At 38.0% G+C, this 144179-nt stretch overlaps 1 protein-coding gene across 5 annotated transcripts; it reads right to left on the bottom strand.

The window, feature by feature from the left end:
- Positions 1–41432: 41432 nt before the first annotated feature.
- On the bottom strand, positions 41433–108844 carry LOC149828671 (uncharacterized). Of its 5 annotated transcripts, none has more exons than XM_090017677.1 (8): positions 108554–108844; positions 108119–108251; positions 86306–86409; positions 57414–57585; positions 46641–46784; positions 46277–46544; positions 41859–45538; positions 41433–41746 (listed from the first exon to the last, which is right to left on the bottom strand). In XM_090017677.1, the coding sequence occupies exons 1-7, from the start codon at positions 108598–108600 to the stop codon at positions 41991–41993; spliced, it is 4416 nt and encodes a 1471-aa protein (XP_089873803.1). In that variant the 5' UTR covers positions 108601–108844; the 3' UTR covers positions 41433–41746; positions 41859–41990. The 5 variants fall into 5 exon arrangements, with proteins under 5 accessions (XP_089873803.1, XP_089873801.1, XP_089873804.1 ...); XM_090017675.1 differs by having other exon boundaries at positions 41433–41858; positions 41936–45538; XM_090017678.1 differs by having other exon boundaries at positions 41433–41749; positions 41936–45538.
- Positions 108845–144179: the final 35335 nt, after the last annotated feature.

Genomic DNA, 144179 nt, shown 5'->3' with positions numbered 1-144179 from the left:
AATAAGTGCAAGAAGTGGTTTTAAAATTATTTTTTGGTGCGTGATTCTTGGTTTTAAAATTATTGTTTTCAAAATCGCATCAAATTTTTGGCGTCGTTGTCGGGGAACGGCGTAAGGCATAAGTTCACTTCTTACTTTATTAATATTTGTGTTAGTTAATGTATATAGCTCTAACATATTATTAAATATAGGATTTGAACATAGTTAGTGAATATAGGTTTATTTTCTTGTGTGTTGTGTAGTTAGGTTCTTTTGTTAGGTTAATAGTTCGTTTGTGCATACCTGGTTAGACACCGGTATATGCAAGGGCGTAGATCTATTGCACCTTTTTGTTGAAGACTCTAAGAGAATAATGTGTTCTTCTCAAAGTCAATGTGAAATGGGTGACATGGAGCCCACTGGACCTACACGCTCTTTGAGGGAGTACTTCCTACCCACATAGGGACACCACAATACGAGATTAAGGTCAGTGTGATTCAAATGCTACCTTTGATTTTATTACCTTAGTCATAAAGATCCCTATCGGCACCTAGATGAGTTTCTCGAGATATGCTCTATAGTGAAGATCTAGAATTTTAGGGACAATGCTTTGAAGTTGACCCTCTTCTTGTTTCTATTGAAAGACAAAGTCAAGTATTGGTTGAACTCCTTAGACACTATAGAGATAGAGTCCGGGTATCATAATGTAGAAGAAGTTCTTGAAGAAATACTTTCTCATTGGTTGCACGAATCAGTTTAGGCGAGCCATTACCAGCTTCAAAGAGCTAGAAGGCAAGCAATTTCATGAAACCTGGAAGAGGATGAAGGATCTTCTTAGAAAGTGTCCCCACCATCAGGTGTCGAAATGGCAGTTGGTCCAGTGCTTCTATGACGGTCTATTTGAGTGGAATCGTCATATGATTGATTCTTCTTATGGGGATACTTTCATGTTGAAGAGCGAGGATGAGGTATGGCGTTTGTTTAATACTTTTGAGTGAGAATTCATTGCATCATACCTCTAGCTCACATGCTGAGAGAGCCACACCAGGGATTATAAAGAAAGGTGGTGCTCTGGAGGATGGAGAAGCAATTGAGTTAAGGAGTGAAGTAGACTTGATCACTCAGAAGCTAGATCAACTTCTTCTTTGCCCATCACCTACTCATATGGTGTGTACTCTGTGTGCCAGTCTGGCACATGTTGTTACTAAGTGTCATTTGGCATCTCAGTACCCTGAATTTGTCCAAGAACAAGTTCTGGTTGTTCAGGGATTTGCCAAACTCGTGAACGATCCATTTTCTTCTACTAATAATCTAGGTTGGTGAAATCATCCTAATTTCTTGTGGAAGAACCCACAAGCTTCAGTTCATGTCCCTCCAACCCAACAGGTTAGGTCCAATGCATTCACTCAGACCTATCAGAGGCCAAGCTATCCTCAATCTTCTCTTATGTTTCCTACAGTCAACCCTCAGGAGACAACCCCATAATTGTCCTTTGAAGAGAAACTTCTCTAGGCATTTCAGGTGGTGAAAACCTCAAATCAAAATGCTTTTGGGAAGTGCAATCAAGTGCTAAACTCTCACATGCAATCTATAACTAAATTAGAAACTCAGATGGGACAGTTAGCAGGGGCATTAACTAGGAGAAATAAGGGTAGTTTGTCAAGTCAACCTGTGATGAACCCCAAGGGCAAGGATCCCATGTCTGGCCTGTGCATGACAGACCTTCATCAACAACAAGCTAAGGTAGTTATGGCCCTAAGGAGTGGACGAGAATATCAGTCAGTCCTGAGAGAGACAACAGATGAGCCAGGCGAGACCATGCCTTCTACTTTGGCTTAGTTGTCTACTCCAGAGAAAGGCAAGGATAGAGGTGAGACTCCTTAGAAGAAAGATGATCCCCCAGCATATGTTCCTAAACCACTCTATCCCAAATCCTTAGAGTCTCCAAGAGGGATTAGCAAGTAAGGGTTCAAGATGCAAGATATGCTTGAAATTTTCAAGCAAGTGCAGATCAACCTGTCCCTACTAGATGCCATCCAGGAAGCACCTGCATACACCAAGTTTTTGAAGAAATTTTACATGCAGAAGCATAAATCTAGAAGGTTCCTACAAAGGTTCTCTTGATGGAGAAGGTGAGTTCGGTGCTTCAACACCAAACCCCACCTAAACTTAAGGACCCTGGTGCCCCTATTATCTCATATGTTATAGGAAACGTCAAGATTGAGAGAGCATTGTTAGATCTTAGGGTCAGTGTAAACATCTTACTAGGATATTTCTATGATTCATTTAGATTGGGAGAGATGAAGCTGACACCTATGATCCTACAGCTGGCAGATCATTCTGTCAAAGTTCCAAGAGAAATCTTGGAGGACGTGTTGGTCAAGGTAGATGAGTTTTATTTTTTAGTTGACTTTATTATCTTGGATATGGAGAGCATGGACAGCCAGCGCCCGACTCTGATCATTTTAGGTTGACCATTTTTTACAACGGCCAATGCATGTATCAATTGCTATATCGGAGTGATGGATATCTCATTTGGCAATAGAAAAGTAAGATTGAACATCTTTAATGTTGTCATGGGACCCGCTGAGGATGAGGCTTGCTTCCATGTGGATATTGTTCAAGATTTGATGGAAGAAGACTCTGACTTGCTATTGAGTAGAGATCCACTCGATGTATATTGTACAGTAGGAGATAGCCTAGAGAGGGAGTTTGTAGATGTGTCTTCAATTGTGTTGAGTACCCTTCCTTAGAGAGGAGGATTTGAATCTCTCCCTGTGTTAGCTGAGACACCAACCAAGTTTTCGATTGATTATCCTCCAAAGCTTGAGTTGAAACCCTTACTAGCTTCACTCAAATATGCATATCTCGAAGACAACCATACGTTGCTAGTTATTATCTCTGTAAACCTCACTGAGGATCAAGAGAATAGATTGATTGAGGTTCTGCAAGAGTACAAGTCAGCGATTGGTTGGGCAGTGACAGATCTCAGAGGGATAGATCCCTCCTTTTGCATGCATAGGATTCATTGTGAAAAAAGATTTAAGCCTCTGCGAGACATACAGAGGAAGCTGGATCTCAATATGAAGGAAGTAGTCAAGTAGCTTGATGCAGGGATAATTTACCTTATCTTAGACAGACAATGGGTGAGTCCAATTCAGATGGTCTCTAAGAAGTCTTGACTCATAGTAGTTGAGAATGAGAAGGGAGAGAGTATTCCTATGAGGACCACGACAGGGTGGCGAGTCTGCATTGATTATAAAAAGCTTAATACAATAACACGGAATGACCACTTTTTGTTGTCATTCATTGATCAGATCTTGGAAAGACTCGTAAAGCAGAGCTACTTTTCTTTTCTGAATGGCTATTTAGGATACAACCAAGTAGCAGTACACCCTGATGACCAAGAGAAGATGGCATTTACATGTCCTTTTGGCACCTTTGCTTTCAACTGTATGTCGTTTGTGCTTTGTAATGCCCCAACTATATTTCAGCGGTGTATGATGGTGATCTTTTCGGACATGGTGGATGATGTTATAGAGATCTTTATGGATGATTTTTCAGTCTATGACTCTTCTTTTGATGATTATCTTTATAAATTCACCAGAGTGCTTAAACAATGTATGGAGACTAATCTTGTTCTGAGCTGGAAAAGAAGCCACTTTATGGTCCAAGAGGGAATAGTGCTCAGGCATATTGTGTCCAAGAGAGAGATAAAAGTAGACTAAGCCAAGGTGGAGTCGATTTCACGACTGACCCCATCTACTACTGTGAAGTAGGTGCATTAGTTTCTAGGGAATGTTGGATTTTATCGATGGCTCATTAAAGACTTTAGCAAAATTTCAAGACCGTTATGTGCTTTATTTGTTAAAGACCAGCCCTTTGATTTTGATGAGAAGTGCAGGAGAGCATTTGAGGCACTCAAGGATGCATTGACTATTGCACTGATTCTGAGGTCTCCAGATTGGACATTACCATTTGAGATCATGTGTGATGCATTTGATTATGCCATAAGAGCCATTCTAGGACAGAGAATTAATAGGAAGCCCTATGTGATTTATTACGTGAGCAGGACTCTGTCGGATGCTCAAATGAATTATGCCACGACTGAGAAAGAGTTGCTCATTGTAGTTTTCGCATTAGACAAGTTCAGGTCCTATTTACTCAGCTCCAAAGTGGTTGTCTATTCAGACCATACGGTACTGAAATACTTGCTCAGTAAGAAAGACATCAAACCTAGGCTCATTTGGTGGGTCTTGCTACTACAGGAGTTTGATCTCGAGATTCGAGACAAGAAAGGTAGCGAGAACGTAGTAGCCAACCATCTTTTTAGGCTGATTGTAGATTCTATAGCAGATCAGAGACCAATCAGTGATTTTTTCTTGGATGAACAGATTATGGTAGTAGGATCTGCATAGATGCCTTGGTTTGTTGATATTATGAACTACATGGTGACCAGACATCTACTTGTGTAATGGGGCAAGAACGAGAGAGATTGATTCTTAGCATCGGTCAAGCATTATTTCTGGGATGAACCAAAGTTGTTCAAATATTGTGCAGATCAAGTAATACGAAGGTGTGTCCTAGAAGAGGAGTATGAGTCCATTCTAAATTTTTGTCATACTTTGGCTTATGGAGGGAATTTTAGTAGTAGGAAGACTGTCGTCAAGGTTCTGCAATCTAGTTTTTATTGGCCCACCCTTCACAAGGATGCACATGAATTCTGTAAGTGTTGTATTTGTTGTCAGCAGTCAGGAAGCATGTTTAAGAGGGACATGATGTCTTTGCTCCCCATACTTGTAGTGGAGATATTTGAAGTGTGGAGCATTGATTTTATAGGCCCATTCCCACCATCATTCGGAAATGTCTATATTCCTATGGCAGTGTATTATGTTTTCAAGTGGGTTGAGGCCATGGCAACCAAGATCAATGATCATAAAGTGGTACTTAAGTTCATTAAGCACAACATCTTTAGTCAATTTGGTGTGCCACGAGCGATGATTAGTGATGGCGGCAAGCACTTCAAGAATGTGCAGGTTGCCTCTCTTTTGAAGAGGTATTTTATGCATCACAAGTTCACCACCCCTTATCATCCTCAGACCAGTGGATAGGTTAAGGTCTTAAATAGGAAAATAAAGTGAATTCTTGAGAAGACAGTTCAGCCAGACCGAAAAGATGGGTCTCTATGCCTTGATGATGTTTTGTGGGCATACTGGACTGCCTTCAAGACCCTTATTGGCATGTCATCTTATCGTTTAGTTTTTGGAAAAACATGTCACCTCCATGTCAAGTTGGAACATAGGGCTTACTGGGCGATTAAAAAGTTTAACTTTGATACGACCCAGGCTGGCAAGGAGCGACGATTATAGCGGAGTGAGCTCGAAGAGCTAAGGAATGATGCATACGAGAGTGCGAAGATTTATAAAGCTCAAACCATGGCATTTCATGATAAACATATTGTTAGAAAAGTGTTCGAGCCTGGTTAAAAAGTGTGGCTCTTCAACTCTTGTCTTCAGCTCTTCTCAGGGAAGCTCAGATCGAGGTGGGATGGACTATATCTAGTGCAGGAAGTTTTTCCACATGGTGCAATGACCCTAGCCAATCCTCGCACCAAAGGTACTTTCAAGGTTAATGGGCAAAGACTCAAGCCCAACATTTCAGATGGATTACAGGCAGGAGAGTATGAGGTCTTGGATCTCGCAGAGTAGGAGCTGAGCAAATTTTGTACTATAACCATAGAATAGGAGTAGCAGTGTTTTATTTTATTTTCTTTCCAATTTTAGTTTTTGAATAAATTGTCATGCATATATGCTTTAATCTTCTATGCTTTAGTGTTATGAGTTATAGGTACAGTACACAGGAAACCTTCATAGGAGCATATTATTTGCCAAGATCAACAGAAAATCATGCATTCGTATATGCATGGTGGTGGTGGGAGGATGAGGCAACAATCAGCTCAAGAGGTTCTGCATAAAAACAGGTTATATCTTTCCTTCTTCCCAAGTTTCTTTTATGTTCTTAGGTGTGCATGAGCATCTGCATGTTTGCATTATGGTGTACCACTGAGGACAGTGTCATTCAAGTATGGGGGAGGGTATGAGATGCACACCCAAAAAAAAAATCTTTCCATGTAGCTGTGGTCGATAAAAACTCATGAAATTAGGCTTTTGAGGAACAAGTTTTAACATTTATGAATGTTTTTACATGATCTGACATTTTAGAGATTTTTAAGGCCCATGTGAATTTTATTTTTTTTGAAACTAATTTAGGAGTGAATATTTATGTGGATTTCAAAGAAAAGATTTTATATGAATGTTAGAGTGTGTTTAATTTGAATCACATGTATGAATATGCACAGACCTTTTTGAAAAACTAAGCAGTGAAAATATAAAAAGTAAGAAAAAGAATAGGATCACATGTGAAGTTCATTTTGAGTTTCTTAATTGTTTCAAAGCAGTTAGGTTAAGGCACAAATTGAAGTGTCTACATACGCTCACGCGAAGAGACAATTAGGAGGGTCAAACTTCTATGTCTAGTCAACACTTGTAGCCTAGTGGGTCCGAGCAAGTAAGCCTGAGGGGCGCTTTACACCTGGTGCCCTAAAGCCGACTGGTTTGGGAGTCATCAGTCCAACACTCGTTACATGGACTCATTAGAAAGCCTAAGAGGTGTAGGCATTACACACGACATGAAGAGAACTACACGTAGCTATGAAAATCTAGGGTCTAGTGACTCGCACAATTAAGTCTGAGAGATACTATGTATCTAGTTCCCTAAGGTCGTCTGGCCTGGGAGTCACTGACCCAAAGCTCGCTACACGAGTCATGAAAGCCTGAAAATTGACATAGTGCTCAAAAAAAAAAGAAAGAGAAAATTGAAATTTGAAAAAAAAATAACAATAAGAGCTTAATGAAAAATCATTGCTTAGAAAGAATTATGAAAAACTGTGCAGAAAACATACAAGTGAGGATAAATGGGTAATAGCATGATTGTATTTGATTTTCTAAGGAAAAAACATGGATAATTATAAATTTTAGAAAGGTGGAAGGAAAAGTTTTTCCACTGTGGAGGCATGTTAGACTCTAAATATGTTGTGAGAATGTACTTACATGAAATATTTGTTTAAACTAGTCTCTTAGTTGCTTAATGTTTTTTAAAAGATTATACATATGCATGACAAAGACGTTTATAGGTAGCATCACTGCAAACCCTCACGAGACCTTACTTGTTCACTGGGGTAACCTAGGAGTTTAAAAAGCTTGCTGCATATGCTAAATATAACTGTGATTCTTACGAAAGTAAGTTAGGCTAATTAGGACTTGTATATTATTTACTTTAAATTAATTCATTATTTATTTCTAGTTTCTTAGCACAGTAGCTTAGATTTAGTTTGCTCGCAGACTAGCAAACAAGCAAGCATGGGGGCATTTAATGATGCATGAAATGCATATCATTCTTATCATAAATTCATGCATTCAGATGTGCTTTTATAAGATAAATATCATGATTGTATTGTTTTAGATACAAAGAAATTATGGTTCGAATTTCACTCAAAACCGGTTTAAAATGAGAAAGATAGAGATATTTCAAGGTAATTGGATTAGTTTTTGAGGTGGTTTGGATCCAGATTCGATCTAAAGCCTCCATCTTGGACCTTGGACCAGACCCAAAGTCAATCGAACCCTAAATCTAAAGATCCAAGGTGAGAAATTTTAGAAAAAAAACCCTCAAAAAGTGGTGCCTAGAGGTAAGTTGCAAATTCTTAGAATTGCGATAATTTTTTGAAATAATTTCTAACCTAGGTGGGTTTTAGAATTTTTACTAAATATGTAATATAAAAACTAATTTTAGGCATTTGAGAAAATCATCGAGGTTTAGAGATTCATGCCCCTTATTCTCCAAAGTCATCTTCTTCCTCTTCTCCAAAGTTGTCTTCTTCCTCTTCATTGATCTCTTCTTTCTCCTCCTTGTTTCTTCTTCTTCTCCTTTCTTTTCGTTCTTCTCGTTTGTTCTTCATGTTTTCTCTCTTTGTTTTATTGTTTTGTGGTGTTTTTCTTGCAGATCGAAGTGGTCGGAGCTTTTTCTTCGGATTTGGCATAAAAACGCCATCTACTTCCATAGCTGGCAGCTGAGAAGCTTCCCTCTATGCAACTGCCAACCCTCTATGCTTCTCCATCAATCTTCCTCCTCGTTGATTTGGGTCTAACATCAGATCTAGCAAAGGGAACACGTGTAGTAGCGGATCTAAGAGACGTATGGCATGATTTTCAAAGCCTTGGACCGCTCTCTTCTTCCCAAACTCGTCGATCAGCCCTTGAGGTGCGCCTTCTCACCCACTACTTGTAGCTAAGATCGAGTCTAATTAGAGTTATGCATCTTGATTTATTTTGCATATTTATTTATTTTGTTGCATTGTAGTTTAGATATTTAGGATTAGATCTCTTTCTTCAAGTTTTTAATTCGGTATAGTTGTTTTTATTGAAGAGAAATTCATTTTTTTCTTTCATAATAGAGTAATTAGATTTCTGCAAAATTAGATTTTTGTTCTGTTTTCAAAAATCGTTTTAGCTTTCTTTCTGTAGTGATTAATTTTTGTTTTATTTTTTTTCTAGTAGTTTCATATATCTAATTTGTACAAAAAATAAATTTTATGTCATTTCTTTGGCCAGAATATTGGTGGTGGATTCAAGAATCGGTTCTGTCCAGAACCTGTCAGGCGACAGGCCTGAAACAGAATAGCAACTTGTTTTTTTTTTCATGTCAATCCTGAAGTCATTTTAGACTGCAATTTTGTGAGTAGTTTAGCGTATGTGTCCAGAGTCTACAGTCCAAATTTAGGATTATTTGGATTAGTCGTTTAAGAGATATCAATGTTTTATCAGGGTTCTGTCTTGATTTTGCAGAACCAGTTTCTACAGAATCAAGATTCGACCCAACTCTAATCTCTAATTATTCTAGGCCAGAATACTTTGAACTTTTTGGTGATTTTGATTCCCATATTTTCTTAGGATTTAAAGAAGTTGTGTCTATATTTTTTTCTGATTTATTAGGTCCATTTTATAGTCTATTTTATCCTTTTGTTTTTCCTACAGAAAATCAAGTTTTACATAGTTAGAATCAAGTGTTTACAAAAATCATTTTTCTAGTTTTTTCAAAATTAGAATTATTTCTTGTCTTAGTTTAATTTCATTAAGATAATTAAGAGTTATTTTTGTAGTAGATTAGATTAGTTGCTAAATTTTTTATAGTTGTGCAATTAGTTTTAAGAAGTTATTAAATTAGAAGTTTTGCATTTTTAATTGGTAAGTAGTGTGTGCTTAGGTAGTTTTCATTTTTTTTTGAATACTTACTTTCCACTTTAGTTGGTTAAGTTTTAGAAAGTTTTGTTCTGCAATTTTAGAATATGATTAGTTTCCAACTTTCTTCAAGATTTGGTTTAGATATTTACTTTCTCGTTTGTTTTTGTTAATTACTTTAATTAAATATTTTGAGCTAGTTAGTTAGTTAATTAGTCTAGTCGTGGGTTTATTAGACATTAATTAGTTTTAGTTAGATAGATTAATTTAGATGGCTTAATTTTATTTTGTTAGTTATTTATTTGCTTTACATTATTATTCTTTCTTTGTTTCAATTGCTGAATTAATTAGTTGTCATTTGCTTTAAGTAGTTTAGTTGGTAACGTTTAATTGTTAGTATTCGGTTATTGCCAATATTGTAGTTAGTATAGATAATTTAGTTTTACTTGTTTTCAGTGGTATAATTGTTTTTCTTTATTTATTTCATATTTTAGAATAGATTAGCAATAGTTAAGATTTTGTTTTAACAATAATTTAGTTTGAATTAGTTGTGTTTAATTAGATTTTTAATTATATTAATTATAGTTAATTATGTTAATTATAGTTAATAGTATTAGTTTCTAAAAATCAGTAGAATTTTGTCAGATTTTGGGTTATCAGTTTATATGGTTTTCTGTAGAGTTTTGACCCAAAGTAAGTTTTGACCCAAAGTAAGTTTTGTTAGTTTCGTCAAGATGACTTAAATTCTGGAAAGTTTCATCTCATTCAGAGTCCATTTGACTGTTTCTCCATCTTGTTTTTGAAAACCAATTTTCTGTCAAACTGCGGTCTTTATTTCATAACGGTAGGGGTATTTTTGTCCTTTCTATTGGGTTTTTTACTTAGTTTGTGATAGAGTTTAGTCCAGGGATAAGTTGGGCCTATAAGTTTAAGGTCTTTGCTAGGTCTCAACCGAATTTGGCATCTTTTCAAATCTGTTTTGACCTTGCCCATAGTCTATCCAACCTGAATTGTCCCTGTCTTAGCTGTTTTTAGCTAGTTTGCATACTTTAGTAATTTTCTTTCATTTTCGTTTATGCTTTGAAGTTGCTGCATATTTTCTTTAGGTTTAATTAAGTGTTTTATCAGAGAGTTTTAGTTGATTAAGTTATTATAGTATAGTTTCTTTAATCGCTTTACTTGTTTATTCATTCTAGTGATAATTTAGATAGTTTATTGCTTTAGTTATTTGTTGTTATTTCTAGTGTAGTTAGAATAATTTAGTTGACTACTTTTTATTGTGTTGATTAGTTATTGTGTTAGTTAGTAGTATAGATATAGTATAGTTTTGCTTTTGCAGGTAGTTCCTTTGCGGCGTTCTACTGAATAAGGAGGAGGGCGGGCTAAGGTGGATATCAATTGGAATTTCTTGATCATGCGCGAAAGTGGTCTCGATCTTAGATTAGAATTAACTTTTGCTTTTGTATCTTTTTATTTGCATTGTAATTCCAAAATAGTGTAATTTTTCTTTTTCTTAAGATATTAATAAAGTGAGTTTACAAGTTAAATTGTGTGCCTTAATCCCATTCTCTACGGAGATGATCCGACTTGCCACTCAACAACGAGTGCAAGAACTGGTTTTAAAATTATTATTTAGTGCACAGTTCTTGGTTTTAAAATTTTGTTTTCAAAATTGCATCAAATGGCATGGCCATGGATTCCGCTAAGGTTGAGGCAGTGTTAGATTGGCAGCAACAACATAACATCAGTGATATTCAAAGTTTTTTCGGTCTGACCGGTTATTATCGATGATTTATTCAGGATTTCTATCATATTGCATTGCCTATGATGAAGCTTCTAAGGAAAGGAGTCAAGTTTGAGTGGTGAGATAAGTGCGAAGAGAGCTTCAGATGCATAAGCAGAAGCTCACATCAACTCTAGTATTGTCTTTGCTATCTGGAGTGGTGGTTTTATGGTCTATTTGGATGCTTCAGACACGACTTTGGGTTGTATTCTCATGCAAAATGGTAAGGTTATAGCTTACGTATCGCATTAGTTGAAGGTTCACGAGCGCAACTACCCGACAAATGATCTTGAGTTAGTCATTGTAGTCTTTGGGTTGAAGATATGGTGACATTATTTCTATGACGAGCAGTTCAAAGTGTTCATGGATCATAAGAGCTTGAAGTATTTGTTTTCCCAGAAAGAACTAAATATGTGACAACGTAGATGGTTGGAATTTATTAAGGATTATGACTTTTCTTTGTCTTACTATTCAGGTAAGGCAAATGTTATAGCTGATGCGCTTAGCAAAAAGACTAGTAGTGTTTTATTCAGTTGCCTTAGTAGAGGATAGAAACTGCTAGAGGATTTTATTGCATGGAAGCCCTTTATTGTGGGCCAAGGCACGATCAAGCTAGCTAGCCTAGTCGTGCAACTTGATATCTTTGACAGGATCATTGCAGTGCAACAAAAGAACCCTCAGTTTTAGAAACTGAAGGCCCTTACCCAGGTGAGCGACACCTCTTTCTACCTTGGAGAGGACAGAGGTATCTGTATGAAGGACCATATTTGGGTGCCTAGCGACATTGAGTTGAGGCATGAGCTCCTTGATGAGGCTCACAAATCCCGATATACCATCCACCCTGGCACTTCCAAGATATTCAAGGACCTTCAAAAGAGGTATTAGTGGAATGGCATGAAGAGAGATGTTGCAGTTTATGTTTTGATGTATCTAAATTGCTAGTAAGTCAAGATCGAGCATTAGAAACCTGGTGGTTTATTGCAGCTTATAGAGATTTCGTAATAGAAATTAAAGGAAATCACTATAGATTTTATTGTGAGACTACCCAAGACTTGTCGTCATCACAATGTCATTTGGATAATCGTGGATAGATTGAACAACACATTTCTTGCCTATTCATGTGACTCAAACTCCTGAGAGTCTTGCAAATCTTTACATCAAGGAAGTAGTTTGTTTGCACGGTGTACCCATATCAATTATATCTAATCATAATGGCCACTTTACTTCACATTTTTTTGGGCCAATTTAAGCAAACCTTAGGTACAAAGTTGAAGTTTAGCACAATGTTTCATCCTCAAATGGATGGTCAGTTTGAGAAGACCATTCATACCCTCCAGGAGATGCTTCTAGCATACGCCTTAGATTAGAGAGGTGACTAGGATAGTCACGTGACTCTCGCGGAGTTCGCATATAACAACAGTTATCGTGCGAGCATTGGTATGGCACCATATGAAGAACTCTATGGGAGGCCATGTAGATCTCCTATTTACTAGGATGATGTTGGCAATTGCAGCATTAAATCAACTATGGCAGTTCAATATTATACAAATCAGGTGAGGATTATTCGTGATCGTTTGCGTACAACACAGACCCATCAAAAGAGCTATGCAAATCATCATAGTAGGGAGCTTACCTTCAAGTTAGATGACTTTTTTTTCATCAAGATCTCCCCAACCAAGAGTGTATTTTGTTTTGGCAAGAAGGGTAAACTCAGTACAAGGAATGTTGGTCATTTCAATGTCTTACAAAGGATTGCCAAGGCAGCCCATTCGCGTGGAGTTACCACTAAAGTACTCACAGATTCATGATGTATTTTATATATCCATGCTCAGGAAGTATGTTCACGACCTCTCTCACGTCATTCAGTATGAGGATATAGACATTCAAGTGGATCTGACAATTATCGAGAGGCTAATTTAGATTATTGACAGGAAGGAACAAGTTTTGCAACCCAGAACCATTGCTTTTGTCAAGGTCCTTTGGCAGTATCACGGTACTGAGGAATTGATCGGGGAAACTGAAGCAGGTATACAAGAAAAGTACCATCAATTGTTTGTATCCGAGTAAAAATTTTGATGACAAAATTTCTTTTTAGTGGGGTAGGATGTAAAACCTGTAAATTTTTTATATTATAAATAAATAAAGAGTTTGGTTTTATTCCCAAGTTAGAAATGTGTTTCTATCTTTTAAATGTCAATTTTGTGTATTTTACATGTTAAATTATCCTTTTCTAACAATAAGGTTAAAATAGTCATTTCAAGAATTATTTTAGATAAAATACTATTAAAATATTTAAATTATTATAAAAATTATTTGTTTTAGTGAGTCATAAACTCATCTAGGTGTTTTCAAGGTATTTGAGAACTTAACTAGACGTATTTTTATGGTTTTTGAAAGAAATTCTAATGAAGGGTATTTTGGTCATAAAATAATTTGTGGTAAATATTTTAATCAAATAAATTATGATTTTTGAAAGTACCAAAACTATAAACCATTTCGTATTAGTATAGCTATTTGGCGTAAAGGGGTACAAATTTATTTTGACAATATATATATATACATATATATATATATATATGTGTGTGTGTGTGTGTGTGTGGATTTTAGAATGGACCCGAAGTCCATATGGTTTAGACCCAAATGGATCAATCCACACCTAGAATTTTATGGATTTTGGTTTATAAAATAAAACTAAATTAAAGCATAAGTTGAACTTTAGAAAGTGATCATAATATAATAACAAATGTTTTAAAATATTTAAAGTAGTTTTTATTTTTTTTGAGGTAATTAATTTTGGATCCAAACCAACTTCAAATTGGACCCAGTTTGCACCTGCACGCACGAGAGGGAAAGAAGAGGTGGGCGGGGCCCACGAGGGCACCCGACCCCTCTCTTTTCTTCTATTCTCTTCTCTTCCTTCCTCACTCCTCAAAGTCAAACCCTAACTCCCCCATCCTCTCGCCTTCTTCTCCCCAAAGTCGAACCCTAACTCCCCCATCCTTCACCTTCTTCTTCTTTCTCACTTCATCTCCCTCTCTTTTTCCACTGGTGATGACCCACAACACCACCATCTCTCTCTTTCTCTTTCTCTTTCTCTTTCTCTTTCTCTTTCTTCTCTCATTTTTCTCTCTCACCTCTGCAACCCCCCCACCATAGTCATCGGACGGCTACCCAACCGACACCCCCACTTGTCGCCAGAGACCTAGTGAGGGCCGTTGCTCTCCTCCTGTTAGACGGAGACCACCCTCAACGCCAGTCGCCCTCCTGCAAGATTTTTGTGAGGACCCCCATTGAGCCTTCTCCCTGCCTGAATCAGTCGTCCTTACCCAAGCTCGACTCGATCTCCTTAACTTGTTGACCACAGACCCGATCTCCTTAACTCGACGGCCACACCACCACTATCAGCCCCTCTCCCTTTTGTTTTTCACTCTTTCTCTCTCACTTGATTTGGCTTTCACAACCAGCACACGACAACCCTACTATGCACACCCCTGCAGTGCACCACTCGTACTCTTTATTCCTTTAGAAAGCCCTATTTCTCATATTTCAATGTCTATCTCGCTCTCACTTTCCAGTGAGGCCAAACGACCCCTGTGGCTCCTCCTCAGCCCCTCCCCATCAACAATCTCTATTGCTCGTGCACTGCCCTCACCATCTTCATCATCGATGACACTGCAAAACTCTGCTACTCCTTTGGAGAATCTTTAGGTAGACATACCACTCAACCCTCTGTTTCCCCTTCTTTCTGGGTTTCATGCTATAGACATAGCTACCATCGATGCCCTATTTTGGTGAGTCTATACCCCATTCCCTTTTTTCTTATAATTTCATCATTTTTTAGGGTCGATTTCTCTAAGCCGCTTTGCCTAATCAAGATTATTTGCTTTTTATGTGTGTTTTCTTGCATTGAGATCCATGCCCAGCAGGTTGGACTCGGTTCCACATTCAGTAGCCTGCAAAGGTATGTCTTGTTCATTGTATCTATTTTATTTAGCGATTTTATGTTATTTTAGCATTTTTCATGTCAATTTTTCATTTATTTTGGTTTCTTCATTTTGCATGTCTGATTCCCAGCTTTGGGAATTGTGTCTAGCTGCTAATGACACCCCTGTCAGCCATAACAGTATGGGTCTCTTTTGTTTAGGCACCATTTCCTTCAAAATTTCAGTTTCGAATCGAAATTTCAAGGAAATTTGATATTTCTCTTGGAATTGTGTGCCTCGATTTTTGTGCAACCACTATGGGTGTGATATGGATAGTGTGCAGACCTGTGGAGACACCCAGCACAGCTATCCAACCTTGTTTTAGACTTTAGTATATTGTTTTGTGGTTTGTTTGACAATCAGGTTACCGATTTGTGTTGTGTTTTTGTCGCTCGTGTGTGAAAGCATATTTTGATGAATTTATCATTATGTGTGCAGCAGTGTAGCACTTTTCCACTGTGAGAGATTCCAAGCTGACCCTATTTTTTGTGGGTTACTTGGTGTTGCGTGTTGCACACCAAGTATTCAGTGTTTTGCCTACGCGGCAAATTTGTTGTAGTTTTGCGGGGCCTTTGTTTTTTGGGTTTCACTACTTATTTTCATCAATTTACAAAGGTTGGATTCCTAAACTAAATTTATAGAATATATATTCTTGTTGTTTGGTATTAATCTAGTATGTTTTAATGATACGTTGATTAAGTATCTTAGCGTAGAGTTAAATCTAGCGAATTAGGTTTAGAAATGCCTAATTCGATGGTTTTGTATGAAATAAATTAGCAAATGTGTTAATTTTGCTATTAACATGATTAGTTTAGTGTATTAACATTGTTACGCATGTTGTATAATTCTAGAATTTTGATTATGTCATGGAATTTTCACTGCAGGCTAAGTCTTTGGTGAAATGCCTATGTGAGACCGAATTTCAATTTTGAATGTGGTTATTTTACAAGGTTTCAAAAGGGTTTTCAAAGGTCAAATATGCATATTTGAAACTTTGTTTCAAAATAGGTTTTATACATGTTGTAGATATGCTTTTGATTTCACAGTTTACGTCATAAACATGCACTTGAGAGTGCGCAAATATGCATAGTTAGCCATATTAATGTGTGCATCACTAATGCAGTCTTTGTGCATGCACGTGCATAGTTTTGTATTCACAAATGAAGCGTGCTTAGATATAATTATCAGTTTTATTTGAAATAGCATAAATGCTTACAGTTAAATATATTGCATTGTGCTAATTATTTTGAAGGTATGAAAATGAAAATAAATGATACTTATTGCTAAGTATCGTTTGCGGATAGAAAAGCCATGTGCATTGAATGCAATGCAAATCGTGTAAATACTAGTGGTAAGTATGTGGTGCAAATGCATCACACAGTAAATTTATTTTAATGTATGCAATACCTTCATGCTCACACACTTCACTTTGTTGTGGATATCTAAGATTGTTGTGATTATAGTTCAGAGATCATGCTAAGCATGATTTAAATGTATGGGGATAGAAGTACTTTTATGCAACACCATTATGTGCACACACGCCACTTAGTTAAGGATGTCTAAGACTATGGTGACTATAGTTCGAAGATCATATTAAGCATAATTTGAATGTATGGGAATAGAAGTGTTTTTCTTGTTATGGTTCAGGAGATCATATTTGTCATAATTTTTTATAGTAAAATATAGAGGTGGCCATTGTCCTTGAGGGAGATTAGATAGCCAATTTGAAAGTCCAAGGCAAGATAGTAGGGTAGCAGTCTCGGGTAGGACACTATCATCAGAAGAAAAAGTTTCATGGCAATCCAAGATTCACACCGCCTGGAAAGAAGCCTTTTGTGAGAGCTGGAGGTAAGCAGCAACAATAGACTCAGAGGCAACCTACTAGTGACGAGAGGTGCAGTACTTGCTCTCATATTCATATGGGCAAGTCGTGCCCCGCAGCTTCAGCAACTTGCCATTACTGCGGCAAGGGTGGGTTTTTTATTCAAAACTGCTTTAAGAAGCATAACGATGAAAGAAAAGCAACTGAGGAGGTAGTGAAAGATAAGAAGCCTCAACATCAAGGAGAGCAAGAAAAGGTAGATGGTCATGTTTACAAAGATTCTGGGAGTGCCTTATAGGAGACTGATATGATCCAAGGTAGTATCCTGGTTGTGGGTCGAGCCACCTTGGTATTGTTTGATAGTGGAGCTACATATTCCTTTATTTTTACTTATTTTGCTAGTTAGTTACAATTGCCTGTAGAATCTTTGAAGATGTGCTCAATGTTAGCAATCTTGTAGGCGATAATTGTATATGTGCTTATTATTTGTCAAATTTGTCTGTTAAGTTGGGTGGAAAAAAATTGTCTACCAATCTTGTTGTGCTTGAGATGACTGTATTTGATGTCATCCTCGGCATGGATTGGCTCTACGAGCACTATGCCATTATTCGTTGTTGTGAGGGCAGTGGTTCTATCATGACCCGATTGTCTCGAGATTGCTTATCATGTGTTTAGACCTTCCCTAGGACATCATATTGTTTCATCTTTGAAGGCTCAGAAGTATGTGACCAGAGGAAATATAGCTTTTCTTGTGAGTTTAACTTCTGTGGAGCCTAAGGTCTTATCTTTGGAGGAGTTGAAGGTAGTGCATAACTACCCAGATATTTTTTTGGATAAATTACCGGGACTCCCTCCACTTCATGCCATTGAGTTTGGCATTGAGCTTTCGCAGAAAACTCCTTTAGTCTCTAAGGATCCTTATTGAATGGCACCAACTGAGTTGGAAGAGCTGAAGAAGTAACTCCTAAAGCTTTTGAAGTGTGAATTTATTTGACTGAGCGTATCACTGTGGAGAGTGTCAGTTCTCTTCGTAAAGAAGAAAGATGGATCTATGATGTTATGCATCGATTATCGAATGCTTAACCAGGTCACCATTGAGAATAAGTATCCATTACCTTCTATCAAAGACTTCTTTGATCAGCTGTAGGGGGCTAAGGTAATGTTTCACTTTAGACCTTCATGTGTATATTTTTGTGAGTGATGCTTGCTTGTGTGACTTTATTGTGATATATGTTTTGTTTATAATGTTTTAAGGTCTTCTCGAAGATTGATTTGAGATCTGGGTATCATCAGTTGTGAATTAAGGTAGATGATATATTTAAGATGACATTTCAAACTCATTATGGGTATTATGAGTTCGTGGTCATTCCATTTGTACTCATGAATGCCCCAGGTATATTTATGCATATGATGATTCACATTTTTCAGCCATTCTTTGACTCTTTTGTTATTGTATTTATCGACGATATCTTGATCTACTTAGAGAATGAGATTCAACATCAAGAGCATCTGTGAGTTGTTTTGGAGATTCTTAGAGAGAACTAGCTCTATGCTAAGTTCTCCAAATGTGAGTTTTGGATCAAGCAAGTTTCTTTTCTTGGCCATGTGATTTTAGCAGATGACATGGCCATGGATCCCACCAAGGTTGAGGCAGTGTTAGATTGGCAGCAACTGCAAAACATCTTTGATATTAAGAGTTTTCTCGGTCTGACTAGTTATTATCGATGATTTATTCAAGACTTCTCTCGTATTGCTTTGCCTATGATAAAGTTTTTAAGGAAAGGATTCAAGTTTAAGTAGTCAGATAAGTGCAAAGAGAGCTTCTACATGCTTAAGCATAAGCTCACATCAGCTCCAGTGGTGGTTTTGTAATCTATTTGGACGCTTCAAGCATGGGTTTGGGTTATGTTCTAATGCAGTATAGTAAGGTTATAGCTTATGCATCGTATCAGTTGAAGGTTCACGAGCTCAACTACCTGACACATGATCTCGAGTTGGTCATTATAGTCTTCGCGTTGAAGATATAATGACATTATTTTTATGTCAAGCAGTTCAAAGTATTCACGAATCATAAGAGCTTTAAGTATTTATTTTTCCAGAAAGAGATGAATATGTGACAACATAGATGGTTAGAATTCATTAAAGATTATGACTTTTCTTTGTCTTACTATCCGGGATAGGCAAATATTATAGCTGATGCGCTTAGCAGAAAGACTAGTGGTGTTCTATCCATTTGCCTTAGTTGATGATGGAAACTGCTAGAGGATTTTATTACATGGAAGCCCTTTATTGTGGGTCAAGGCATAATCAAGCCAGCTAGTCTAGTCGTGCAACTTGGTATCTTTGATAGGATCATCGCAGTGCAACAGAAGGACCCTTAGTTTGAGAAACTGAAGGCCCTTACCAAGGTGAGCGACACCTCTTTTCACCTTGGAGAGGACAGAGGCATCCGTATGAAGGACCGTAGTTGGGTGCCTAGCGACCTCAAGTTGAGGCATGATCTCCTTGATGAGGCTCACAAATTCTGATATACCATCCATCCTGGCACTTTCAAGATGTTCAATGATTTTCAAAAGAGGTATTGGTGGAATGGCATGAAGAGAGATGTTGCAGTTTATGTTTCAATATATCTGAATTGCCAGCAAGTCAAGATTGAGCATCAAAGACCTGGTGGTCTATTGCAGCCTATGGAGATTTCGCAACGGAAATAGAAGGAGAACACTATGGATTTTATTATGAGACTACCTAAGACTCATCATCAACATGATGTCATTTGGGTAATCATGTATAGATTAACCAAGTCAACACATTTCTTGCCTATTGTTGTGACTTAGACTCCTGAGTCTTATCAATCTTTACATCAAGAAAGTAGTTCATTTACATGACATACTATATCGATTATATTTGATCATGACACCCACTTTACTTTATATTTTTAGGGGTCAATTTCAGCAAACCTTGGGTCCAAAGTTAAAGTTTAGCACAGTGTTTCATCCTCAAGTGGATGGTTAGTTTGAGAGGACCATTTAGACCCTCAAGGATATGCTTCGAGCATGCACCTTAGATTAGAGAGGCGATTGGGATAGTCACATGATTCTCGCGGAGTTCGCATATAACAATAGTTATCATGCGAGCATTGGCATGGCACCATATGAAGCACTCTATGAGAGGCCATGTAGATCGCCTATTTACTGGGATGATGTTGGCAATCACAACATTGAGTCACCTATGACAGTTCAACATTATACAGCATAGACCTATCAAAAGCGCTACACTGATCGTCATTGTAGGGAGCTTAACTTTGAGGTAGATGACTTTGTGTTCATCAAGATTTCCCCTAGTAAGAGTGTATTTCGTTTTGACAAGAAGGGTAAACTCAGTCCAAGGTATGTTGGTCCTTTCAAAGTCTTAAAAAGGATTGGCATGGTAGACTATTGCATGGAGTTACCACTGCAGTACTTGCAGATTCAGGATATATTTCAAATATCCATACTAAGGAAGTATGTTTACGACCCTTCTTACATCATTCAGTACGAGGATGTAGACATTCAGGAGGATTTTTCCATTATCGAGAGGCCGATTTGAATTATTGATAGGAAGGAACAGATTTTGCAAACCAGAACCATTCCTCTCTTCAAGGTCCTTTGATAGCATTACGGTACCGAGGAGTGCACATGGGAACCCGAAGCGGGTATGTGAGAAAAGTACCCTCAGTTGTTTGTATCCGAGTAAAAATTTTGATGACAAAACTTCTTTTTACTGGAATAGGATGTAAAACTTGTAAATTTTTTATATTATAAATAAATAAAGAGATTGGTTTTATTCCCAAGTTAGAAATGTGTTTCTATTTTTTAAATGTCAATTTGTGTATTTTATATGCTAAAATATCATTTTTTGTTAATAAGGGTAAAATAGTCATTTTAAAAATTATTTCAGACAAAATATTGTTAAAATATTTAAATTATCATGAAAACTATTTGTTTTAGTGAATCACAAACTCATCCAGGTGTTTTCAAGGTGTTTTAAAACTTAACTAGATGCAATTTTTTGGTTTTCAAAAGAAATTCTAATAAAGGGCATTTTGGTTATAAAATAATTTATGAAAAATATTTTAAAAGTACTAAAACTATAAACCATTTGGTATTAGTATAGCTATTTGGTGTAAAGGGGTAAGAATTTATTTTTGAAAAAATATATATATGGATTTTAGAATGGACCCGAAGTCCATATGGTTTAAACCCAAATGGATCAATCCACACCTAGAATTTTATGGATTTTGGATTATAAAATAAAACTAAATTTAAGCGTAAGTTGAAATTTAGAAAGTGATCCTAATGCAATAGAAAAAGTTTTAAAATATTTAAAGTAGTTTTGATTTTTATTAGGTAATTAATTTTGGTTCCAAACTGCATCCAAATATTACCTGATTTGGACCTACGCGCATGAGAGGGAAAGAAGAGGTGGGCAGAGTCCACTAGGGCACTCGACCCCCTCTCTTTTCTTTCTTCCTCACTCCCCAAAGTTGAACCCTAACTCCCCCATCTTCACCCCTTCTTCTCCTTCACCTTCTTCTTCTTTCTCACTTCATCTCCCTCCTTTTTTCCATTGGTGATGACCCACAACACCAATATCTCTCCTTTATTTCTCCCTCTTCTCTCATTTTTCTCGCACCTCTGTAATCCCACCACCATAGTTGTCACCTAGACAATGATCTGATGACCACTCAGTCAACACCCCCACTTGCCATCGGAAACCCAGCGAGGGTCGTCGCTCTCCTCCTGTTTGCCAGATACCACCCTCACCGTCAGTCGCCCTTTTGTGAATTTATGTGAGGACCCACATCGAGCCTTCTCTCTGCCTAGATCAATCAACCTCACCCGAGCCTGACCCAGTCTCCTTCACTCGTCGTCCACACCGCCACTATCACCCCCTCTCCCACCTATTTTCTCCTCTTTCTCTCTCGGCTGATTTGGCTTGCACAACCACCGCATGACAACCCTATCGTGCTCATCCCCGCAGTGCACCACTCATACCCTTCATCCCTCTAAAAGGCCCTATTTCTCATATTTCAGTGTCTATCTCACTCTCACTCTCCAGCGAGGCCAAATGACCACTGCGGCTCCTCCTCAGACCCTCCTCATCGACAACCTCCACCACTCGTGCACCGCCCCAACTATCTCTATCATTGACGCCACTGACAACACTATGCTACTCCTTTTACGGATCTTCAGGCAGACAGACCACTCAACCCTCTGCTTTCCCTTCTTTTTGAGTTTCACACTACATACATAGCCACCATTGATGCCCTATTTTGGTGAGTCTCTACCGTATTCCCTTTTTCCTTATAATTTCATTGATTTTTAGGGTCGATTTCTCTAAGATGCTTTGCCTAATCAAGCTTATGTGCTTTTTATGCATGTTTCCCTGCATTAGGATATGTGCCCAGTAGGCACATTCAGTACTGTGCAAAGGTATGTCATGTACATTGTATCTATTTTTATTTAGTGATTTTATGTTGTTTTAGTATTTTTCTTGTCCATTTTTCATTTATTTTGGTTTCCTCATTTTGTGTTCCTAGCATTGGGAATCATGCTTGGCTGTTGATGACAGCCCTGTCAGCCATGACAATGTGGGTCACTTTTGTTTAGCCACCATTTCCTTTAAAATTTCTGTTCTCGATTAGATATTTTCCTTGGAATTGTGTGCTTCGTTCTTCTTGCAGCCACTGTGTGTGTGCTTTGGACAGCATGCAGACCTGTGGAGATGCTTAGCACAATTGTCCAACCTTGTTTTTTATATTAGTATAATTTTTTGTGGTTTGTTCTATAATCGGGTTACCGATTTATGTTGTGTTTTTGCCGCTCGTGTGTCGAAGCACATTTCAATGAATTTATCGTTATGTGTGCAGCATTGTAGCACTTTCCCACTATGAGAGGATACTCAGCTAACCCTATTTACCATGGGTTTCTTAGTGTTGAGTATCGCATACCAAGTATTTGGTTTTTTGCCTACACAACAAGTTCTTTGCAGTTTTGTGGGGCCTTTGATCTCCAGGTTTCACTACTTATTTTTGTCAATTTACAAAGGTAGAATTCCTAAACTAAATTTGTAGAATATGTATTTTTGTTATTTGGTATTAATCTAGTGTGTTTTAATGATATGTTGCTTAAGTATTTTAGAGTAGTGTTATATATAGCGAATTAGGTTTAGAAATGCCTAATTCGATTGTTTTGCATGAAATAAATTAGCAAATGCATTGATTTTGCTATTAGCATGATTAGTTTAGCGTATTAACATTGTTAAGCATATTGTATAATTCTAGAATTTTGATTATGTCTTGAGAATTTTGTCACATGCTAAGTGTTCGGTAAAATACCTATGTAAGACCGAATTTCAGTTTTGAATGTAGTTTTTTTAACATGGTTTTAAAAGTGTTTTCAAAGGTCAGAAATTCATGTTTGAAACTTCATTTTGAAATAAGTTTTATACACGTTATTAGATATGATTTTGATTTCGTAGTTTGCTTCATAAACATGCACTTGAGAGTGTGTGAATGTGCATAGTTAACTATGTTAACACGTACATCGCTAGTGTGGTCTTTGCATGTGCACGTGCATAGTTTGTGTTTGCGAATGAAATGTGCTTAGATGAAATTATCAGTTTTAGTTGAAATAGCATAAATGCTTGGTGTTATATATATTGCACTCTGCTAATTGATTTGCAGGTACAAAAAAGAAAATAAGTAATACTTAGCTAAGTATCGCTTGCAGCTGGAAAAGCCATGCGCATTGAATGCAATGCTAAAAAAAATGCAAATTGAGTAAATACCTGAGGTAAGTATGTGGTGCAAATGCATCACACATTGAATTTGTTTTATTGCATGCAATACCTTCATGTTCACACACTTCACTTAATTGTGGGTATATAAGACTGTTGTAACTGTAGTTCAAAGATCATGCTGAGCATAATTTGAATGTATGAGATTAGAAATACCTTTATGCAACACCGTTATATGCACACACGCCACTTAGTTGTGGATATCTAGGACTATTGTAACTATAGTTCAAAGATTATGCTGAGCATGATTTGAATGTATGAGAATAAAAGTGTTTTTCATGTTGTAGTTTCAGAGATCATGCTTGTCATGATTTTAAATAGTGAAATATAGAGTGTGTTTGTTGCATGTACATGTTTGAGCATTCACTTGTAATAGTAATTTTGTAAGCATGTAAAGTATGTATTGTGAATGTATACTTTGAAATGAATGAATCATGTGTGTGAACATGAATAAGTTCTAACATGTATCATGTTTGTGTGTTGAATTGTGATGTAACATGTACCATGCATGAGAAATTGAATCATATATGACATGTTTCTTGCATAAAAACATATATGGTTAAATCATGCATAAGGAATGTTGCAACTGAATCATACATGAAAGCATGTTATAAATAAATTATACATGAGAGCACGTGCAGATGAATAGTAACATGATAGGACATGCATGAAAGCAAATATGAATATGTCATGTAGTATACATGAGGGCATAGTTATAAGATGACATATAACATACATTACAACATGTAAGATTAGGTCATGTATATTGCATGGACTATTTAGTCATGCATGAGAGCATGGACTATTGATATCATGCATGAGAGCATGGGAGAGTTATCTTATGATATAATGATATTAGAATGTGACCTGACTTAATAATAAAGATAATCGTGGACCAGGGTCCATTTGAGATGCCGGTGAAGTCAGGCTCTCAAAGATGATTGAGTTTTATCCTGATCTCATGAGATGGTTGAGTCCATCTTGATCTCTTTGTCCTTCTAGGAGAAGAAAGGGTGATACAAGCCTTGTGGAACATATTAAGTTCTTTAGGGTTGAAAGCTCATCTTGTCCCCGTTCCACGGAGGTTAGGAAATAGGTCTACCAATGAGTCCTAGGTGGTAGTATCACAGCTCCGCAGAGTTAAGGATGCATGTCCAATTTTAATCGACGATTTTGGTTTGATGTATGTCAAGACCTAGGACCATGGGTTTGTTCTTTCAACCGTTGCATTGCAGTATTGAATCGCTCAAGAAAAAATTAGTTAAGCCATTGGTGAAAAAATAAAATACATAGAATAATAAATATTCCTATGATTGTTTCTTGATGTTTATACCCTCTTTTATTTTAAATGGATCTGAATAAACAAGAGAAACAATGAATTAGTTTTGTTAGAATCATTACTATTATATGTATAAACATATAGATGTGAACATGTAGAGACTACTAAGGTTTGCATGTCATTGCATATGAATTTTACAGATGAATGAAAAAGACATGTTTATGGTCATGTGAATTACCTATTGATGCAAGTCACGGACTTGTCTAATGCACGTGAGGTGCTTGTGTGTATGAGACACACATAAAAGGTTGAGTTATGACTTGATTATTATATATATTAATACAAGAGTGCATTAGTATTCTGATAATGGACGTGAACATTTGATAATTGAAAGAATGCATATCATAGTCATGAGTTGAACATGGTTATGCTCTGTTGAGGAAAAAGAATGTGAAAGTTTACATTTTCATAGAGTGTTATATCTTATTGCACTTGAAAGCATGCATGTATCAAGTACGCTGAGATAGTTGAATGGAAATTTTGACCTATTGGTCATATGCGTTCTTTTAAAAGCATATGTTATGTTTGTAAGGGACTCTAATATCCTGAATTGTCTGAGAAGTATGTGTGTGTGTTTCATGCTAGACATGGTCAAATGGGATTTGGCCTATTTATGTTTGTGCAAATATGTATTAATTGTTTACAGAGCCGGACCTGTAAAGAGGCCGATGAGGCTTGGGCCTCAGGGCCCCTGGGCCCAAAAAATTTTTAGGGGCCCATTTTTAAGGCCTGAGCTCCCCATTTGTTTAGAAAAGGTTCGGGTAAAAGATCAAACCCGAATCTTTTACCCGACCCGGATCCGATTAAACATTGAAAAAACATGCGCCCCCTCGTCTTCTTCAATCTGTGCCCCCTCGTCTTCTTCAATTTGTGCCCAGTGCCCCCTCGTCTTCTTCAATCTATGTGGCTGTGCCCTCTTGTTATTCCATCTGGTGTGGTGCCTAGTGCTGGTGGAGAGTCTCATACAATGGATCTGTGCCCTCTCGTCATTCCTTCGTCTTCTTCAATTTGTGCGGTTGTGCCCTCTCGTCATTGGCCAGACTTCCTCTGGTTAGTCTTATAACTTATAAGGTTAGTTCAATTCATATCACCACGGTATGATCTGTATCTGCTTTTTTCTTTAACATCAACCTGCTATTTTTTTCCCACATAGTGTTTCCCCAACTTCCACACCAACAAACTCAACATCATCCTATTCCTCAAACAGAGACGACACTGGTTTTTGGCTTGAGTTGCTACCAAATTACCAATCAATCTCTCCTCACTTGAAAATGATACATGCTCGGCACTGCTGCTGTTGCACAAGGCTTCCCTTGCTGGATTGGAGTTTGACTCGGGTTGTTCGGCATCTAGTGTATCTAATGGAGGAATAGTATAGTCTGAATTCCTATCAGACATACTGCCCTGAAAATCTGGTGTTTCCCGCCAGCCAACCCAATCCGGCAGGCGGCATTGACTCTTCACCAAATAGATTCTTCTCCACCAATTCATTCTGGAAGAAGCTAACATGATCAGAAATAATCACCTTTTCCATATCTGAGGATAGTGACTTCACACAATTCAAATTATTTTTCATATCTGTTTGTAGTTTCTATGATTTAATTTCTTTTAGTTGTTACTTTATTTCTTATTTCAGTAGCATAGCATCCTTTGCTAATTAGATTTGATCGTAAACATTAGCAAATCTTCTGAATTATTAACTTTTAGATTGTGTTATTTTTTTTTTCTAGAATTACCCGTTGATAATTCATATTTGTTTAATGTTATGTTTGGTGAATTTGATAAGTATTCTCTTGTCAATGAAATTTTGTGTAAAGAAAATCTTTTGCATACTCTAGATTGTCCTTTGCATTCTAGTATTATTGCAGAAGTACACAATGAAGATCATGTCAACAGGTAAAAAATCTACCAATTTATTTTTTAATACTTTTGGTGGTTTTGTTTTCTTGAGCAGATCTGAAATTGATTGCTGTTTGAATGTTTATTTAGATTTTGTTTAGGGCAGGTGAACGTTTTCTTCACAGATTTCGTATTACATTTGAAGTGACGTTAGACCTGTTTTTAAGTCAAATATGATTTTTGTTGAATTCTGTTATTGTATTCAATATGCTACTGCTACCACCACCACTTGCCAAACCCTCACCACCATTAAGATTAATGTCAAGTTGTCAACCATCCTTGATGGTGAAGTGCCAACAGACTCACTTATAAGTCTATCTTCTTGGAAAGCAAACCAATTGGAATTTGTAAAAAGGCAATCACTGCAACAAGACGACCAGATCAATTAGTAACAACTAAAATCAAGCGAGCAGATTAATCTCTCATTTTCAACATAACCTAAGAGATTACCTATCCTGACTCTTCACAAACCTGCCCAAAGATGATATAACTTGAACAAATTTATCATCAAAATACACATCCTGTTGACAACCACTGCATCAAGGAGAATATATTGATATTATCAGTGAAAACCAAGAGAACAAATTCATTTTCATTTGCACTATACCCTAAGAGATTACCTTTCCTGATTGTCCCCGACTCCCCAAGCCTGCTCGAGGATGACATAACAGCTTTAGCAGATTCATCATCAAAATATACATCATGTTGTTTCCAGAACCAGTCTTGGTAAACAGAACAAAAAAAGAAAAGAAAAAAGAAACTACTTTTGCAACACAATTTAGGACAAATATTAATAGTGCAAACCATCACTATATACAAATAGCTCACACAAGATAGCAAAATATCCAGAAGTTTTCAAATCAAAAAGCTCAAAAGTGTGAAGAAATATGTGCAATATATTATATATAGTGTCATAAAATATGTGCAACTCAAGCCAAAAACCTGCTTTTTTTTTCCACATAGTGTTTCCTGCTTGGACGATTTTATGTACATTTTACATACTTTTCTATGTTTTCAGGTCAAATATGTTGTTCTTCTGCACCATTTCATAAGTATTTAAAAGAATCTTTCTTGAAAATGCTTTGAAGAGTCTTTATCAGCAGCTTGTACTTGTATTATTGCTACATATCTGTGAAATGCTTCAGCATCTTAATGGTAATAAAAATTTTCACTTGTTTATGATATGCAGTAAATGCCTCGGTTGTGTATATGTTCAGCGACAGTCAAAATCATCAGATTTTAAGGGTGTCTTAGGTACTTTAGTTAATTATAGGTATTTTGTTAAATTCTGATTTCTAATTTGTGATTTGTTAATTATAGGTATTTGTGATTTGTGATTTGTTAATTATAAGCAACAAATAATGCCTCCTAAGCATAAATCTGGTGCTCAAAAGAGAAAAAAGAGAGAAAGGGAAGCAATATTAATTCAAAGTCAAACCGGAGCTATCAACAAATATTTTAATAGAACTGTGGAACCAAATGAGGAAGCCCATGAAACCGTGGATCTGAATGAAAATGAGGAAGCCCATGAATTCATGGATCTGAATGAAAATAAGAAAGTCTATGAAACTATGAATTTGAATGAAAATGAGGAAGTGAATGAAATTATGGACTTGAATGAAAATGAGGAAGTGAATAACATCTTGTTTCAAGAAACTGAAGATGGAACTCGAACTGAAGAGATTAAAGAAACTGAAGATTCAACTACGAATTTAGAGGATTGTGCAAATTGGAATAACATCGATATGAAACTCCGAGATTTTTTAGTACAAATGGGTCCAAAGAGAGTGGATGACATCTTGTTTCCTAAAGATAGAAACAATAAGCATTTTGATTCATCACATTATACACGTGTACTGACAAATGGGCAGACATCTGATAGAAGATGGCTAATATATTCTATCTCTTTAGATAAAATATTTTGCTTCTGCTGCAAGTTGTTCAAAACACCACAAATGATGAGCAGAATGGGGCAATTGGGCAATCATGGATACAACGATTGGCATAATATGCATAGAAGTCTTAGAAATCATGAAGCTAGTAGAGATCATATGGAATGCATGTTTTCTTGGATTGATTTAGAAAAGAGACTCAAAACAAACCAAACAATTGATCGGAGTGTGCAAGTTCAAATCAACAAAGAGAGGCAGCATTGGAGGCAAGTTTTGACAAGAATAATTTTCATTGTGAAAAGACTTGCCAAAAACACTTTAGCATTTCGAGGAGATAATAAGAAACTCTATGGTGAGAACAATGGCCTATTTTTGCAAATGATAGAAACGGTTGCTGAATTTGATCCAGTAATGGAGGAGCACGTTCGACGTGCTCAAGCACAAGAAATTCAGTATACATACCTTGGACCCAAAATTCAAAATGAGTTAATTTTGACATTAGCCAACGAAGTGAGAAGTGCAATCATTACAAAAGTTAAACATGCAAAATATTTTTCAGTAATTCTTGATTGTACTCCTGACGCGAGTCATGAAGAACAAATGTCTCTAGTACTACGATGTGTTGATGATTCGATAGACACACCGAAAATAGAAGAATATTGGATTGAATTTTTGAAGGTGAATGATACATCAGGACTTGGATTGTCAACTGAATTGAAAAATGTGCTAACTATACTTGGGCTTGATATTGATGATATAAGAGGGAAAGGGTATGACAACGGTGCTAACATGAGTGGAAGACACAAAGGTGTACAAAAAAGAATACTTGAAATGAATCCTAGAGCTTTTTACACTCCATGTGGTTGTCATAGTCTTAATTTGACGATTGTGGATATGGTAGAATGTTGTCCTAAAGCTAAATCATTCTTTGGAGTAGTGCAACGCCTCTACACATTGTTTTCTTCTTCTCCAAAGAGATGGAAATTTTTTAAAGATATGGTACCCGGTCTGACTCTGAAGCCATTATCACAAACACGGTGGGAAAGTCATGTTGAGAGTGTAAAAGCTATAAAAGATCAAACTACACAAATAAGAGATGCTTTGCTTGAATTGGCTGAAAAAAGTGAAGATTCCAAAACAAAGAGTGAGGCTGAGACCTTAGCGATTTTTGATTTGGAGAATTTTGAGTTCTTACTTGGAATGGTTATTTGGTACAAATTGTTATATGCAATTAATAATGTCAGTAAGTTTCTTAATCTGAAAGTATGGATATTGGCATTGCAGTCAACCTCTTACAAGGACTTATTGTATTTCTTGATGAGTATAGAGAATGTGAATTTTCCAGTGCCATGGATGAAGCTAAGAAACTAGAAAATGACATGGGGTTTGAACCTAAATTTCAAAAAAAACGCATAACCCGAAGAAAGAAACAGTTTGATGAAAGTGGCAGTGACGATGTAACACTATCAAGTGAAGAATCTTTTAGAGTAGAATATTTTCTGTTTATAATTGATCAAGCTTGATCTTCCCTTCAACTCCGGTTTGAACAATTTAAACAATATGAAGAGACTTTTGGATTTTTGTTAAACTTAGAGAAGTTGAAGACTGAAGCCGATCCCTTAAATAGCTTAGAGAAGCATTGTGAGAAGCTTGAGAAATTTTTTAGTCATGATGGACGTTCAGATATTGATGGTTATGATTTATCTATAGAATTGATGACCCTAAAGTGTTATTTAACCACTGAAAGAACGACAATTGATGTACTACGTCATTTGGCGAAACTGGATGGTTTATTCCCAAATGCTTATATTGCTTATAAGATTTTGCTAACAATACCAGTTACCGTTGCAGCAGCAGAAAAAAGTTTCTCAAAATTGAAGTTAATCAAGAATTATCTTAGATCAACTATGTCTCAGGACAGATTGAATGGATTGGCTATGTTGTCAATTGAGAAAGAAATAATTGAACAACTTGATTATACTGATTTGATAAATATTTTTGCATCTAAAACTGCTAGACGAGTATTGTTTAGGTAGTTTATATAAATATTTTATATAATTTTATTTAATATAATATAAATATTTGGAATATTATATTTGTTTAATGTGAATGCAAATTTTATTGTTATTTTGATTCTTTACAAAAAATTGGGAGGCGCTGCCCCCGAACTCCTACTATTAATAGGGGGGCCATTTTTCCCCCCCGCCTCAGGCCCCATAAAACACAGGTACGGCTCTGATTGTGTATTGTCATTCATTTATGCAAATACCTATCATGGATATGAATGAATGTAATGTTTATTGTCATGGATGAGAATGAATATAATTTTGAATGCTATGGATGCAACTTACACAATTATGAATGTCATGGAATGAATAGTTATAAATGTGAATGAATGTTATGCTAATGTTTGGATGTGGATTCTATTTACCCTCATTTTTGTAAATGATGAGAATCACACTTTGGTTGTATCATTACAAACTTGATATATATTCTTCAAGTTTAGTTTTGGATTTTTTACGAGCTAGTGGTTGATGCTCTACAATATTACAGATAACCTTCTAGAGGACTGAGGCGAAGTGTGGATTGTTGTTCAACTGAAGGCTTCACTCTTACCTACTACGATCCTTGAGAAATTCAGACAATATTGATGGTTATAAACTTGTAACGATTTAACCTTGTTATTTCTAGAACTTTACATTTGAAGACTTATAATATTTTGGAATGAAAATATTTGTGAATTCTATCTTTTCGTTTATGCAATGGTTGTGTGTATGATTTTAAAATATAAATTTTTACGTAACTCTTCAATTATCATAAACCTTAAATGAATTTTGTCTTTCACATTTTTCTATGTGTGAGGATCCTTAGAGTAATAACCTCAATTGAGTTGTGTTTATGGATGATTCTGTATTGAATCTGATATTGGGAGGCTAATATACGCTCGTGCTTGCAATCAGGTAGGTCATCCAGTATTTGAAACGGTTGGAATGTAGTCATAGATGAACTCGCTAATACATTACTCTCGAAAATTATACGAAACTTTTTAACAAATAAAAAAATTTAAATTTTTCTCAAAAAAATTGGGTTTGAGAAAGTTTTAAAAATGTTATATTTTTTAAGGACGTTACAGCCAGGGTTCGGTACTAGACTGTCCATAGATGCCGCACGAGCATGAAGGCAGCGATGAGCATGGATGTGGCATGATGCGAGGTGCGGACGATGTGATTGTGCTTAAGAGTGTGCCACAAAATATGCCATGTGTCAAGGTTCAGAACTGACATGTGCAAAGGTGTGGCATGTGCATGTGCACAAAGGTAGCTACCGAGCAAGAGCATGTGCATGGTGCAATAGAAATGCCCCTTGGAGTAATAGATAGGCTGGTCATGGCGTGTGTGGGGGTATTGGGCCAGTCTCATAGCTTATCAGGCCTATTTGGGCCTACTCGCATGTGCCTGGGCCTTGCACGGCTTGCTACGTCCAGCAGCATTTCTGCAAGGGCTTGACATGCACAATAGTGGCACCGCGCATAGTGTGCAAGGCGCGCAAAACACTCGTGCATGTAGCATGACATCACAATACACCCCATGGCACGTGAGGCTAAGTCCTCAGTGTGTGGTTTGCTCTTTGGATTGATATAACTAAGGAACAATGGCTTGAAATGAAACTCAGTAGTTTGGCACATGTCGGCATTAATGTCTGATCAGTGTTGGATGTTGGTTAAGTCAGTATTACCGCCAAAGCACGTTTCAACTCCGATGATAATGTGCATTTGCTTGTGAGAGCAGTAATGCACGTTTGGACACTTTGGTAGGAGGTGCTTGCCTGTATACGACGACGATGCATTTAAGTATTTATCGGATATGTCATGACTAAGTTCGGATAGATTCTTTGAATGAAAGCTACGCTAAGTGCAAGTTCCCTTGTATATGGGTTACATGTTAGGAAGTACATGTATTGGGAGGTTGGCTAGGTCGAAAGGCCTAGGGACGCACCTGCGTTCGAAGGGTGCTAAGCACGAAAAACCACTCCTTCGAAATATGCCCATGACACTGGTTGGTATGGCTTTTTTTACATGGGAATTAGCAGAATAGCCAAGGGCATTTTGGTCATTTAAAAATTCAGGTACATACCAGTCCCACCTTCGTTGAATGGTGGGGGAGAGTATAGGGATAAGGGAAGGTTTAGCGGGCAGCACCTACGGCTATAGGGCTGCCCGAACGTAAGATTCGTGAAGGTTTGGTTTGCCTACGCGGACAATGACATTAATGAGCCCTCAAATTTCGGTCACTCTAGTGTTTGTCCTGCCTCCCTGCTCTTTGTTTTTGCACCGGACCCCATCTGGACTTGGGGCAAATTCTGTTCTCACAAAATAACAAAATTGCCCTTTCGTTCTTCACAAAATTTACTAAGCAGTGACCTAGTTCCACATGACCTGGATTTGGATTTAGAACCGAATCCAGATTGAGTCAGCCTGATCGAATGTGACATCTTGGATCTGATATTCTGGATCACAGTTCAGTTCATCATTTGATTCAGGTCATGCATCTCTCTCTCTCTCTCTCTCTCTAGAGACCTAGTTCGATCTGGGGTGTTGGATCTATATTCACAATTATCCGGATTATTTTTCAGACGTCGCAGTTTTTTTGTTTTTGTTTTTGAAAGGGTGGAAAATCAGTTTACTAAAATTTTATCAGATTACAAGGGTTGTTACGCCATGTGTCCCGACGAGTTATCGGCCCTAAGGCGATTAAGAAGATCAGAACAATGAGTGAAAAGCGGGTGAAGCCATCACCACAACAACGGTGGTTACCCATGTGGTCAGCAGGGTATTGTGTCAAGCTGAAGACCCAGGATCAAATCCCACTAGCATGGGGCTGCTGTTGCTTTAACATGGTTGGGCACGTAAGGCTGGGTGGTCATGTCTTCAACTCGTTGTTTTACCTTCCAGCAAATCAGGCCTATTAGGGTTGTCACAATCTTATGGTATCAGCACTCTTTATTTTTATAATTTCTTATAAATTTAATATTTAAATTTTTCATATCTTTATACTTTCATTTATGACAACATTTTCCGGAGAAAAGCAAACTTTTAATTTACCCAAAGACTGCCCTTGCTTTGAAAATCCCAATATTGAGAATTGTGACATTGGCTAGATCTGACCATCTTTTTCAGTTGAATGAGTTGAGGAGCAGGGTTCGATTATATTTTGTGGGTCTGGGTCATTTTCGTGTATCTTATGATAGGGTCCATAATGGATATCCAAACCATTTTCAGGCCTAGTGGTTATTCTTGGATTATTTTTTGTCAAATATCCAAAGACTATGATGTGTTATTCCCATGACAGTAGGGGTGGTTAAAAGAGTTTGGCTGGCGTTGACAGACCGTGCCCACTTTGACTTGGTCTGATCCCATCAAGTCCTCACTGGCTCGTGTCAAACTCTTTTGTGTGGATTGAGTCGTGAACGAGTTCCTGTCAGTCCAATGTGAATCACTTAACTGGACAACCTCCTGCCCTAATTTTGGGTTCGGAATTGTCTTGGTCAATATGATGGGCTGGCGAAGTCTAAATCATACACCAAACCATACCCTTAACAAGACTGAGAGTCAGGTAGAGTGAGCCAAGCCAGAAAGGACCTGACCTCTGCTCGGCTTTTAATCCGATCTATAAAGATCCCATCCTTTATAAGTGGATCTCAGTTTGGGTTCAGACTTGACTTAATTTCAAATCCCCAGATCCAGAAACTTCCATACAATGGTCTAGAGACATTGAGTGACATATTCGGATCTGGATCTGGATCTGCATATTGGCTCATGTTGGATCCAAGTGGATTAGGGTCGGACTGGACAGAGACCTGACCTACATTACTGCTTGTGGTTCCATACGACAAACCTGGTTTGAGGTCTGAATACTTGGACCCAACTGTATCTGTGTCTAGAACCAGTTAACCCTGTACTTAAAGGAGAGGCTTATGTTTCTTATTTGATTGCATTAAGTGGACCACATGATCATTGATGTGCTACAAATGATTCTTTGTGATCTCTCCCCTGTAAGCAAGGGATTAATGCAGCTATCCATTCATTAATTGTTCTGCAGAATTTAAACTCTGTTGGAAGTTAATGACAAAACATGATCATTGATTTGCAACTTACAAGAGGCATTTTCAACTAAACCATTTCAAGTTCTTTGTTGTTAATTAATGAAAGCTTCTGACAGATCTACCATCCATTAATTTCCTTTATGACTGATTTTGAATCTTTTAGGCTTAATTTGAACTCACTTGCTATTTTGCCCAACCTTGCGCAAGGTACCTTTACCCACCAAAATATTAATGGAAAATTTTTATAGATATCCACAATGTTTAAATTAATACATTTTTTTTTACTAAATAAAGAATAGAGTTCACATTTATGAAATTTAAATTAAGCAAAAAATATGCACACACACACACACACACACACACACACATATATATATATATATATATATATATATATATATATATATATATATATATATATATAAGAGGAAGCTCTTAAACCATCCTAAATAGCTTCAAGTGATTGCTTAATCCAAACTCATCAACATATTATCTACAACTTACTTAGTAGAAAACATGTATTAGACTAAGCATTGCTGGTGGGCTTGCCAAAATCACCATCGCTAGTGGGCTTGCTAATCAATTTTCTTAAAAAGACCTTTACTGGTGCACTAAAAGTACCTGACTAGGAGCACAATGCCTGCTAGATGACGCTATAGCGCACATTCGACTTTAATTTCTGCAAAAATACTTTTACTGGCGCACTAAAAGCGCTAGTAAAGGTTCTGAGTGTGCTGCTAAATGCCCCGACTTTTACTGGCACACATTTTAAGTGCGCCAGTAAAAGTGTTTTTGCAGAAATTAACGTCGAATGTGCGCTATAGCGTCATCTAGCAGGCATTGTGCTCCTAGTGATTGCTCCGTCACGCATCACTCTCTCTATATTTCAGTGAATCGTGACTACACTCAAATCTCTCTCATTGGGGTGTGTGAGGAGAAAAACTTTGCATTGCATTGTATTAATCTCGAGTGTGGACCATATGAAAAAAATTCATGCGGCAATTAAATAATTCTATTTCTCATGAGAAGTTGAAATTTTGTTATGCTTCTTATGTTTATGTTGGAATTAATTCAAAATTGTAGAAAATATAAGTGAAAATTAAACAATAAAATATATAAAATCATTTTCTCTGATATTATTATTATGCCAATAAGAACACAAATTTCTCGATAAACATGATATTTTATTTGAAAGAAAATGGCTTCAAATTTTCACAAAGGGGCCTGGTGGTACGTTTTGACAAATTATTTTGATATATAATATATATATAGAGAGAAAAAGGTGTAGCTGCATACAATGGACAACGCTCCAGGACCGCTCATCGCACGGTGATAGAAGGCCCTGGGTTATTGTGACATGCAAAATAACGATTTAGCGGTTTCACTGACCGCCGCTACAAACCAAAAAGTCTTTAGCGGTGGTGCAACTACCGGTAAAGACTCATTATGTGGGCACAATGAATGCGCATAGGAGAGAGAGATGAATAGCTACCAACTAGCCCCATCTCAAAAACAGTCCTATATGGCAAGGCTCAGGAATTTATAGATATATTTTATAGCTTACTTAGCATAAAACATATATTAGAATAGATATTTTTCATGTTTATATTTTTTTTAAAACAATAAGTAAAATCTAAAAGTTGATGAAATAAAATAAAGGTCTATTGTTAAATCGATACGATCCAAAACATGATTTCTAGTTAATTGGTAATGGTAAACACATCTACAGATGAGGATTAGTCCAAAAAAAATATGTAAATGTACCCTTTTAGAAGTATTTTAAACAATATACATATATAGTTTAAAACACTTCTAAAGTGTACATGTATATATATATATATATATATATATATATATATATATATATATATATATAAAGGAGGACAATGCAGTCAAAGGAAGGTGCAACATCTATAACCAATGATGATTGAAGGCTCTCCTTCTATGGTGTTCAAGTGTTTCATCGATTGAATCTTATATATTTATTTTTTATAATGTATTTAATAAGAAATATGCTTTACATAAAGATTTTATAATGTCAAAACCTGTTTTTTGAAACATGAAAAATGGACGTCATAATTTTACAATACAAAGTATTGTTAGCCGTTGATTTTTAGCGCATTAAAAAATGCATCTAAATATTTAAAATGTATAATCTAAAGAATGTTTTACTAAATAAATGATAAAAATGCAATATGTAGATTATTAGAGAAAAAATGTCCCATCATCATTGGCTATAGATTTTGCACCTCCCTTTTGTTGCACAGTTCCTCTTATATATATATATATATATATATATATAGAGAGAGAGAGAGAGAGGTGGTAGCTACGCAACCCTTAGGTGTGCAGCTACCAGCACAAACACCGTGCCATCACAGCCTTGATAAACGGCCAAAAAAATATGAAAAAGATGCTAAAAATGTACTTTTTTGCATTTTAAACCCTTTAGCGATGGTTTTGACCATCACTAAAGGTCCCAGCAGAAAATTTGACCTTCAGCGGTAAAAATGCTGTCACTAAAGGCTCCTGCAGAAAATCGAGCCTTTTGTCACAGTATTTTGACTGTTAAAACCTTTAGCAACGGTCAAAACTTTTTCTAAGGGGTCTGTTAAAAATTCAAAAAGTGAAAAAATGCATGTATTTTTTGCTTTTTTTTGTGGCTATCCGGTCACACGTGTGATGGATGGCCCACAGAGTTGCGTAGGTATCTGCGCACGTGGCATGTTTTTGCACATTTTTCTGTTTTTTTTTATTCCGCAGCTACCACGCACTCATATATATATATATATATATATATATATATATATATATGAGGAGTTCGATTGATGTGATATCAATTGTAAGTGGAGGTCCCTAGGGGGACTGTTCTGTTCTTGGTCAATGCCCGAACGGAGAAAACATGTGCAAAGCTCCATCACTTCGTATCATAGTGCAATTGAAATTCCATCATTATTTGTCGCCATTAATACATTTATCATTTCATAATATTGGATTCTGATATATAGGCATAAGTACTATGAAAAAAGATTAAACCTCTTTGACCTTGTAGGAGGCTTAGTCAAAAGTCAAAGTTATATGAAATCCCTATATTAGCTAATCTTGAACTTTGACTTGGTCAGATTGACTTGAGTTGGTCTCTGTTGAACTCAATCAAGTGGGCTCAAGTTGAAACTTGGTTAGTTGATCGAGTTGATAGCTTGACATAAAGAGTTCAACCTGTCTTGTGCCAATACTTTAGACCTTATGAAGTCCATGGATAAGTCAGAATGGGCCTTGACCAACTTGGTGTCCCATTGATGTCCCTAGCTGGACTTGAACATCCTGAACCCAGTCTTGCAACCAAAGCCAGGATCCAAGCCAATGGTCACAAAGATTGAGTGAGACGGTGGTCAAAACCATTGAAACCATTATATGGATCACATTGACTTGGCTCCCAGGAGTTGCCAAGTCCACTAAAACTTGGTCAAGTGAGAGTCAAGTCAAAATTAGACTGACCCACTCCTTTATCTCAGCAACCAAAGATGCCCCATCCCAAGCTAGAGGTCATAAAATTTTGGTAACAAAAAAATATATATTTGGGAGTGTGATTCATAAGAACCCTTAAATCTACAACAATTCAGCACAGTAGGTTGGCTTAAGGCGTTCAAGTTGAAGGACATGGGGAGTGTGATACTAGAGTCAGGGGCGTAGCTAGGATTCATGTGGGGGGAGGGGGGGCGGCAAACAGGGGTGTAGCAAAAAAAAAAAGGAATGGTGTGATAGTCTGGGGTTCGGGGGCAGTGCCCCCGAAATTTTTTTTTTTAGATAAAATAAAAAATGGCTACAATTATTAATAAAAATCTAATTCATATGGACAAATCAAACTATTTGCTGCAGTCAGGGCTGGGCTAGGATTGGGCTACAAAAATGGATAAAAATCTATTTCATATGGAATCAGGGTTGGGCTTTTAAAAATAAAAAATAAAATTTTTTAACTGGGACAGGAGGCAGGACTGGGCTACAGCCCAGTTCTCCCCCCCCCCCCCCCCCAGCTCCGCCTATGACTTTACATCTCTTGCAACAAGGCTGAAGCCTACCCAGTAGGCAAGGGAAAGTGAGAGCGGATAAAGGTGATCTGGACATCCTCACTGTCCATTACGGTGATCAATAGTCACCATTAGGACTGCTAATGATTCAGACACTTTTTGGTGGGCCCTACACCTTGCAAAGGAGACCATGAGATTGAAACAATAAACGGTGGAGATGTCAGATCATTTTCTCAAAGTGATTTGACAGATCACGCTCTCAGGGAAAGTACTCGGAGTTTTATGCGACAAACACCGAAACAGGACCACAGTCAAGACGTCAGATTAGGTGCAATCACATTGTACACTTTGAGTGTGCCACTGTACCTGTACCTGATCTACCCTCCATCTTGTTTTGGGACCCACAATCGTGCAGTGGCACACTCGAAGTGTGCAATGTTTTTGCACCTGATCCGCCCTCACAGTCAACATGGTAACTGTTGACTCTAATGAAACGTGCCTCTTATCCCAAAGGAGAAGAGGCCCCCTGACAACATGCCTGTTGTCCACCTTGGTTGTGTGATTTCCAAAGGGGTTTTGATTAAGTTGAAGGTGAGCAAGTTGTCCATGCAGAGGTGCCTGTGATTTCCAAAGGGGTTTTTGGTTAAGTTGAAGGTGAGCAAGTTGTCCATGCAGAGGTGCCCTTGTTTATCTTTCTCTCAGCCGAAGTTGGGTGACTCTTTGGGGGGAAGGGGTGTGCCACTAGTTTACACTGTCTAGAAAGTGATCGCAAGTATGGCAGGCTTAACAAGCCCGACTAGGTCTCTGATCTCTTTTTTCATGAAAAAAAAAGTACTTGTGCTTAGTTTTTAACTCACGCATGATGGCAATCAATTGGGCATGGAGTTGTCGTTTTCGTTTGAATAAAAACAGTGTCCAAACATGGAAAACATTAAACATGATATATATATATATAGAGAGAGAGAGATCTGATTTAATGCCAGCAACCAAATCTATATGTAAATTTATGCTCCCTATTCCCTGTTTGTGCCTACATTATATTAATAACACAGATAGAGAGAGAGAGAGCATGGATTTATTTTATTTGTGAGCATGGTGTGCGCATCAAATTTCACCTTTAAAAATAAATTCCTAACATACAGGTGTTCTACACGGTCGAATTAGTGGGGAGCAGCTTTTGGATCATCCAATTCTAAAAAGCAAGCACTTTTCTAAGGGTAGAAAAATTAATGGCCCACAAACTTCTTAATTCAAATGCTATAAAAATCATAACTTTTTGTTGAGAAACCATAAACCAAAGTCCGGTTCTTAAATGGACCATCCCGGTTGGCCTCAGAATGACCTGAAACTGCATCCATATCTAGAACTAAACTTTGAGGCTCAGTAACCTTTACATAGAGGCCTCTTGCTCAAATCTGGAAAGATAAACCAGTTTACAGCATGGGCGTTTGGATGACACTCAAAACCTAGTTACAAACCAGGTTATAAGTGTTAACCAGGTTTGGATAAAAAGAAGTGGGTTTTGCGTGTCTTTTGGGTGGGTGCCACAAAACTAAGTTTTCATGAAATTGAATTTGTGCATAATTTAGTTTTTCATGTTTTCAATTTCAATTTTTTTGAGGTTTTTTGCCATCCAAATATGGAGAAGAAACCAGGTTCTTGGCAATATGGGTTTGCTAAAAACCTAATTTTAGGCAAAACCTGAGTTTTTAAAAGCCCAAATTTTGTCCTTTAAGTCATGCAAACTCCCTCGTAGTATTTTCAGGTTAGATGGTTCACACGAGGCACAAACCTCATTTATTTCAGGGGTTAATTTTGGCTGCAAGGCAAAATCAAATCATTGTCCTCGTAGAGATTCCAGGTTGCAACTTGCAAACACTGCGCCCAAACTTGTTTATGTGACAGATTAAGCAGGTGCTTATAGATACCCAGTTATAAAGAAAAATGTAGGATAATTTGGGATGATCTTAAATCCACCAATTCTCGAAAACACAACAGAAACACATAAAAGAAGAGAAAATTTAGAAAGCTATCTTAAAGGAAACTTCAGCCCAACTCTTAAATTGGTTTGTCTGCAACCAAGGGCACGTTTTTGCAATGACCTGAGAAAGTAGAACTTTCTCAACTTTTAGAGAAAATTCTACTCAGCTCAGCCACTTTCTCAGATTGCTGCAAACATGAGAAAATGTAAATTGAGATTCCTCAGTCCACTTGAGAATGCTGCTCCCTTGAAACTTGAGAAAGTTGGTCAGAAGATTGACCCATCAACTTTCTAAATATTGGACTTTCTCAAGTGTGGTGGTTCATCTCACCTGTGATCAAAGCAAACATGGACAAACTTCAAAAGTTCTCAATCAGCTTTTGACTTAGCAGGACTCGAGCCAGATTATTACAAAGTTTTCCCAGAAACCCAAGGCAATTCAAATCTCAATCCGTAAACTAAACACAACCTGCAAAACCGACCAAGTCACCTGGACAAAGTGTCAGCTGCAGACTGAATTCCCAAAGTTAAATTGTTGAGTTATACAAGAGTTTGAGTCACTGATTTTTCATAAACTCGCCTAGAACAGAAGATTCAGCTCTACATATGAAAACCTCTGATAAACCATGCATTATCACTACATATATTTACACACAATTCTTCGTTTAATAGATCAAATGAAAAAAAATAAAGAAAAAAGATCCAGACAAAAAGAATTTAAGTTTGAGAAAATGAGATGAGATCTTACACATGGGTGAGTACGGTACCGTGGATACTTGATTATTCTCCTATCTAGAGCAGGCAACACCTGCTTGAATCAATGCAGAGTCAGGTTCACTTTTATCAGTGTCCCACAAATTGCGATCTGAACCACCCATTTAAAAAAACATAACCCACAACGTACCAAGTGGTCACTGTACCTGCATGCATAGAAAATGTAGGAAAGCATTTCCCATTTACAATGGAGACAATGAAAGAACCAGCTTAATAGACTCACTTTTCAAATCTAAGCAGTATTCAATTCTTGGTTTAAACACTTCTCATTGCACCATCTACTGCTGGCGTCGCCTTGCAAACATCTCCAATATGTTATCATATTCAGGCAAGTTTGGATGAACATGGGAAGCACGTTCAATTGAGTTCTTTCTAGATGTAGATTTGCCACTTGGATCAGAAATTTTAACATCTGCTCTGTTGGTATCTGAAATTACAGCCTTGGCTTGTTCTTGTGATTTTGGAAGTGTTTCAAGAGGCCGAGTTTGGAAACCAACACCGGAGTCTTTGGAATCTGGCACCTCCACCTTGCTACTAAATCTTAAACCAGCTCGGTTTGTTGGATTAGATGGAGGATCGTCCCGAGGGGCAGTCCTGTATGGAGCACCAATCTTACTGTGTTTATTAACCATATCTTGGTTCACCAGTGTACCAGCATCAGTAGGTTCATCACCGTCTGATTCAGCAGAATTATAAGATGCCCTCGAGGTTTTGATTTCTATCTTTCGTGTCTCAACATGAGTTGCCTTCAGTGAGGATGGGTTCAAGTCTTCTTTCAAAATTTCTGAACCAGTTTGCTTCATAGCCTTCATGCTGTCTGATACTACAGCCTTGGATGTAGGTTTTTCTTGAACATGAGCAACTGGAGCTGATTTTCGAGGCTGGTTTTCCTCACTAACAATTCTTGAACCAGCTCCCTTTGTTGGCTGAGATGGAGGATTGTCCTGAGGGGCAGTCCTGTATGGATTACCAACCTTAATGTGTTTATTAACCATATTATGGTGCACTGATGTACCAGTATCAGTGGGTTCATCAATGCCTAACTCGACATAATCATAAGATGCCCTTGAGGTTTTGATTTCTGCCCTTCGTGTCTCAACACAAGTTTCCTTCAGTGGAGATGGCTTCAAATCTTCTTTCAAAATTTCTGAACCAGATTGCTGGACATCCTTGATGCTGCGCAATACTACAGTCCTGGATGTATGCTTAGGTTGTTCTTCAACATGTGAATCTGGAATTGATTTGTGAGGCCAGCTTCCCTCACCAACAATGGAGTCCATGGAAGATTCTTCATCCAATTGACCACTAAATCTTGGACTACTACTGATTGTAGGCTGTGAAGGAGTAGCCTGACTTGCAGTCCTCACAGAAGCAGCAGTAAGCTTATTCCGCCTAGTGCCCATATCCCTATTTACAGTTGTCCTAGCATCAAGAGTTTCATCATTTTCCAAATCATAGTAGCCGTAAGATATTCCTAAGCTGTCGGTTCTTTTTGGCACCTCAAAAAGAGACTCCCGTTTAGATGACCTCTTGCCTTTAAATGTTTCGGAATCAGATGGCTTCATGCCATCTGACATTACATCCTCGGCCACTGCCCTATGTTCTTCAGCTCGTGAAAGAGAAGGTTGTCCAGGAGGTTTGCTTTTCATGCTAACACTGGAGCCAAAAGAATCTGGCACCTCAGGCTCACTACCACTGATTTTGGACTGCCATTGAAGATTACTTGAAAGAGTAGCCCTGTAGGAAAGCGCATCATTCTTATCTCGTTTAGTTCTGATACTTTGGTGGATGGGGACTCCAGAGTCGACAGATTCATCACTATCTGAACCAGCATAATCATTAGGGTGCCTCGAGCTATTGTTTTCCCTCCTTCGAGTACCAGGAAGAGACTCCTTCCCCTTAGAAGTCTCCTGATCCTCCTCCAAATTGCTTGGGATCTTATCTGGGCCGAAAATTCCAGGTTTGTCATCAGCTTCTTCATTTCTCCGAGTATTAACATCACATGAATAAATGCGTGATGGGTTCTTTACATAAGGAGGACGAGTGTAACCCTTGTTTCTCAGTCCGCCTACTAGCCTATCAAATTTGAGACTGCCGGAGACATCAGAACCTGAATCAACTGAAGGTTCTGGAGCTCCAGCATCAGTGAAAGAGGTTGGAATCGTGACTTGGTCCAAGTAATCACCATGCTCGGAAAATGCCTCTGATGAGTTCAAATGTTTCTGGTCTTTTCTTGGCACAGATGGCTTCACTAAGCTCTTTCGGCCACGAGTATTCCTACTCACGAATGAATCATCTGAATCTGAATCTGAATCTGCATCTGCATCTGCATCTGCATCTGGATGTGGATCATATATTACATGTGGCTGCTTTTTCTTGCTTCTTCCCTCTTCATTTCTTGGACGGTGGGAGGATTCAATAGGCCCACGCTCAATACTACCAGAAGAAGGTGGACTAGCTCTGGTGGAAGAAACATTACGCACAGTTGGTGGACTTCCAGAATACCTCCCTCCCCTCTGTATCAATTTGTCTCTTTCTTCCTCACTGCTGCCAGCAAAGCCATCTGAGTTATCAATAGTTGCATCAGATGGATCATAAGACAGTGTTAGGACTGTTGCATTCTTGTTCCTTTTTAATGATGAAGAGCGACTTGGCACATCCATCATAGAATGAGATGGTACACGGACACCACTGCCTGTTGATAATTCATTTTGAGATTCCTTCCAAGGAGCTAATGTCGGTGAGACTGTACTAGATGATTTTTTTGCATTAGGAGAAAAACTATCAGATTTGGATTCAACAGCCTCATCCTCCAATTCCAAACAACCGTCACTTTCTGGACCATAGTCATCATAAACTGGCGCAGAGTCATGAGCTGATATAGGTTGTACAGTTTCTCCGCCTGAGTTTTCCTGTTCTGCACTAACTGAAGAAACAGAAAAATGCTGATTGTCACTGTAAGTTCTGTCACTGAAATGAGTCAGGCTTGATCTTTTAGTTATACTTCCTTCTCCATGAAGACCATCCCCCTCACTTTTATTACTCGGACTTTTCACGTTCAAAGTCTCTCTCTCAGGAGGCCTGTTTGGAGAATGTGTTTCCTTCCTTTGCATGCTAGCAACCGTTGATACATCATAATTTTTGATACCTGTCTCTGACTTGGAATCATTGGAAATACTGTCATCAAAATGAGATAGGCTTGATCTTTTCTTTATACTTCCTTCTCCATGAAGACCATCCTCCTCACTTCTATCGCTCTGCCATTTCTTTTTTGAAATCTCCCTCTCAGGACGTCTGTTTGGAGAATGTGCTCCCATCATTTTCATGCTAGAAACCGTTGATACATCATCATTAAAAGACACATTCGACCGAGAAGAACCAGATCTGTTAGGTCTTGACTGACTCCCATGGTCATATCCTCTTCTTTCTGTGGGCTGCTGTTCATTGTTAAGGTCATGGCAAACTCCCTCTTGTCTCTGAGAGGCAGCTTGTGTAGCAAGAAATTTTTTAGGTGGATACTCATTCTTCTTAACTGGGGCCTCTTGGAAAGTTTCATTCAACTTCAAGCTAGATAATTCTACAGGTACATTGCCTCTGTTACCACAAGCTGATTCATGTGATTCTATGGAATTCTGCCTTGACATCCTCTCAAGGCTAGAGAGTTCTGCAGCTGCCCTTGCCGCAATACTTGCCCTCTCTGCGGATTCAGCAGCTGCCTGTGCTGCTGCAGTTGCATCCTTGAACTGCATATTCCAGTAACTTTTCTCTACTGAAATACTCTCACACTTATATTGTGAATTCGTTACAGGGCCTGCAGCGATATTTTCTGCACAAAACACAGTATAATTCATACAAGAAGTCAACATGAGAAAAGATGAGCTATTTCCACAAGTTTAGAACAAATGCATTTGTAAACAGCACCAGCTACTAGCCTAGTTGAGTCACAAGTGCTCCTAGAGTTCATAACTGTAGTATCTGCATGCATTTCAAGATTCTTCTTTTGCAGCGACAGGCATGTATGTAATTATACAATCTGATGGGAGACCTCCTAACCATAGTCACCTGTATCGTTAAAAGGTAATTTCTCGGCGAGGGTATTTCTCGGAGAGATTTTCAAAAGTTGATAAATCTCGGGAATATCTCGGGAGTTTAAAAAATTGAAAAAAAATATAAATAACAACAAAAAAACTAAGAAAATAATAATTTTTGCATTATTTTTCTTTCAAAAATATAAATAAACATGTTTTAAAGGTTTTAAAATATAAATGAATCAAAAAAATAGGAAATACAAACTTAAAATAAAATAAAAAAAATCTCAAAAAATATCATGATATTATCGTGCTATTTTGTTTCTGGCGATATTTTGAAAATATCATGATATATTCGCGATATTATCGGCTACCTTGAAATAGCCGATAATATCGCGATATTTTCAAAATATCGGCGATAATCGGTGACAGTGCTCTTAATCCTACCCTGTTGGATCTCTTAGAAACTTCTGTTTTTTATATATTCAAAAGAATAAGAAGCATCACCTAGTAAAATAAGAAAACACATTTCACACCTGGAGTTCTTGTTTCAGTTTCTGGTGAAACCTTAGCTTCTGAAGTGCTGGGATCAGGTGCACTTGTAACACTTGGCTGCCTTGATTCGGTTTGTGAAAAAAAAATAACTTTTGAAGCATCAGTGCTGGGAGCACTCATTGGAATGTTTGAATCCTGTGATCTTCTGCTTGCATCATGATCTGGAACTTTTGGCCCAGAAGCATGCTTGGGAACACTAGGAAATTCAGTGAACATCTTAGCAGCACCCATAAATCCAGTTGGACCAGCCTGCACAATGCACATCAAATATATAAGTTAAACCAACTGACATCAAGCCATCAAACAAAGTTTACTTTAACAAAAGTGAGCTTCATCAGATCTTACAAGCTTTTTCTCCGAAGGTTCTAAAACTTCTTGTTCTTCAGCTGCATTAGGATCCCAATCAACATTATGTTCTTTTGCAATTGCAGCCAATATCTTTAATTTTGTCTGACCATCTGGTGTTTTAGCAGATAACTTCTCAATGACCTGGAGCATGGTAATTGTAATGAAATAGCAGAAAATACAAAAACAATGTCACTAAGGGCTTCACAAGATCGCGATCACAAAAGTGCATAAGCACAAACCAATGCCACTAAGGGCTTACAAGATCACGTTCAAAATGTGCACAAGTCCACTATAGGACAAAACAATACCCAACAAGGAGAAACAACACAAGGACTAAGTGCATATAAAACATTAAAGAACTAGATAGAAAAACACAAAATATAAAAAATATTCATCTTTATTGTGCATACATGCTTAAGAGAAGCATTGGTTACAAGAGAGGGGTTCAACCCCTATTTATACACAAAGGGAGAGCATGGGGCTTTATTGGAGAGCTCCCAACGACTCTATTGACTTTTGACCATAAAGCCCATGCTCTTTACAAATAAAATGACAAAAATACCCTTAGAGGGTATTTAGTATTTACCTAATACAGAATTATATACATATATATATATATATGAATTATCAAAAGTTTGGAAATACAACAAAGATTCAATGGGAAGGATCCAAGTCCTCAATTGTCTTCAATGAAAATCTTCTATCTTTAGGACATATTAGAGAGTTTTGCAACTACAAGCCTTCAAATGTCTTTTATTGGTGATCATTCCCAATCTCCTTCATCGGCTATCTCCATCTTCATGATGCATCAAAGATATTCCTTTCTCAGTCCATCGAATCTTTAAGAACCTGTAGAGAAAACAAAACAAGGTCCCAACTACAAAAAGAATAGTTATGAAGTTTCAAAACAAATATATATATTTTGAACAAGAATAATATTCAAGGAAATTTTTTTAAGCAAAGTAGTGATAATTTTTAGAAATATTAGATAACCATTAAGAAAGATACGAGGAGCAAAACTCAAAAGAAAAATTTTTATGAAATCAAATTTAGAAAATCATAAACTCAAAATCATATTCGGCGAAGGCCTAATGATGCTCCAGTTAGAAGGATGGAGAAATGAGAAAATATATTAGTTAAAAGAGGTTGGGGTAGGCCTAGGAAGACTTTGGATGGAGATGATAGGAAGGGATATGAATGCTTTGAACCTCACCGAGGACATGGCATTGGATAGAAATGATTGGAGGAGAAGGATTCATGTGGAAGACCCAGAATGATTTTTTTTTTGGTTCATATCGCCGACCCCAATTGTTTTGGGATGAAGGCGTAGTTGTTATTGTTGTTGTGCTAAACTCAAAATCATAAGATTCGAAACGAGGAGATACGTAAGAAGGTAGGCATTGCATCCATTGAAAATAAGATGAGAGAGAATCGTTTACGGTGGTTTGGACATATTCGGTGAAGGCCTAATGATGCTCCAGTTAGAAGGATGGAGAAATGGGAAAATATATTAGTTAAAAGAGGTCGAGGTAGGCCTAAGAAGACTTTGATGGAGATGATAGGAAAGGATATGAATGCTTTGAACCTCACCGAAGACATGGCATTGGATAAAAATGATTGGAGGAGAAGGATTCATGTGGAAGACCCAGAATGATTTTCTTTTTTGGTTCATATCGCCGACCCCAATTGTTTTGGGATGAAGGCGTAGTTGTTGTTGTTGTTGTATAAACTCAAAATCATAACAAACCAGTAAGTGCACGAATAGATAAGTAGAATGAAAATAAAGCAGGACATTCATGAGATAAGCAATTATTATATTAAAACAATCAATACAATTATAATCTATTCTAACAAGTGTAACATGTGCAAAGAGCTATTGTTTGAATCATTTCAAGCAGTGTAAGTCTCAATCATCTACAACTATTCAAGAAGATATTCTTAAGTTCTGATATTAACTGGCCTGTGGGTACGCACAGACGCGAAACGTAGAAATAGCCGAGACCGATCCGGGGATTTATTATGTTAGGTGTTTTCATTAACCCGGATGGCTGACTGAGTCCGCTCCTAAGGGGACGGTCAGTGACCAAGAGAGTAAATCCCCAAAGGCATTCATGGCCCATGGATGCATCCAACTTCTGCAGAAATACCTGAGAGTTACCACCTAGGATAATTTATGGTAATCCCATTTCCCCTAACTCCGATGACTGAGGAAGCCGAGTCTTTTGCCCGTGGGGTGGTTGTTAACAATCTGTCCATCATGGGTTTTTTTTGTCATCCATCCTCTCCCTTGATGAACCGTGAAGGTCGAATGGGTACGACGGGGGTTTCTTAACTGCCGCCCCATCCTACATGCTCTGGTCTATTAGACCCACTCGAGCATCTTGCCTGTGAAGGCGAGTTGTCACCATTTATGTTATCTCAGCATTGTGCTAAATGCACGCATTGAGGTTGTTACAACCTCATCATCCAACCATCGTAACCCACATGGGACGTACTTGTCCAAAAAGTACGATTGTATCTTCCTAGAGGTACGACTACGATGAGAGGGCAACATATAATGTTTTATGATTCTTTTGGTTCATACATAACATGTATTGCTTTTTTAACAATTGGCCTATGGAGGCCGGTATTATCTCATTGATATCAATAAAGTGTTGATGGTGCACTTCGAGGTACTCAATAACCTCCCGTGCTATTTGTATCATACCTGCCTTAAGGTCTGATTACGATAGTAAGTTTGTGGGTTTCTCGATAGATAACCCATCAGAGTGTTTCATAAAATCAGTATTTTACTTGGCATGCTCGAATACTAAGAAGCAAGAAGTCTCATACAAGATTCACCAGGCAATAACCAGTAAGGCATCTACAGTAACTTACAACAGTGAGCAAGGCAGAAATACAGTAATAAGATCTTACGAGTCTACTCGTAGAGCTCACAATAAGCATGTAATTTCAAAGAATACGGATGCGGAAACACAACACAGTTAAGTAATCCTATAGGTAAGCATGTATACCAAATAAACAATTCGATTATGAAATCCTTATATCTTATTTCATTCATACAAACTCTTCGTGCGACTTTCCCCTACCTCGGGATGTCGTGCAGCTGTGTGCGTCTACGGGTGTAGATGATACGAGGCTCAAGCCGCGGAGCCAGAGCGGGGTTCGATGCGAATTCTGCAAAAGTGTGAGTACTCAGCGCTACAATATTTATCATGCGAAGAAAAGAAAGTCAGGTCTGTCGATCGAAAAAGAGAGGCAGCAGGGGTGTGCCCCTGTTGGCCGAAAACAGAACAGCGACAGGGGGGGCGAGCCCCTGCCTGCCGACAACAGCGGGGAGACAGGGAAAGAGCCCCTGCCAAAAACAGTGAGGCGGCAAGGGTCCCGCCCCTGCCAACAACAATGAGGCAGCAGGGGCTGAGCCCCTGCCGACAGCCACGAGGCGGCAGGGGGCCTGCCCCTGCCGACAGCAACGAAGCGCCATGGGTTGAGCCCCTACCGACAACAACAAGGAGGCAGGGGCCAACCCCTGCCGACAGCAAGGAAGTAGCAGGGGCCAGCCCCTGCCGACAGCCATGAGACGGCAGGGGGTCAGCCCGTGCCGACAGCAACGAATCAGCAGGGGGGGCAGCCCCTGCCGACAACAACGAAGCGGCAAGGGGGGCCAGCCCCTGCCGACAGCATGAGACGGCAGGGGGCCAGCCCCTGCCGACACCATCGAAGCGGCAGGGGGGGCAGCCCCTGCCGATAGCACGAGACGGCAGGGGTCCAGCCCCTGCCATCAGCATCGAAGCGGCAGGGGGGCCAGCCCCTGCCGAAAGCACAAAACGGCAAGGGAGCCAGCCCCTGCCGACAGCCACGAGACGGCAGGGGCTGAGCCCCTGCCGACAGCAACGAAGCGGTAGGGGGGGCCAGCCCCTGCCGACAGCACGAGACGGCAGGGGGCCAGCCCCTGCCGACAGCACGAGACGGCAGGGGGCCAGCCCCTGCCGACAGCATCGAAGCGACAGGGGAGCCAGCCCCTACCGAAAGCACAAGACGGCAGGGGGGCCAGCCCCTGCCGACAGCCGAGAGGCGGCAGGGGGCCAACCCCTGCCGACAGAGATTAAGAGATCTGGACAGGGGGTGACAGGGGGGGCAACCGACCTCCCGTCGGTCTCCCTATCATCCACAGGGGAGAGGGGGTGTCGCAGGGGCCATTGGTCCCCTGTCGGCACTCCGGCGCACCCCCAGAGGGAAAAGGGGACGACAGGGGCCTCGTAGGCCACCTGTCGGGCCTCCGATGGGCACAGGAGAGGCGGGAGGGCGCAGCAGGGGTCGTGCGCCGCCTGTCGGCCTCCCGATGAGGTGACAGAGAGGGGGAGTGAGGAGGAGAAGAGGGAGGAGAACGACGTACCTGGGAAAAGAATGACGTCGGTGGCCGGCGTCGGCGTGGGGCGCAGCGACGGCGGCGCTGGTGGCGTGCGCAGGGAAGGGGGAGGTCGGCGCGATGGGGGCGAAGGGCTGTGTGCCTCCCCTTGCCCTCCTGCAGTGATCTTAAAGGCCTTAGGGGGGGCGATGAAAGGGGAAACCCCGATGGGTTTCCCTTATCCTCCCGAAATCGCAGGCGGGGAGCGGCGCTTAAGAAGGGGGTTTTCTCAAAAATCCCCTTCTCGAGTCGGTTATTAAAACCCTATCAATGACGGGCCCGGGTCGGGTCCGGACCCAACCCGACCTGGGTCCGATACATTTTTTTTTGAAACATGGGTTTTATACCAAGCCTTGGAGGCTTGTTTTAGACCATAAAGTGTTTTTTGAAGACGAAGCATTTTTCCCTTTGAAAACTTCATTTCAGGTAGAGCATCCACATAAACTTCTTCATTTAAATCGCCATTTAAAAAATTATTTTTAACATCAATTTGATAGATGTTCCACTTGTTGATAGAGGCAATAATTATAAGACATCGGACAGTGACTATACGAGCTACAGGAGCAAAAGTTTCCTCATAATCAATACCATACTTTTGACTATATCCTTTTGCAACCAACCGAGCTTTATATTTCTCAAGAGATCCATCACTTTTAGTCTTTACTTTGAAAACCCATCTACACCCTATTGTTTTCTTACCTTTAGGAAGATTTTGAAACTCCCAAGTTTTGGCTTTTCTCAAAGCTCCAAGTTCATTATCCATTATTGTAATCCATTCAGGGCACTTTCGTGCTTCTTCAAAGTTTTTAGGTTCTATATAAGAATGAATGGCACTAAGACAGGCTCTATATTTAAGTGAAAAAAAGTCATAGGAAATGAACCTACAAGGAGCTTTTCTACTTCTTTCGGTTCTACGGGAGATCACTTCATTCTGAGGAGCACTTGGACTAGCATTATCATATCTTTCAAGAGCACTTCTAAAGGTGTTTTGGTCTCTATGAATATAGGTGATATGATCTCTAGGTAATCCTTCATCAATATGTTGATGAGATAAAGAAAGCAACAGAATGTTTTCCTCAGTTTCAATATCACTTGAGTCTTTTTGATCTGACTCATCATCACTAGTATCATCGTTTTTATCTAGTTGATCAAAAAGAAAAGAATAATCTACATTCTCATCATGAGATTCACAATTTTCGAAGCCACTAAGATTTTCCAAAAAACTCACATTTCTGGAAACATACTGTTTATCACTTTTGACATCATAACAACAAAAACCCTTTTGGGTTTCAGAATAGCCAAGAAATGCACAAGGAATGACCTTTGGAGAAAGTTTATCATTTTTATCAGTAAGAACAAAACATTTACACCCAAAGACCCTTAACCTGCTATAATCAGGTTCCTTTTCGTATAATTTTTCAAAGGAAAAAATTTTGCTTAAATTTTTTGATAGAAGTTTGTTTATAAGATAGACAGAGGTAAGGGTTGCCTCAGCTCAGAGATTCTTTGGAATGCTTTGTGAAATGAGTAAAGTCCTTGTTGTTTCAATGATATGCCTATGCTTTCGTTTGGCTAACCCATTTTGTTGAGGGGTTTTCGGACAAGATTTTTTGTGAAAATACTAAAACTTTCAAGATAACTCTTGAATTCATTTGAGAGGTATTCTCCTCCAGAGTCGAACCTAAGGATTTTTAGGCTTCCATTGAATTGATTTAAAATCATCAATATGAAAATTTTTAAAAGTTGAAAAAACTTCATGTGTATATTTAAGAAAATAAATCCAACAAAACCTAGTGTAGTCATCCACGAAAATCACATAGTATGAAAATTCTCCCTTAGATATCACAGGAGCCGGACCCCATACATCGGAATGGACAATTTCAAAAGGTTTAGTCGTAAACATGGATCTTTGAGGAAAAGGTAAACACTTCATCTTCCCAAGAATACATTCATTACATAAAAAATCACTTTTACAAAGATGTTTAATAAAAGGCAAATAAGAGATTTTAACAATATTGGGATGAGCCAATCTCTTAGTCATACATGAATATTTTTTGTTTGAACAACATTACAAAATTGACTCTTGGGAACTTGAAAAAAATCAACGTAGTAGATGTCTCCTCTCCTAGAGCCTTCTCCAATCAATCTCCTGGAGTGGCGATCCTGTATCCAACATTTATTAGAAAAGAATTTTATATCGCAACCATGATCCGAGAGTTGGGAGATGAAAAGAAGATTTAAATTTAGTTTTGGGATAAGACGAATTTTTGGAACAAAGAAATCTTGTTTTTCAAAATTGCCTATTCATTTAATTTCAAGTGGTGTTTCATCCGCGGTTGAGACAAAGGATGGAAGAGAATTTTTAGAAAAAATTGAAAGAGAGCAAGTACTTGGGGTCATGTGAAAAGATGCCTCGGAATCTAAAAGCCAAGATGTCTTACGGGGGAGGGGGGGGGGGGGGGGGAGGAAGATGACATAGCGGCTCCGGAAATGCCTCCCTTGAGAAGAGGTTGCAATGCTTCTGCGATTTGTTGAAGGGAAAGAGACCCACTTGATGATGAAGGTCGTTCCTCCGATTGAGATGCCATAGTCGTTGCAATTAATTTCTTCCATTTAGGGCACATCGGTTTGATATGCCCTGGTTCTTTACAAAAATGGCAATTCAATTTTCTATAGTCTCTTTTGCCATACCGATCATTTTCTCCTTAACCTTGGTGTTTGAAATGAGGAGGTCTATAGGTCTTCACATTATTCCCCGGTCTTGACACGGCATTAACCACTTCACAATCTTCTTGAGTAGAAGAGGTAACAAGAATGCCAGGATTACTCTTGCTAATCCCCATACGGGTTTCTTCACCACTTAGCTTAGTGATTACATCTTCAAGTGAAAGAGATGTGAAGGCGGAGAGAAGAGAGGACCGAACTTGTTCAAATTCGGGTCTAAGACCATTTAGAAAGTTGAAGAATCGGTCTTCCTCAAGTTGTTTGTGCCTTAATTTGATTGCTTCTCCACTCCATTTTGGTTCAAGGATGGCAAGCTCGTCCCAAATAGAAGATAATTCGACAAAGTACTCCCGAATGGACATCTCATTTTGTTGGAAGGTCAAAGCTCTCTTTTGGAGATAGTACTTGTGAGATAAGTCTCTTGAAGTGTACATTTTCTCAAGATACAACCAAGCTTCGGAAGCTTTTTTAAACTTGATGATATTGGCTTTTATCTTGGTCTCAACGGATGAAAAAATCCAAGATAAGATCTTGAAGTTCTTCATCTCCCATTCATCATGCTTTTTAGAATATTCTTCAAGAGCCCTTTGTCTTTCTTCTACTTCAAGGATCTTAATATCCCCTTTTTCAATGATGGTGATTTTGGGTTCCGGTTCTGGTATTGAACCATGAATGTAACCCTAAAGCCCCTTTCCTTTAATATGGGCTTCCATATTACCGGCCTAAACATGATAGTTTGAGCCATTAAGTTTAAACCCAAGAGAGAAATGGGAGTCTTTTTCGCCCATTTGAGAGGAAAAAATACAAGAAATAATATGTACCACAAATATTTTTCGAGTCTTTCTTGATAAAAGAGACTTCTAAAATATTGCCCGAAGAAGCTGATCCACTTCAAACTTCAAAAGCTTGAAGGCATGTTTTTCGAGGCACTCAAACGGAGGAGACTCGCAATTCTTCTTCTTTAGCGAGGCCCTGATACTATGTGAAAGTATCTTCAACAAAATACTACAATCAATAGAACAATATTTTTGAAAATAAATACGTGCACATATGCACAACAAAAACACTTGAAACACTTGTGCACAAAAGCACAAAACACGAACTCACAAATGTGCAAATGCACTCATAAGATTCATAAACAACAAAAGGTTGGGCAATAGTCCCAAAACCCTTAAGAGAATACAAGAAATAGTGCCCATATATATAGGGCATTGAGAGGCCTTGGAAGGGGCTCTACATAGTCGTTGGAGCCCCTCCAACGGTCACAAATGTGACCGTTGGAGGGGTCCAACGACTAGTAGGTGGGGCCCCTCCCAATGCAAGTACAAGATCATTTATGAAAAGAAAAAGAAAAATACAAAAGAAATACAAGCATATTCACGAAAAAGAATATATGTAAAATGCCTAAACTACCCCTGAGACTAAAAATAGAAATATATATATTTTATACATATAATAGGTAGATACATATACATATATATAATATATGTATATGTATTACCTTATATACATATAAAATATATATACTAAATTACAAGTTGGATTTACATAATTTAACATGCCTTTACAGGTAAGATGCTCATTTGGTCAAAAAATATCAGAGTATATAGAATGAGTCGTCAGTTAACTTACCTCTGACGCACTCATTTGCTTCTTGTAGTTTGTCAAGGGAAAGGACAGAGCGGTACACACTCCAATGGACAGGTTGTTAATAACCACCCCACGGGCAAAGATCTGGCATCCCCAGTCATTGGAGTTAGGGGAAGGGATTACCAGACATTATCCTAGGTGGTAGATCACATGGACTTCTGCAGAAGTTGGATGCATCTGTTGCCAAGTACCTGCCTTTGAGGAATCCTCTCTCGGCTAAAGTCGTCCCCTTAGGAGCGGACTCAACTAGCTATTCGGGTTATTGAAAATACATAGAATAACAGACGCCCGAACTAGTCTCGGTGGTTTCTACGATTTGTCTGCACGTACCCGCAGGCCAGTAATATCGAAACATAAAGTTTGTTCACACTGGTTGATGGGTCATGAGACTTGCTTGTTGCATGATAGTTTACAGCTTACGATCAAATGAATCGTCACGCTGCGTTTTGACAGTTGCACTACTTACCTACTTTGAATTGCTTACTTGTTTTGAACTACTTACCTGTTTAACTGTTGATCTGCTTTAAACTGCTTAGGATGCTGAATTAAATATTCTTAATTCAGTTTCCTATAGTCTCTCTTGTGCACCTACTAGTTTTTCGCAAAACTAACTCATTCTATGGGCACAAGTGATGATTAGATACACCACGGGCGATGTCGTGATTGTAAGATGGCTTCAAGACTTTCTTTTCTTGCTCTTAGCTCGCGTCTTGGATGTTTTTCGGTTTTGTAATGGATTTTCCTTGGGATATCTGAATTTTGTACTATTTGAGAACTTCTTTTAATGAAAGTGGTTTTTCCAAGTGTTTTGCAAGTAACATGAATTGTGAGTTTTTGTTCTTTTAGCTAATGGGCCCAAAGTTGTCAGCTTGCCTTTCTGAATTTGACAAAAAATAGTCTTCCGCTGATTTTATAAACAAATTCTGAAAGGAAAGAGATTTTTTCTACTCTCTTGCCTATTTTCTGAAAGGTTCGCAAGTTTTAATCAGTTGTTTCAAGTTTGTTATTAACTAGTTAGAATAATAGTTTGTTAAATAGTTTGTTACAAGTTTTTAGTTAGTTATAAGTTTGCTAGAGTTAATTTTAATTCTTGCTTCTTGTTTTTAATATAACTAACATTAGTTTTAGGAATAGTGTCCTTGTTTGTTTTGTGTTTTTCTTTTCTTTTTTTTGTGTTTTGGGGGAAGCCGTGGTGTGCGAAGAACCCTCAAAAGAACCCTCAGAAGAGCCCTCAAGAGAGCCCCTCGGTAGCTTTTAATAAGCCTATTGGTTTAACTAGAGCATTGCATTTACAAGGGGCTAGACCACAAGCAAAGAAAACCCTTCGTTTTTCTTTTCTTTGATTTTTATTTTTTTAGGGTCAAAGGACCATTTATTTTAAGTTAAAATTGTAATAAAGCTTATTTATTCTTTGAGCCCTCCGTAGAGGGTAGCACATTTAATTTATTTATTTGTTTATTTATTCAAGACAATAAAGTTCGTCTTTGTGTGGGGGTGGGGTACAAAAGAATTTTCCGTTTCCTGAGTTCAACCCAGACTTCACCACTTGTGTGAGCCGGTTTTTATAATTTGATGCACGGTTTGTACAGACGATTTTATTAAAAAATATCTTTTAAAAATACTTTTATCAAAAAGTTGCATCAAAGCCCATGCACTTTACAAAAAGGACATTAAATAAAAAACTAGAAAAGATAAAAAATAAATAAGAGAAAATTGTTCCTAATAACAGGAGTGTTAGACAAGTAAAATGACAAAAATACCCCTAAAGGGTATATATATATATATATATATATATATATATATATATATATACAACTTCACAGTAATATGATCATGATGCTGAACCAAAACTAACAAGATCATCAACTTACACTTCTTTTAGCATGCTGTCAAGGTTATGGTCTTTTTCTTTTTTCCCCTTGACTACTACAAAGACTTGCTTTAGCATAGTGTAAAATGTCAAATATGTAGCTTCTGGGAGTACTTACTGTGCGATTCACACGGCATCCTGCCCGAAGTTCCACAGCAGCAGAAATGAAGTCTTTCCCATATTTTGCTGTAAAATGGCTATTGACATCCATCAGTTCTTGTATTTCAGCACATCTTGTGGATGCAAACACTATGCTGGAGATTGCTTCTTCCAGGTCCATGGGGCATTTTCTGGAGAAAGAAAAAGTCAACAGGAGAAACTGCAGTCAACTAAACTGACAAGACAATCATATTCATCTCATCAAAATTACTTTATCTATGAATTTGATGTTTCTAAGAACAGGACCAGATGGAACACTAGAAAGACTGACCCGCACAATAAGAACACATGACCAGGTGGACTGCCAGTCAGACGGACTCACAAGATAAGAAGACAAATACAACAACAAAACAAAAGACCAGGTGGACCACTAGACAGACAAGCAAATGACAAGAAAACAAACACATCAATTTCTCACTGATACTTTTCAACTTTAGTGTAAAGATGCTGATTAGATTCCCAACCAAAAAGGATAAAAACATTGACACAGATACTATAAAAAAACTATTTTTTCAACTTTTTCTTGAAGCATGCTCTGTAATTAATACTTCAGGGAATTAGCTTTACATAATATGCCAATTGTCAATTTGAACCATACTTGTCTTATTTGATCTTAGTTGGATCAATGTCTTGGTCTTAAGCTTTTTTCTTACTGGAGTCCTATAAATGTTGTTCTCATAGCTTGAGAGGTGGAGAGAGACTTTAAACTCTTTGTGATCAGTACAACCCTAAACTCCTTTCCGTGTAGACCCCTCACCACTTACGGTGTGATGACCGCAAGTTTGCCAAGAAGGAAGTGAAATCGGGGCGAACAAAGAGCCTTAGTGAAGAAGACCGTCAATTGATATTCAGACGTCACGTATGGGAGATCAATGACCTTCTTCAAATATTCTTCTCTAACATAATGGCAGTCCATTTCTATATGCTTTGTTCGCTCATGGAAAGTATGATTCTTGGCAATATAAATTGCACTTTTATTGTCGCAGCATAACTTTGTTGGTTCTTCAATATAAACTCTCATATCTTCCAGAAGATGCCGAATCCATACAATTTCCATGGTTGTAGACGCCATAACTCTATATTCTGCTTCGGCAAAGGACAAAGAGACTTTCGGTTGCTTTTTGCATTTTCAGGAAACCAAAGACTCACCTAAGAAAACACAGAAACTAGTGGTGGAGTATTAGGGTCACCTCCCCAATCTGAGTCAGTATAAGCAATTAACTTTAATTTAGAAGAGGAAGACAAAAATACTCCCTTATTTGTCGTTCCCTTTAGATATCTGATGATATGAAGAACAACACTCATATGAACCGTTGTGGGTGTTATAATTCATATATATGTATATATTTATATACATATATATTTGTATAATCTAAAATACCCGATAGTGGTATTTTAGTCATTTCACAAGTACCCGATAGGGGTACTTGTTTCTTTTCTTTTTTTTTGTATTTTTTCTTTTTTTATTTTTTATCTTTTATTTTTTTGGTTTTTTGTCCACCTAATAGGGGCCCCACCATGGAGTCGATGGGGCCCCCAACGGTCACATTTGTGACCGTTGGGGGCTCCCAACGACTCCATGGGAGCCCCTAGGTGGCTCTTCTTTTAAGGCCATATGGCCACTCCTCCCCTCCTTCTTTTGTGTATAAATAGGGGTGAACCCCTCTTGTATTTTTCACTCTTGAGAGTTCTCTCTCTTTCAATAAGAGGCATTTATATTTTTATGTTGTGTTGTCTCCTTTGGGTTTGGGTATTAGCCCTTGTTGTTTGTTCATTAGTGGATGTTGTAAGTGCTTAGAGCACTCTTTATTTTTCCGCATATTTCATTACATGGTATCAGAGCCTTGTGTATGCTCTTCTTCTTAATATAGCTAGTTGTGTAGCTATATTTGTTTTTTGTTGGTTCTCTCTTCTTTTAGCCTTTTAAGTGTGATTATTATGGAAGGAGAACAAAAGATTGATCTCTCCTTCAAGCTCAATGGATCCAACTACATGATGTGGGCCGCCGCCATGGAAAACAACCTCAAAGGGAAAAAGCTTTAGGGATACGTTATGGGCACCATTCCGGAACCACAACTCCAACTAACTAAGATGGAAGGCGATCAAGAAAAAGCTCTTGAAGGAGATGCCCGCATGAAGGCCATTGAAGATCACCAATCTAAAATAGAAGATTGGGAAAGTAAGCATGCCAAGATTCTTGCTTGGTTCATGAACAATGTGGAGCTTAAGATTTGCGCCAACATTGCCAAATTTCGGATGGCAAATGAAGCATGGTTCTTCATGAAAGGTATGTTTACCCAAAAAGACCTTGCTCGTCAATTCTTTCTTCAAGAAAAAATCCGGACTATCAAACAAGGAGAAATGAGTGTTAGGGACTACTTTAGCACTCTTGGCCCTCTATGGGATGAGTTATCCTTGCTAGAACCAAAATGGGTTTCTAGTATAGATATGAAATTAAGGAGAGAACAAATGGAAAAAGAACACTTTTCCCAATTTTTACATGGGCTTAGGCCCGAGTATGAACAAGTTAGATCCTCCCTCCTACATAGATCAAAGCCTCTTCCTTTGGAAGATGCCATTGCCGAAATATGCCAAGAAGAAACTCGTCTTGGCATGATTAAAGGAGGAAATGATGTCTTGGCCGTATCTAAACCCGGCAACCATATGAAAACCTACAAACCTCCTCATTTTGGAAGGCAAAATAACTATAATGGCAACTATAGAAAAGCCATTTGCCATCATTGTCAAGAACCGGGTCATATAAGACCTAATTGCCCTAAGTTGAATGAAGCACCAAAAAATAAAGTTGCTTCCGTTGAAGAAGCCACTCAAAAGAAAGAGGAAGCAATCAAAGGAACGGACTCTTTTTCTCTTGCTCAACTATCGGAGGCACTACAAACTCTACTCAAGATTCCATCAACTTCGGGTGCCGCCGTAGCTTCTTCCTCTCCTCCAGGTATGTCGTCTTGGATCCTTGACTCTGGAGCTTCATTTCATATGACCCCCCTTGAAAATGAGCTTTCCGATTTATGTAATAATTATAAAAACTCCTATGTTTCAACTGCCGATGGTACATCTTTACAAGTAAAAAGTTTTGGATCTTTAAACTTTTCAAAAGACTTCTTTGTGCCAAACGTGAGAGTTGTACCTCAACTTAATTTAAATCTCCTCTCTGTTGCTCAAATATGCGATCATGGATGTAAAATCTCCTTCTCAACTAAGGATTGCTCTATACAGGATCTCCGGTCCGGGAAGCTGATTGGGCAAGGCCATAGAAGGGGAGATCTCTATTACATGAGCAACTTGAAACTCCCCATTAACTCTTTTTGTAACCATGTCCAAGATAAAAATATTGATATTTGGCATCAAAGACTTGGACATCCAAGTTTCTCAAAAATGTACTCCTTTCCATTTGGAAAGAAATTTTGTAATGAGAAACATTTTGTTTGCAAGAATTGTATTTTTGGCAAAATGAAATCTACTCCTTTTCCAAACCGAACTTTTGTGTCCAAAAGACCTTTTGAGTTAGTCCATTCGGATGTTTGGGGTCCTTCCCCCGTCATGTCTAAAGGAGGGTACTCCTATTATGTCACTTTCATCGATGACTACACTAGGTATGTATGGATTTACTTTCTCAATTTAAAATCTGAAGTCCTTGAGTTCTTCAAAAAATTTCATATGATAGTTAAAAATCAATTTTCAAGTAATATCTCTACTCTTAGATCCAATTCGGGTGGAGAATATTTATCAAATGAATTTCAAAACTATTTAGAAGTAAATGGAATTTGTCATCAAAGATCGTGTCCTAGGACTCCCCAATAAAACGGCTTGGCCGAAAGAAAACATAGACATATCATGGAAACCACTAGGACACTCCTTATTTCCAAAGAAATTTCAAAGAATTTTTTGGGCCGAAGCGGCCTTAACCTCAACTTACTTAATAAATAGAATGATATCTTCATCCTTACAGAATACATCTCCATACGAAAAACTATTTGAAAGAACACCAAACTTCAATAGATTAAGAGTCTTTGGATGCAAATGTTTTGTCCTTACTCATAAACGGGACAAATTATCTCCTAAAGCTATTGAATGCGTTTTCTTGGGTTATGGAGAAAATCAAAAGGGTTTTAGATGTTTTGACTTGAAAAATAACAAACTCTATGTATCCAAAGATGTAACATTTTTGGAAAATGAGAATGGTTTTGTGAAAACTAAAGATATTGACGAAAGTGAATATACTTTTTTATTTGATCTTCTATCTCAAGAAGATGAGACTCCTCAAGAAGAGGAAATCTCTAATGAGTCTTTGAATGACCTAGAGGAAATTCCTCTTGATAATGCTATAGATGAGAATAATAGACCAATCCAAACATATGTTAGGCGTGGTCAACAAACTCAAATAAGTGCCTTAGAAAAATACTCTCAAGGATCCAACATTGAAGAAACATCTTTAAGGAGATCCAGTCGGATCTCCAATCCTCCTAATAGGTTTGTTTCCTATGAGTCCTTAACTCCTAGATATAGAGCATGTCTAATTGCGTTGCATTCATTTCATGAACCTTCACACTATAATGAGGCCAAAAATATTCCCCAATGGGTTGAAGCCATGAACTTAGAGCTTAGTGCACTTGGGAAATAACTTCGTTACCCACTGGAAAGAAATCAATAGGATGTAGATGGGTCTTCAAAATTAAAACCAAGAGTGATGGTTCATTAGAACGTCATAAAGCACGGTTAGTAGCTAAAGGATATGCTCAGGAATATGGTATAGATTATGAAGAAACCTTCGCACCTGTTGCTAGAATGACTAGTGTTAGGACTCTTATTGCTATTGCGTCAGTGAAAAAATGGCCTATCTATCAACTCGATGTTAAGAATGCTTTTCTAAATGGCGAATTAAATGAAGAAGTTTACATGGATCCCCCACCAGGAGTATGTATTGGTAAAAATAAAATTCTTAAACTTAAAAAGGCATTATATGGTTTAAAACAAACCCCAAAGGCTTGGCATGATAGATTTAGTAATGTAATGACAAGTTTGAATTTTCGTTCATGTTATACTGACACTGCTTTGTTTGTGAAAAGTGCAGGGTCTTCAGTAGTTATTTTACTACTTTATGTTGATGATATGATCATCACAAGAAGTGATGAGAAAGGCATTAATGATATTAAAAAGGTTTTGAAAGAAAATTTTGATATGTCTGACCTTGGATTCTTAAGATATTTTTTAGGAATTGAAGTGGCGTACTCTCCTCGAGGGTACATTCTCTCTCAGATGAAACTTGCTGCTGACATCTGTTCCAAATCTGGTATTTTCGACGATAAGAAGACAGAAACCCTAGAAGTCATCAATACAAAATTAAGGTTGGAAGATGGAACACCTCTCGAGGATCCTACTTCCTACCGGCAACTTGTTGGGTCTCTAACCTACTTATCCATCACACGGCCAGACATTGCTCATGCCGTTCACTCTGTCAGTCAATTTCAACATGCACCTACAACTGTGCACATGAGTGCAGTCTTAAGGATCGTCAGATATATCAAAAATACCATAACTAAGGGAGTTTTTCTTTCCTCTGCCTCATCCCTTGATTTAATTGCTTATACTGATGCAGATTGGGGAGGAAATCCCAATGACCGAGTCTCAACTACCGGATTTTGTGTTTTCTTAGGTGACTCTATGATTTCTTGGAGATGCAAAAAGCAACACAAAGTATCATTGTCCTCAACGGAAGCCGAATATCGTGCTATGGCCACTACAACCATGGAACTTGTGTGGTTAAGAAGCCTCCTCAGTGATATGGGCATTGTCATCTCTACTCCTTCGAAGTTGTGTTGCGACAACAAAAGCGCAATCTATATTGCAAGCAATCACACCTTCCATGAGCGTACTAAGCATATTGAGATGGACTGTCATTACGTTCGTGATGAATACCTAAGAGGAACCATAGCACTACCTTACGTCACATCAGAGTACCAGTTGGCGGACTTCTTCACTAAGGCTCTTGCAGCTCCTCGGTTTTTGTTTCTTCTTAACAAGCTTTCGGTCATATCCCCGTAAAGCTTGAGGGAGGGTGTTAAAATATATGTAATTCATATATATGTATATATTTATATACATATATATTTGTATAATCTAAAATACCCGATAGGGGTATTTTAGTCATTTCACAAGTACCCGATAGGGGTACTTGTTTCTTTTCTTTCTTTTTGTATTTTTTCTTTTTTTATTTTTTATCGTTTATTTTTTTGGTTTTTTGTCCACCTAATAGGGGCCCCACCATGGAGTCGATGGGGCCCCCAACGGTCACATTTGTGACCGTTGGGGGCTCCCAACGACTCCATGGGAGCCCCTAGGTGGCTCTTCTTTTAAGGCCATATGGCCACTCCTCCCCTCCTTCTTTTGTGTATAAATAGGGGTGAACCCCTCTTGTATTTTTCACTCTTGAGAGTTCTCTCTCTTTCAATAAGAGGCATTTATATTTTTATGTTGTGTTGTCTCCTTTGGGTTTGGGTATTAGCCCTTGTTGTTTGTTCATTAGTGGATGTTGTAAGTGCTTAGAGCACTCTTTACTTTTCCGCATATTTCATTACAGTGGGAGCATGCTAGAACTGACTGGCAATGTGGATTGCATGTGACAAGTCAGGCTGAGTGATGCTAAGATACATCAATGAGCCTACCAGTTACCTGTAAGGAGTGGGATCGATTAAAGGAATCCCATCATCAATCTTCATTTTTTATCCCACTGTTTCAGGAGTTTCGCAAATTTTGCCATCGGAGATTCCTGATCTGTCAATAATCTCACACGCAAGTTTAGACTGAGATAGGAAATAACCACGTTGAGAATAAGCAACCTCAATTCCAAGGAAATATGTCAGAAAACCTAAGTCTGACATTTCAAATTTCGAAGTCAAGACGGATTTAATACCCTTGACTCCTTTGATATCATCACCTGTGATTAGCATATCATCAATATAAAGTAATAATATCACAATCCCTGTATCAGATTTCCTAATGAATAATGCAGTATCAGTATAACAGGAAGAAAAACCATTATCTAACATTACATTGTTAAATCTGTCATATCAGGCTTTGAGAGCGTGTTTCAAACCATAGAGAGTTTTTTGAAGGCGAAGAACTTTATCTTTAGGAATTTTCATGCCCGGTGGGGCATCCATATACACTTTTTCATTAAGATCACCATTTAAAAAAGCATTTTTTACATCCATTTGAAAAATGTTTCATTTTTTAATAGAAGCAATAGTGATAAGACATCTGACTGTAACCATTCGGGCTACGGGAGCAAATGTCTCTTCATAGTCAATGTCGTATTCTTGGTCATACCCTTTCGCGACTAAGCGAGCTTTATACCTCTCCAGAGATCCATCGCTCTTAGTCTTGACTTTAGAAACACAACGACAACCTATAGTTTTCTTTCCAACAGGTAGAGTTTGAAATTCCCATGTCTCAACTTTTCTAAGAGCTTTGAGTTCATTTTCCATAGCTTCTTGCCATTCTACACATTTTTTGGCTTCCTCGAAATTTCTTGGTTCAAAATAAGAATGAATGGTACTAAGACAAGCCCTATATTTCGGTGAAAAAGAGACAAATCACGATGGAGGTCTCCTATTTCTTTTAGATTGTTTGTGATCGTAAGTGGGAACAGACTCACCATATTGCTCAATAGCACTTCTGAAAGTATCTCAATTTTTACGTGAATAGGTTATTGGGTCATTTGAGGTTCTATCTCCTTGAATATTGGGTGAGTTAAATTCATCAATATTTACTTCATTATCATGATTTGATGATATTTCATCATCACTAAACATATCATCACTAGATAGTAGGTCAAATAAGAAAGAATAATGAACATTTTCGTGGTGAGAATCATTTCTTTCAAAGCCACTCTCATTTTCCAAAAATGTTACATTTCTTGAGACATATAACTTATCATTTCTAGGATCGTAACATCGAAACCCTTTTTGAGTTTCGGAATATCTAAGAAAGGCGCAGGGAATAGTCTTGGGAGAAAGTTTATCATTCTAATTTGTAAGAATAAAACATTTGCAACCAAAGACTTATAATCAGGTTTCATTTTATATAATACTTCAAAAGGAGAGATTTTACCCAAATTCCTATATGGCAAACGATTTATAAGGTACACAGAAGCAAGAGTCGCTTCAGCACAAAAGTTTAGAAATATTTTGGGATATAAGAAGAGTTCGAGTGGTTTCAATGGTATGTCTATGTTTTCTTTGGCCAACCCATTTTGTTGAGGGATTTTAGGACAACACCTTTGGTGAACAATTTCACTATCTTACTTCTTGAATTCATTAGAGAAGTATTCTCCTCCAGAAGCACTTCTAAATATCTTTAAGTTGTTGTTAAATTGATTCTTAACCATCACATGAAATGATTTAAAACATGAAAAAACTTCATGCTTATGTCTAAGGAAATAAATCCAAGAGTACCTAGAAAAATCATCCACAAAAATCACATAATAAGAAAACCCTCCTTTTGAAACAACCAGTGTCGGTCCCCAAACATCCGAATGAACGATTTCAAAAGATTCAGAAGAAAAGATGGATCTTTTTTCAAAAGGCATACTTCTCATTTTTTCAAGAATACAGTCATTACAAGGGAAAGTATTTTTACAAAGATTTTTAGTAAAATGTAAATAAGATAACTTGGTGATATTGGGATGACCAAGTCTTTTGTGCCAAACATTTATATCCTTATGTCGGGCAACATTACAAAAGGAATTTTTTGAAACTTGAAGAGAATCCATATGTTAAAATACATGTAATCAATATATATATGTATATCCAATCATACTCGATAAGGGTATTCCTGTAATTCTGCCCAATAGGAGCATTGTAATCATTTTTATATTTCTTCTTCTTTTCTTATTTTTTCTGTTTTCTTTCTTTTATTTTTTGTTTTTCTTTTTTTTGAAATGCATTTAATGCATTCACATTGGGGGTCCCAACTAAGAGTCGTTGGGCCCCAAACAGTCACAATTGTGATCGTTGGGAGCCCAACAACACCTTGTTGGGCCTCCCAATGTGGTCTCTCTCTCTTTCTTTCCTCCCTCTCTCTCATTACTCCTTGCCTATAAATAAGTGGGGTCTCCCCCTTTGTAAAGTATGGCTTCTTGAAGCCCTTTCTTGCATTTATAAGATTTTATCTTTGCAAGTCATTGTTGGCTTTTGTGTATGTCCATGTTGGACTTGTTCTTTGCTTTCTATGTGTGAATGTCCATTGTAGGACATTGTATTTATTTTCGCATATTTCATTACATGGTATCAGAGCAAGGTGTATGCTCTTGATTCTTGATATAACTACTTGACTAGTTATATTTTTTATATTGTATTTCTCTCTTGGTTTGTCTTCTTGAGATTAAAATGGATGGAAGGAGAACAAAAGATTGATCTTTCTTTCAAACTTAATGGTACCAACTACATGATGTGGGCTGCCGCCATGGAGAACAACCTCAAGGGTAAAAAGCTTTGGGGATATGTCACGGGCACTATTCTGGAACCGCAACTCCAACTCACCAAGATGGATGGTGATCAAGAAAAAGCACTTGAAGGAAATGCCCGCATAAAGGCTATTGAAGATCACCAATCTAAAGTGGAAGATTGGGAAAGCAAGCATGCAAAAATTCTTGCTTGGTTCATGAACAATGTGGAGCTCAAAATTTGTGTCAGCATTGCTAAATTTCGAATGGCAAATGAAGCATGGTTCTTTATGAAATGTATGTATACTCAAAAGGACCTTGCTCGTCAATTCTTTCTCCAAGAAAAAAATTGTACTATTAAGCAAGGGAAAATGGGTGTAAGAGATTACTTTAGCACCCTTGGACCCTTATGGGATGAGCTATCCCTACTAGAACCAAAGTAGGTCTCTAGTGAAGATGTGGAACTAAGGAGAGAACAAATAGAAAAAGAACACTTTTTCAATTTTTACATGGGCTTAGGCCCGAATATGAACAAATTAGATCCTCCATACTTCATAGATCTAAACCTCTTTGGAAGATGTCATAGCCGAAATATGCCAAGAAGAAACTCGTCATGGCATGATTAAGGGAGGAGATAAAGTTTTGGCTGTGTCTAAACCCGGCAATCATGTGAAAGCTTATAAGCCTCGACACTTTGGGAGGCAAAATAACTATAATGGCAACTATAGAAAAGTTATTTGCCATCATAGCCAAGAACCGGGTCATATAAGACCTAATTGCCCTAAGTTAAATGAAGCCCCAAAAGGTAAGGTTGCCTCCGTTGAAGAAATTACACAAAAGGAGGAGGAGCCCATCAAAGGAAAGGAGTCCTTCTCTCTTGCTCAACTATCGGAGGCACTTCAAATTCTACTCAAATTGTCATCAACTTCGGGTGCCGCTATAGCTTCTTCTTCTCCTCCAAGTATGTCCTCTTGGATTCTTGATTCTGGAGCTTCTTTTCATATGACCCCACTAGAAAATGAGTTATCCAATTTGTGTAATAACTCTAAAAACTCCTATGTTTCAACCGCTGATGGTACATCTTTACAAGTAAAAAGTTTTGGAACTTTAAATTTTTTCAAAGATTTTTTTGTGCCAAACGTAAGAGTGGTACCTCAACTTAATTTAAATCTCTTTTATGTTTCTCAAATATGTGATCATAGATGTGAAATCTTCTTCTCAACTAAGGATTGCTCTATACAGGATCTTCGATCCGGAAAGCAGATTGGACAAGGCCATAGGAGGAGAGATCTCTATTACATGAGCAACTTAAAACTTCCCACTAACTCTTTTTGTAATCATGTTCAAGATAAAAATATTGAAACTTGGCACCAAAGACTTGGACATCCAAGTTTCTCAAAAATATACTCATTTCCTTTTGAAAAGAAATTTTGTAATGAGAAACATTTTGTTTGCAAGAATTGTATTTTTGGAAAAATGAAATCTACTCCCTTTCCAAATAGAAATTTTGTGTCCAAAAGACCTTTTGAGTTAGTTCATTCGGACGTATGGGGCCCTTCTCCGGTCATATCGAAAGGAGGATACTCCTATTATGTTACTTTCATTGATGACTACATTAAATATGTGTGGATCTATTTTCTCAATTTAAAATCCGAAGTCTTTGCCTTCTTCAAGAAATTTCATATGATAGTCAAAAATCAATTTTTAAGTAATATCTCTACTCTTAGATCCGATTTTAGTGGAGAGTATCTATCAAATGAATTTCAAAATTATTTGAAAACAATGGAATTTGTCATCAAAGATCATGTCTTAGGACTCCTCAACAAAATGGTCTAGCCGAAAGAACGCATAGACACATTTTGGAAACCACTAGGACACTTCTTATTTCCAAAGAAATTCCAAAAAGTTATTGGGCCGAAGCCGCTTTAACATCAACTTACTTGATAAATAGAATGATATTTTCATCCTTACAAAATACATCTCCATATGAAAAATTATTTGAAAGAACACCCGATTTCAATAGATTAAGAATGTTTGGGTGTAAATGTTTTGTCCTTACACATAAAAAAGATAAATTATCTCTTAAAGCTATTGAATGTATTTTCTTAGGATATGGAAAAAATCAAAAGGGTTTTAGATGCTTCGACTTTAAAACTAACAAACTATATGTCTCTAAAGATGTAACCTTTTTTATAAAATGAAAATGGTTTTGAGAAAACTAAAGATATTGACGAAAGCGAATATGATTTCTTATTTGATCTTCTCTCTCAAGAAGATGTGACTCCTCAAGAAGAGGAAATTTCTAATGATTTGTTGAATAACCTAGAGGATATTTCTCTTAATAATGTTGAAAATGAAAATGATAAACCAATTCAAACCTATGTTAGGAGTGGTCAACAAGTTCACATGAGTGCCTTAGAAAAATACTCTCAAGGTTCCAATATAGAAGAAACCTCTTTAAGGAGATCTGGCCGAATCTCCAATCCTCCTAATAGGTTTGTTTCCTATGAGTCTCTAACACCAAAGTATAGAGCGTGTCTAATTGTGTTACACTCTTTTCATGAACCGTCACATTATAATAAAGCCAAAAACATTCCCCGGTGGATTGAAGCCATGAACTTAGAACTTAGTGCCCTTGAGAAGGCAAAAACCTGGGAAATAACCTCATTACCCATTGGAAAGAAAGTTGTTGGATGTAGATGGGTCTTCAAAATTAAAACTAGAAGTAATGGGTCATTAGAACGCTATAAAGCCCGGTTGGTAGCCAAGGGATACGCTCAAGAATACGGTATAGACTATGAAGAAACCTTCGCTCTCGTAGCTAGGATGACTAGTATTAGGACTCTTATTGCGGCTGCGTCAGTTAAAAAATGGTCTATTTATCAATTAGATGTTAAGAATGCATTCCTAAACGGTAAATTAAATAAAGAGGTCTACATGTATCCTCCACCAAGAGTATGTATTGGTGAAAATAAAATTCTCAAATTTAAAAATGCATTATATGGTTTAAAGCAAGCTCCAAAAGCTTGGCATGATAGATTTAGCAATGTAATGACAAGTTTAAATTTGCGTTCATGTTATACTGATACTGCTTTATTTGTGAAAAGTTTAGGGTCTTAGTTATTCTACTACTTTATGTTGATGACATGATCATCACTGGAAGTAATGAGCAAGGAATTAATGATATTAAGAAAGTTTTAAAAGAAAATTTTGACATGTCTGACCTTGGTTTCTTAAGATATTTTTTAGGTATTGAAGTAGCATACTCTCCCCGAGGGTACATTCTCTCTCACATGAAACTTGTTGATGATATTTGTTCCAAGTCTGGCATCTCATATGATAAGAAGACAGAAACCCCTGAGGTTATCAATGCAAAGTTGAGGTTGGAAGACGAAACACTTCTCGAAGATCCTACTCCCTACCGCCAACTTGTTGGGTCTCTAACATACTTATCCATCACTCGGCCAGACATAGCTCATGTTCACACAGTCAGTCAGTTTCAACATGCACCTATAATTGTGCACGAGTACAGTCTTAAGAATAGTTAGATACATTAAAAACACCATAACTAAGGGAGTTTTTCTTTCCTCTTCGTCATCACTTAATTTAATTGCTTATACTGATGCTGATTTGGGAAGAAATTTCAATTATAGAGTCTCAACTACTGGTTTTTGTGTTTTCTTAGGTGACTATGATTTCTTGGAGATACAAGAAGCAATATAAAGTATCATTGTCCTCAACAGAAGCGGAGTATCATGCAATGGCCACTACAACCATGGAGCTTGTGTGGCTAAGAAGTCTCCTCAATGATATGGGCATAGTCATCTCTACTCCTTCGAAGATGTGTTGTGACAACAAAAGTGTAATTTATATCGCAAGAATCACACATTCCATGAGCGTACTAAACACATTGAGATGGACTGTCAGTATGTTCGTGATGAATACCTAAGTGGAACCATAGCACTGCCTTACATTACATCCGAGTACCAGTTGGCGGACTTCTTCACTAAAGCTCTTGCTGCTCCTCGTTTTATGTTCCTTCTCAACAAGCTTTCGGTTATATCCCCGTAAAGCTTGAGGGAGGGTGTTAAAATACATGTAATCAATATATATATATATCCAATCATACCCGATAAGGGTATTCCTGTAATTCTACCCAATAGGGGCATTGTAGTCATTTTTATATTTCTTCTTCTTTTCTTATTTTTCCTTTTTCTTTCTTGTATTTTTTGTTTTTTTTAAATGCATTTAATGCATTCACATTGGGGGTCCCAACTAAGAGTCGTTGGGAGCCCAACGACACCTTGTTGGGCCTCCTAATGTGGTCTCTCTTTCTTTCCTCCCTCTCTCTCACTGCTCCTTGCCTATAAATAAGTGGGGTCTCCCCTTTGTAAAGTATGGCTTCTTGAAGCCCTTTCTTGCATTTATAAGATTTTATGTTTGTAAGTCATTGTTGGCTTTTGTGTATGTCTATTTTGGACTTGTTCTTTGCTTTTTATGTGTGAATGTTCATTATAGGACATTGTATTTATTTTCGCATATTTCATTACACCATATAGTATAAATCCTCTTTCCTAGAGCCTTCCTCGATCAATTTTCCGAATCAGTGATCCTGTATTAAACATTTATCAGAAGAAAAATTAATATCGCACCCATGGTCTGAGAGTTGAGAAACAGAGAGAAGGTTCAAATTTAGTTTAGATATAAATCTAATTTTGGGAATAAAAAAATCTTGAGTTTCAAAGTTACCTATGCCTTTAATTTCAAGAGAAGTCTCATCTGCAGTAGAAACAAAAGATGGGAAAATATTTTTTGAATATTCGGAAAGGAAATACATGTTTGGGACATATAAAAAGACGCACCCGAATCCAAAAGCCAAAAGGTTTTACCTGGAGGAGAGAAGGTGGACACAGCGGCTCCTGAAATGACTCCCTTGAGAAAAGGTTGGAGAGCTTCCATAATTTGGTTAAGAGAAAGAGATTCACTCAAAGAAGTCTCTTCTTTTTGCGGTTGAGCAGTGGTAGCTATGGCAAGGAGTTTCTTCTACTTGGGACATATAGGTTTGATACATGGTTGCCAGTTGAGGAAGCGAGAGCGGGAAGAGGGAGCGGGAAGCGAGGTACTTTCAAAATTTTAAGAAGCGGGAAACGTGGGACCACTTAGGAGCGAATCGGGAATCGTCTCGGAAGCGACCTAGGAAGCGAACCGGAAGCGACTTAGGAAGCGAGGGGGAAGCGAAAAAAATTAAAATAAAAAATAAAAAATACAAAAAAATGAAAAAAATGGGGGAAGCGAAGGGAAAGCGTGATGGGAAGTGTGCTTTCTATTAAAGGGAAGTGTGCTTCCCCACGCGTTTCGGAAGCGTGACTTTTCGCGCTTCCGATAACTCTGATTTGATATGCCCCTGTTCTTTACAAAAATGACAAACAAGCTTACTATAATCCTTTTTTCCTCCTTGTCCACTATTTCCTCCTTGATTTTGATTCTTAAAGTAAGACCGATAGGCCCTTAGATTATTTTCGGGCCTAGACACCGCATTGACCCCATCATTGTCTTCGGAGTTAGAAGGGACCGGAAGCACATTTGACCCTTGCTTACTTATATACCCATACGGGTTTCTTCCCCACTTAGTTTGGTAAGAACATCCTCAAGAGAAGGAAGGGGGAGTAAAAGACGATAAAAGAGAAGACCTTATTTGTTCAAATTCGGACCTTAGCCCATTCAAAAAATTGAAGAATCGGTCTTCTTCTAATTGTTTATGGCGAAGTTCAATCGCCTCTCCGCTCCACTTTGATTCGAGTATAGCAAGCTCGTTCCAAATGGAAGAAAGCTCGACAAAATATTCCCTAATGGTCATATCGCCTTGAAGGAGAGTAAGAGCCTTCTTTTGAAGGTAATACTTATGTGACAAGTCCCTTGAAGTATACATTTTTTCAGGATAATGCCAAGCTTCCGAATCTTTCTTGAATTTAACAATGTTGGCATTAATCTTAGTTTCAATCGATGAAAAAATCCAAGAAAGAATCTTGAAATTTTTCATCCCCCATTCATCATGTTTCTTTGAATATTCCTCAAGGGCTTTAGTTCTTTCCTCCCCCTCAAAGATCTAAATTTTACCTTCCTTCATCACAGTGATTTTTTGTTCTGGTTCCGAGATTGTGCCTTGCAAGTAACCCCAAAGACCTTTCCCTTTTACATGAGCCTCCATGTTCCTGGCCCAAACATGATAATTGTAGCCATTTAGTTTGAAACCGAGAGTGAAATGAAACTCTTTTTCACCCATTAGAGAAGAAAGATGGAAGACGAAATACGTACCATAATGAGATTTTGGAGTCTTGTCGTAAAGCACTACTAAAATATTGAATGAAGAATATCCACCACTTCAATCTTCAAAAATCCAAAGGCACACTTTTCGAGGCACACAAAAAACAAAGAATCACACGATCTTCAATCTTCAGCCAAACTCTGATACCATGTAAAAATGTCTATAAATAGACAAAACGCATACAAGCACAAATACTTTACGAAAGATGTGCACAAAGTCTCTCACACAACACTTGAACAAACACGCACAAAGGCGTAAAAATAAGCAAACATGCACAAAGGCGTGTATCTATTGAAAGAGGGCAATGCTTGAGACTCTCAAGCTTAAGATTACAAGGGGGAAACACCCCTATTTATACAAATGATAAAGGGGCCACCTTGGGGCTCCCAAAGGAGTCGTTCGGAGCCCCCAACGACTCTATTGGGAGGCGTCCAATGTGGTAAATAAACAATAAAATAAAAAAAGAAATTAAAAAAAATAAAAAGAAAAAATAAAGAGGAAAAATAACAAAGAAAAAAGTACAAGCATATTCCAAATGGAATATGCATAAAACTGGAAATTACAGAAATACCCTTTTCGGGTATTATGAACAAAATATATATATAGAGAGAGAGAGAGATATGTATACATATAATGTATATATATACACACATATATATACATATGTACAATGGGATTTTTGGGTTTACATTTTAACAATAGGGAATGTTCATTAGGAATAGTTTTTCCCTTTTTATTTATTTTTTCTTTTTAGTATCTTTCTTTTTAGCAGTCGACCCAGGATAGAAGCTTAGCCAGATGGATGTTAAAAATGCATTCTTGCATGGGGTTTTAAAGGAGGAAGTATATATGGAGCAACCTCCGGGGTATGCCGAGAAGGATCCTACTGCCTGGGTGTGCAAGCTAAGGAAATCTCTATATGGGTTGAAACAGGCGTCTCGCTCTTCGTTTGAAAGTTTCTCCATGCAAATTCAAGGTTATGGTTTTAGAAGATGCTCTCTGGACCACTCGCTCTTTATTTACCAAAAGACAGACATCGTTACACTTCTTATATATGTTGATGATATTGTGATCACTGGGAGTTCAGATAATCATGTGCAAGAAGTGAAGCGGTTTTTGATGAAAAGTTTCAAGATGAAAGATTTAGGGGAGTTGAGGTACTTCCTGTTAAATTGTATCTCTATTTTCGTGTGTGTATATATATATATATATATATATATATATATATATATATCCCAACATGTAACCCATAAGGGTATTTCAGTATTTTCCCCTTTTACGCATATTCACATTAGTGAATATGATTGTACTTTATTTTTTATTTTTCCTTTCTTTTTCTTGTTTTCTTTTTCTTTTCTTTTCTTCTTTTTCTTTTTTCTTGTTGACTTAAGTCAACCTTGGAGGGGGTCCAACACTAGACGTTGGACCCCTTCAACGGTTAGATTTAGATTTCTAACTGTTGGAGGGGCTCCAACGTCTAGTGGGAGCCCCTCTAAGGGTCCCTCTTGTGTATAAATGGGGGTGAACCCCCCTCATAAATGTATTCAATGCTTGGAGCATTGTTCTTCAATTGTTCAATAAGATTCTTTATATTTTTGCATTTGTGTTCTTCATTTGTACCTTGAGTATATTTTGTTTTAAGTGTTCATGTGCCTTTGTGCACATATCCCTTTGTGGAGTTGGAGCTTGGTTTGCACACTATCTCCTTTTTGAGACATTTTCACATGGTATCAGAGCAAGGTTGGTGATAGAGGATCGTGGGATTCTTCATTTTTTGAGTGCCTCAAAAAACGTGCTTTCGGTATTTTGAAGATTGAAGTGGTGGATCTTGCTACTCCAATATTTTAGAAGAATCTTACGTCAAGTAAGATTTGAAAATCCTTTTGTAGTATGTATTTGTTCTCCACTCTCCTCTCTCTAATGGGTGAAAAAGAGTCGCATTTTTCACTTGGTTTTAAATTAAATGGCTCTAACTATCATGTTTGGGCCGAGAATATGGAAGCTCACATTAAGGGGAAAGGGCTTTGGGGATACGTCAAAGGAACCATTCTCAAACCCGAACCTAAGATCACCATTATGGAGAGAGGAGAAATCAAGGTTCTTGATGGTGAAGAGAGAGAAAAAGCCTTTGAAGAATACAACAAAAAGCATGAAGAATGGAGATGAAGAACTACAAAATTCTTTTGTGGTTCTTCTCTTCCGTTGAAACAAAAATAAATGCCAATATCTTGAAATTCAAGAAAGTGTTTCAAGTATGGGAGTATCTTGAAAGAATGTATACTTCAAGAGACTTGTCCCATAAATATTATCTCCAAAAGAAGGCTTTAACTCTTCAACAAGGTGAAATGACCGTTAGAGAATACTTTGTCGAGTTATCCACGATTTGGGATGAACTTGCTCTTCAAGAACCTAAATGGAGTGGAGAGGCAATTGAGTTAAGAGCCAAACAATTAGAAGATGATCACTTCTTCAACTTTTTAAATGGGCTTAGACCCGAATTCGAACAAACTAGGTCCTCTCTTTTGTCTTTATTTTCCTCTCCTCCATTAGAAGATGTGCTTACCAAACTAAGTGGAGAAGAAACTAGATTAGGGATGAATAAAACCAATCAAAGTGTGTTAGCCGTTCCTTCGAAGGATGAGGATGAGAGTGCTTATGTCGTCTCAAGACCGAGGAATAATGTCAAAACATATAAACCCCCTCACTTCAACAAAGGTCAAGGAGGAAGAGAAAATGGTGGGCATTATGGAAGAAAAGGCTATAACAAGATCATATGTCACTTTTGCAAGGAACTGGGACACATTAAACCGATATGTCCTAAATGGAAAAAGATGGTGGCTATGTCTACAACTTTCCAACCAATCAAGGAGGAAGGACCTTCAACCTCCAACCATGGCACTTTATCTCTAAATCAAATTATGGAAGCTCTACAACCTCTCCTCAAGGGATCTGTGCCCGAAGCCGCCATGACCACCTTCTCTCCTCCCGGTAAGACTTTTTAGCTCTTAGACTCGGGTGCATCCTTTCATATGACTCCAAATGTTTTTGCTCTTTCTAAATACACAAAGAATTTTTTCCCTTCTTTTGTTTCTACTGTGGATGGGGCTTCTCTTGAAATAAAAGGAATTGGAGATTTTGAAAAACAAAGAATTTTTATTCCTAAAGTTAGATTTATCCCAAAATTGAAGTTAAATTTGCTTTATGTCTCTCAACTATCGGATCATGGGTGTGATATCAAGTTCTCATCAAATAAATGTTGGATACAGGCTCGCCGGTCCGGGAAGTTGATTGGGGAAGGCTTTAGGAAGGGAGATCTATACTTCATGAAATTTCTTCAAATTCCAAAACAATCTTTTTGTAATTGTTGAGACTAAGAGGTTTTTAGTTAAAAGTTTTTTTTTTCGTTGGTGAAGATCGATCACGCTCCCGAGATGGTGAAGATCGATCACGCTCCCGAGATGGTGAAGATCGATCACGCTCCCGAGATCTACCGCTCTGATACCATGTAGAAGATCTGAAAATAAATACAGAAACCGAGGCAGAGAGAGAGACGGTTGTATAGAAAAATAGAACTCGTCACTTTTGGATTAGGGCTAATCTCTATATTAAATAGAGAGAGTCCAAAGAAAGAAATTACACTCAAGTCCCTCATTAAATTCAAATTCAAATAACCTCTAGTTTAGAAAAAACTTTTAACTAAAAACCTCTTAGTCTCAACATGTTATGATCCTCTTTCTCACCGAGAGTATGTCAGTGCGGATGTATCTTTCTTGGAATCCACTCCATATTACTCTAGTATCGGTTCACCGCAGCAGGTTGATCCAGCTGAGTCTTTTTCATTACCTATACCTCATTTTCCTTTGGAATCTGTGCCCTCATTACCAAACCAAACTTCATCCTCTTCAAGATTTAATAATCCTCCATTGGTATATGTGCGTAGAGCTCCACCTCCGCAAGTGCCTTCATCTTCTTCTTCCCCTGAGGTAAGTTCTACTGACAATAGTGATCTCCATGATGATGATAACAGGCCTATTGCTCTACGCAAGGGGACACGACAATGTACCTTATATCCCATATCTCATTTTGTCTCCGATGCCAGAATTGGAAATCAGATGAAAACTTTTATTTCAACCTTATCTGCTGAAACTATTTCTCTGAACTATCAATAGGCAGAGCGTGATAACTGCTAGAAGCTGGCTATGCAAGAAGAAATGGATGCTTTAGTATCTCAGCATACATGGGATCTAGTTGATTCCCCAGCAGATGCTGACATTGTTGGATGTAAATGGGTATATACCATAAAGTACAAATCTGATGGTTCTATTGAAAGGTACAAGGCCAGATTAGTAGCCAAAGGGTATACTTAGACATATGGTATTGATTTCTTTGAAACTTTTTCTCCTGTTGCACGGATGGGTACCATTCGTCTTGTTCTCTCAATAGTTGTTCAGCATGGTTGGAGCTTGTACCAATTAGATATGAAAAATGCATTTCTATATGGGGACTTATCTGAGACCGTTTACATGCAACAACCTCCAGGATTCGAGGTTGAGGGGGAGTGTCAGAAGGTGTGTAGATTGAAAAAAGCGATTTATGGCTTGAAACAAAGTCCTCGTGCATGGTTTCAAAAGTTGTTTGAAGTGATGTCACGCTTTGGCTTTAATAGGTCAGCGGCAGATCATACACTATTTATCAAGAAAACTAACTTTGTCATAGTTGTTATGGTGGTATATGTGGATGACATCATTCTTACAAGAGATGATGTGAAAGCTATTGAAGCCACAAAGGCTTATCTTCAAAAACACTTTGTTATAAAAGACCTTGGTTCACTTAGATATTTTCTGGGTATAGAAGTTGCCAGGAGCCGTGAAGGGATGATTTTGTCTCAACGGAAGTATGTTCTTGACTTATTAAAGGAAACGGGAATGTTGAGAGCTAAACCAGCAAATATTCCCATGGACCATAAAGTCCAGTTGTCTGAAGAAGGGTCAAAACTGGTTGATAGCAAAAGCTATCGCTCCCTAATAGAGAAACTATTGTATGTAACTGTGACCAGGCCGGATATTGCTTTAGCAGTAAGCAAAGTTAGTCAGTTTATGGACAAACCAACTGAGGTACACTGGAATGCAGCTATTATGATTCTCAGATATCTGAAATCTTCTCCTGGAAAGGGGTTATTGTTCAGGAAAGGTGGAACTCTGGAGATAGTGGCCTATTCTGATGCTGACTATGCAGGATCTGTAGTGGATAGAAAATCTACCACAGGATTCTGTGTGTTCCTGGGAGACAACTTGATCTCTTGGAGAAGTAAGAAACAAAATGTGGTTTCTAGGTCGAGTGCACAATCAGAATATCGGGCTATGGCCCAAACAGTTGCTGAATTGATGTGGGTTCGTACTGTTCTTCATGATCTTCAGGTGAAGGTTCCCTCTCCTATGACCATGATGTGTGATAACAAGGCTGCAACATATATAGCGAACAATCCTGTCTTTCATGAGAGAACAAAGCACATTGAGGTTGATTGCCACTATGTAAGAGATATGGTTCAAGTTGGTCATATCACTACCAAATATCTAAAGTCGGAAGACCAAGTTGCAGATATGTTTACAAAGCCTCTTGCTAGACCAAATTTCTCAAAATGTTGTGACAAGCTGAGCATGATTGATATCTATGCTCCAGCTTGAGGGGAGTGTTGAGACTAAGAGGTTTTTAGTTAAAAGTTTTTTCTAAACTAGAGGTTATTTGAATTTGAATGTAATGAGGGACTTGAGTGTAATTTCTTTCTTTGGACTCTCTCTATTTAATATAGAGATTAGCCCTAATCCAAAAGTGACGAGTTCTATTTTTCTATACTCTCTCTCTCTCTCTCTCTCTCTCTCTCTCTCTCTCTCTCTCTCTCTCTCTCTCTCTCTCTCGGTTTCTGTATTTATTTTCAGATCTTCTAGAATAATATTGCCCAACATAAAGATATAAATATTTGGCATAAACGCCTTGGGCATCCAAATATTGCCAAGCTCTCTCATTTACATTTTGCTAAAACTTTATGTAAAGACAATTTCAATTATAATGATTGTATTCTTGGTAAAATGAGAAAATTACCTTTTGGATAAAGAACTATGTTTTCATCTAAGCCTTTTAAAATTGTGCATTCGGATGTATGGGGACCGGCACCCATAGTGTCTAAAGGAGGTTTTTCATATTATGTTATCTATGTTGATGACTTTTCAAGATATAGTTGGATTTACTTCCTCATACATAAACATGAGGTTTTTTCTACCTTTAAGGTTTTTCATATGATGATACAAAATCAATTCAATAGTAAATTACAAATATTTAGAACCGACACCGGAGGAGAATACCTTTCAAATGAGTTCAAAAGTTACATTGAAAATAATGGAATCGTTTATCAAAGGTCTTGCCCCAAAACACCTCAACAAAATGGATTAGTCGAACGAAAACATAGACATATAATAGAAACTACAAGGACTTTACTCATTTCTCAAAAAAATCCAAAAAGATTTTGGGCCAAAGCAGCTCTTGCATCCGCTTATCTCATAAATCGACTTCCTTCGAAAAATTTAAATCAAATATCCCCTTTTGAAACCTTGTACAAAAAGGAACCCGACTACAATAGACTAAGAATTATTTGTTGTAAATGTTTTGTCCTCACCGATAAGAATGATAAACTATCTCCAAAAGTTATCCCTTGTGCATTTTGGAGATATTCCGAAACACAAAAAGGATTTAGGTGTTATGATATTAAAAATGACAAACTATATGTCTCAAGAAATGTAACCTTTTTAGAAAACATGAGTGGTTTTGAAGAACATAAAACTCATGAAGATAATGCCGACTACTCTTCTTTATTTGAGTTATTATCTAGGAATGAAGACTTGTTTAGCGATGATGAATTAAATGAGGATGTGGACTTAAGTGAAAGCATTTCACAACCCATCCAACATGTAGAAGAAATAACAGTTGAACCAATCACCTATACACAGAGAGATAAAAGTACTTTTAGAAGTGCAATAAAGAAGTATAGTGACCTTAGTGAATCTTCCAACCACTCTCGAAGAACAGAAAGATCTAGGAAAAATCCTTCTAGATTTATATCCTATGAATCTTTCTCCCCAAAACATAGGGCATGTCTCAGTGCCATTCACTCATATCAAGAGCCTAGGAACTTTGAAGAAGCTAATAAAATAATGGAATGGAGGGATGCCATGGATAATAAACTGAGAGTCCTCAACAAAGCTAAAACTTGGATCTTTCAATATCTTCCAAAAGGAAAGAAATCAATAGGATGTAGATGGGTTTTAAAGTCAAAACCAAGAGTGATGGCACTCTTGAAAGATATAAAGTCCGCCTTGTCGCAAAAGGATATAGCCAAGAATACAGAATTGATTACGAAGAAACATTTGCTCCCGTTGCTCAGATGGTCACTGTAAAATGTTTGATCACCATTGCATCTATTAAAAAATGGAGCATTTACCAAATGGATGTTAAAAATGCATTTTTAAATGGCGATCTTAATGAAGAAGTTTACATGAATTCTCCTCTTGGCTTGGACGTACCAAAGGGAAAAGTCCTTCGTTTGCAAAAAGCACTCTATGGTTTAAAACAAGCTCCTAAGGCTTGGTATGATCGATTTAATGAAGTTATGATTCAAGAAGGTTTTGCTTCATGCTATACTGACACTGCTATGTTTGTCAAAAGGTCTAATGCAGGAATTGTGATTTTATTATTGTACGTTGATGACATGTTGATAACAGGTACTGACATAAAGGGCATCAAAAGTATTAAAACTACTTTAAAAGAAAGGTTTAAAATGTCAGATTTGGGGTATTTGATATACTTTCTTGGTATAGAGGTAGCCTACTCTCATAGAGGCCATTTCTTGTCTCAAACTAAACTTGTGTGTGAGATTCTTGACAGATCAGGTATTTCTGACGATAAAATTTGTGAGACTCCTGAAATTGTGGGATCAAAGATGAAGATCAATGATGGAATTCCTTTGGAGAATCCTACTTCATACCGGCAACTTATGGGATCTCTGATATATCTTAGCATCACAAGGCCAGACATCTCGCATGTTATGCACACTGCAAGCCAATTCCAGCATGCTCCTATCTCCATCCATATGGGCGCAGTTCTCCGAATTGTTAGATACATAAGGGAAACCTTAAATAAGAGTCTTTCTTTCCTCATCCTATGAGTTAAACTTGATTGCATATACTGACTCTGATTGGGAAGGTGACCCAAATAATCGTCACTCCACTACAGGTTTTGTATTTTTCTAGGTGAATCTCTAATCTCATGGAGATGCAAGAAACAACAAAAGGTGTCTCTATCATCCAAAAAAGCAAAATATCGAGTCATGGCTCCTACAACCATGGAAATTGTGTGGATTCATCAACTGCTGCAAGACATGGGGGTTCAGGTTCAAGGACCTACCAAGTTGTGTTGTGATAATAAAAGTGCAATCTACATTGCTAAAAATCACACGTTCCATAAACGTACAAAGCATATTGAGATGAACTGCCACTACGTTAGAGAAGCATATTTGCAAGGAGTTATAGATCTTCCATACGTGACCTCAGAGTATCAGTTGGCAGATTTCTTCACCAAGGCGCTTTACTCTCCAAGATTCAATTTTCTTCTTGGCAAACTTTCGGTCATTGCACCCTAAGTTTGAAAGAGGGTGTTAAATTGTATTTCTATTTTTGTGTACATATATTTATATATATATATAAATATATTTCCCAACATGTAACCCATAAGGGTATTTCAGTATTTTCCCCTTTTGCGCATATTCACATTTGTGAATATGATTGTACTTTATTTTTTATTTTTTATTTCTTTTTCTTTTTCTTTTTTTCTTTTTCTTTTCTTTTCTTTTTTTTTCTTGTTGACTTAAGTCAACCTTGGAGGGGGTCCAACACTAGACGTTGGACCCCTCCAACGGTTAGATTTCTAACCGTTGGAGGGGCTCCAACGTCTAGTGGGAGCCCCTCCAAGGGTCCCTCTTGTGTATAAATGGGGGTGAACCCCCCTCATAAATGTATTCAATGCTTGGAGCATTGTTCTCCAATTGTTCAATAAGATTCTTTATATTTTTGCATTTGTGTTCTTCATTTGTACCTTGAATACATTTTGTTCTAAGTGTTCTTGTGCCTTTGTGCACATATCCCTTTGTGGTGTGGAGGTTGACTGACAAAAGACACATTGACACTCATGCAACAGAAGTACACTCTTAATCTTCTGGAAAGAGCTGGGATGACGAATTGCAAACCAGTCAACACTCCGAGTGTATTACATCAAAGGTTGAGCTCTAAAGATGGCCACCTTTGTGTCAACCCTACAACGTATAGAAGTCTTGTAGGGATGCTGCAGTATTTGACTTTTATCAAACCTGATATAGTTTATGATGTCAATCAGGTATCCCAGTTTATGCATGCTCCAACGGAAGGTCATATGGAAGCTGTGAAGCATATTCTACGATATTTAAAAGGAACTATAGGAGACGGACTTGTTTATCACAAGAACGATAACCTACATAAAGGACATGAACTCATCACTTATACAGACGCAGATTGGGCAGAGGATCCAGATGAGAGACGATCTGTCTCTGGATATTGTGTATACATTGGACACAATTTAGTATCTTGGAGCAGTAGAAAACAAAAGGCAGTGGCACGATCGAGTACAGAGGCAGAATACAGGTCGATGGTTGCAGGCACGACAGAAGTTACATAGATTAGACACTTATTGAGTGATCTTGGGGAGACAATTATTCGATCATTTCTTCTATACAACAATCAAAGCGCAATAAATATTGCATGTAACCCTATTCAGCATAGCAGAACGAAGCATATCAAGATTGATCAACATTTTATACGACAGAAAGTCGAGATGAAAGAGATAGAACTACGTCATGTTCGAACAGAAGATCAAGTGGCAGACTTGTTTACCAAGGGGTTAACAGGACGTCAATTTTGGCTATTGAAGAGCAAGTTGTACATGCTCCAAAATCATGTACAACTTGAGGAAGGGTGTTAAAATAGAGCATGTGTATGGATCTAGATCCAGATCCATACGCACGTCAATAAAATAGAGACGTCTTTTTTATTAATGGCATTTATGTAATATAATCCCCATTGTAAAAGTGTTTTAATATATAACAATTAGGGTTTGGAGGTAGAGTTAGTTTTTCCGCCCCAACCATGCCGCCCCAGCCATTGTGCATCTCTCTCGCTCTTTATTTTTTGTTTTCTGTGCAGCTTGAACTGTGGTAAAGACCTCTCACGACATCTCATAGGCCTTGCATGAATGTCAAACATTAGAGATAGCGAAAAGACCGCTTGATAAAAATTAGTTGGTTCGAAATGGGTGTATAAAATAAAATATAAACCAGCTGGAACTATCAAGAGATATAAAGTTCGCCTAGTAGCAAAAGGATTCACTCAGAAGTATGGGCATGATTACGATGAGACCTTCAGTCTTGTTGTTAAAATAGGTACTATACGAATTATCCTTTCTCTAGCAGTTGATCATGAGTGGCAACTAAGTCAGTTGGATGTAAAGAATGTGTTCTTATATGGGCATCTTAAGGAGGAAGTTTATATGGAGTAGCCACCAGAGTATAGTAAAAAGGATCCAAAAACTCATGTTTGCAGGTTAAAAAGAGTTATTTATGGACTAAAGCAAGCTTCAAGGTCTTGGTTTGAGAGTTTTTCAGTTGCAATTCAAGGCTATGGTTTTACTCAATCTCCATTAGATCATTCACTTTTCATTTACAAAGGAAACAATTTTTATCACTGTGTTGCTAATTTATGTTCATGATATAATTGTTACTGGCAATTGTAGTAAACATATTGAAGAAATGAAGAGGTTGTTGCACAAAAAATTTAAGATGAAAGATCTTCGCCTGTTACAGTATTTTCTTGGGATAGAGGTAAATCGGCAAGTTGATTCCTTTATTTTAACTCAGCACAAATACAAGATGGATCTCCTAAATAAAATGGGCATGAAAGATTGTAAACCTGCTTGCAACCCAAGTTCCCATTCATCAGAGATTGGGCGCAAATGATGGAGAATTGTTTTATGATCCAACATACTTCTCAAGGATAGTTAGAATGCTGCAATATCTCACTTTCACTCATCCAAATATTTTTTTTGTTATTAATCAGGTGTCACAATTCATGCATCAGCCTAGAACATCACATATGGAGGGTGTGAAAAGAATTTTGAGATATGGAGGGCACTGTTGGAAATCAAGTGCCCTCCATATCAGGTGTCACAATTCATGCATCAATAAACATTCTTTTCACTATGCAAAGAATATCTCCATGAAATTTCTAATTTTTTTTTACTTGCATTTTCTTATATGGAAAAATGTTTATTGATAAAAAAATTTATGCATTTTGCATACTTGTGATATTTAATAAAAATCTTATTATTTATATTGTGAGCCTTCTTGTGTGTGTGTGCCCTTTATGGGTTTTGAGAGTGTGTTCCTTAAGAGAACGCGTGTAAGTTGTCCACTTGATATTGGTGGACACTTTGGTTCGTAATTGAAGGCTACTTGGATCTTTACATTAAATTCATGCATTTTATGTGCATTTTATTATAGTTATTTTTTTATTATTTTTGTTTCATGTGCATTAAATATGCTTTAATTGCATGTTGGATAGATGTGTGTGTTTCATATTGATTGTCTTGTTCACATTATTATATGCATGAATTTAATTAGCTCCTCTTTTCTTGAGGTTTCTTTTAGAATTGTTATATTTTTTATGCATAATTGCTTATCGCTTTTTGATGATTAATATGTCCTTTAGTGATTAAATATTTTTAAGATCAATATTTATGTTTTCTTAAAAATATGTTGATTTTGGGTTTATGATTTTATTTCATAAAAAATTATCCTTGAAGAATATTCCTATTATCTTTCATAATGATTATCTAATGTTTCTAAAAATTATTGTTACTTTGAAAATTCTATGTATATATTATTCTTGTTTTAAAAATATAATGGTTTTAAAACTTTATAATTATTGGGTTAGGATATTTTTCGTGTACTTGGAAACTTGGTTTTGTTCTCTCTACTGGTTCTTAAAGATGTGATGAATTGAGAAAGGAATATCTTTGATGCATCATATCATGAAGATACAGATAACCGATGAAAGTGTTTGGGGATGATCACCAATAAAGACATTTGAAGATTTGTATTTGCAAAATTCTATGTTGTGTCATAAAGACGGAAATTTCCCTTGAAGACTTGGATCCTTCTCATTGAATCTTTGTTGTATTTTCAAACTTTCAGTATATCACACCGTAAGTTTGAGGGGGGGTGTTAAGTTGTAAATATATATATATATATATATATATATATATATATATATATATATATATATATATATATATTGTCTTACATATATATTTGTTTCATATTATACATATATATGTATATATATTATTTGTAATGATGTAATAAGTAAATATCCTTTAAGAGTATTTTCGTTATTTTACTCATGTAATAGAGATTGTTTATTAGGAAGAGTTTTTTCCTTTTTATTTATTTTTTCTTTTTTGTATTTTGCCCTTTTAAGCAAGGGTTCTATGGTCTTTTGACCATAGAGTCATTGGGAGCTCCCAACGGTCATAAATCCCAATAGAGTCGCCTCTCTCTCTCTCTTGTAATGTGTATAAATAGGAGCTTTGTTCCCCCTCATTATGGAATGCTTCTTTTAAGCATTCATGCTCAATAATATCAATATTTTTTATATTTTGTGTTTTCTCTTTACTTCTTTAATGTCTTGGCTCTTGTATTGTCTTTTAGTTGGACTTATGCATGTGCATATGCGCTTTGTGTCTATGATCTTGTAAGCCCTTAGAGGCCCTCATTTTGTATTTCCACATATTTCATTACATAAACTTATAAACTTCAGGATGGTAAGGAACACAATTTATCAAGGGATCTAATGTGCATCAATAAATTACATAATTTTCAATGTATGATATAAACATTAAATTGTATAAGCTAGTGATTTGGTGAACATACTTTTGTGACTCAATAATTGGCAAACGGACCACGATTTGTTCGCAAAATGATTCAATCAAGTCGTATGCTGCCATTGTGTTCTCCTCCCTGAAAATACTGTCAACCTGAAAGACATATAGGAGTTGGCATGAATGAGTGACTATAGAACATGAAAGAAAATAATAAAAAATCAAGTAGAATTTAAGATATAACTACATTCATAGTCACAAATATCACAGAGATATTGAAAATCTCACAATATTATTGTGACTTATTCATAAAACGAAAGAATAGCGATAATATTGCAAGATTTTTAAAATCTTGAATGTTTGGAAAATATCATGAGATTTTTGCGATTTTAAATGTAAAAAACAAAAGAACAGTAACACAAGACAATGGTTGACTCACTTTTTAAAAGGGCATGTGCTCTTCTAAAAAGGTGGTCCCCACGTGGACAATTCCAGCCTGTTACCCATGTGAATGGGCAGGCTTATTAGCAGGTGAACTGCTTTGAAATTTGAAGCATGAAAACCCAAGGGGCACTGCCTTTAAATATAGGTGGAAGGAGGCCATCCTCCTTCCACCTCATCGATATGGGACTATCTTTTTTGGAAGTCCGTTTTAGAGTTCTATGAAAACATGTACTCATACTAAGATAAAACCTGTATCGCCTATATTTATTACCCATATGTAATATATTAAAAGCAAAACCTTATTTTGTTTATATCATCCACCCATATCACTTGTATATTTATCATAATTTTTTTACAAGCAATTATTTGCATATTATTTATAATAAATTACACACTGATATTTTCCAGAGATTTTTTCGAAAAAACAAGCTTTTCAAAATCTCCAGAGAAATTCCCTTGTCCAGAAATCCTGAGAACAATATTTTGACTATGACTACATTAAACTTTCTCTGTGAGAGAGAGAGAGACTAATTTCCATATGCTAACCAAAGAAAGAAGTAAACAATACTTATATACATAAGCAACAACCAGAGAGGGCTTGAAAAACAATTACCAAGAAAATTTAATGGAATAAAAGGAAGGGAAATAAAAAGAATGCCTCATCCACAAGGAATTGACATATATGAAAAACACTTTGAACTACAAAAAAACTCATTCCGAAACTATGGAGGAAAATCTAGGGGTGTCAAGGATCAGGTCTGGTCAGATATCCAACCCAATCTGGAACTTATTAGCTGAATTTGATAAAGCAGGTGCCATCCAATCAATAATCGCATTTGGATTCTGTGTGCAGCTTTGCAACTGAACCTGAATCTTAATTTGATGGATAATATGAACTATTTACATACAATACATATCTGATTAGCTAATCAAATCCGAAATTGGTATTACCTTTTTCCCACCCAACTCCAAATATGATTCCAATTCGATTAGGTCAAATTCAGTAATGTTTAGATCCGAATCAAGTTTGTTCCATTTACATTCTAGGAATTTAAAATGAAGATAAAAAGGTTGAAACTTTGTGAAGAAGTCATCTATCAACAAATTGGTATATCTATGTTACTTGGATACTGCAAGAGATTCAATAAACCCTTGTCTAGCTATGTCCGACTATTGACACTTCTTGACACCATTCATAAATGGCTATTTTTAACTCCAAAGTGTTCGATACTGTAGGACATGACGCTTCAAGTTTTGGACACTTCTTTATTGTATGAATACTTCAAAAATAAGGAGTATCAAATAGTTTATAAATTACCTTTTGTTTTCTCAAAATATCGACTATCAAAGTGATGACCTCCAGCAATAAATAGCCCTGTGTTTTATCTTATAAAAGAGCGTAGAAATTTCCTATCTAAAGTTCAAATTTTTTAAAATTTACTTGTTTTTTCATTTGTTATCATTTAATTTTTTACCCCTCTCTCTCTTCATGTCATGACAATGTTGGCGGCTTTCTCTCCTTTTTTTTCCTTATCTCATGTTTTCTCAATTTTTCTTGTAACACCTTTTCCCTTTTCTCCCTTAGGGGAGAGGATAATACCTCATAAAGATAGATAAAGGCGTAACCCAGTAGTAGTGAATAGTAGACATAGATGTATGCAAAAGGAAGTCGAAGGATAAGAATGGCATCATGGAATATAGGAACACTAACATGAAAAAAACTATTGAATTAGTAGATACTATGAAGTGAAGGAAAATAAATATCATGTATTTACAGAGGACAAAAATTGAAAGGAGAAAAAGCTAGAGATTTAAGAAATGGATTAAAACTAACGTATGTAGGAAAAACAATTCCACAAATGGAGTAAGGAATGTGGTGGATGGTGTTTTACAAGACAGTTGTTGAGGTACAAAGGATAAGAGATTGGATCATTAGGCTGAAGATTGTTTTAGATAGAGAGATTTTTAATGTTATTAGTGCATATGCACTTCAATTAGGATTAAGTAAAAGTGTTAGGATTTTTGTGACTTGATGGAAGAAGCAATTAAACAAATTTCGAAAAATGAAAGCATATTGATAAGTGGAGATTTGAATGAACATGTAGAAAAAACAAAGAATGGATTTGAGAAAATTCATGGAGGATATAGATTTAGGGATAAGAATAAGGTAGGCGAAATGATTCTAAATTGTGCATTTGCTTTTGATCTTGCAATAGCAAACATATTTTTTCAAAAGAAAGATGAGCAATTGATAACTTCTAGGAGTAGAACATGTTGAGAATAGGTGGTTTTAAGTGAAGTCCTTTTATATTAAGATGCTATTTGTATTTTTGCTTTTATAATGGGGCTTGATTGTAATTATGCTTTTAAGCCTCTCTCTATTTAACATAGAGAGAGGCCCTAATAACGAGATCGAGTTCTCTTTTTCTTGTGCAGCCGTCTCTCTCTCTCTCTCTCTCTCTCTCTCTCTCTCTCTCTCTCTCTCTCTCTCTCTCTATATATATATATATATATATATATATATATATATATATATAGGGCTCGGTGCATCGTCTACATGGTATCAGAGCCTAGCCGATCGTGGGAGTGTGATCAAAGCACAGTCGATCGTGGAGGCTTTCTTGATCGTGATCAAACTTCGATCCAATGAATATTTTTTCAATCAGGTCAGCGATTAAAAATTTTTTTAAGATCTGATGACAGATCTGGGCGTGTTGCTGGTCGTGGATGCTTGCTGTGGGTTTCGTAGCTCCTCGGTGTTGTTTTTTTTGTTCTCGTGACTACCTACTGCCGAGTTGGTAGTTCCTGTCGTGATTCTGCAAATGTTTGATTGTTGTTGGTGAGTTCTCGTGACTACCTACGTTGTGAGTTCTCGTGATTCTCGTGACTACCTACGCTGGGAGTTTGATTGCTGTTGGTGATTCTGAAAATGATTGGTTGTAATTTCGCTGTGAGTTCTCGTGACTACCTACGTTGGGAGTTTGATTGTTGTTGGTGATTCTGCAAATGTTTGGGGTCCTGTTTTTTTTTATCGCGTGAGATCTTGATATCGTGGACATGGGTACAGTTTGCACTGAACCACGTTAGCTCCTGTGCGTTACTATCTTTGCTTTCTGATCTGCAGTGAATGTGTGAAAGATATCAGTGCTTTTATTTCAGCCGTGATACCCTGATTTTTTGGCCCTGAGTTTGTTTTTATCGTGATTTCATGTCGTGACTTCCTGTTTTTTTTTAAACAGCAATCCAACTCGTAGTGGTGTTGCTCGTGATTGAAAAATGACTAATTGTCGAGCTGTATATGTCTGGGGAGCTGCCCCTGTTATGAAACAGGTTATGCTTATGCAGAAGTTATGTTGGTCGTGATTCACTGACGTGCTGAAAAAAAAAATTCATGTTTGTGGGTTGTTGTTCACTACTGTCGTGGGGTTTTTGTTCGTGTGTGAATAGCTGCTGATTGTAATATCGGTTGGTGTGTGAGTGTAACACACGTTTTTCCCTGTGTTGATTGGAGTCTGTCCAGTTTTTTTTTTGCTGAACCAGAAGTATGGCTGAAACTTCAAAATGTGATTCAAAATTGGAAAATATTGGAGAATATAAGGCATTTGCCAATCCATTTTCGTACGGCTCGTCTGTAAGGTTGAATGAAACTAACTATGCCAGGTGGTCCAGAACATTTATGATGTCGGTATCTGGACATCGTAGAAAACATATCTTGTTGGAAGACGAACCCACTAAAAAGGTGGGAAAATATGTTACCTGGGATGAAGATAATGACAGTTATGTCATGGATTATGAATAGTGTCGAACCCCATATTACAGATGGTTTAATTTACTATAATACAGTCAAACAGATGTGGGACAATCTTCGAGATACGTACTCACAAGAGACTAATGTGAGTCGTATCCTGCAAGTTGAACAGGAAATATATAATTTACAGCAGGGAGATCAAACCTTGGCCTAGTATTATGCCTCCGTAAAAGCTGCTTTTGAAAGACTTAATGCTCACAGACCCCTCTGTTGTTCGAAACAAAAGGATCATCAAGAACAAACTATGGTTGCTTGGTTTCTTACAAGTTTATCTTCAGAATTCTATGTTGCAAAAGTCCAAATGTTGACTGGTTCGGATGTACCTACTCTTGCTGAGGCATATAATCGTCTGAGTAGACTTGCGATCTCTTTTCCACATTCTCAGCTTGTGACTCAGTCATCTGCCTTAGTTGTCTCATCTGGTTATGGGCGTGGAAATCTTCAGAACATCAGAGGACGAGGTCGCGGACGAGGTGTGAGAGGTAGAGGAAAGCTTCAATGTACATTCTGTGGAAAATCTGGACATTTAGAAGATCGTTGTTGGGATAAGCATGGCCGACCAACCTCCTCTTCATCAAAGTCATATGCTCCTAAAGCAAATGTTACTGCTCTCGAGGCAACAAAGGCACAGGAAAATATCTCTGCAAGTGACAGTAGTATCACCCTCAGTCGTGCTGAATATGATGAGCTGATAGCTCTTCGTCCTTTGAGTTTCACCCCCTCTTGTAGCTAGTGTTGCCTATTCAACCGGAAATCATCTTCATCCGACTGATAGTAAGTGGATTATTGACTCTGGTGCATCCAGACATTTGTGTGGAAATTCACTTGTTTTTTCAGATCTAAAGGATATTAAGGCTCAGCTTGGAGTCTCATTAGCCGATAGGAGCTCCTCCCCGGTTGTTGGTCAGGGAAATATTTCTATATCCTCCTCATTGCAGTTGAAAAATGCTCTTCATGCTCCAAAATTTTCTCAAAGTTTACTCTCTGTTAGTTGCCTTATAAAAGAACAAAACTGTAGAGTAATATTTGATCCAATGGGTTGTCATTTTCAGGATTTGCTGACGGGGAAGAAGATTGGTGGAGGCTATGAAGAAAATGGAATTTACTACCTACATCATCCAATGGGTACTATTCATGCTGCAGTGGAACATTCATTCAGTCATGTTCAGTGGCATCGTCGTCTTGGTCATCCTTCATTGTCAAAGCTCCGTTTGGTCTTTCCTCAGATTCCTTCCACCACATCATTTCAATGTGAGGCATGTCAGCTGGGCAAGCATCATCGAAGTTCGTTCCCTTCGAGTCAGAGTCAGTCTAGTAATAAAGTCTTTGAACTTCTTCATGCAGATGTATGGGGTCCTAGTAAGATTCCTACTAGGACTCAGTGTCGATACTATTTAGTTATTGTTGATGATTTCTCTAAGTTGTCATGGGTGTTTTTAATAAAGGAACGCTCTGACGTTCCAAGTATTATCAAATCTTTAATTCTTGAAATAAAAACTCAGTTTGAATCTAGTGTCAAGATTGTTCGCACTGATCATGCTCTCGAGTTTAAATCAAAAGGTCTGTTACAATTTTACCAAGATAATAGCATCCAACCCCAAACTTCTTGTGCCTATTCATCTCAACAAAATGGGGTGGCTGAGCGAAAACATCGTCACCTACCTGATGTTGCCAGGACCATTATTATTCAATCCAATGTTCCTGCGTTATACTGGGGTGATGCAATTACAACTGCTTGCTATCTGATCAACCGCATGCCTTCCTCTTCTGTAGGTGATCAAATTCCAATTCATATCCTAAAACCCAATACCCCCCTCTTCTCCCTCTCGCCCAAAGTATTTGGATGTGTTTGTTTTGTACACAAACTTGGCCCTGACCGTGATAAATTAGCTGCTCAAGCTACAAAATGCATATTTATAGGTTATCCCAAAAATCAAAAGGGATATCGATGTTATGATCCTACTTCTCGCCGAGAGTATGTCAGTGCGGATGTATCTTTCTTGGAATCCACTCCATATTACTCTAGTACCAGTTCCCCGCTACAGGTTGATCCAGCTGAGTCTTGTCCATTACCTATACCTCCTTTTCCTTTGGAATCCGTGCCCTCATTCCCGAACCAAACTTCACCCTCTTCTAGATTTCAAAATCCTCCATTGGTATATGTGCGTAGAGATCCACCTCCGCAAGTGCCTTCATCTTCTTCCCCTGAGGTAAGTTCTACTGACAATAGTGATCTTCACGATGATGATAACAGGCCTATTGCTCTACGAAAGGGGACACGACAATGTACCTTATATCCCATATCTCATTTTGTCTCCGATGCCAGAATTGGAAATCAGATGAAAACTTTTATTTCAACCTTATCTGCTGAAACTATTTCTCTGAACTATCAATAGGCAGAGCGTGATAACTGCTAGAAGCTGGCTATGCAAGAAGAAATGGATGCTTTAGTATCTCAGCATACATGGGATCTAGTTGATTCCCCAGCAGATGCTGACATTGTTGGATGTAAATGGGTATATACCATAAAGTACAAATCTGATGGTTCTATTGAAAGGTACAAGGCCAGATTAGTAGCCAAAGGGTATACTTAGACATATGGTATTGATTTCTTTGAAACTTTTTCTCCTGTTGCACGGATGGGTACCATTCGTCTTGTTCTCTCAATAGTTGTTCAGCATGGTTGGAGCTTGTACCAATTAGATGTGAAAAATGCATTTCTATATGGGGACTTATCTGAGACCGTTTACATGCAACAACCTCCAGGATTCGAGGTTGAGGGGGAGTGTCAGAAGGTGTGTAGATTGAAAAAAGCGATTTATGGCTTGAAACAAAGTCCTCGTGCATGGTTTCAAAAGTTGTTTGAAGTGATGTCACGCTTTGGCTTTAATAGGTCAGCAGCAGATCATACACTATTTATAAAGAAAACTAGCTCTGGCATAGTTGTTATGGTGGTATATGTGGATGACATCATTCTTACAGGAGATGATGTGAAAGCTATTGAAGCCACAAAGGCTCATCTTCAAAAACACTTTGTTACAAAAGACCTTGGTTCACTCAGGTATTTTCTGGGTATAGAAGTTGCCAGGAGCCGTGAAAAGATGGTTTTGTCTCAACGAAAGTATGTTCTTGACTTATTAAAGGAAACGGGAATGTTGAGAGCTAAACCAGCAAATATTCCCATGGACCATAAAGTCCAGTTGTCTGAAGAAGGGTCAAAACTGGTTGATAGCAAAAGCTATCGCTCCCTAATAGGGAAACTATTGTATGTAACTGTGACCAGGCCGGATATTGCTTTAGCAGTAAGCAAAGTTAGTCAGTTTATGGACAAACCAACTGAGGTACACTGGAATGCAGCTATTATGATTCTCAGATATCTGAAATCTTCTCCTGGAAAGGGGTTATTGTTCAGGAAAGGTGGAACTCTAGAGATAGTGGCCTATTCTGATGCTGACTATGCAGGATCTGTAGTGGATAGAAAATCTACCACAGGATTCTGTGTGTTCCTGGGAGACAACTTGATCTCTTGGAGAAGTAAGAAACAAAATGTGGTTTCTAGGTCGAGTGCACAATCAGAATATCGGGCTATGGCCCAAACAGTTGTTGAATTGATGTGGGTTCGTACTGTTCTTCATGATCTTCAGGTGAAGGTTCCCTCTCCTATGACCATGATGTGTGATAACAAGGCTGCAACATATATAGCGAACAATCCTGTCTTTCATGAGAGAACAAAGCACATTGAGGTTGATTGCCACTATGTAAGAGATATGGTTCAAGTTGGTCATATCACTACCAAATATCTAAAGTCGGAAGACCAAGTTGCAGATATGTTTACAAAGCCTCTTGCTAGACCAAATTTCTCAAAATGTTGTGACAAGCTGAGCATGATTGATATCTATGCTCCAGCTTGAGGGGAGTGTTGAGAATAGGAGGTTTTAAGTGAAGTCCTTTTATATTAAGATGCTATTTGTATTTTTGCTTTTATAATGGTGCTTGATTGTAATTATGCTTTTAAGCCTCTCTATTTAACATAGAGAGAGGCCCTAATAACGAGATCGAGTTCTCTCTCTCTCTCTCTCTCTCTCTCTCTCTCTCTCTCTCTCTCTCTCTCTCTAGGGCTCGGTGCATCGTCTACAGAACACATTCGACACAAATTGACTATTTTCTTTTGAGACGAAGAGAAATAAAAATGTGCAGAAATTGCAAAGTAATTCCAGAAAATATATTACTACATAACATAGACTATTAGATTTTGATTTATACATAAAGAGAAAGATAATTAGAAGAGATATCAAGAGAAATCTAAGAATTAGGTGGTGGAATTTCAAAGGAGATAAATGTAGAAAAAGTGAAAGATTTATTACTAGAACAAGGAGTGGGACTTGATGGTAAATGTTGACCAACTTTGGCAAGAGATGGCATATACAATCAAGTAGGTTGTCAAGCAAGTGCTTGGTGAGACTAAGAGCATATGTCATATGTATAAAGAAACTTGGTAGTGAAATGAAAAAGTTCAAAACTCATTCAAAGATAAGAAGGGCAAAACACAAAAAGAGGCATGATGGGTTGTGAAAGGAAAAGTATATTGCCTATTATAACCTATGTCACATGGGTGCGGGTGCGGGTGCGGGTGCTGGGGTGCGGCACTTTCAAAAACCTTGGGTGCGGGGGTGCGGCAGGGGCAAAATGTAAATATATATATATAGAAGGGGAGTCTGGGGGTTCCCACCGGCACGGGTTTTTTTTAAATTCCGCAGCCCATTTCATAGGGAAATTTTTTTTTTTAAAAAAAAAAACCAAAAAATGGACCGAAATGACCCTGGGTGCGGTCAATGCACCCAGGGTCGGGTTGACCGCACCCGGTGCCGCACCCGCACCCGCGTCGAGTCACGTCGACGCGGGTGCGGCACCCTGCTAGCCGAATCCCTGTGACATAGATTATAACATATATATTATATACTAAGTTGGATACAAAAGAGGGTGCAAAGGATATATATAGGAAAACTAGAATATGTAAACCAGCAAAATATGTAAACAAGTATGAAGCAAGATTTTCATAGGGTTTTTTGCAAATCTAACCCTGCAGATGCATTCGGCGTGGTCCATTTGCTTCGAATCGAGTATTGGATAATCGTAATCGGATCAAGAAATGTGATTTTGTATGCTTGAATATTTATGAAAATTTTGAACCATTGATTTTCAAACCTTAAAGGATCCTTCTTATACATCGTGATCAGATGATCTAAGAGTTTGTTTTTATAAAACCAAGCATCTAGATCGCATCTGTATGGTGAAATTTTAGAAAAAATATATATAAAAACCTATGAAAATCTTGGTGCATACCAGTTTACATAGTTAGCTGGTTTAAATATTCCAGTTATCCTATATATATATATATATATAAGCTAGTTAAAAGTAGAGAGAAAAACTATAGTCTTAAGCCAAGTGTATTAAGGATGAAGATGAAAAAGTTTTGGTTAAGAATCACCAAATTAAACAAAGGTGGGAAAAATAATTTTGTCATCTATTAAATGAATAATGGAATAATGAGGTAAAGAAAGATGGAGATTTTAGTCAAGGAATGGTAGATGGAATTGATGAGAAGTTAAAATGACTATAAAGAAGATGAATAAAAGCAAAGCACGTCAAATGATATACCAATTGAATTTTGGATGTCAATGGGTAATATTGGGATAACATGGTTAACTAAATTGTTTAATAATATTTTGTATATAGAAAGAATGTCAAAGTGGAGATGGAGTATTATGATTCCTATATATAAGAATAAAGGTGATACTCAAAATTGCTCTAACTATAGAGGTATTCAACATATGAGTCACACCATGAAACTATGGGAGAGGATAATAGAGCAACATTTGAGAAGAAAATCAAGTGTATCAAAAAATTAGTTTAGCTTTATGATAGGAAGGTTAACGATAGAAGCTATATTTTTGTTAAGATAGCTTATGGAAAGATTTAGAGAGAATGATAGAAATTTGCATATCGTTTTTATAGATCTAGAGAAAGCTTATGACAGAGTCCCAAAGAACTTGGTTAGTGTTAAGAAACAGATCCCTTATATTAAAATAATTCAAGATATGTATGCAAAGGCAATTACGACCTATGTCACATGGGTGCGGGTGCGGGTGCGGGGATTCGGCACTTCCAAAAAACCCGGGTGCGGGGGTGCGGCAGGGGCAAAAATATAAATATATATCATGTATAGTGTATATGTATGAATGTATGGTGTATATGTATGAATGTATGGTAGTTGTTAAGGTCCATGACATTTATGCATGTTAGCACGTTCACCACAATTTTATGCCCCTAACAAATTTAAAAACTGATATGGTGATTAGGTGTATTAATTGTCACAATTATGGACATTTTAGTAATTTTTATTAGGAAAACATATTAATAATTGTGCATTTTGAATGCACAGCTAATAAGTGTGTAACTTATTTTTACACAAAATTGGCAAAATAGCTACTGGTGTCCATTAATGCATGGAACCGCCAAGTCATTTTTAAACTTCAAGGGTGTATTTTATGGTCATGTGTTAACACCTGCAGATGGCTATGGAAGTCAACACACTTATTAACTCCCTAGATTGATCCCTCTTCATGAGAAGCCTTTTGTTTTATGTTTGCAGAGGCATTGATTTTTTTAGATGTATATCTGAATGTGTGCCCAACTTGCTTTTTACCATTTTTTTATCTTATATGGTTGTCCCCAAAGATGAAAGTGATGAGTTGTGGAGCATGATTCATTGTTTTTGCCCTTGCAGGAAGGGGGGTCCGGGGGCTCCCCCCGACGCGGGTCCCGCTGCGCTGTCAGCAAGCGAGGGTCCAGGGGGGTGCCCTTGGCGCGGGGTTATAGGGGGGCAGCGCCCCCCCCCCCCCCCCCCCGCAAAAAAAAAGAATTTTTTTTTAAATTCCGCAGCCCATTTCATAGGGCAAAAAAAAATTTAAAAAAAAAATCCAAAAAAAAAATGGACAAAAATGACTCTGGGTGCGGTCAACGCACCCAGGGTCGGGTTGACCGCACCCGGTGCCACACACGCACCCGCGTTGAGTCGCGTCGACGCGGGTGCGGCACCCTGCTAGCCGAATCCCTGTGGCATAGATTACGACCATTAGAACTATAGGTGATGAGACAAGGTTGCTCCTTATTAGAGTTGGTTGCATTAAGGGTCCAATTTAAGTCCATACCTTTTTCCTTTGGTTATGGATAAAATAATGTCTTCTATCCAAATAGAAGTCCCTTGGTGTATGCTATTCACAAATAAATAGTATACTGGTTAGTCAAGATAGAAGATGTAGAGAAGCAATTAGAACATTAGAGGAGTCAGTGAGAGCAATATCATAAAAATACAAGATATGCTTGTCCAACAATGTCATAAATTTAAGTATTTAGGGTCTATATTATAATGGAATGAGGGATTTGAAAAAAATATCACTAATAGGATTAGTGATGGTTGGGTTAAGTAGAGACAAACTAGTGATGTGTTATGTGATAAAAGAGTACATCTATGATTGAAAGGATATTTTTACAAGATTGCTATAAGACCAACACTATTATATGGAGTCGATATTGGGCGACTAAGAAGAGATAAGAAGACAAAGTGCATGCTGCAAAGATGCAAATGCTAAGATGGATGTCTAGGGTTACAAGAAAAGATAAAATTAGAATTGAATATAATAGAATGCACCTAAGAGTCAGACCATAAAAGACAAAATAAGTGAATGTTGTTTAAGATGGTTAGGACATGTTGCACGAATACCTCTCACGGCTCTGTAAGAAAGGTTGTCATGGTACAAGTAGAAGGAACTAAAATAAGAGGAAAACCACACTTAAAAGGAGGCAGTTAGAGGCAAGGTTGCCAGACTAGGAAGCGGAAGCGAGAAGCGATACATTTTAAAATGTATAGGAAGTGGGAAGCGAGGAATAAAAAAAAAGCAATATAAAAATTGAATGAAAATCGAAATAGAACTCAAATAAAAGTGACTATTCTTAAATGTGATGATTTTTTAGTGTAAGAATTAAATTTATAACAAAATCTAAAAATGGTGACTGCCAATTAAGATAAAGCACATGGAAGTGAGTGAGAAGCGTGAGAGGAAATACATAAAAAACATGAAAAGTAGAGTGATAGAACATATAAGAAGAATAGATGAAGCATAGGAGAAGCGTGGGAGAATCGAGATTCTCATCAAGTTTCGAAAGCGAGGAGTATCGGGCTTCCGAAGCGAGCTTCCCACCTATCTAAGAAACTTCTGGTAACTCTGGTTAGAGGTGACATGAAGGACTATAAACTGATTGTAGCTCTAGATAGACAAGAATGGAGAAATAGGACTTGCAAAGTTGTGTGTGTATGTGTGAGTTTATCTCCTAGTTACTAAAAGCGCTACTATAAGGTGGGAATTGTGAATCCCAGGAAGTTCCCAACAAGGGAATCCTGATTCCTACCATGGGAATCTCAAATCTCATGGCTGAGTTTTTATTTTCATTAGAATTCTAATTCCCAAGTTGAGGAATTCAATTTCTCATATATATATATATATAGGAATTCTAGTTCCTCACTATTTGTAGTGTGATTTTATATAATGCAGCTAGGGTTGCAAATGGGTCGGATCCAGGAAGAGGAATTTGCAAATTTTGGCTGTCCCAAATCTGAACTGACCCGACTCCCCAATGTATTTTGGGATCCGAAACCATATCTGTTTGGATCCCTAAATGCAACCATAAGCCCCTTTTTTCTCTTGTTCGTCTCAAATAAATCTGTGCACGGATTTATATAGTATATAGAATATAAATGCACCGTGACTTTGGAATTTAGTTTTATTGTTTTCACTACAAAAAACAATTCCTTTTATTTTTTTGAATTACCATATTTAATTTGATATGTTTTTCTATATGCATGTTGGATTGTTGTGCTCCCTCTTAATTGCATATGTTTGTTCTTTGTATCTTAATATAGCAAAATCTGTTCAAAACTTCAAATTGTTGAATTTTTGAACATATGAGAAATAGCTTATCAGCCTAATTTGTATTACTTTTTGCATAGCAACTCAGTAGCTTTTATGTATCTTATATGCAACTTTATTACATTACAATTACTATATTCATACCTATATTAATATGAAAGCATTAGCAATACATAATTAGCTATATGTTGTTAGATGTTGTTTTGTTAACATATATATATAAGGAAGCGACCGTCCAACCAAAGCAAGCTCCAAAATCTACAACCAACATCGATTGGACGGCTCCCCTTCTCCAATGCTTGAGCATCTCATCGATCGGAACTCATATATTTGTTCTTTGTAATTTATTTAGTAAGAAATATGCTTTACACAAAGATTTTACACGACATATAGACATGCTTTTCGAAACGTGAAAAATCGATGTCTCACAATGTATTTAAAACTTTACAATACAAAGTATTATGGGCCGTTGATTTTTTGTGCTTTCAAAAATGCATCTAAACATAAAAAATTCATAATCCAAAACATGTCGCTCACTAAGTGAATGATAAAAATCCAATATGTAAAGTCAGATCAATGAAAAACTCGACTGTTAGAGAATGAACGCCGTCGATTATCATCGATTGTAGATCTTGGACCTTCCTTTGGTTGGACTATCCACATTTCCTATACATATAGGGAGAGAGAGAGAGAGAGCACTGGGCACTCTTGTACATTTTTTATTGTTTAAAGGTATTATATGATAGTTAATTATATTGTTAGGCTTGGTTGAAGTTTCTTAGAATTGTAATATAGGTGATAGCTAATCGTATGAAACTTTTTTGGGTATTATGGAACTTTTGAATTTGGAGGAAAATGAAAAGTCAAACACCTTTTCCAAAAAAGTAACTTTATAAATCTATCGAGGTTTACCTTTTTTACTTCAAAAAGTAATCATGCATTTTAAAAAATGTCATTCGTTTAAGGGTATTTTAGTTATTTTAATAAGGTTGAATTCATCAAATGTTAAACATAACTAGTTTAATGTTACATAAACCCTACATATATACATACATATATATGAGTAGGGTTTAAGTGTTAATGTAGTGAAATACGATTTATGTACAAATGAACCTTTTTTGCTACGCTCGATGAGGCTATGTTCAGAATAACCGATTAGAGTAGAAGATGTGTTTGAGAATGATAATAGAAATACGGTAAAAATGGAGTAAAACTCGTAAATAACATGTGTGCATAAGTAGCAAACTAAACTAAGACTAGGAGCTTAGAGCTCACTCCAGTTGTAACGGTCGTGTCTATTTGTAAATAGAATCTTACTGGGTTGTAGACTCACCCCCTTCTTTTGGTTACAACTGTAGGTTCAAGAACTGTTGTCACTCACAGGACGTAGTATCGAACTGCGACTCTGCCACATCAGAAGTATGGTTCACCTTTACTTTTTATTCTGCTTTTGTCTTTGGATTGTTATGATACTGTAAATGGATGTATAGACCTTCAATTATTAAATGGAAAAAAAAATTTATGGCATGGTTTTGAGTTGTTTTTTAGATTATTGAGTATTTTCTCTCTCAGAACTAACGTCCACGAACCCGGGCTCGAGAGGCCCCGGATCGGGTCGTTACAGGGTGTGCACCAAGTCAGTTTGGTCATTGGGCATGTTGGTGATGTCGTTGGAGTTGAGGGTGGAGAGTGAGGAGAGCAAGAAATCGGTGGTGAGTTGGGATAGGAGGAGGCAGTCATTGAGTGCACTTGTTGCTTGTAGTGTGAGAGTGGCGTTGTCCCTTATGGTTTGGTCTATGAGGGAGGAGAACCTGGTTCACTAATCCAAGGACTTCTTGACGAGGTATCAGTCGTAGCCGGAGAGGGTAGAGAGTGATTTTGGTGTAAGAGGGACTCGCAGAAGGAAGGGTTGGAGGTGAGGTTCCATGCATTGTCTGGAGTGATCGGGGCAGTGACGTCTTGTGAGAAAGAGGAGGGGAAGAAGGTGAAGAAGAGAGGGATGAAGATGAGGGTGGTGGTACGAATCATCTTCGTGTTTGGTTGGTGGTCTATGATCTTGTGTGTGTTTGCTGGTATGTATTAACGTGTGAATTTAGATAGACGAGAAGAGGACAGGCAGAGGTATTTATAGATGGTGATCTGTGACTGTTTCGCTTTATTGATAGTATCTTTATGTCTCTTTTTTATGCATGTTTGTCAACTATTCAAATGTTAAATATTCAATTCAAGGCACCTCTCTCTCTCTCTCTCTCTCTCTCTCTCTCTCTCTCTCTCTCTCTTAAAAAAGTGGGTTCTTTTACTTGATTTTTTTCTTTTTTTCTTCCTTTTCTTGGTTCTGTGATTCATATTTGTAGGTTTTTTGATGTATTTATTTGGCTTTGTGATGATCAGAGGAAGGACTATTTTGATTTTGGGTTGGAAACAACAAACTTCTCTGACCTATATGGATAGATTTCTCTCGAAAAGAATAATAGAAGTGAGTTGCTGTCTAGAGATTTTGATTTTGGGTTGGATTCATGTTTGTAGGTTTGTAGGCAAGAAAATTGCTTCTTTTTTTAGATGAAAAATGTTTCTTTTCTAGAGATTTTAGTTGGTAATGTTCTATCAATTTCGGTTGTTGTTGTTCTCCAATGATGCCATTCAGAGAATGGAACTCTTGGCTGTGAATACATTGGAGTGGAGGCTGTGTTCTGTTACCCCATTTTGTTATGTCAATTAACTTATCACAAAGTTTAATGCTAAAGCAAGGCATGCCTCAGTGTTCAGAGTCATAGATGTAAATCTTCAAAACCCATTTTTTTTGTTTCAATCATAATTACATATTCTTGGCAAGGTTTTATGGTTTTATCTTTGGGGGATTTTCTTTTCTGAACTTGTCTGCTTTCTTTTACTTTTACTTTTTCTTCATAGAGACAGTGAGTCAAAGAATTACATTTTTTTCCTGATTCAAGCTTACAGTTGCATAAGAATAAGAAGAAATTTGATGAGTGTTCTTTTTCCGTCTCTTATCCATCCAGCAGGAGGGTGTGTTTTCCTGCTATAATATCATGCAGGGGCTTGAAATTGGAACATGGAGAACTCACAAGTTTGTATTTCACCAGACCTGTCATGTGTATCCAAGTCCAGGAGCCAAGAGGAGAAAGTTATTTTCAGATGATTACATTCATGGATCCTGCATTTCTGATGAGAAGAGACCTCACTGATCAGTCCCCACAAGGGGAGTGTGGTTTTTTCCTTGCTTATTTGTATGATGTGTGGATGTGTGGCTTTGTACACCTATAATACATGTTTTCATAATAATTTCCCAACCAGATTATTTGTATGATGTGTGGGGTCCTGCTCCAATATTGAATTTTCCAACAAGGTTATTTTATTTGTATGATGTTATAATCACTTTTTAACCATTCATTTTTTATTGGATTTCTTTCTTGTACTTAGAGTTCGATAGGTAAATGAGTGGAGTCTCTACTTGTTGCTAGATCTATTAATCTTATCGTTATTGTCATGCTGCTGGTGTCCCTTTTGATGGGCTTGCATGGGATGCTTCCTGTGACTCTAAAGGCTTAAAGTTGGGGATGGGCCTATGTGATTTTGTGCATCCGTGCTTCATCTTTGCCATAAAAAAGATATAAAGGTGAATTGTGATTGGATTTGTTTGAATGTTGGGGAGTTTATCATCTTCCATGTTTTTGAAGGTTGGGCCTTGGTATCAAAAGAAGCATATGATAGAATCAAGAGCACTATTTCTGATCAAATATGGTAAGATTTATACTCGGTGAATAAAAACTTGAAACTTGATCAAGCACAAGGTCTGGTCTACAAAAAAAATATGAAAAATATGAAAAACAGGTGACTTATACTCAATAGCCTGGCGGTAGGCACGGATTGGATTAGGCACAAGACTTAATTAACACCTGGCGCACCTAATGTAAAAATGGTGCACAGGACTTAATTAACACCTGGCCTGGTTCTGGGCATGCGAGGCCTAGCCATGCAGAAACATCACACACACACACACACACACACACATAGGCGTATCTACTGCAGTGAAAAAATCAGACAGCAAACTTGTATAGATGTTTATTATTTGGTTTTGTAATATGGCAGGCATGAGCTGTCAGAGCAGAACAGGAAGCTGAGGTGGCCTACTTGGAGAAGGATAAGTAGAAGAAAATTCAGGAGAGTGTGATTGAGACTCTGAAGCAGTTTTTTGCAGAGACGTGGTTGCCCAAAGAAGTTGTGAGACCAGTACAACATAAAGATGGTGGTAGTGACAAGTTTGATGGTCATAGCCTTGGGGTTCAAGGCTGGAGGGAGGAATTCAAGCCTTTTTATCATGAAGAAGAGAATTTCTTGAGAAACACTGGGCCTTCTTGGTTTAGTGGATCCTTCTTGGTTTAGTGGATATGATCGGTGTAACATTTAAGAATCAACATGGCTGACAACTGTATAATTAGTGCATATATAAACTGGAAAATGTTGATGTTTGTTGCTCAAGGTCATTGGTTAGTGGCTTCTCACCAATTGTGAGAATCAATGACTGGATTTTGATTGACACAGTAATCACATAATGTTTCTCTCAGAAAAATGTAATAAATGCTTATTTTACTCTATTGTCAAGCAATGCAGTCACTCTTGCAGAAGAGTCCAAATTTTTATCTGTTGTTAAAAGCAAAGAAGAGCAATGCAATGGCCAAATTGTGCGTCTTATGTAAATTTCATCATTCAAAATACTAGTTGTGTGGAGACTGAAACCAGACAGATCTTCAATTGACTTCTATCATGCCTAGTCGGTGTCAGACAAGGGAAAATGCAGTCAACTTATGCATAAAGATATGCGGCGCATCTGAGAAAAATAAGTTGCAATGCTGTTTATCCATCTTCCATGTTCACATTTATTTCCTTTGAACATTTCTCAACTTTGTCATGCTGAGGAACTGGAACCAACCAATTTAAAATAAATCAACAATAATATAATTGTATTTCCTCTTAAAAATGCCCATGCTGATGGTTTTACTATGTTTATAAAGGCTCTACTATAGTAATCAGCCCACGCTGATAGGGATGCACAGTGTGAAATAGTGACCCCAAAGAGAGGTATGCTGTTTGGGGAAAAGAAAAAGTAAAAGTAAAAGAAAGCACACAAGTTCAGAAAGATGGTGATCATGAATTTGTAGAAAAAGGTGCATATACAGTCATCTTTGCTCTTTGGGACTTGACAAACTCTCAGACTCATGCTCAGAGAATGTATGAAGGGGTCTATATGCCTAACTGAGGTCAGCAATCTCAAAAAGAACGTAGTCTTGGAATAGCTAACAGGGTGGTCTCTGCAACTTTGATTTTTAAGCAAGAGAAGAACATTAAAGGTCAGGACCATGCTTTTCTTTATGTTAAGGTATCAGGCAAAGGGACTTAGATGCATCTATTCTTCCACAATATGGAACAAGTTGGGATGCTAAATTATGGTCACCGACGAGCAGGGGACTTCCGACGAGCGTCGCTGGCGAGCAGGAGGGCACAGGCAAGTGTTGCCGACAAGAAAAAAAATCTAAATTTTAGTGATCAGAATAAAACGGAACAAGACGAAGTAGCTGGGTCCGGCGAATTTGGTGAATGGGGTTCCGGCTAGCAGGGGCAGGGACCTCTAGCAAATGGGGTCTTCAGCAGGATTGGTCAGGCGAATTTGGCTTCAGCGAGGAGGGGACTCTGGCGAGCTGAGTCCAATGACTTTGCACAAGACAGGGGCCGATGGTGGTTGTCGGTGCTCAGTACCACAGCAAGAAGGGAGGAAGAGAGGGGAAAGAGAAAGAAAGGGGAGGAGAAACGAGAGAGAGAGAGGTCACCAAATGGAGAGATTAGCGGAAGAAGAAGAGGTGACGGTAGTGGTGGTGATGGTCGAGGCAACACAGATGGTAGGGTCACCAACAGAGAGCTCGCCAGAAGAGAGAGAGGCGGCAAACGAGGCAGAGGTAGAAGAAGAGGTGACGGTGGTGGTGGGGGGGTTACTCTATAATGCAGGAAACGAAAAGAGAGAGAGAAAATGAAGAGAGGGTTCATAGTAGGGGGGCCACAAGGGGGAGGTCCTGCGGGAAAGGGTATTTGTAACATTCAAAAGCTCTTCACGTCTGCTGAACTGTCTGATCTACTTAGAAGGGACTGAACATAGGGGGGGGGGGGGGGGGTTACTCTATAATGCAGGAAACGAAAAGAGAGAGAGAAAATGAAGAGAGGGTTCATAGTAGGGGGGCCACAAGGGGGAGGTCCTGCGGGAAAGGGTATTTGTAACATTCAAAAGCTCTTCACGTCTGCTGAACTGTCTGATCTACTTAGAAGGGACTGAACATATATATATATATATATATATATATATATATATATATATATATATATATATATATATATATATATATATGTTTGTGTTCGGTACTAATGAAGGTATGAGAGTATTGAGCTGGAAATCATAAGTGGAAGTTGTATCAACTCAATCTAACCACATTGATGTGTTCAACATGTTTTATTTGCTAGGGATCGGATCTTTGATCATGTTTTTTGACATAAATATACAATTTTTTGACTCATGAATTTTTTGCACATTGTGGACTGTTGAACTTTGAAGCCCTAGAAAAATCTTCTTACATGTTGCAATCATATGATTCAAACCCCGTTACATACTAAAAAATGCCATGTAGATCATATCTACAGGACCTGGTTAATAGAAAAATAACAAATATAAAAAGGATCTGATTTTTACTCAATAGTTCCATACCTTTAAGTACACACACACTATATCAACCAAAGCAATGGAACCATCCGCATGCTATATTGGCACAGAAGAATCATCAAAGTGATAAAATATACAACTTATTCTTATTAATAGCTTCATAGAAAAGAAGTAGTACCTAGTACGTAGACTAAATTATAAGCAAGGTTAGAAAGATAGAATGTCCATACAAGAAGAAAGTAGAATGAGAATACAAATAGATTAGGACAAAAGGATTACACAAAAAACTTAAGCTAGGAACTCCAATAGGAGGGGCTTTGTTAAGGAATAATTTTGGCCAGGTAGAAGGAATAGAAGAAATGCATTCTCCTCCCCCAATCCATTCAATTGTCAGGTTGGTCATTTGATCAATTGCCGTCCCTCTCCTATATGTGATTTGAAAAACATGTTCTCTAGTAAATGGACCATGTTAACCCCATATGTCCAGTTTGATCTACTGGAAAATGCATGGAGAGGCAAGACTCCACTCTTTGATATGGTGTGTGCGCGTGTACACACACACAGAGATCAAAGCAAGAAGATGAACTCTAGAAGAGAGTGTTGAAAATATGTACCATATTTTATTTTATATTTGTGCTACCCCAATTTTGTATATACTATTGTTTATGGGAGTAATTCTGTACTTTTTCTCCTTGTATTATGTCAAATATAGGATGGCAATTTATTACATGTACTGTTAGGCCGTGGGGGTAGATGCCTTTTATTGTTATATTATTTCCTTTCTCAAGCTAATGAAGTTTCTAGCTTCTCATTCTTTGTTGCTTCTTCTTCTTCATACTTTTCATGGTCGATTGAGATCCAATGTGGTATCAGAGCCATTTATGGAGGAGAGAAGAAGCATCTGATCATCTCAGTCAAGGAGCGACTTGATCCTGGTCTTGGGTTGTGTGCCTCTACAGACAGGTGTTTAGTTCTTCCATCTGTCTTGGAGATTGAATAGGGTTTGATTTTAGGAGTTTATATATATATATATATATATATATATATATATATATATATATATATATATATATATATATATATATATATTGGGGTGCTCTGGGAGCACCTACTCCCACCTAATAGAAGCTTTAATTTTTCAAATTTATTTATTTTTTTGTCGATCAGGCACCATAGATATGATCTCCATGCATTTTTTTTTTGGTAAAAAAACAGGTTTTGGATCATGTAATTGTGACTTATATATAGGTCTTTTCGGATCTACAAAGATTGATGGCCCACAATGTACCAAAATTGATGACCTAAAAAACTTTTTTTTTGTATTCAAAAAACATGATCATGATTCTTATCAAAATGAACTATGCTGAACACATCTATAAACTCAACAATCAGCACATAAGCACAACGCATACAAGAAAAAGGCATATCTCTATCTATGGCGGCATCAACTAATTACACGGCCAGCAGTTTTAATCTGATTGTTTCTAAACTGACAAAAAATACAAATGAACCAAAGTGATGGCTCCCTTCATCTGCTGCTCCTACTTGAGGTTCAGAATTCTAGTTATTGGAACAACTGTGTCCCAGATCCATCAAGAATATGAACACCCTGTGAGTGAAGTTTTCACATCGACTCATGTCAAATTGTCAATCCACAGACATAGCCAGATACAATCATGTCAAGCCACCAAATTAACAGAGTGAAGTTGGAACAAAAAGATCTAATGCTGAATTTCAAGAGGCCTAAAGCCTATCAACAAGAAAAATTAACCCAATATTTCTTTGATTACGTAGCAAATTATGGTGAAGAAGAAAAAGCCCAAAAAAGACAAAATGAGTAAAAATCTAATTTGTAGATTAATTCAAACAAGTACCGATCAGAAAATGGAAATAAAAGAAGAATACCCTAGCCTTAGCAGTCTGTTCCTGGCCTGACTGAAGAAGCTGAGCCAAGTTTCTCCTCATCACCTTCAATTGTTCCTGTCTTTTGTTCCTCAACAACCTCATCCTCGACGAGGCAAGCTTCAGAGACGTCTTGCTACTCAAAACCAACAAGGAAAATAAATTAAAATCACAAATCACAGCACTATTTACCAAAAAACTCACAATTAAGAAGACAAACACAATTAAAAAACGATGCCAACATCATATTCTTAGAAAACAAAGCATACCCACATCATAAACCGACATAGCAACATCATATTTTGTCGAGACTAACAACACCCACAACATAAATCGATTAGAAGTTTTCTGGATTACAAATAAAAAGCCACAACAACCGCACGATGTTCCCATCAGAAAACATAAAAAAAAAATACAGCAAAGAGATCGGAATCTTACCATTTCCCCGCGTTGAAACTCTTCTTGAACAACTTGTGGCTAGACATCTCGGAATTATTCGATCACCAATCGGAGAAAAGGGGAGAAGCTAAGATCAAAACGGGAGAATTGGGTATATCACGTTTTTGCATAGAGAGAAAGAGAGATTCCTTTATGGTTTCTCTCTGGTCAAACCAGAAACTGAGGAAGATACCGTGTGGGGAATCGCTCTAAGGAATGGAGCAGTGATGCTTCATCTATCCATTTTGTCCATACGTACGGACGCGGATTGGGATTTTTAGTCCTACTAAAAAATCTCTCGGAAAGAAGTAACTCCTCCCACCTTTGCAACTTGGAAGAAATCGCAAGAGACGCGTAAAAATCGCAATCCTTACCCCCGTCTCTCTCTCTCTCTCTCTCTCTCTCTCCATTGGACGGGTATGTTGTCAATGATCGGGTTGGACTTGGGTCAACCAAGTGCCGTGTCCGGCTAACTAAAAGGTCCGATCTGCTTTGGGGATTTATGAAGTACAGTACATTTATTAGATATCCAAAACCGAACACATGTCAATTCAGACCTTGAATCTTGAATCACATCCACTATGGGCTCTTCCTATCCATATTTATCTTGAATTTTGATATGGTATATTGGATTTGGTATCCAGATTCAAACTTTTTGTGCGAGTTAGAACATCAACATATTGTCTGCTTTCATAAACTGATTTTTGGGATGTCACTAGGTGAATTTGGGTTGGATACATGCACTTGGACCTGTCCGCAAAGCCCCACCATAGCCAACCGGATAGCTAATCGGATCATGGATGTATTTCTTAATACTTGAGTTTCAGGCTGAGCAGCAAAAGCTTGGCCTGTTTATAAGTTAACACATGGATCATATAGGAGGTGTGATCCGATTAGTTATATACGTTTTGGAGCCTCCCCACAGTATTCGGGTCCAACTTTGATCAGATTGGATCCGGATACGCCTACAACTTTCCATAATGTCACCTGTTCACATCAGTACGATTACTGTATCAATCATGTGGATGGAACAGAGAGAATTTCTATGCAGCTACGAGCACCCAACCTGTAGGCCAGTCTCGTTAAATGATGGCAGCTCTCTCTCCCTCTCTCGTATATTTATATTTATATAAATTTATTAAAAGAATGTTCTATCTTTCTCTTACATATTTATATTTGTATAAATATATTAATACAAATATTTAGATAAATATAAGAGAGAGATCGTGGGAAACAAATGAGATTGGTTTGCAAGCCAGTAAATCTCCCATATTGCTGATCATTGAGTTTTTCATGGAACCCTATATGTATAGGCATGTATATATGATGGATCGAAAATGGATGTGCGTGAGAATGATGTATACAGCCTGCTTCAGGTGGGGTTTTGCTCTCACTAGTATGATCTTTCTCGTGAGTAAGCCCCCTCTCAATTTAAACAAGAGAGATAACCATGATAGGGATTTACCCCTCCTAGGTAGTTGATAACCCAACATAAAGGTAGGCAATCGTTTTACGTTATGAGCTTACTATTATCGGTGGTTTCACCCATTGGAGAGAGAGTGGGCTCACCTCTCTCCCTAACGAGTGAGACTCTCCGTAAAACATGGCCACAGAGGTCATGTATGACCAACATCTCTCACTTGGCCATATGGAACTAATAATGATACAGGATTTTACCTTCTACTATTAGAGTACTTCACTTGCATCAGCATTCCTTGAATGAGTTATATTCTTTAGTTTCTCATTCAGGCATATGTCTTTGTTAGACATATCTTAATCTCATACAGGATACATGTTTCAAGACCATTTTCTCTTATATGCCCTTTATTAAAGGATCAACAATCATATTAGATAGCTGAATTTGATTTTATTCTTTTCAATTATATATTTACTTTTATAATTATCTGCTTCACTCTTCATAAGAGTGATGGCAGCCTGATTATCATAATAAATTTGGACTGGCCCGTTTGTTATATCCTGCTTCAAATCATTAATAAAGTGACTTATCCAAATGACAAATATGGCAGTTGCATTGTATGCAATATATTCAGCTTCTTGAGTATACTGAGCTACGAAGCCTTGTTTCTTACAAGACTCGAAAATTGATCTTCCTTCAAGAAGGAAAACATATGAATAAGTGGATTTACTGTCATATGTGTTGCTTGCAAAGTCAGCATCAGAATAGCCAGTTATTTCTAAAGAATCAGCTTGAAAACATAACTTCAAGTTTATAGTTTTTTTTAATTATCAAAATATTTTTTTATTGCTTGCAAGTGTAGCCAACCAGGATTACTTTGGTAGTGACTAACGAGGTTGTGCATAGCATAGCATACATCAAGCTTTCAACGGCTTGTGCATAAGGGACTATAGCTTTTCTTGTCTATCACAAGGACTATTATTCTTACTCAATATGACACATTTTACCATGTATTCTAATAGGCTTGATGTAAGGTCCATAATATTGTTTGAAATAAAATATGTATTGATGTGCTTTAGTGACGAAAATTTCTTGTGTGATTGCAAGAATTTCTTGTAAGTTATGTGTACTAGACTATACAAGACCTTAAATCACGTAAGTGCAATGTTTGAGATAAAAGAGCATAATTTTGGATGAGTTAAGTCCTAAAAATTTCAAGGTAAGTTTATAATATATATATTTAGTTTATCCCCGAATTTGGGACCCAAACAAAGAAAAAACCTCGTTATTTTATGTGAATTACTGAGGATTGCGTAACGATAGAACGAGAGTCAAACAAGAGCAATTTTTGTAAGAGATGAAAACATTTCTTGAGATAAGCTTTAAAAAGCTAAATTGTAATTGGGAATTTAAAATAAAAATATATGTCATGATATATTTTGATCTTAATTAACGAATTAAATAATTTTTTGTAAAATCATTTTTGAGATGGTTAGGCAAGGGGTCGACCAAGCCCTTGGTCGACCACTTTTGGTCTTTATGGGACGTTGGAGGCCATGAAGACCAGCTGGTCAAGTTGATCAGCTGAAGCTATGGCATTTTCGTGAGAGGATGGAGCGAGTTCCAAAGGGTGGAACACGATTGGCCCTACCCATTTGCATGCCCCCATGATGACGCACACGGCATCATTAAGAGGGTGGGGCGCCCCTCCAAGCATTAGCATGGGCTGCGCCCCATGAGACTTTCAAAATTTCCCTCCTAGCTCTTTTCAAGAGAGAGTAATGATGAGGAGGGATGAGATTGCATGGGGCGGCATCCCCATGGCACTCTTCTAATTTTTTGGGGGTTTTTTTGAATTCTAAGGGGACGAGTGGGGAAATTGGGCAGCTATGGGGGGGGGGGGGGGCGTGTTTGACCCCAGCCATTGGATCTCTCAAGGAGATCATGGCCCTTCATTCCTAATGCAAGGCATATTTAGCCTTTTGAGAAAGAAGAGGGAGCCAAAAGTGGCGACTTTTGGGCTCTCCTTTCTCTTCTCTCTTCCTCATCCTCATCTCTCTCTCTCTCTCTCTCTCTCTCTCTCTCTCTCTCTCTCTCTAATGGTGGGGTGTGGCTTAGCCACCTCTTGCGTGGATCCCTTGCAACTAAGCCTCACCTTCAACCGAAGCAAGGTGAAACTTCAACTCATGTTTCTTTGTTTCTCTTGGGAAAAATGTACGTAGTATGGACAGGAAGTCATGGGGTCGATGCATCTATGAATGTGTGACTCATGGTGGATTAGCTACCATAGTTGGTGTTATGGTGGTCGAGAACCCTCCTTTTTGTTCATGGAACAAGAGGAGCTCAAAACTACCAACTTTAAGGCTTTGTTTCATTTCATTTTCGTTCTAAGAAAAAAAAATCTCTATACAATGTGTAGCTTGCCTTGTGCTTTCTAGTTTGTAGTTATTTTTGGTTGGGAAGCATCTTGGGCTAGTTTTCGGTTGTTTCTATTTCATAAAAAAAAAATGTTGCCATGTTTTCTTTTATTTCATGCATAAAAATGCAGCTTCTTTTGCCACTCTTGTGACTTCAAAAATTTGTTTGAGCCTTTCCCTCATTGTTCTTTTAATCAAACTGGATTTCTCGGTCTTGTTGGGTGTCCCTAGCCTCTCTCGCCGCCATAGGGATGGCTGGGCTCCCTATGAAGGTTAAGGTGCTGGACTGGGCTCGGTTGCAGCCCAGTCCAACCGAGGTAGCCTCATGGTTGTCGGTCTCCCATGCAAGTCGTAGGGCCTCTTGGCTCTTCTTTTTCTTTCTTTTTTTTTTTTTTTGTACAGCTTGGTTCTGTGCAGGGATGGGTGGTTTGGTTCTTGTTGGGACAAACCCAACCAGGTGCACCCTAGACAGAGCCAGGCTTGGTCAGGTGCACCCGATTCTTTGGAGTTCTATGTGACGCACGGCAAGTTGTCGGGTGCTGGCAGCACCCGGGTAGTCTTGCCGGCCCCGGGCTGGGCTGTAGGCCCTCTTCAATCTGACGAAACCTGGTCTGAGTAGGCTTAGACCAGGGGGTCTATCAGACCGCAGGTCTGGTCCAAAGGACCAGACCATCGTCTTAGCTCCTTAGCCGTGGCATTTTGGTGGGCATCGGGCGCCAACCGCACCCGGGTAACCCCATTTTTGGGCCTCTGCCCTATGCCAGCCCACCTGGTTTGGACCAAGGGTTCAGACCGGTGTTCGTCAGGCCTGCATGGTCTGGTCTAGAGGACAAGACCCATGCATTTTTTTCTTTGGTCGTTGGCCCCTGAGCAACAGGGGGCTGCTGGGTGTTAGCCGCACCCAAGCACCCTGTCGTTCGGGTGTCATTTTGTTGGCTGCCACCCATGTCAACCCCCTGGTCTGACCATGAGGCTCGGACCAGGGTCTTGAATCAATTTGGGGGTCTGGTCCAAAGAACCAGACCGCAACCCATTGGGTTGCTTTGGTCGATTTGAGGAACCGGGTGATGGCGCACCCCGGGCGACCTCACTGAGCATTCGAGTGTGCTCCCTGAACCCTGTGGCACACTAGGCTGAACCCAGTGGTCTGGTGCAGCCACCACGACAACACGTTAAGTGTTTTAAGAAAAAAAAAAGAGATCCACATGTATATATATAGTAAAGCGAAAAGAGTTCGCGATTAAGCGTTGCATCGAACCTAGAGCTGGATTTTTTTTTGGTGGTTTCAGGTTCACTGTCCGACAACCCTATTTAGTCACATGGCAGTATAATTGGTGTACATCCAGAGTGGCCCTCGGGACCACATTTGGTGTTTCGAGCATTTTGGCACCCCGTGTCTTGATTTTGGTGCATTTGGGTGAGCGAATGAGGGGCGAACCTATACAGATTTTTTGTGGGCTCTTCGTTGTCCTGTTTTAGATGAACTCGAGGTGTGACTTTAGCAAGCGGTGCAATGTCATCAATCCGTAAGATTTTTCCACCGATTAAGGTTTTTGTCATTTTATCAAAAATCACCATTTGGCGTCGATTGTCTCCCCGTAGTATGGCAACCATACCGGGGTAGTGCTAATGTAATTCCCATGCGTATGCGAATGTTCAAAATTCATCCAACACTGTTAGAGATGTGATAACGTAGATCCCTACTGTGAATCATCATATTTTGTAACTTGTCGATAGGATGCTTGTATCAGCTCGTATATTGGGAAAATTTGATAATTGTTAACTGTCGTTGTGTTCAAAGTCAATAGATGAACTTTGAGTTACACACCTCCTAAAAATATGGAACGACACACATAGGTTACATGTTTTGTTTTTCCTTGATAGGAATGTGATATGAGTGAGTCTGGCACAATTTACGTGGAAATGCTAATTTTATTCACATACGTGCGATAAATCTTGCACTTGCACATCATATCACCTGTGTACGTCAGTATGAGTGTTTTTTTTCGTGATTTAGTATACTTATGCTTTCAGTATATGCTTGCCACTTGTCACTTGTTGAGTTATACTCTCATGGAATTTTTTATGAAATTAGGCCTCTGTTGTGTTATTAGTGCAATAAACTTGAGTTTTGTGACGTTGGCTTCACTCGTGCATGTAGCACAACTTGACACCTGTACCATTAGGTATGTACCTCGAGAGGTACGCCTTGCTCTATACTTGAGGCATAGATGAGTGCACGAAGTGCACATTATACATGAAATGTAAAGAATGACAAAACTTGAACACCTTAGGCTATAATAGTACACTATTGTGACTCAGTTGGAGCCCTTGGGAAGTAGCCCATATTGTGAGTGAGCTCACTATGACTATACCCTAGAATGAAAAGAAAGTAATAATATGGTGTTATATCGTCATCATCGACGATGTACTCTTCTATAGCCGTGTGAGGATGAGCACGTGAATGGGCAGGCTAAGTCCTCGTTTGCGTACCCCGTGGGAACCATGAGGAATAAATACCTCAAAAGGAGGTATGACTTGATAAATGAGCCTAAGAAAGATAAACTTGTCGTGCCCCATTCACAAAATGGTTCACCTTAGGGAGGGTGGATGGTACAATCATGAGTGACAGGTCATTACTACGACACGTGTTTAGGAGTTGAGGCATCCTTTGACCTCCAGTCATTCAGAGTTAGGAAGGTCGAGGTGATCTTTTATGATACCTCACTACTGCAGTATTATGGATTGCAATCCTTAACCTATGCGTGGTTTTCTCTCAGTTGTGGTTGCCCGCATAAGGTTTACTCGGTCTGTCACATCCCTGGTTACCATATTTGAACTTGAATAACAGACGCCGGGTGCATGTCTCACAAAATGTGAGGTTCCTTCGTGTACCCGAAGGAGTAATCAGAAGAACATAAATACTAACCAAACACAACTGACTTACTTACTTAGCTCTTTACTTGTTTGGCTCCTTACTTGCTCAGTTCTTTACTTGTTGTTCTCGTCCCTTTGTTGTTCCTAGTTACTCATATATAATTGCTAGCATAGTTCTTGCTTTACTGTTACAACTTGTTGCACTTATGATTAATGTTGTTATCTAATTTTGTATCACGTGCACTTCCCTGACACATGCACATATTATTATTGTTACATGTTTCCTGTTACGTGCTTTTTCCTTTGAGATAATGAATAAATAATGTTGTTGATCTTTCACTACCTTGCAAGAGTTCTGACCCTATTTTATGGAGGTGCAGGTGATGAGTAGACGCAGTTGCATTACAATGGAGCACGACTCGAAGGCTTGGGGACCCACACTTAGCTGCAGATTCTGGTCCCCTTTTGGGTTTTGGGGGTGTTAAGGGGATTTTTCCTTATTTTGAGAGACATAGAAATTGTTGTTAATTGTCTCATTTTGTAATTGAACACTTTGGGTTGTACATTTTGGACTTAATCATGCATATTTTCACTTACTATGGCCCACTCAGACTTACGACCTTTTTTTTCTGTTACTCCCCCTTCTCTTTGATTTCCGCTGTTGTCATAAAATCCATTTCAAAAAAAAATCCTCAAAAATCAAAGAATTTTTCCAAGATCGGGGTTTGGGGCATCACAAAGATTGGTATCAGAGCAGCTTTAAGTGTGGTCTAAGACTTCAGCATGCATCGTCCACCACACTATAAGTATATTCTATTTAGTAATTTCTATTATTTTTGTTGTTGACTATCATATTTAGTATAAGTATGTATACTTAGAAACATGATTTGATAGATGTCATTGGATCCGAGACATGAAAGGGTTTTTGATGCCCTACATGGGTTGATTCAAGGCGTTGAAGCAATGGATAGAGATGTTCAGCAGATAGTGCGGAATGCACAAGTGCTTGCACATCCAACACCTTCGTGTGAGAGATGTGCAATGTATCACGTGCGACAAATTTGCCCTCGTGAGTTGAGTGATTGTCCCTATTGTGGTCTTAGGGGACATATAGAAGAAGAATGTCAGACAAAGCTCTGAGACGAGCTCTGGAGAAGTAACACTGATGATATGAAAGATGTGACATCAGTCACTGGACCAGAAGTGGTAGAAGTGGATAGCCAGGATGGAGATAGGGATGGTTCGTCGAACTCTCCTTAGTATTCACCGGAATCATATCCATATGCGTTATCCTCAAAATTTGTGCTAGAACCACTTGTGTTGATGGAAGTTCAAGAAATATCAGATTCACCTTTGTCGACTCCTGTACCTCCTTCGCGTGTCAGGCCACGACGGTGTAGAAGTCAGAAGGATTACCGAGACATTTACACTAGTAGGTCATGATGATGATGTTTCCATTACGAACATTTTGTGGAAACACTGGGTCAGTGTTCTGTTTTGTTTGGCCTATGCGAATTGTGGTGTTTTGTAACCCTGTCTTTGATGAAGGGTATTTTTTTCATGTAATATGTGAACTCTTATATTGCTAGAATGAAATCTTGCTTTTGAGTAATCAAATTATTGCTTATATGGTGTTTTCTTGTTTTAAGATGGCATAAAGAACGAGATGCGATGAGCTGATGGCGTCTCTTAACAACCTGGTGGAGGTTGTTGGGCGTCAGGCCGAGACCATGTGCACCCTGGTTGAGCATGTTCAGCAGGCCAATCAAGGGTAGGAGACTGCAGCTCCAGTTCCAGTTCCTGTTACTGTTGTCCCATACAAGCAGTTTATGAGCATGAACCCTCCATCCTTTGATGGAAGATCGAATCCCGAGGCAGCAGAAGACTGAATACGAGAGATTGAACAAATTTTTCGTGTCTTGCAAGTAAGCGAGGACTGAAAGGTCAATTTTGGGACGTACGATCTTCGGAAGGATGAGGAAAGGTGGTGGGCGACCACTTGGGAGATTAAGTTCGAGAATCAGCCCGTTACGTGGGAACAGTTCATGGTGGTCTTCTATGCCACGTATTTCCCAGCCCATGAGAAGAGAAGAAAGATGCAAGAGTTTTTGGATTTACAGCAAGAAAACTCTACCTGGGCAGAGTACGTCACTCATTTTCGCAGCCTTGAGCGTTACTGTCCTAATTTGTATGCTACTGAGAAGGAGAGAGCGATAAAATTCACTCGAGGATTGAAGCCAACACTTCGTACCAAGGTGTATACCCGTGCACCTACAACCGTCGATGAGGCTCTTGAGACAACCTCACTTTTTAAACAAGATTGGTCAGAATCCCAGAGGATCCAACCTTTCAGAAATCAACAGCATCAACAAGGCCAAAAGAGTTAGCCTAAAAAAAGACAGTTTCAGAAGAATCCCAGTGGGAAGAAGTTCCACCCACCGACGAAGAAGAACAGGTTTCACAATGACAACAACAACCAGCAGTGGCAACACCAGTTTCGACAACCTCAGCAGCAGCCTCTAAGGCTGATTACAGCAGCTCCAGGATGTCCAAAGTGTCACATCGACCATCCGGGTCGACCTTACCCTCATAATACGGGCGGATGTTTATATTGTGGCAAGATGGGCCACCATATCAAAGGTTGTCGAAAGAAGTAGTCTGATGCTCAAAAGAGAAGTGCTCCAGGGACATCGCAGCAAGTACTTCAGAGACAGCCTCAGCAGCAGCATCAGACACATCAACCAAGGGAAGAGAACTAGAAGTCGATTGCAGGTCATGCCTACGCATCTATAGTAGAGCAAGTGACCAAAGGAGAGTTGGTCCAAGGTACTATTTCAGTTGCTGGTCAAGCAGCTTTTACGTTATTTGATTACGATACTTCTCATTCTTTCATATTTGCCAAATTTGCTAGAACTTTGCTTTTGATCATTAAACCTTTGAATTACCCGTTGGAGGTTCGTACTCCAACTGGTGATCAGTCGTTGTGTGTCTCTTACATTCCGAGCATCAAGGTGTCAGTGGCAGGGCAGAACTTGCCAGCTGATGTAATCCTGCTAGACATGACTGAGTCCGATGTCATTCCAGGCATGGATTGGTTGTTTGAGTATCATATTCAGGTTTTCTGTAGAGAAGGTAAGGTAGTTTTGTTTCAGCCTGATCATCCTATTTTAGAGATCAAGCTTCCTCGACCGTTGCGAGGTAGCCATTTGATTTCTTCTATTAAAGCTTAGAAGTATTTGCGAAATGAGGAAACTGCGTTCCAGGTTAGTATTACCCCAGTTGAGCCTGAGATAGTTTCGATTGAGGATTTGGATATAGTTCAAAAGTTCTCTGATGTGTTTCCAGAGGAACTACCCGGATTGCCACCGAAGCACGAGATCAAGTTTGTGGCTAGTCTGGTGTGGAGCCAGAAGTTGGTAGAAGATTTTGTGTCTTAGAAGCCTTTTTCGGATGGTAGTGGATCGCTTCGATTGTCTGGTCTGACGATTCGTTCAGAGTTTCTGCCTAGAATTATCAAAGCCCAGAGGCTTGACACCCAGTGTGGTAAGTATTTAGCTTTGGTGGAGCAAGAAGGTTCATCTTTAATCATAGCAGATGATGGTGGAATTCGTATGAATGGTCAACTTTGGGTTCCAGGTAAGCCTGAGTTGAAGAAAGAAATTCTAGACGAAGCTCACATGTCAAGGTATATTGTTCATTCTGGCGGAACAAAGATGTTCAAGGATTTACAGAGAAAGTATTGGTGGAACGGTATGAAGCGTGATATAGCATCGTATGTTTCAAGGTGCTTGACTTGCCAGCAAATCAAGCTTAAACACCAGTGTCCTGTTGGTTATATGCAGAGGATCGAGATTCTCCAGTGGAAGTGGGAGGACATCACGATGGACTTTGTGGTTGGTCTACCACGAACGAGGCGTAAGCATGATGCTATATGGGTTGTTGTGGATAGACTTACCAAGTCTTCTCACTTCTTGCCTATCTGAATCAGCCAGTCTCTTGAGCCTAGCCGATTTGTATATCGGAGAGATCGTGCGATTACATGACATACCTAAGTCAATTATTTTTTATCATGATCCCAGGTTCACTTCGTGACTGTGGGGTCAATTACAGTCAGCTTTGGGAACAAGGTTGAAGTTTAGTACAACTTTTCATCCTCAGACCGATGGACAATCAAAGAGGATGATTGAGACGCTTGAGGACATGTTGCGAGCTTGTGTTCTCGATTGGAAGGGTGAATGTGATTCACACTTGTGCTTAGTTGAGTTTGCATATAATAATAGTTATCACGCTAGTATCGGGATGGCTCCGTACGAAGCACTGTATGGGAGACCTTGTCGATCACCATCGTATTGAAACGATATCAGTGATAGGTCCAGCGAAGCACCGATTGTTCTTCAGCACTACACTCAGCAAGTGCAGAAGATTCGAGAATGTTTAAAGGCAGTGCAAGATAGATAGAAGAGTTATGCTGATAAAAGACAGTGAGAGTTATCTTTCGAAGTTGGTGATATGGACTTTGCCAGAGTCTCACTGACAAAAAGTGTGTTTCGTTTCGGTAAGAAAGGGAAGTTGAGTCCTAGATATGTGGGACCATTCAAGATTTTAAAAAGGATCAGTGAAGTGGCATGTTGTGTTGAGTTACCTCAGAAGTATGCTCATATTAACAATGTTTTTCATGTGTCGATGTTAAGGAAGTACAATCCTGACCCATCACACATTATCCGGTATGAGGACGTGGTAGTTCAAGAAAATCTAACAATGACAGACCAATCTATTGAGATTGTTGATCGATGAGATCAAGTTTTGTGTACTAAGACTGTTCTGTTGGCAACACCATGGCATTAAAGAATGCACTTGGGCGCCAGAAGCAAGTATGAGGGAGAAATACCCTGATTTCTTTGTAACCTAGTGTAAGTGATTTTGCGGACGAAATCCTTTTAAAGAGGGAAGGATGTAAGGTCCATGATATTGTTTGAAATAAAATATGTATTGATGTGCTTTAGTGACGAAAATTTCTTGTGTGATTGCAAGAATTTCTTGTAAGTTATGTGTACTAGACTATACAAGACCTTAAATCACGTAAGTGTAATGTTTGAGATAAAAGAGCATAATTTTGGATGAGTTAAGTCCTAAAAATTTCAAGGTAAGTTTATAATATATATATTTAGTTTATCCCCGAATTTGGGACCCAAACAAGGAAAAAACCTCGTTATTTTATGTGAATTACTGAGGATTGCGTAACGATAGAACGAGAGTCAAACAAGAACAATTTTTGTAAGAGATGAAAACTTTTCTTGAGATAAGCTTTAAAAAGCTAAATTGTAATTGGAAATTTAAAATAAAAATATATGTCATGATATATTTTGATCTTAATTAACGAATTAAATATTTTTTTGTAAAATCATTTTTGAGATGGTTAGGCAAGGGGTCGACCAAGCCCTTGGTTGACCACTTTTGGTCTTTATGGGACGTTGGAGGCCATGAAGACCAGCTGGTCAAGTTGACCAGCTGAAGCTATGGCATTTTCGTGAGAGGATGGAGCGAGTTCCAAAGGGTGGAACACGATTGGCCCTACCCATTTGCATGCCCCCATGATGATGCACAAGGCATCATTAAGAGGGTGGGGCGCCCCTCCAAGCATTAGCAGGGGGGTGCACCCCATAAGACTTTCAAAATTTCCCTCTTGGCTCTTTCCAAGAGCGAGTAATGATGATGAAGGATGAGATTTATTGGGTGCATGGGGCGACAACCCCATGGCACCCTTGTAATTTCTTTTGGAGCTTTTTGAATTCTAAGGGGACGAGTGGGGAAATTGGGCTGCTATGGGGGGGGGGGAGTGTTTGACCCCAGCCATTGGATCTCTCAAGGAGATCATGGCCCTTTATTCCTTATGCAAGGCATATTTAGCCTTTTGAGAAAGAAGAGGGAGCCAAAAGTGGCAACTTTTGGGCTCTCCTCTCTCTCATTATCTCTTCCTCATTCCCATCTCTCTCTCTCCCTCTCTAGCCGTGGAGTGTGGCTTAGCCACCTCTTGCGTGGAGCCCTTGCAACCGAGCCTCACCTTCAACCGAAGCAAGGTGAAACTTCAACTCATGTTTCATTGTTTCTCTTGGAAAAAATGTATGTAGTATGAACAGGAAGCCATGGGGTCGATGTATCTATGGATGTGTGACTCATGGCGGATTAGCTACCATAGTTGGTGTTATGGTGGTCGAGAAACCTCCTTTTCGTTCCTGGAACAAGAGGGGCTCAAAACTACCAACTTCAAGGCTTTGTTTCATTTTATTTTCTGTATACAATGTGTAGCTCGCCTTGTGCTTTCTAGTTTGTAGTTATTTTTTGTTGGGAAGCATCTTGGGCTGGTTTTCGGTTGTTTCTATTTCATAAAAAAAAAAATGGTTGTCATGTTTTCTTTTATTGCAAGCACGAAAATACATATTCTTTTGTCACTCTTGTGACTTCAAAAATTCGTTTGAGCCATCAAGCCTTTCCCTCCTTATTCTTTTAATCAAACCGGATTTCTCGGTCCTATTGGGTGTCCCTAGCCTCTCTTGCCACCATAGGGACGGCTGGGCACCCTATGATGGTTAAGGTGATGGACTGGGCTTGGTTGCAGCCCAGTCCAATCGAGGTAGTCTCATGACCGCCAGTCTTTGATGCAAGTCGTAGGGCCTCTTGGCTCTTCTTTTTCTTTCTTTTCTGTTTTTTTTTTACGGTTTGGTTCTGTGTAGTGATGGGTGGTATGGTTTCCGTTGGGACAGACCCAACCAGGTGCACCCGGTTCTTTAGAGCTCCCTGTGATGCGCGACAAGCTGCCGGGTGCTGGCAGCACCCGGGTAGTCTTGCCAGCCCCGGGTTGGGATGCTGGCCTTCTCCAATCTGATGAAACCTGGTCTAAGTAGGCTCAGATCAGAGGTCTATCAGACTGCAGGTCTGGTCCAAAGGACCAGACCAGCGTCTTAGCTCCTTAGCCGTGGCATTTTGGTGGGCGTCAGACGCCAACCGCACCCAGGTACCCCATTTTTGGGCCTCCGCCCTATGCCAGCCCATCTGGTCGTTGGCCCCTGAGCAACAGAGCGCTACCGGGTGTTAGCCGCACCCAAGCACCCTGTCGTTCGGGAGCCATTTCGTTGGTTGCCACCCATGTCAGTCCTCTGGTCTGACCATGAGGCTCATACCAGGGTCTTGAATCAATTTGGGGGTCTGGTCCAAAGGACCAGACCACAGCTTATTGAGTTGCTTTGGTCGATTTGAGGAATCGGGTGATGGCGCACCCCGTGCGACCTCACTAAGCATTCAAGTGTGATCCCTGAATCGTGTGGCACACTAGGCTGAACCCAATGGTCTGGTGCAGCCACCACGACAACATGTTAAGTGTTTTTTTTAAAAAAAAAAAGAGATCTACACGTATATACATAGTAAAGTGAAAAGAGTCTGCGATTAAGCGTTGCATCGAACCTAGAGCTGGCTATTTTTTTGGTGGTTTCAGGTTTGCTGTCCAACAACCCTATTTAGTCACATAGCAGTATAGTTGGTGTACGTCCAGAGTGGCCCTCGGGACCACATTTGGTGTTTCGATCATTTTGGCACCCCGTGTCTTGATTTTGGCGCATTAGGGTGAGTGAATGAGGGGCAAACCCATACGGATTTTTTGTGGGCTCTTCGTTGTCTTGTTTTAGATGGAATCGAGGTGCAACATTAGCAAGCAGTGCAATGCCACCAATGCGTAATATTTTCCCACCGATTAAAGGTTTGGTCATTTTATCAAAAATCACCATTTGGCGTCGGTTGTCTCTGCGTAGTACGATAACCATATCGGGGTAGTGCTAATGTAATTCCCATACATATGGGAATGTTCAAAATTCATCCAACACTATTGGAGATGTGATAACGTAGATCCCTACTGCGAATCGTCATATTTCGTAACTTGTCAATAGGATGCTTGTATCGGCTCGTACATTGGGAAACTTCGATAATTGTTAATTGTCGTTGCGTTCAAAGTCAATAAACAAACTTTGAGTTACACACCTTCTAAAAATATGAAATGACATACACATGTTACGTGTTTTATTTTTCCTTGATAGGAATGCGATATGAGTGAATCTAGCATAATTTACGTGAAAATGCTAATTTTATTCCCATACGTGCGATAATTCATGCTCTTGCACATCATATCACCTATGTACGTCAGTATGAGAATGGTTTTTTTTTCTGTGATTTAGTATACTTATGCTTTCAATATATGCTTGCCACTTGTCACTCACATATTGTCACTCATTGAGTTGTGCTCTCATGGATTTTTTTATGAAACTAGGCCTCTGATCTGTTACTAGTGCAATAAACTTGAGTTTTGTGACGTTGGCTTCACTCGTGCATGTAGCATGACTTGACACTTGTACCATTAGGTATGTACCTTGAGAGGTAGGCCTTGCTCTATGCTTGAGGTATAGATGAGTGCACGAAGTGCACATTATACATGAAATGTAAAGAATGGCAAAACTTGAACATCGTAGGGTATAGTAGTACACTGTTGTGACTCAGCTGGAGTCCTTGGGAGGTAGCCCATATTGTGAGTGAGCTCACTATGACTATACCCTAGAATGAAAAGAAAGTAATAATATGGTGTTATATCGTCTTCACCGACGATGTCCTCTTCTGTAGCCGTGTGAGGCTAAGCACGTGAATGGGCAGGCTAAGTCCTCGTTTGCGTACCCTACGGGGACCATGAGGCATAAATACCTCAAAAGGATGTATGACTTGATAAATGAGCCTAAGAAAGATAAACCCGTCGTGCCCCATTCACAAAACAGTTCACCTTAGAGAGGGTGGATGGTACAACCATGAGTGATAGGTCGTTACTACGACACGTGTTTTGGAGCTGAGGTGTCCTTTGACCTCCAGTCACTCAGAGTTAGGGAGGTCGAGGTGATCTTTTATGATACCTCACTACTGCAGTAGTATAGATTGCAATCCTTAACCTATGCGTGGTTTTCTCTCAGTTATGGCAGTCTGCATAAGGTTTACTCGGTTTGTAGCATCCCCAGTTACCACATTTGAACTTGAATAACAAACACCGGGTGCATGTCTCACAGAATGGGAGGTTCCTTCGCGTACCTGAAGGAGTAATCAGAAGAACATAAATACTAACCAAACACAACTGACTTACTTACTTAGCTCTTTACTTGTTTGGTTCCTTACTTGCTCAGTTCTTTACTTGTTGTTCTCGTCCCTTTGTTGTTCCTAGATACTCATATACAATTGCTAGCGTAGTTCTTGTTTTACTATTACGACTTGTTGCACTTATGATTAATGTTGTTATCTAGTTTTGTGTCACATGCACTTCCCTGACACATGCACATATTACTGTTGTTACATGTTACGTGCTTTTTCCTTTGAGATAATGAATAAATAATGTTGTTGATCTTTCACCATCTCGCAAGAGTTCTGACCTCATTTTTTGGGGATGCAGGTGATGAGTAAATGCAGTTGCGTTGTGATGGAGCACGACTTGAAGGCTTGGGGACCCACACTTAGCTGCAGATTCTGGTCCCCTTTTGGGTTTTGGGGGTGTTGAGGGGATTTTTCCTTTATTTTGAGAGACAGATAGAAATTGTTGTTAATTGTCTCATTTTGTAATTGAACACTTTGGGTTGTAAATTTTGGACTTAATCATGTATGCTTTCACTTACTGTGGCCCGCTCAGACTTGCGGCCTTTTCCTTCTGTTACCCCCCCTTCTCTTTGATTTCTGATGTTGTCATAAAATCCGTTTAAAAAAAAAAATCTCAAAAATCAAAAGATTTTTCCAAGGTCGGGGTTTGAGGCGTCACACTTGCAATCACTCATTTTAAATTTCTTAAGTATATGATTTAGATATCTTTCTTGAATCAAGCTTAAAAGTTTAAAGTTTCTATCTCGAGTGATTTTAATTCTAAGAACGTAGGATGTTTCTTCCATGTCTTTCATTTCGAACTGAGAATTTAACCATGACTTGGTTTTGACAATCATATCGTTGTCGTTTCTAGTCAAAATAATGCCATCAACATATAGTGAGAGAATAGCAAATTTACTCTCACTTTTTAGATATAAACACAGTGGTCAAATTTATTTGCCATAAACCCTAATGACGTAATTGCCTTATGAAACTTTAAGTGTTACTGATGCATGTAAACACCCCAAATTTTTACCCTCATCTAATGTTTACATTTCATGAGTCACTGCGTATTACTGCATGCATTTGACATGTCATTTCATTGCATACCATAGCATTACATGTCATTACATCACGTTATCGAGATCCAGAACTCCTATTCTCAAAATATTGGATCCAGATTAGGGTTTTAAAACTTTTTTTCGAAATCAATTTCAAAACCTGGGTTTTAAATTGATATTCTTACCATTTGCCAAACCCTAGGATCTTATATTTCAAAATGTTTTTCTCATAAAACAATCTGGATTCATTTTAAACTCAATTTCAATCGATTTCAATCATCAGATGAGACCCAGTTAGATGGTGTCACTTCTGGATTCCTTTATTTATCAAAAATCTCAAAAATTTCAGTCCTAGTTGGATCAAGACTTTGTATTTCCATCTTTTTGAACCTTTTCAAAACGTCATTCTGATTTTAAACCAGATATAGTCATATCTCTTGCCCATTCTCATCATTTTTGGCCAAAATTTTAGAATCCCAGTCCAATCAGAACTCTTTTTAGAATCCAAGTTGGATCAGGACTCTTTTTTTTTAGAGTCCTAGTCGGACCAGAACTCTATTTTTACTACCCTTTTTACCTGTTTTTGAGAAAGCTTATAAAAAATCTTTGTTTTTGTCCAAAATTCTAGAGTCCTAATTGAATCAGAACTCTATCCCGATTTCGTCTGTTACTCCTGTTCTTCACTTGTATTCAAAACCTTCTTATCTGACTTTCAAAATCTTCCATTTTAGCCAAAATTCTAGAGTTCAAATCGGATTAAGACTCTTTTTCGGAGTCCTAATCGAATCAAGACTCTATCTTTCATCGTTATTCTTACCTGTTTTTAATCATTTTTTTTTAAAATCTTTCAAAGAGAAGTAAAAACCTTAGAGTTTTAGTTGAACCAAGACTCTATTCAAAGAGTCCCAGTTAGATCAGGACTCTGACCCCGATTTCAATTTTGAGAGAGTCTGTCAAAAATCCTTCTATTTATCTCTTCAGAAAACAAAATTGTTATACCTTTATCATGGAATTTCAAAATTCTGGGATTTTATCCCAGAGACCTGATCAAATTAGGACTCTATCCAAAGTTTGTTTTCTCACTTCATTTTCACTGATTTTCAAAAGTTTTGTTTAAATCTCACCATTTACCTCTTAGAAACCCAAAAAATTTAAGAGTTCTAATCGAATTAGGACTCCTCTTCAGAGTCCTAATCAGATCAGGACTCTGAACCGAACTTTAATTCTATCTTGTTTTCACTTGTTTTCCAAAGTCCTCTCATTCGTTTTCTTAGAAAATCCAAAATCCAAAATTCTGAGAGTTCTAGTTCAATTAGGACTTTGTCCTAAGAGTCCCAGTTGGATCAGAACTCTGTTTTGATTTCAATACTTGTCATTATTTTCACTATTTTCACAAGTTCTTTCAACTGTTTTTCAGAAAATACTAAAAAAGTCTAGAGTTTCAGTACAATCAGAACTCTGTCCCAGAGTCCTAATCTAGTCAGGAGTCTGTTCAAAAGTCTGTTTTTACTTCTATTTTCAGTTATTTTCATTTGTTTTTCAAAAATTAGATCATTTTGTAGAATCCCAGTTGATTCAGAACTCTATTTCAGAGTTTCGGTTGAGTTAGGACTCTAACCCTGACTGCATTTTTTTTAACTTGTTTTCACCAGTTCTGATAAAATCTTTCAAAAAACTTCATTTGACTTTTAAAATCTAAAATCTCAGAGTCCTAAAGGTTCAGGACTCTGTCCTAGAGTCTAGTTCGCTTAGAACTCTATCTTCAAAACTTTGAATTTCAACTGTTGATTTAACCCCTTTTCAAAGTCATTCTCAGTCTTTGTTTCAAGTTTTTCAAAACTTCGATGTGGGGCCCACTCAGTTGGTGCCATATTTGAAGGAGGTCTGACCGAGTCAGAACTCTATGTCATTTCAAAACTTTTAAAATCTAATTTTACTTTTGAATCTCTTTAAAAAAATCTTTCATTTTTAAGTTTTAAAATCGTTTCTGAAAAATCAAATGGGGCCCACTCGGGGTGGCGCCACATTTGAAGAAGTCAGGGTTAGACTAGGGTTAGTCGGTGTCCTAGTTAGTTTAGGGATTTAGAAGAGTCAAAATCCATTTTAACATTGTTTGTTTTAACTATTGTTTTTCAGCTTTAATTTGGAATTTAAAAAAAACCAATGTGGGCCCACAGAGGGTGGCGCCACATTTGGAGTTATTTTAATAGGATTAGGAGTCTTAGGTTAATTAGGGACTAATTAGGAAAGTTTATAAGTCAAACCAATTAGGAAAAATCGCCAACCCCTAAGAGATCCAATTAAGAAAGTTTATTTTTTTTAGGACTCTTAAATTAAACCTAAAACAATTTCCATATAAAGAGCCCATAGGGGGGTCGACCCCATATGCTTTCCCTTTGATTTTCTTAGAGATTCTCTCTCCTCTCTCCAACACTTCATCTTATCAATTGTAGCTGCAACCTCAAGGTAAGGTTTTCATAAATTTGTTTTTACTTTATTTAATATTTTTCCATGTTTTAACATGGATTTAACCATTGGCACCCTCTCTTTCATGGTCTTAACCATGGATTCTCATCCAAGAACCTCAAGTTTGGTCCAATAAGATGATCTAACCTTGTTTAGTGCTGTATTTTGATATTCTAATCCATTAGAATCGTTTACATTATTGTTTTTCATGTTTTTAACCAATGAACAATGAGATTTATCCATTAAATGGATTAAATCCATGTTTTCAAAGGCAAAAGTAATTTCAGCCATGGATTCCCTGTGTTTTATTTATTTTTTTATCATATTAATGTTCATTGCATATGTTCCAATATTAAAATAAATTTTGTTCTGTTTTTAGGTATTTTTTATTGTTTTCCATTATTAAATCATGTTTCATTAGTGTTTTCTTAGATTTGCATATGTTTTAATTCTAGATCTATAAAAAGCATGTTATTTAGTATATAAATCTTTGTTAGAAATTTCTGATTTTTTTATATGTGATCCATAGATATGTCAGTGAATCCCTGTAAAGAAACTCAGAAGTTTTGGGATTCGGGAACCCTATCAGAAAAATACAAATCATGATTTTTGTTGATTAAATTGTTGTTCAAATTCAAGTATAACTTGTAGATATGATATTTCTTTCATTCGATATTCGATTCGAGATCCGTAAATTGCAGTAGCTTTGTGTTAATGTCAGATATTTACTGTAAAATTTTCATAATTTTTTGTCGCAGTTTAATTATTTTTCTCCGTCAAAGAATCAAATCAACTTTTTAAAACTCATTATGATTTGTTAAAACCCTAATTCAATTTGTGTTGATCATAGATCCTTAACCGTAGATTCGATTCATAATCTGTAAAAAAGAAAGTTCATTATTTATATGTCTATTATTTACTGCTGAAATATTAAATTTTTTTGATCCAATCGGCTATTTTTCCCTGTATTTACAATCGGAAGTACTTGTTTTAATCAATTTTATATTCGCTAAATTCAAGTACAGATTGTCAGAACGATATCTCCCCAACTGGAGATGATTTTTTTGATCTGTAAACGGGAGATTTTTTGTTTTTCTATCTATTATATCTCTGTAAAATGTTATGAATTTTCATGGTGGATTGACTCCTGATTCGGATCTGACACTAAAACTGGTACGTGCCCATGGGTAAAAATAGCATATTTTAAGGTTTTAATGTAATTTTTGAATTGGAATAATGTCAAAAATATCTTTTTCTAATTTCAATATAATTTTAGGGTTATAAGAAGTTCATATGTTGATTTGTATCAATTTTGGATCTCATTTGATGCTTGAATAGATTAAATTGCAAAACAAGGTACCCACACGATCCCAAAACACTGCTAAAATCATGATTTTCATTATATTTTTGAATTTTCATGTATAAGTTCATATGTTTTTAGGGTTTGTTCATGTTTAGAATCATGTTAGGATACTTTATGGTCAATTTGGTTGTTATTTGATTTTATTTAAACCCTAAACCCAAAGTTTTTACCAAAATATTTTATGAAAACCCTAATTTCAAGGCCATAGTCTTGCTATCGGGGACATTTTGGTCATTTGACCTCATTTTTGAAATTTCTAACTTGGGTTTTCTTATTTTCAATCATACCACATCACCTTATGTTTGATTTATTCTCATTTGTATTTCAAAATTTGCATTTTTACAAAATATCTTTCTGAAAAACCCTGGTTTCAAGTCCATAGTCTTGCTATTAGAGGTATTTTGGTTATTTTGACCCCAATTTCGAATTTTCAAATCTTATTTTCATATTTCTTTAATTTTATTTCCTATTTCATTATGTTTATCTCAGAAAATCATGGAAAAAGGCTTATATCTAGCAAAATCCAGTAATTTTCAGACATTACTAGATAAATCTAGAAAAGCTGATATATCTTCACTAACAAGTTTTCTAGTTTATCAAGGATATTGAAGATTTTACTTTCCTTTAATTTTTTTTATTTAAATTCAATTAGTGATGTAAATTAAATGTAAACTTTGGAATAAGAATTTTAATTTCTGCTTAGAATAGGATTGCATTGCATATAGTTTAATTCTGCAAATTTCAATATCTGATATATGATTCATGTGCATATTCTTTACAAATTCACTATGGTCTACACGAATGGCACGTGCACAAACTCTTAGGGAGTTGACAAACTCGGTGAAATTCGTATTTATGGCCATAGTCAGAATATGAATGAGACCTAGATTTGTGATCTTCGTATTAGCCATATTCAGCCTACACTCTTAGGCTAACTTTGAAATGCACTGCATTTCTTAAAACTCAACAGGATTTTCTAAATTCCCCAAAGAAATATCTTTTAAATCCATATCCATTTATTCAATTTGCATCATTTCCTTAATTCAAATTTCAATTTCAATTCAGAGAAATCGATTTTCTAAAAAATTTCTAAGTTTTTCTCAGGAATTGATTTTCTCATAACTTTAAGCTTTCAAGTGGTATTTCAAATATCAACTTCAAATCATGATTTTCCAAGTCATAATATCTTCAATTTCAAAGTTTGAATTCAGAGAAATCAAGTTTTTCCAAAGTTATTTGAAATTCCTTAGAAATCGATTTTCACAAAGCACTTGCACTTCTTCAGAAATATTCTCTCACCATGATTCATGATTTTCAAAGTGTTATATTTTCCAAGAATTTTCCAAGTATTTCAAATATTCAAAGCAAACATCATATTTTCAATCTGCATTTTCTGAAATTCATAGCACATGCCTGATTCTTTGTGCATTTAGGAAATAGAACACAATTTAGACAAGTTAAGCAAAACTAATCATACTTTTGATCCTTGGTTCAATTACCCCTAGTAAAGGCGCCAGGAACGGTTGAACCTCGTACCGACAGGCGAGTCCCATTCTACAGAATTTTCCCATATTTTAAAAATGGAGGCGAGTTATTTTCATTTTTTTTTTCAAAGGTCAGTTTGACTTGGAAAAGTAAAATTTTACGATGATAACAGGTTTGGCGACCAAGATGGGACCTGTTTTCGCCTGATCAATTGTGTGCTTGACTTAGTTCAAATTGTCAAAATCGTGTTCTATGGAATGTCAACTTTTACTTTATGATATCATGTGAACTTAGGAGCCTAGACTTGAACCCAACTGACATGGATTGCATATAGACTAGGCATAGTTTGGTAGGACCATATTGAGGAGAATTATTCATGCTCACATAGACTTAGGTCTGAAATATAACACTCCTCAATCTAGGATTTGTTTGAAAACAATGTTTGCTTCTTCAAATTTTTTAAAATCTCTATCTCTTTAGGTTTTAGATCCCTTTGTTTGCTTGCATGTGCTCATGTTTTAAAAAACCACCCCACCTATCTCTACCCGGTCTTTACATTACTGGCCTTTCTTCCAGAACCATAGTTTGGGACAAAGCCTCACAACTGGGCCACTTATTTGGGCTAACGCCCCCTACCACGTACCAAGGGCCATAGTCCAACGTATATCGGCAAGCGCTCAAGGATGTTGGAAAACATAAGCCTAGAACTAGAGAAATTGATCTTATGCCACACACATCGAGCTTCAGCTCGGGTATATCGGCATAACATGATTGAACACAGATGATCTGAGCCTAGAGTCAGGATTAAGGTCCTACAAGCTATTTCAAAACTATTACATTTAGAGTCAGCTTCTTAGGAAATTCTGTATGTGCATAATTGTTTGTGCAAGATGTGATGTATTTATTTTTCATCTTATTTTGTTATATTTTCTCACTTTTTCTAAAATATTGGACGATTTTCCAAAATATCTCATTTTCCAATTTATGAAACCCTTCTTTGTATCTTCTCAAAAACTCTAGACAATTTTTCCAAACTCTCCTCTATTTCCTTCAAAACTCCAGGTGATTTTCCATCCTTTTGTTCTTCTGGATCTCAAATTTTCAGCTTCATTTTTATCATGCCTGCATATTTTTCAAAAATCCTTCTATTTTTCCAAGTATTATCCTAACTTTCCATGTTTTTTAGTCAGATGGCATCTGGTCAACTTGATTGAGTCTTTCCTGAGGGTCACATCTCCTACGAGGTGCGACAAGGTATTCTCGAACATCGAACTCTTAGCACCGGATCCTTCATTCCCCGGTGGTATTATTCATGGCTCAAGAACTTCTCTCGTATGTTCCTGGACCATCTGAGTGATTGTGGGTTAGAACTGACATCCGTAGTGGGAAAGCAGTCAGTCAACGATAATTTGATCCATACACTAGCAGAGCAGTGGAATCTGCGCACTTATACTTTCTGATTTCCATGGGGAGAAATGACTTTGTTGATAGACAAGTTTTCAGAAATTATGGGATTGCTCGAGCCAACCGGTCATCCAGGAGATCCATTAGAGAAATAATTCTTAATCAATGTCAAGGGTTTAAATCCCCGAGACGCTTTAGCCCGCATGACAGGACAAAAGTCTTGGCCATTGGTCGAAGAGAATGAAAGTGAATATGTGAACCTGCTTGAAATCTACAGGCAGTATAAGGAATTTGTAGAAGTCAGTTTCTTATTTTGAACACCTCGGGAGAGAATCCAACATGCAATGGTCCTATGCACTGTAGGATTAACTCTTTTTTCAGACGGACAAAACTACATGGATGTCAGGATAGTTCAGCTCTTGCGAAGGTGGGGAAGTCGACAGACCAGCCGCCTCTCTATTGCCATGGTTGCACTCACTTTTCTGTATCGAGGGTTGACTCGCTTCACACTTGGAGATTCAATTCTAGTCGAAGGGTGCACTTATGCTCTGCAGTTTTGGTTCCTTCGGCATGTGCCAATCAGAGTCAGTTCATTCAGATACAACGACAAAAAGCTTCTTCCAGTAGCTCGCTACCGATTCTTGATCGACAATCTCCAAGAGGAAGAGGTCATGTGGGACTATTTTGATCATCAAGAATCACCTCCTAGATATACTTATGCGTATGGCAAACAGTACAGGCTACTTGGCCAATTCTTCTGCACATATTACCATCTAGAGCACTGTGTCAGGCAGTTTTCTCAGCGACAGAAACATGTAGAAGCTCGCCTACTTTTAGGGATCATGCCAGAGTTTGATCTCGCATCAACGCAATGGTCCGGAGCATACCATTCTGCCAGATATAGCTAGGATTCCTTTGTCAATCTTACTCTTTTCCCAGGTCCTCGAGTGTCTAATGATTATCAGGAGTGGTGGAAAATTATTTGTCCCCCTCCTCTCTGTCAAGTTTATTATTAAATCATGTTTTCTTCAATAAAATTCCTTCCATTTTCATTCTATCATGGTTTGACGACCTCGCCTAGGTAACAAGGCACATTTTTAGTTGTTTATTTTGCAAAGAATAGCAACGCAATTGTCGTGATTCCAGCGATAACTCAATCCCTAGTAATGGGACATCTTTCAAATTGTCTACCAGATATCCAACAAATGTTTCCTGTTCAAAACCATTTTCAGCAGCTAACCCTTAGTTTTGCCCTACAGAGAGCACTTGCATCCTTACATGGTTCAGACAAGGTCCGACAGAAAAACTGCACCAGTTCAGCATATCAGTTATTCTTCAGCCTCAAAGCAAGAAATGGCCTCTCCACGATCTACTAGAAACAGAAGCTAATAGAGCAACGATGACATTGACCCTCAGATGTATATGTTATTTCAGAAGATGATGAAGAAAATGCTGACTGAAGAAATAGAGACCAGTTCAGGAAAGAGTCGTAATAAGAAGAAGGGTAGGGACCGAATAGTGAAAAATAATGTAAAAATTTCAAAGAGACGAAATCATCGTGAGGAAACTTTCGATGAAGCAGAGTCAGCGGGTGGTACCGATGAGGAATATGAAACACAATAGGAACTTAGAAAGTCGACTCAAGGATAGGGATCAGGTTATAGATCAAGGAATCAATCCATCAATGATCCTACACAGCCACAACTCAAAGACGTGGTTAAGATGGTTAAAGATCTGCAGGTCTGTGACAAAGGCAAAAGGGTCTTTACGAGTGAAGATTTCTATGATGAACTGGATGGGGATGATGATCTCGACAGCCTCCCCAAGAAATTTATCAAATTTGTTGGCTCTGGCGATCCAAAAGCACATCTCGCCATGTTCTTTGCAGAGTGTTCCAAGTTCAGAAGGAACAATCAAGCCCTGTTCCTCTGTTTCCCCTGTAGTTTGGAAGATATCGCAGCAAAGTGGTATTCGGAGCACATTAACCCTATAGAGCTGAAATAGTTTGACAAAGTGGTCAATTTGTTCATCGAGCATTTCTTATTCAATGGTGAGGCACTCCCGACTCTCAGCCACCTCTGCAGTCTGAAACAAAAAGAAAATGAGAAAGCCAAAGACTTTATTCACAGGTGGAGGTCAATCTGTAATAAAATACGAGATCCAATATCAGAAGGATATGCATTGTCCTTGATTTTGAGCAACTTTTCACAACCCCTAAGGAGATTGATTTCCACCTCGCCATCAAAAACTTTTATTGAGCTAACAGAACGAGCCGAATGGCTAGAGTTGAGTATGGAAAACGGATCCTACGAGGGTTTCACCTTCATGAAGGGCAACAGTCAGCAGGAATCCAAGAAGAAAACCCATTTCACCTACTTTGCCAACAACGCTAAAAACCATCATAAGGGGAATGCAAAAGACAACGGTTATGGATCAGGAGGTCAAAACCTTAACAAAAATGATAAAAAAGACAAATCGATTTCCCAATATGGCAGACAACCACAATAGACTCTTAAACAGGGACTGAGACCTCAAGAAAAGCCGAAGCGTGAAGGATGGAGTTATAATCGCAAGTTTACTCTCCTAGATCAGTCCCTCGAAACAATGCTAGAATATATGCTCGGCAGTGACATGATTAAACTTCCAAGGGTAGCTGATCCACCAATGGTTATGGGTAAAATGAAAGATAGATTCTGTAAGTTCCACCGAACAGTGGGACATGATACTGAGAACTGTTTCATTCTCAAAAACATTATACAAGATTATATTGATAAAAATCTGCTGGTAGAAGGTGCCGAAGATGAGAAAATGAGAATTTTAAATCAACCATTTCTTCAACATTCAACCGTAGTGATATTTGATCACCCATTTCAGCCGCAAGATCACATTCAGCCATGCCCTAGCAGTGTTATTGATATTCAACATCAGGTGTTAGTATTACATAAGGCTCAGTCCAACACTTGAAAGATGAACCTTGTTTCAGCTTTCAGCAAGCTGAAAGACTCAAGAGAGCCTACTGGGATATCTCTTGAAGTGGCCAAAAGAATGCCATGGTTCCCCAAAAGCTTCATTAAATTAGTATCTGAAAAGGGCAAAGCATCAGAGGAAAAGGTCGATACAACGCAAAGACCGATTACTGCTCTCTCAAATATCTCGATCCTTGAATTGGCGTGTGCCTCTCCTAAGCATCAGCAAGTCCTGGATGATCTACTGCCAAAAATCAAGGTTAAGCCAGACACCACCCCTAAAGACATGACCCAGGTCGTTAATCAGGCCATGACCAATGCTCCTATAACATTTTTCGATGAAGATCTACCAAAGCCCCATGCATTTCATAACAATGCTTTGTACATTATCGTTCGAACCAGGGGGATGATCGTACCCTATGTGCTCTTAGACGGAGGTAGTAGCCTCAACATTTACCCCGAAATGACTGCCAAGGCTTTGGGTATAAAAGAAAAAGAATATGCACCAAATCCGATCACCATTTACGGATTCGATAATCATGGACAAACAACAAAGGGCAAGATCTTTTTGGAAATATTTATCAACTACTCTGTTCACACGGTGCTTTTTCACATTGTCAATGTGCCGCCATCGTATAATCTTCTATTGGGGCGAACGTGGATTTACAATGCCAATGCAGTGCCATCCACCCTACACCAGTGCATTAAGTGGTCTAAAAGTGACATGATTACTACTGTTCTGGGGGAAGACCCCGAAGAGAGGTTGTCTTAACCTATAATTCCCCGACCGACCTATACTGCTGACATTCCTAGCATCAGGGAGAGTGAAGAAGTTATTCTCAGTGAAAGCCTAGAGATGTTGAAGCTAAAGGCAGCACCAGAGATGAAGCATACCACAACAATGGTCCGATGGCAGGGACCATATTTTTTCAAAATCAGAGGTCGACTTTATTACATCGCTTTCAGAGATCATCCTTTATTCCTAGAATTCATAAAAATCAAGAAAGAATTTGATCTTCTACTGAAACACGACTATCAGCCTTTCAAAGGCCTAGACAAGAATAGAGGTGGCCGGCTAGAACCAGTATTCCCTGATCATCACCTGTACAGAGCAGGGTTGAGATTCATAGGAAACCGATCTCATAAGGATACTGTCTTCATCAAGGAGACCCATTAAGAGCATTTGTTATCATTCTTTTTCTACTTCGATTCTTTGATTCTTGCATTTTGTAGGGACGATGTCCCGTTTCATTTTATCTCCTTATGTCATCATTTCAATAAAGTTATTAATTTTTCTTATTTATTGGGATTCCATCCTTCCTTTCCTCCTCTACAATTTGTCTTCAAAATTCATTGTTATTTATCTTTTTTGCTTCACGTAATTTGTTTCATGATAAGCCAACTTTTTCTAAAATGCTACTCTTTTTCAAAATTTCAGAATGCTTCATGATTAATAAGGAGACTAGTCGTCAATCCATCAATCGTATCAAAGTCTGCGAAGATCTATCAGGTTAAGGCAAGAACTGGGAACAGTAAAGTCACAAAGCAGTCAGAAGAAGCCGTAGAATTTGATTCATCTCTTGAAGAATTGCCAGAATTTGCAGTGATTCAGAAACAAGATAAACCATCAACCCTAGTACAGGACCCAACTGAAGACATCAATATTGGTTCAGAGAGTAGTCTGAAGATTCTTAAAATTGGCACTGGTCTGAGTACAGATGAGAAAGAAAGTCTCATCGATTTTCTCAAACAATACCAAGAAATATTCGCATGGACTTACGAGGATATGCCCGGTTTAGATCTTAAATTGGTAGAACATCGCCTCATTTTGAAACCTGATGCAAAACCGGTTAAGTAGAAGTTGAGAAAGATGGATCCTCGAATCGAGCAACAGGTCAAGAAAGGACTTGAGGATTTGCTTAAAGCAAGATTCATTTGAGCAATAGATTATTCAGATTGGTTGGCAAATATTGTAGCAGTTCCTAAGAAGAATGGCAAAGTTTGAATTTGTATCGATTTTTGTGATCTCAACAAAGCTACTCCAAAGGATGACTATCCACACCCGAACATCGACCTCCTAATCGATAGCACAGCGGGTCATGCCATGTTTTCCTTTATGGATGAATATTCCAGATATAATCAAATCAAATTAGCCGCTCGTGACCAATCCAAAACATCCTTCACCACGCCATGGGGTACTTTCTGTTACACAGTTATGCCATTTGGACTTAAGAATGTCGGAGCAACCTATCAGCGCGCAATGGCTGCCATCTTCCATGATCAGATGCACAAGACCATGGATGCATACGTTGATGATATCCTGGTCAAATCCAAGGAAGAAGAAGATCATATTAATGCTCTTAAATCTCAATCAAGTCTTGAAGCGGCTTGTCCTTTATAAGCTAAGACTCAACCCTCAGAAATGTGTTTTCGGAGTTAAGTCAGGCAAATTGTTAGGCTTCTTGGTCAGCAAAAAGGGGATAGAAGTAGATCTCGCTAAGGCAAATGCCATCATTGACATGCCACCCTCGACTACTCTCAAAGAATTGCGTAGCCTTCAGGGCCGTATGCAATCAATTTGGTGATTCATATCCAATCTTGCCATGAGATGTGAGCCTTTCAATCATTTACTCAGAAAAGGAGTGAAGTTTGAATGAGGGCCAGAGTGTTAGTAATCATTCGAGCGTATAAAAAAGCATCTTCTCAACCCTCCTGTCTTAAAACCATCAGAATTGGGGAAACCTCTTTTGCTATATATTTTTGTTAATCAAGTCACTTGCGGCGAATTCTTAGCGCAATATGAAGAAGGCAGTCTGATAGAACATGTCATTTACTATATGAGTAAGACTTTTATTGACTACGATAAAAAATATTCTCAGATAGAAAAAATATGCCTAGCATTGGTTTGGATGTTTCAGAAGTTGAAACATTACTTGTTAGCGTCAAAAGTCAAGATTCTCTCAAAACTTAATCCTCTCAAGTATATTCTCGAGCAACCATTTCTCAGTGGATGGATCACCAAGTGGCAAGTTCTATTGATGCAGTAGGACTTGGAATATGTTTCTCAACAATCAATCAAAGGCCAAGCTATCGCCGACCAGCTAGCCAATTTTCCTTTATCAGAAGAAGTGAAAGTCGAGGATGATTTTCCTGATGAGCGCATCCATAATATTCAACAATCTCTAGTTTGGAATTTATTCTTTGATGGGTCCAAAAATATGTCCGGCATAAGAGTCAGAATCTTGCTAATCACGCCAGAGAAGGCGATGATCCTTTTCTCTCTCAAACTTGATTTTTAGTGCACTCATAATATGGCCGAGTACAAGGTCTGAGAATTTTGCAAGACTTCAATGTTAAGAGGGTGCACGCTTTCGGCGATTCATTGCTTGTCGTCAGTCAAGTCAATACTGAATGTCAGGTAAAAGATCAGAAGTTGCTTCTTTATCAAACTATCGTTCTAGCCCTCATCAACAATTTCGATGAATTTCAACTTTTTTATATCAAAAGAGAGTTTAATCAAATAGCTGACGGTTTGGCCAGCCTAGGCTCCATTATGTCTTTCAAGAGCGGAGAATCCTGTCGTTCTTTTGAAATTGGCAGACTTGACCAACCTGCCTTAATTCTTGTAATGCAAGTCAACCAGGCGGAACAGAAGAAGAAGCCTTTGTATCAAGATATAAAAAATTTCATTGAAACCAGTAATCTTCCATCAGAATTGTCGAAGAAGGAACATAAAGCAATTCAATGCATGTCTGCCCGTTATTTTATTCTTGTCGATGTTCTTTATCGTCGTGAGTTCAGTTCTGAGTATTCCATGTGCCTAGACGAAGAAGAAGCCAAGAAAGTCATTCAAGAAGCGCACGAAGGCATTTGTGGTGGCCACGTCGGTTACCAAACTCTTGTTAAACAGATCATTCGGGTAGGATATTATTGGAAGACCATGCAGCAAGACTGTTATCATTTTGTGAAGAAATGCGTACAATACCAGATGCATGCACATTTTATTCATGCGCCAGCAACATATTTACAATATGTCATCTCTCCATGGCCATTCTCTATGTGGGCCTTCGATGTCGTAGGTCCCATCACCCCTTCCGCTTCTAATGGTCATAAATATTTTCTTGCCGCAATAGAGTATTTCACCAAGTGGGTTGAAGCCGTCACTTTGCGTACAGTGAAAGGTCGACATGTGATCGCGTTCATTCATAAGAATATTCTTTGTTGTTTCGGCATACCGCACAACATTGTTTCAGATAATGGTACTCATTTCAAGAATGAGAGAATAAAGATCTTTTGTTCAAAATTAAGGATTCATCATCATTTTTCAGCTCCTTATTATCCTCAAGGGAACGGTCAAGCAGAAGCTACAAATAAAAGTTTGATCCGCATCTTGGAAAGAACCGTTGAGACAGGTTGTGACTGGCACAAGAAAATCCATGACACACTCTGAGCGTATCGAACCACAGTTTGAACCCCGACCAGCGCAACTCCTTCAGAACTTGTTTATGGAACTGAGGTGATATTGCCTCTTCATGTTCAGAAACCTACCCTTAAATTTGCATCCCTTCTAGAGCTACCACTCGATCAGTATCAGCAGCAGAGATTGGTACAACTTGATCTACTCGATGAGAAAAGACTTAAAAGAGCAGAACATGCTCAGTCTTATTGTCAGAGGATAGCGAGGCAATATGCCAAGACGATCATCGAAAGAAGATTCTGAGTCAATGATTTGGTCCTCAGATCAACAACTCACCTCAAGCACCGCCCATGCGGCAAGTGGTCACCAAACTGGGAAGGGCCCTACGTGGTCAAAGAAGCGTTACCACGTAATTCATATCGTCTGATTAACGCAGACGGAGTAGAATTACCCGATCCTATCAATGCCCGACATTTGAAGAAATTCTATACTTAGAAAACTTCTATTTTACCTTTTGTATCCTTCAATAAATTCCCTTCCAATAAATGATCAATTATTCTTTTACCAGAACATTTCTTTCCCCCAGACTACACTGGGCCATTTTTGTTATAAAATTCATCTTTTATTCAAAATACCCTGTATGCAGGCATGATCAAACAAAATCTTTCATCATTCGCTTATTCGCATTCGTTTACATTCATTCGCATGTGTTTGCATTTGCTTATATTCATTCTGCATTTGCACCAAATTTCATTTGGGATAAGGGACAAATCTAGAGATCTCGACAGTCGTCCAAGTCATCGTGAGGGTGAAGATCGAAAATCTCCCATCACAATCAACTGATAATATTTTAAAAATCCAATGCTCGTACTGGTAGTCTTTTAAAATTCAGTGCTCATACTGGTACTCTTTTAAAATCTGGTGCTCGTACTAGTTGAACTAGTCCCAAATGTGATCTTTACACTTATCGACTTTTCTCTCCTCGAGATTCTAGAATTGGTCTAGAAGATCCGAATTCTGATTCGAACCTTCTTCCAAATCCAATTCAGAATTGGTCTAGAAAAATCAGAGTTTCGACTTGAATTTTCTTCCAAATCCAATTCACTTAGCTTTTCTTTAAAAGTTTGTACTTCTATTCAAAGTTTCTTGCAAATTTGGCAATTGGTCTAGAAGATCCGAGTTCCGACCTGAATTCTCTCTCAAAATCCAATTCATCTAGTCTTTCCTTGAAGATTTGAATTCTAATTCGAAGCTTCTGACCAAACCTATTTGTAAGGCAAATGAGCTTGGAATTGACTCAAATTTGGTATGGACACCTAGACTAACCCTAAAAACAGAATGAAACTCGAAAATCTATTTTTTGATGTTTTTTTAATATAGAAATTAAGTAAAAATCCTAAAAATCAAGTTTTTGCCTAAAACTCTAAATCTAAACTGAATTTTGGGTACTAAACTACCATAGAAATACCCCAAATTTTATGGGGTGACATAGGACAGTTAGGCAAATATTTTTGCCTTTTACAAATATTGGTTTTGACCTATGGTCGGAGCTTGACAACTTCGGCAAGTCGGATCGGAATCCGACGACTCTAGAACTTAGGGCAGACTGACAAGTTTTCACAAACATTCAAGAAAAAATGGTAAACAGAGACCAAAACCTCTAAAATTTTAGGATAATGGCCCTCACACACAGAGAAACAATTCCTATTTTGATTGTTTATGCATTAAACCTACGGATTGGATGGACACAGAGGTTTATCAAACCTCTAATTTTGATAAAATCTATCTAACATGGATTTAGCTAAGAAACTTATAAAATCTGGAAAACTAGGAATCCGAACCCTAAAAATCCTAAAATTCTGGTAAATGACAAATAAGTTCACTAGGAACAACTCCAATGTTGAAGGTTTTGACATCTGACCTACGGATTAAACGTCACAACAGATTAGGGTCGGTCTAGACTCTGACAAGGATATCACCAAATTCTCATAGAGGTCTGCAAGATCTGATTTTTGAAAGGTATCAAACCATTCTAGAAAACCCCCAAAAAATACATAAAATTAGTAGATTCCATCGTGGATCTACTGTAAATTTTTTGTAGTGAATCGAATCTTTCATGGGGGAGATCTCGAGGCAACAAGTCTGCTATAAAGAGATTTGGCACTTGCACAGGGTTTAAAACCTGGTTTGACTTTGAATTTCTAAAGTGGGGTTACATGCTCCAAATTAACCCAAAATTTTGGCAGGAGATCACAGGCAAATAGGGGCATTCATAGCAATTTTTGTAGGATTTATCAACAGAAAATCATGCATAAAATGATGATTGGACAACACACATAAATTAAAATCTATAGTTTTCCTAGGCAACTATTAATGAAACTAATAAAATAAAAAAGAAAGACAATAACTAATTAAGCCAAACGCCTAAGGCATATGATTTTCACTAAAATGATGCTTAAATTAACATAAAATAATAATAAACAAAGGGAGATATGAAATTGATTGTTGTTGGCTTTTGACATAAGAGATCTGATCCATCTTCGATGGATCATCTTACATGCATAGCATTGACATGGGCGACTACCATTTCATATCATTCAATCCTCATAAAGAAACTCGTGAATCCAGTTTTAAACTGGATTCCCATTAGATCTATATAAACATCATATGAAAATTCTTCATTGCACCCTAAGACAAAGAGTTTTTCTTTTTTTTTTTTTTTTCTTTTTTCTTTTTTTTTTTTTCTTTTTGCTTTACCTTGAAGGAGACTTGTAATGGTTGTAGCGGCTGCAGTGGAGAAGATGGTGGTTGTGGTGTTATGGCTGGTGGCTGCAACCAAGAAGGAGTGCTGGGTAGAGGGGCTGGTAGTGGTTGATGTTGCAGGCTAGAAGTCTTGAAGTCTGGCTGTTGTTGAAGGTAAGAGAGGGACTGTAGCCAATGGAGGCTGCACCGGGTTGAAGCAAATGGCTTGTTGCAGATGAAGGTTGAAGGTGACTGCACCTTGGTGTGGTTGCTGCAACCGATTGTTGAAGATGGCGACAACAGGTTGAAAGGAGTAGCCTTGATGAAGCTGTTGTTGTCGCCAATATGGAAGTGGTTGGAGGTAGAGATGGCTGCCAAGGTGAGTCGGCTGGCTGGAGGGGCAACAGTTGTATGATGGCTACAATGGGGCTGCTACTGAAGATGGTGCTACTACAATGATGAAAGTTGGAGGAAGGCTGGAATGGTTGTTACCAAAGTTGAAGGAGAAAATTGTTGTTGTAATGGAAGGGCTAAACTTGCTAGAGAGGAGGAAGTAGCACTAAGGTTGAAGATAATGGTAGAGCACCTGTCTAAGGAGGGAGCTGTTGCTAGAGCAAAGGGGCTGATGGAGGGAGTCCTTGGAAAAGGTGATTGAAGAGAGAGCACCGACTGCTATGTTGCTTTGAATGAGAGAGAGAGAGAGAGAGAGAGAGAGAGAGAGGAGAAGAGATGTGCGTGCATTCCTTGGAAGAGAGAAGTGTAAGAGGGAAAAAAGAATGGGGCATACGTATGATGTGATGAAATTAGAAAAGTAAAAGTTAGGTTTTAAGGAGAGTGGGAAATAGCATAGGAAAGCATAAATAAAAAGGGACAGGTCCAGCCGTATGAGGTTGTGCTTGTCAATTAGAAAGGAGGGGAGGTCATATGATGTGGGTTGGACCAAGGAGGGAAAGGAAGGAAATGAAAGGAGGGAAAGAAGAAAAGGGAAAGAAGGAAGAGAAGAAGAAAGAAAGAAGGAAAAGAAGAAAGGAAGAAAAAGGAGGAGGGAAAAGGAAATTTGAAAATTTTGTTTTATTTTTTGTTTTATTATTTTTTTTACATGTGGTGCCACCTTGGAGTGGGCCCACATGGTTTTTCAAAAAGGGTTTCATAGTGGATGCCACATTGGCATGGGCCCACACGATTTCTAAAAAAGGAAATGTTGAAATAAAAACCAAAAGCTTCAATGCGACACCACTTAAAGTGGGTCCCACTTGTGACAAAAGCAAGATGACTTTGTAAAATTCCTTAAAAAAAACTTTTGGCTATTTTTGGCAGTTTTTGAAATAAGTTTAAAATTTGAAGTTCCGCATCCTGTTGTGAAGCAAATCCAGTTTAGAATTTGAAAAAACAAGTTTGAAAAGAATCCAGATTGTTTTCTCGGGAAAATATTTCTAAATTTAGAATTTTGGGGGTAAAAATGTCAATTTTGGAAACCCAGGGTTTGAAATTGATTTTTGAAAACTTTAAAACTCGAATATGGATTGGAATTTTCAAAACTGGAGTTCTGGATCTCGAAAATGAAATGAAATGTGATGAAATGATGGAAAATGCTAAGAAATGCTGAAAAATGATATGAAATGCCATACAAAATACTAACCTTAAATGAAGAAATCTGGATATTGGACCTCGATTGACAGTTGTACCAGTTTAGAAAGTGATAATTTTGATAAAAATTGCAAAAAGGTTTAAGAAATGATTTTTGTCTCTGCCAGACTAGAGTGACACTGAAAATTAGGGTTTGAGCTGGATTGAACTGAAATGAACTGGATTGATCTGGGTTTTAGGGTTTCAGAACTCGAACGAACTGATAAGACACAGA

The sequence above is a fragment of the Nuphar pumila genome, chromosome 9, assembly GCF_984573655.1.
Source record: "Nuphar pumila chromosome 9, dmNupPumi1.hap1.1, whole genome shotgun sequence".
NCBI lineage: Eukaryota > Viridiplantae > Streptophyta > Magnoliopsida > Nymphaeales > Nymphaeaceae > Nuphar > Nuphar pumila.
Note: the sequence above shows the minus strand (reverse complement) of the source record. Positions and strands in the feature narration are given on the sequence as shown.

Excerpts from the sequence above, each read along its gene's own strand:
- LOC149828671 (XM_090017677.1), bottom strand. The coding sequence starts at position 108,600 with ATGTCTAGCCACAAGTTGTTCAAGAAGAGTTTCAACGCGGGGAAATG. Across the intron at positions 108,252-108,553 it reads AGTTTCAACGCGGGGAAATG|CAAGACGTCTCTGAAGCTTG; the intron begins GTAAGATTCCGA and ends GGTTTTGAGTAG. Across the intron at positions 86,410-108,118 it reads AACAGACTGCTAAGGCTAGG|GTTGACAGTATTTTCAGGGA; the intron begins GTATTCTTCTTT and ends TATGTCTTTCAG.